The 141,822-nt window shown below is 49.0% G+C and overlaps 4 protein-coding genes and 1 non-coding gene across 19 annotated transcripts; all 5 read right to left on the bottom strand.

Annotated features, from left to right (window-relative positions):
* Positions 1 to 19,720: 19,720 nt before the first annotated feature.
* Positions 19,721 to 19,792, bottom strand: TRNAC-GCA (transfer RNA cysteine (anticodon GCA)). Its single transcript has one exon. It is a non-coding gene; the product is annotated as a tRNA-Cys (tRNA).
* Positions 19,793 to 34,825: 15,033 nt separating this feature from the next.
* On the bottom strand, positions 34,826 to 40,485 carry LOC745595 (transcriptional repressor RHIT). The gene is made up of 6 exons (XM_024358071.3): positions 40,267 to 40,485; positions 39,954 to 40,054; positions 37,699 to 37,796; positions 36,516 to 36,631; positions 35,591 to 35,628; positions 34,826 to 35,463 (listed from the first exon to the last, which is right to left on the bottom strand). The coding sequence occupies exons 1-6, from the start codon at positions 40,356 to 40,358 to the stop codon at positions 34,958 to 34,960; spliced, it is 951 nt and encodes a 316-aa protein (XP_024213839.3). The 5' UTR covers positions 40,359 to 40,485; the 3' UTR covers positions 34,826 to 34,957.
* Positions 40,486 to 40,535: 50 nt separating this feature from the next.
* ZNF783 (zinc finger protein 783) lies at positions 40,536 to 73,999 on the bottom strand. 6 transcript variants are annotated; one of them, XM_063815765.1, is made up of 8 exons: positions 73,773 to 73,959; positions 69,412 to 69,807; positions 69,197 to 69,323; positions 68,920 to 69,045; positions 50,813 to 50,941; positions 47,803 to 48,468; positions 42,206 to 42,417; positions 40,536 to 41,233 (listed from the first exon to the last, which is right to left on the bottom strand). In XM_063815765.1, exons 1-8 carry the CDS (start codon positions 73,794 to 73,796, stop codon positions 41,216 to 41,218), a joined length of 1,698 nt encoding a protein of 565 aa, XP_063671835.1. In that variant the 5' UTR covers positions 73,797 to 73,959; the 3' UTR covers positions 40,536 to 41,215. The 6 variants fall into 6 exon arrangements, 5 of the variants coding, with proteins under 5 accessions (XP_063671835.1, XP_063671834.1, XP_063671833.1 ...); XM_063815764.1 differs by having other exon boundaries at positions 40,730 to 40,962; positions 42,066 to 42,417; XM_063815763.1 differs by having other exon boundaries at positions 40,944 to 41,233; positions 42,066 to 42,417.
* A 6,059-nt stretch (positions 74,000 to 80,058) lies between these two features.
* ZNF212 (zinc finger protein 212) lies at positions 80,059 to 97,344 on the bottom strand. Of its 10 annotated transcripts, none has more exons than XM_063815767.1 (6): positions 97,132 to 97,319; positions 93,955 to 94,045; positions 86,393 to 86,782; positions 86,134 to 86,260; positions 83,287 to 83,376; positions 80,059 to 82,523 (listed from the first exon to the last, which is right to left on the bottom strand). In XM_063815767.1, exons 3-6 carry the CDS (start codon positions 86,642 to 86,644, stop codon positions 81,667 to 81,669), a joined length of 1,326 nt encoding a protein of 441 aa, XP_063671837.1. In that variant the 5' UTR covers positions 86,645 to 86,782; positions 93,955 to 94,045; positions 97,132 to 97,319; the 3' UTR covers positions 80,059 to 81,666. The 10 variants fall into 10 exon arrangements, with proteins under 10 accessions (XP_063671837.1, XP_063671838.1, XP_063671839.1 ...); XM_063815768.1 differs by lacking the exon at positions 93,955 to 94,045 and adding an exon at positions 91,130 to 91,271 and having other exon boundaries at positions 97,132 to 97,282; XM_063815769.1 differs by lacking the exon at positions 97,132 to 97,319 and adding an exon at positions 96,879 to 97,112.
* Positions 97,345 to 109,331: 11,987 nt separating this feature from the next.
* On the bottom strand, positions 109,332 to 140,435 carry ZNF282 (zinc finger protein 282). The gene is made up of 8 exons (XM_001166690.8): positions 140,146 to 140,435; positions 137,151 to 137,570; positions 129,085 to 129,211; positions 128,422 to 128,541; positions 125,116 to 125,235; positions 123,349 to 123,462; positions 122,005 to 122,118; positions 109,332 to 111,695 (listed from the first exon to the last, which is right to left on the bottom strand). The coding sequence occupies exons 1-8, from the start codon at positions 140,308 to 140,310 to the stop codon at positions 110,860 to 110,862; spliced, it is 2,016 nt and encodes a 671-aa protein (XP_001166690.3). The 5' UTR covers positions 140,311 to 140,435; the 3' UTR covers positions 109,332 to 110,859.
* Positions 140,436 to 141,822: the final 1,387 nt, after the last annotated feature.

Genomic DNA, 141,822 nt, shown 5'->3' with positions numbered 1-141,822 from the left:
AAATTAAATAAATCTCAGGACAAAATGTGACATAAATAGAAACCATAAAACAGGAAGAGGCTGCAGTTTAGAATACAGCTGTTAAACATTTCATAATTAAAATCAAAACTTCTTATAATTTTACTTCAAGAAAACCTTGTTCTAACATAAGGGATCACATTTTTAGTTTTGTATTAGTAATTTTTAACATAAAACCTCAATGTTTAGAAATAATTTTAATAATTCCCTTCTAATTATAGCCTACTTGATCACACACAAAAAAGTTCTTTCATAAATGCATCCTTCACAAACCTTTCACGACTTGCACAGACCTTCCATGACATGCTTAGACCTTCTGCTTTGTCCTATACTTCCTCTTTCCCAAATAAGTAGTCGTTTTACTTTGGGACAAAAATATACCACACAAGATTATTTCTCATATAAAATTATTCTCTTTTCTTTTTAACCTTCCTTACCAAAATTACAGTTCCATACCTATTAGTTTCTTCATCTCTCTCTCCTACTTACTGGTTACTTTCTATATTGCTTCTATTTCATTCCTAAACACATATTTTGAAACAGCCTTTAAATAATCTCTGAATTAGACAAAATTACTGTTTTTTTCTCAATAAAGAACACATTTTTAAAGCCTTTCTAATTTTTCTCATCAAATGATTTTTGTGTACTTTGTAGACAGAATCATATATATTAATTAGAATTTTTAACTCTTAGTAACCTTAAATTCTAGTGAAAACCTAGGAAGCAAAAAATTTTGAGCTGCCTGTCACATATTAGTATTTTATAGATGGAGAACCGTGTTATAATTTTTAGAAGTATGTTTCCCCATAACACAATTTTTATTTTGTATTAGTAGATCTAAATTTATTTAGTCTTCCTATAAAATTTAAGATGCTGAGAATAAACTTATATTTATGTTTAGCAATGTATGTTTTAGTATTTTGTCTTACTTAAAAATAACCCAGACATTTAGTATCACTTAATTTAATAATGTTAAGATTTCAAATTGCATGAAAAGTTTATAAATGTGAATCCCATTTATATTGATTTATTTTAAACAATTATACCCAGATTACTTACGAAAACTAAAATAGTAGACATAACTAGTCATCATTTTAAGTCATTTCCCTGTTAGCCCTTTTCTGTAGCCTGTGAATATCAGGTATTCACCTGAGTAACAAGTAACTTTACATATGTGGATATTTTGCCAATACCTCAGAAGATACAACTGTTTTTACTAAATCAACAATGTTAAATTAGTCTTATTTATCAAAGAGTTACAAAAAAAAAAAGATTATTCTGTTTGGGGGCAGGGCTTCTAGTTTTATGACCTTAAACCATTTAGCAGAGGCAAATATAATCCCATTTGGCCAGGCCAGGCACAGTGGCTCATGCCTGTAATCCCAGCACTTTGGGAGGCTGAGGCAGGTGGATCACCTGAGGTCAGGAGCTCGAGACCAGCCTGGCCAACATGACAAAACCCTGTCTCTACTAAAAATACAAAAATTAGCTGGGTATGGTGGCAGACACTTGTAATCCCAGCTACTCAGGACGCTGAGGCAGGAGAACCGTTTGAACCTGGGAAGCAGAGGTTGCCATGAGCCAAGGATCATGCCACTGCACTCCAGCCTGGATGACAGAATAAGACACTGTCTCAAAAAATAATAATAAAATAAAATAATCTTATCTGGCCAGCAAACCCAGGCAAAAGTATATGCTGACCATTTTAAAGGCCTTTCTATTTTTATCAACAAATTAAAACTAGCTTATTTATCAAAGATTTATGTAAGTCACATAAACTAAAAGGTATTTGGGTTAATTATTATATATTTTCTGTGAGTGCTCATTTAATTGCTTTGCCCCTATGTGGTAAAGCAATTTTTTTTTTTTTTTTTTTTTTTTTGAGACAGAGTCTTGCTCTTTTGCCCAGGCCGGACTGCAGTGGCACTATCTTGGCTCACTGCAAGCTCTGCCTCCCGGGTTCATGCCATTCTCCTGCCTCAGCCTCCTGAGCAGCTGGGACTACAGGCGCCCGCCACCATGCCTGGATAACTTTTTTTTGTATTTTTAGTAGAGATGGGTTTCACCGTGTTAGCCAGGATGGTGTTGATCTCCTGACCTCGTGATCCACCCACCTCGGCCTCCCAAAGTGCTAGGATTACAGGCGTGAGCCACCGTGCCTGGCTGGTAAAGCAATTTTTATGCTGGGTGGAGATACCTTCCTTATATTATTACTCTGAGCTCAAGGTTTTGACTTGTTTGATCTGGTAGCCTAACTTTTATAAATATTTATTTAGTTCTTTTCTTTTAGAATGTCAATCCTTTAATTAATTTTTCCATCACCTTGAGTAGTTGTTAGTTGGGCAAACCTGAATTTTCATTTCCAAAAGGTGTCTAGGTTGTTAGTTGTCATGGAGCTATTGTAATTTGTAAAGCTATTGATTTGAAAGCCCTTTAAGACTCCTTTTTAAATAATCTTGGCTAGGGGCAGGACATGGTGGCTCATGCCTATAATCCCAGCTGTGGGAGGCTGAGGCAGGAGGAGGGCTTGAGGTCAGGAGTCCAAGACCATCCTGGGTAACATAGTGAGGCCCCTGTCTCTACAAAAAAATAACAAAATTAGCTGGGTGTGATTGTACTCAAATGTGGTCCTAGCTACTCAAGAGGCGGGCGGATCACGAGGTCAGGAGATCGAGACCATCCTGGCTAACACGGTGAAACCCCGTCTCTACTAAAAATACAAAAAATTAGCCGGGCGTGGTAGCGGGCGCCTGTAGTCCCAGCTACTCGGGAGGCTGAGGCAGGAGAATGGCGTGAACCCGGGAGGCGGAGCTTGCAGTGAGCCGAGATCGCGCCACTGCACTCCAGCCTGGGCGACAGAGCGAGACTCCGTCTCAAAAAAAAAAAAAAAAAAAAAAAAAAAGAGGCTGAGGCAAGAAGATCACTTGATCCCAGGAGTTGGAGGCTGCAGTGAGCTATGATCATGCCATTGTACTCTAGCTTAGGTGACAGAGTGAGACCCTATCTTTATTTAAGTATATATATTTAATATATATAATATTATATATATTTAATATTTAATATATATTTAATATATATTATGTTAAATATATTTATTAAATATACATAAATATATATATTTAAATAGAGAGAGAGAGAGGCTGGAATGCCATAACCAGTGAATTCATCCTAATGCCAGGAGAAAAGTCATCAGAGTCAAAATAAGCAGAAAAAAGTAGACAGAGAACTTGGAAGAATCTACATGTTAACCCTATAGTTGGTTGCAGTTTTCTTAGAGCCTGTGAATAATGACCATTTGTGCTCTACATTTTTCTTGGTGTAATTTGCCCATCAGTTTTAAAATGTGCATGAGAATCAACTATAATACAGCTGACTGGAATCCCAAAGGAAGGTTTTTGTGGTATGCCTTTAGAATTTGATAATCGCGTTCCACTTCTTGTTTATCTCTCAAGGGCAAAAATAAATCCTAGAAATCCTGTCAAAGAATGTGAGTAATTTGAACTGGCATGACAGATAGCAGTGACCACCTAGTAGCTTTTAATTGGTCATCTTATGCCCACCATTTAGAATGCTTTTTTTTTTCCTCTCAGAACATGTTCAGAAACAAGGGAGAAAAGAGCCAAATCACTTACAGATACATGTGACCTGACCAAAATGAAACCAAAAGTAAGAGTGTTCATAAAAATTTTAAGCCAAGTATGCAGACTGATACGGTTTGGATCTGTGTCCCCACTCAAATCTCATGTCAAATTGTAATCCCCAATGTTGGAGAGGGGCCTAGTGGGAGGCGACTGGATCATGGGGGTGGTTTCTCATGAATGGTTTAGCACCATCCCCTCGGTGCTGTTCTCATGATAGTGAGTGAGTGAGTTCTCTTGAGAACTTTTCATTGACCACATTGCTGGAGATGAGGATCATACAGACGGAGTAGTAGCTTGTGCTGCTGGACTAATAGGGGACTTATATACAGCATTTGGGAAGGATGTACTGAAATTAGTAGAAGCTAGGCCACTGATCCATGAATTGTTAACTGAAGGGCGGAGATCGAAGACGAACAAAGCAAAAACCCTTGCTACATGGGCAACAAAAGAATTGAGGAAACTGAAGGACCAAGCTTGATCTGTTACCACTGGGATGATAACCTGAGGACCCCCACTGGAAATCTCCAATCTTTTGAAAAACCTGGAAGTGAGGAGTGTGCACGGATGCTGAATGTTTGGGAATGAGAGGATGAGTGAGTGAGGCTTGAAAACACACCACATTGAAAATCCTGCCACAGCAGCCGCCGCAGCCGCCGCCGCCAACAGCAGCACTGTTAGTGAGCCAAATAAGCACTGACTTCGTAGAAAACCATAACATTGGCTATCTTGGAAAAGAGAAAAACAATGGAGTTACATATAAAAAAAAGAAAGAAAGAAAGAGAGAGAGAGAGAAAGAAAAGAAAAGAAAAAAGAAAAGAAGAAAAGAAAAGCTATCTCTTCCCAGGAGAGGCTAGAAGTAGTTTTTCTGTCTTTTGGCCGGTGCCGAGTGGAATGCCTGGTTTCGGGGAGGAGGAGGGACTGGGTTCAGCTGTGGTGCTTTGTTGTAAAAGGCAGCCTGGCCTTTGCTACTGAGGAGAAAGATGGAGCCTGGGTCTCAAGCCCACCTTCCCTGTACCTTTGCCACACGGTACTGTATGCTTGCCGGCTAGAAGGAGGGTGAGGGGTTTTTTACAGTCTGAGAATGAGTGTGTGTGAGTGAGGCGGTATCCACATTCTCAAGTTCAAGTCATTACAGTTTCTTTTTCCCAGAAAACAAGGGGTTAGATGTTGCATTTCATAAAACGAACCCAAGTTCTGTCTACTGGTGCAGCACAAGAGATGTAAAAAAAACAAAAAAAAAAAACACAGAGGAAAGACGCTCTTTAGGTTTTGTTTTTTTCGTTTTTTTTTTTTTTTTACTCTAGGGAAACACTGACGAATGGTCAGAGCTCCTATCCTGATCTTTTCAGTAAGGCGCCTTTCCTAATAATATGGTTCAACTGTGAATGTAGAAGTGGGGGGGAGGGGGGAGAAAAAGAAAGCTCTGGCGTTAGAGAATATAGAAAAATGTAAGTACAATTGTTACAAATAACGCAGACTTCAGAAACAAAACAGTCACAAACCAAACCAAAATTTAAATGATCAGAATTGGCAGCACAAAGAAAACGCCCTCTCCTGACTTGTATTTTGGCAGTCTGAACGCCCCCAGAAAATTACGCCAAAGAGTTTAGAAAAATATACAATAAAAGTAAACACACACGTACACACAAAAAAGCAAACTTCAGGTAACTACTTTGGATTGCAAACAGGATAAATTAAATGTTCAAACAATCTGATAAAATAACCATTTGGAAACTGGAAAAAAAAAAAAAAAAAGTGTGTAGCACCTCCCCCGCCCCGCTTGCTCCTGCTCCAGCCACAGAAGTGCCTCCTTCCCCTTCACCTTCGGCCATTGTTGAAAGTTCCCTGAGGCCTCCCCAGAAGCCAAGCAGTGCTAGCATCATGCTTCCTGTACAGCTTGAAGAACTGTGAGCCAATCAAACCTCTTTTCTTTATAAATTATCCAGTCGCAGGTATTTCTTTATAGCAATGCAAGAACAGACTAATGCACAGACCAAACAAAATATTAAACCAGGCATGGAGAACCAGACAGAACATAAATTCTGTAGAAACCAGAGTACTGAAACCAGAAGGACATTGTTCTTATACCAGAAACGGTTTGCCAGAAAAACAAAGTCTTCTGTCATCCCAGGACAGATGCAAAGTTCTTTATTGAGGTGGCCTTATAACCAAATCAGAACATGAATAAAATAAAAAAGAACTCACCAAAGACAGGGAGTCCAAAAACTCGAGATTCACCAGTGCAGAAAAGGTAACTGACAGAAGCAGAGTGCAAAGAGCTCAAGTGGTACCACACTTGATTCCGGAGCCACCAACCCATTCAAGCTGAGCTCACTTCAGTCCCACTCGAGACACCATTTTGTCAAACTAAGAAATACAGAGGGAGACTCTAAAAATTCTGCTTATTGGAAATAGAGCATTGCAATGGGGATATGTGTGCCATAGTAACTATGTGTGTATTCATGGAGGTAAAGACAAAGGTTTTTAATGAAAAAAAGTAAGGCGAATTATATAATTGCTTTCAGACAATTATCCTTGGCACTAAGGATCAACAATAAGAGGGTGCCAGTCCAAGATTAGCAGTTTCTGGACAGACGTTCTCACAAAAGTATATTTTGTGTGTGTAAGGTTGCAGTTACCTTTGTGGAACCTTGTGGGTTTTGCAGTCTTCTGTGATAGTCCTTCTTATCAGGCACTGGTGCGGAGAACCCTCCCTCGTGCCCTTCCCCGACTCTATTTGTAAGGGTTTTTTAACGCAAGTGATTCCATTTTGATTCTGACAACTGTTGCATATTCAACTACAATAGAAGATGAGAAGGGCATGTTGAGGATTTGAGAAGAGAATAGAAGAGGTAAAATAGCCGTCTCAGGAGGTGATAAGGCAAGAGTATTACATAAACTAACAGGCTTGCCTGGCAACGTTAAGTGCCAAGTAGCGGTCACAGGTGAGTCTAGTCAACACAGTTGTATGGCTTTTCCCCAGCAATGACCTGCTGTCTCAGATTCCTGGGATCTATAGACATGGCTGCAGCTGGTGCACTGTTCCAAGGAGGGAGGAGGGAGAATGGGCACTTCCATGCATCCAGGAGGGTACTTGCTACACTGCTATGAGCTGCTGTTGAGACTGGGATGCAAGCGCACTGCACTCTCCACAGCTTCTTGCTCACACTGCTTGCCTGGGTGGTGCCCCATTCTCTCTCTGGTCCTAGGCCCAAGATGCCATTTTGAGGGTGTAACACTGGGTTGGGCCCCGCCTTCAGCCTGAATTTAAACTGATGTGGCCGTGGCCACTGCCCAGCTGAGGGACAAGGAAGCCAGACTCTCCTATGCATACCTAGAACAATATCCAGTGCCCTGCCACAGGTTTCTGTGAGACTGAGAGTCAAGCAAACCACACTCCCCACAGCTTTTTTCCATGCTTTCCTGAGAGGGGCTCCACCCTCTCCAGTCACAAGCTCACAGCTGGCACCATTTTGAGAGTTTAGAGACATTATTTGGCAACGTGGCAGCAGTGGCCATAACAGGCATTTTAGTCTCAGGCTAGACATTGGAGCACTTGCTTTGGAATGGGGGGAAAGCCCTCCACAGCCAGAATTGAGCAGCAAACATGGAGGTGCCCAGCAGTAGGTGCAGGAATTAGGCTCTCTCCTGTTGCAGGGCTGCAGCAGGAGGAGAGCTGCTGAAGCCAGGGTTTCTCCTGGGTGGCAAGACTGGCTGCCAGGGGCAGTTTTGTGACCTGGAACCAGTCTGCATGTGTCATGGCTGGGTGCCCCAGCCTACTCTCTTGGTCAGTTGGGGGAAAGTGCCCCACCACCATTTGAGAAGCTAGAGGGCAGTGCACTCCACTCCCGTGGAAATCTAACTCTTGGCATGGTCCCCTCTAAGAAGGTGGGGAGCACAGAATGTCAAAGCCACCCTTAGGTCAAAGGAAATGCAAGCACCATGCTAACTTCTGTAGGAGGCACACCAAAGCCCAGAACAGACATCAAGAGGGGGTCATCTCTTATCCCTGGTGCCCCTCCTCGGTGCACTGTTGCCTACTCAGCAGTGGCTCCTCCTATTGGGGTAGAAAGAGACAGCTTCTCCAGTTGCTCCACCCCACTGAAGATGAATGCATGCCTGAAGAGGGCGCTCTTTTCATTTTTCCATTGCCTCTACTCCCACCCCTCCCTGTCGGCTCTTACTCTTAAGCGCACCTACTAGACTGCAGCCTGACTTACACCACCAAGCAAAATTACATCACTACTACAAGCAACATCTGAGAAAGCTACCTATCTGCATCCAAGGAACAATACAGAGCCTTGGTATCCTGGAAGCACCCAGAAACATAGCCAACCAATCAATCACACACAATATACACCAGAGTCATACCCCTAAGGGATAAAAGAATAAAATATCAAGAACCTCCACCTAAATGATAGCAAATTAAAAAAAAAAAAAAAGCATCAGCTCTCTCAGCTGAAAAGGAGCCAGCACAAGAACTCTGGCAATACAAAAAGCCAGGGTGTTTCATCACCTCCAAAGTATCCCACCAGCTTCTAAGCAATGGATCCTAACCAGAATGAAATGTCTGAAATGACAAATATAGAATTCAAAATATGGATGGCAAGGAAACTCAATGAGATCCAAGAGAAAGTTGAAATCCAACACAAAGAAGCCAGAAAAACCATCCAAGATTTGAAAGAAGACATAGCTATATTAAGAAAGAACCAAACAAAACTTCTGGAATTGAAAGACTCCCTACAGGAATTTCAAATTACAGTTGGAAGCCTTAACAACAGACTAGGCCAAGCAGAATAAAGAATTTCAGAGCGCAAAGACCACTCTTTTGACTCAACCCACACATATTTTTTTTTTTTTTTGAAATCTATCATATATAGGTTTTTATTTATTTATTATTTTGCTAGGTTATAAGCCCCTTCAGTATCATATATAGGTTTTTTTTTTTTTTTTTTTTTTTTTCTTTTTTTTTTTTTCTTTTTTATTGATCATTCTTGGGTGTTTCTCGCAGAGGGGGATTTGGCAGGGTCACAGGACAATAGTGGAGGGAAGGTCAGCAGATAAACAAGTGAACAAAGTTCTCTGGTTTTCCTAGGCAGAGGACCCTGCGGCCTTCCGCAGTGTTTGTGTCCCTGGGTACTTGAGATTAAGGAGTGGTGATGACTCTTAACGAACATGCTGCCTTCAAGCATCTGTTTAACAAAGCACATCTTGCACCGCCCTTAATCCATTCAACCCTGAGTGGATACAGCACATGTTTCAGAGAGCACAGGGTTGGGGGTAAGGTCACAGATCAACAGGATCCCAAGGCAGAAGAATTTTTCTTAGTACAGAACAAAATGAAAAGTCTCCCATGTCTACCTCCTTCTACACAGACACAGCAACCATCCGATTTCTCAATCTTTTCCCCACCTCTCCCCCCTTTCTATTCCACAAAACCGCCATTGTCTTCATGGCCCGTTCTCAATGAGCTGTTGAGTACACCTCCCAGATGGGGTGGTGGCCGGGCAGAGGAGCTCCTCACTTCCCAGTAGGGGCGGCCGGGCAGAAGCGCCCCTCACCTCCCGGACGGGGCGGCTGGCCGGGCGGGGGGCTGACCCCCCCCACCTCCCTCCCGGACGGGGCGGCTGGCCGGGCGGGGGGCTGACCCCCCACCTCCCTCCCGTACAGGGCGGCTGGCCGGGCAGAGGGGCTCCTCACTTCCCAGTAGGGGCGGCCGGGCAGAGGCGCCCCTCACTTCCCCGACGGGGCGGCTGGCCCGGCGGGGGGCTGACCCCCCCACCTCCCTCCCGGAGGGGGCGGCTGGCCGGGCAGAGGGGCTCCTCACTTCCCGGTAGGGGCGGCCGGGCAGAGGCGCCCCTCACCTCCCGGACAGGGCGGCTGGCTGGGCGGGGGGCTGATCCCCCCACCTCCCTCCCGGACGGGGCGGCTGGCCGGGCGGGGGGCTGACCCCCCCACCTCCCTCCCGGACGGGGCGGCTGGCCGGGCGGGGGGCTGACCCCCCACCTCCCTCCCGGACGGGGCGGCTGGCCGGGCGGGGGGCTGACCCCCCCACCTCCCTCCCGGACGGGGCGGCTGGCCGGGCGGGGGGCTGACCCCCCCACCTCCCTCCCGGACGGGGCGGCTGGCCGGGCGGGGGGCTGACCCCCCCACCTCCCTCCCAGACAGAGCGGCTGGCCGGGCAGAGGGGCTCCTCACTTCCCAGTAGGGGCGGCCGGGCAGAGGCGCCCCCCCCACCTCCTGGACAGGGCGGCTGGCCGGGCGGGGGGCTGACCCCCCACCTCCCTCCCGTACAGGGCGGCTGGCCGGGCAGAGGGGCTCCTCACTTCCCAGTAGGGGCGGCCGGGCAGAGGCGCCCCTCACTTCCCCGACGGGGCGGCTGGCCCGGCGGGGGGCTGACCCCCCCACCTCCCTCCCGGAGGGGGCGGCTGGCCGGGCAGAGGGGCTCCTCACTTCCCGGTAGGGGCGGCCGGGCAGAGGCGCCCCTCACCTCCCGGACAGGGCGGCTGGCTGGGCGGGGGGCTGATCCCCCCACCTCCCTCCCGGACGGGGCGGCTGGCCGGGCGGGGGGCTGACCCCCCCACCTCCCTCCCGGACGGGGCGGCTGGCCGGGCGGGGGGCTGACCCCCCACCTCCCTCCCGGACGGGGCGGCTGGCCGGGCGGGGGGCTGACCCCCCCACCTCCCTCCCGGACGGGGCGGCTGGCCGGGCGGGGGGCTGACCCCCCCACCTCCCTCCCGGACGGGGCGGCTGGCCGGGCGGGGGGCTGACCCCCCCACCTCCCTCCCAGACAGAGCGGCTGGCCGGGCAGAGGGGCTCCTCACTTCCCAGTAGGGGCGGCCGGGCAGAGGCGCCCCCCCCACCTCCTGGACAGGGCGGCTGGCCGGGCAGGGGGCTGATCCCCCCACCTCCCTCCCGGACGGGGCGGCTGGCCAGGCGGGGGGCTGATCCCCCCCACCTCCCTCCCGGACGGGGCGGCTGGCCGGGCGGGGGGCTGACCCCCCCCCACCTCCCTCCCGGATGGGGCGGCTGGCCGGGAGGGGGGCTGACCCCCCCACCTCCCTCCCGGACGGGGCGGCTGGCCGGGCAGAGGGGCTCCTCACTTCCCGGTAGGGGCGGCCAGGCAGAGGCGCCCCTCACCTCCCGGACAGGGCGGCTGGCTGGGCGGGGGGCTGATCCCCCCACCTCCCTCCCGGACGGGGCGGCTGGCCGGGCGGGGGGCTGACCCCCCCACCTCCCTCCCGGACGGGGCGGCTGGCCGGGCGGGGGGCTGACCCCCCACCTCCCTCCCGGACGGGGCGGCTGGCCGGGCGGGGGGCTGACCCCCCCACCTCCCTCCCGGACGGGGCGGCTGGCCGGGCGGGGGGCTGACCCCCCCACCTCCCTCCCAGACAGAGCGGCTGGCCGGGCAGAGGGGCTCCTCACTTCCCAGTAGGGGCGGCCGGGCAGAGGCGCCCCCCCCACCTCCTGGACAGGGCGGCTGGCCGGGCAGGGGGCTGATCCCCCCACCTCCCTCCCGGACGGGGCGGCTGGCCAGGCGGGGGGCTGATCCCCCCCACCTCCCTCCCGGACGGGGCGGCTGGCCGGGCGGGGGGCTGACCCCCCCCCACCTCCCTCCCGGATGGGGCGGCTGGCCGGGAGGGGGGCTGACCCCCCCACCTCCCTCCCGGACGGGGCGGCTGGCCGGGCAGAGGGGCTCCTCACTTCCCAGTAGGGGCGGCCGGGCAGAGGCACCCCTCGCCTCCCGGACGGGGCGGCTGGCCAGGCGGGGGGCTGACCCCCCCACCTCCCTCCCGGACGAGGCGGCTGGCCGGGCAGAGGGGCTCCTCACTTCCCGGTAGGGGCGGCCGGGCAGAGGTGCCCCTCACCTCCCGGACGGGGCGGCTGGCCAGGCGGGGGGCTGACCCCCCCACCTCCCTCCCAGACGAGGAGGGAGGACGCTCCTCACTTCTCAGACGGGGTGGCTGCCGGGCGGAGGGGCTCCTCACTTCTCAGATGGGGCGGTTGCCAGGCAGAGGGTCTCCTCACTTCTCAGACAGGGCGGCCGGGCAGAGACACTCCTCACATCCCGGACGGGGCGGCAGGGCAGAGGTGCTCCCCACATCTCAGACGATGGGCGGCCGGGCAGAGACGCTCCTCACTTCCCAGATGTGATGGCGGCCGGGAAGAGGCGCTCCTCACTTCCTAGATGGGATGGCGGCCGGGCAGAGACGCTCCTCACTTTCCAGACTGGGCAGCCAGGCAGAGGGGCTCCTCACATCCCAGACGATGGGCAGTCAGGCGGAGACGCTCCTCACTTCCCAGACGGGGTGGCTGCCAGGCAGAGGCTGCAATCTCGGCACTTAGGGAGGCCAAGGCAGGCGGCTGGGAGGTGGTTGTAGCGAGCCGAGATCACGCCACTGCACTCCAGCCTGGGCGCCATTGAGCACTGAGTTAACGAGACTCCGTCTGCAATCCCGGCACCTCGGGAGGCCGAGGCTGGCAGATCACTCGCGGTTAGGAGCTGGAGACCAGCCCAGCCGACACATCGAAACCCCGTCTCCACCAAAAAAATACGAAAACCAGTCAGGCGTGGCGGCGCACGCCTGCAATCGCAGGCACTCGGCAGGCTGAGGCAGGAGAATCGGGCAGGGAGGTTGCAGTGAGCTGAGATGGCAGCAGTACCGTCCAGCTTCGGCTCGGCATCAGAGGGAGACCGTGGAAAGAGGGGAGAGGGGAGAGGGGAGAGGGGAGAGGGGAGAGGGGGGAGGGGAGAGGGGAGAGGGGAGAGGGGAGAGGGAGCTCTATCTACCACACAGTCCTTCTCTGAATCCACACATATTTTTTAAGTATTCTTTTTAAATGAACAAAGCCTTCAAGAAATATGGGATTGTGTAAAGCAACCAAATCTATGACTTACTGGCATTCTTGAGAGAAAAGAAGAAAAAGTAAGCAATGTGGAAAACATATTTGAGGGTATAATTCAGGAAAACTTCCCCAATCTTGCTAGAGAGATTGACAGGCAGATATAAGAAATCTAGAGAACTCTTGCGAGATACTACACAAGACAATCATCCCCAAGCACATAGTCACCAGACTATCCAAGGTCAAAGTGAAAGAAAAAAAAAATCTTAATGGCAACTAGAGAAAAGGGTTATATTACTTCTAAAGGAAAACCCATCAGACTAACAGTGGACTTCTCAGCATAAACCTTACAAGCCAGAAGAGACTGGGGGCCCATTTTTAGCATTCTTAAAGAAAAAGAATGCCAGCTAAGAATTTTATATCCCACCAAAGTAAGCTGTGTAAACGAAAGAGAAATAAAGTCTTTCTCAGATAAGCAATTGCTAAGGGAATTTGTCACCACCAGACTGACCCTACAAGAGATGCTTAACAGAGTTCTAAACATGGAAACAAAAGAATGAAATTTGCCTCCACAAAGGCACATGCAAGCACATAGCCCACAGACTGTATAAAGCAACTACACAATTGAAACTACAAAGCAACTAAATGGCAATGCTATGACAGGAACAAAACCTCACATATCAACATTAATCTTGAAAGTAAACTGCCTAAACACTCTACTTAAAAGGCATAGAGTAGCAAATCAGATTTTAAAAAAAACAAGACCCTTCCTCTGCTGTCTTTAAGATACCCATCTCACACGTAATGACACCCACAGCCTTAAAGCAAAGGGACCGAGAAAGATCTATGATGTAAATGGAAAACAAAAAAAGAACAGAAGTCACTATTCTTCTATCAGATAAAATTGATTTTAAACTAACAAGAGTAAAGAAGGACATTATATAATGATAAAGGATTCAATTCAACAAGAAGGCTTAACCATCCTGGCCCAGGCACGGTGCCTCACGCCTATAATCCCAGCACTTTGGGAGGCTGAGGTAGGTGGATTGCTTGAGGCCAGGAGTCGAGACCAGCCTGGCCAACATGGTGAAACCCCATCTCTACTAAAAAATACAAAAATTAGCCAGGTATGGTGATGCATGTCTGTAATCCCACCTACTCAGAAGGCTGAGGCAGGAGAATTACTTGAACCCAGGAGGTGGAGGTTGCAGTGAGCCAAGATCATGCTACCACACTCCAGCCTGGGCAACAGAGTGAGACTCCATCTCAGAAAAAAAAAAAAAAAAAGTCTTAATTATCCTAAGTATATATTCCCCCAACATTGGAGCACCCAGATTTATAAAACAATTACTTCTAGACCTAAGAAAAGATTTTGACAACCATGTAATAATTGTGGTGACTTCAACACCCCACTGACAGAATTAGGTCAGGGAGGTAGAAAACTAACAGAGAAATTCCAGACTTCAATTTGATACTTGACCAATTAGATCTAATAGATGTCTGCAGAACACTCCACCCAAATTACCACAGAATGTACATTCTTCTCTTCTGCACATGGGACATACTCTAAGATTGACCAGGTGCTTGGTCACAGAGCAAGTCTCACAAAATTCTAAAACCTCAAAATTATACCAAGCATCTTCTCAGACCACAGTGGAATAAAAATAGAAATAAATATCCAGAGGAACTCTCAAAACCACACGAATACACAAAAACTAAACAACTTGCTCCTGAATGACTTTTTTGTAAACAACAAAATTAAGGCAGAAATTTAAAAATTATCTGAAACAAAGAAAGTAGAGACACACCACACCAAAACTTCTGGGATGCAGCAAAAGCAGTATTAAATGCCTATATAAAGAAGATAGAAAGATCTTACATTAAAAACTTAACCTTGCGCCTAAAGGAACTAGAAAAACAAGAACAAACTACACCCAAAGCTAGCAGAAGAAAAGATAACCAAAATCAGAGCAAAACTAAATGAAATTGAGACCCCAAAAAACCATAAAAAGAAAAAAGAAAACCAAAAATTGGTAATTTGAAAGGATAAACAAGATTGATAGACTGCTAGCTAAAGTAACAAAAGAAAGGCCGGACGCAGTGGCTCACGCTTGTAATCCCAGCACTTTGGGAGGCCGAGGCGGGCAGATCACGAGGTCAGGAGATCGAGACCACGGTGAAACCCTGTCTCTAATAAAAATACAAAAAAATTAGCCGGGCGTGGTGGCGGGCGCTTGTAGTCCCAGCTACTCGGAGAGGCTGAGGCAGGAGAATGGCGTGAACGCGGGAGGCGGAGCTTGCAGTGAGCCCAGACTGCGCCACTGCACTCCAGCCTGGGTGTCAAAGCAAGACTCCGTTTCAAAAAAGAAAAAAAAAAAGAAAAAAGAGAAGATCCAAATAAGTACAACCAGAAATGACAAAGGAGACATCACAACTGATCTTACAGAAATACAAAAGGTTCTTAGAGCCTACTATGAGCATCTTTTTGCACACAAACTAGAAAATCTAGAGGAAATGGATAAGTTCCTGGAAACACACAACATCCCAAGAGTGAACCAGGAAGAAACAGAATTCCTGAACAGGCCAATATCAAGTAATCAAATTAAATAAGTAATTAAAAACCTACCCAAAAAAATCCCCTGGACCAGATGGATTCACAGCCAAATTCCACTAGATGTACAAAGAAGAGCTAGTACCAATCCCAATGAAACAATTCCCAAAAATTCAGGAGGAGGAACACCTCCCTAACTCATTCTATGAAAACAGTATCACCCTGATACCAAAATCTGGCAAAGATACAACAAAAAAATAAAACTATAGACCAATATTATTCCTGATGAACATAGACACAAAAATCCTCAACAAAATAATATCGTACTGAATTCAGCAACACATCAAAAAGCTAATTCACCACAATCAAGAGGGCTTTATTCATGGGGTGAAAGAATGGTTCAACATATGCAATCGATAAATGTGACTCAACACATAAACAGAATTAAAAACAAAAGCCATATGATCATCTCAATAGATGCAGAAAAAGGCATTTAGTATAATCCAACATCCCTTCATGACAAAAACCTTCAATAAACTAGGTATCAAAGGAACATACCTCAAAATAATAAAAGTCATCTCTGACAAACCCACGTCAATGTTATACTGAATGGGCAAAAGTTGGAAGCATTCCCCGTAAGAACTGGAGCAAGACAAGGATGTTCATTATCACCACTCCTATTTAACATAATACTGGAAGTCCTAGCCAGAGCAATCACGCAAGAAAAGGCAACCAAATAGGAAAAGAGGAAGTCACATTATTTCTCTTCACTGACAATATGATTCTATAACTGGAAAACCCTAAAGATTCTAGCAAAAGACTCCTAGACCTGATAAACTACTTCAGTAAAGTTTCAGGACACAAAATCAACATGCAAAAATCAGTAGCATTTCTATACACCAACAACATTCCAGCTAAGAGCCAAATCAGGAATACAATCCCATTTATAATAGCCACACATGCAAAAATACATCTAGCCAAGGAGTTGAAAGATCTCTACAAAGAGAACTACAAAATACTGTTAAAAGAAATCAGATGACACAAACAAATGGAAAAAATATTCCATCTTCATGGATTGGAAGAATCAATATCATTAAAATGGCCATACTGCCCAAAGCAATCTACAGATTTAATGCTATTCCTATCAAATTACCAACATCATTTTTCACAGAATTAGAAAAAACTATTCTAAAATTTATATGGGGCCAGGTGTTGTGGCTCATGCTTATAATCCCAGCACTTTGGGAGGCTGAGGTGGGTGGATTGCTTGAGCCCAGGAGTGTCAGGCCAGCCAGGGCAACATGGTGAAACCGCATCTCTACAAAAACTACAAAAATTAGCTGGACATGGTTGTGTGCACCCGTAGTCCCAGCTACTCAGGAGGCTGAGGTGCAGGGATCACTTGAGCCCAAGAGGTGGAGGTTGCAGTGAGCCAAAATTTTGCCACTGCCCTCCAGCCTAGGTGACAGAGCAACACCCTGTCTTAAAAATAAATAATAAATAAATAAATTTAACTTAATTCATATGGAACCATAGAAGTGCCCAAGTAGCCAAAGCAATCCTAAGTAAAAAGAGCAAAGGTGGAGGCATCACATTACCCAACTTGAAACTATGGTATAGGCTACAGTAACTAAAATGGCACAGTACTGGTACAAAAATAGACACATAGCCCAATGGAACAGAATAGAGACCACTGAAATAAAGCCACATGTATAACCAATTGATCTTCAGCAAAATAGTTTTTTTTTTAATGGGGAAAGGATAGCCTATTCAGTAAGTGGTGCTGGGAAAACTGGCTAACCACATGCAGAAGAATGAAACTGGACCCCTACCTCTCGCCATAAACACAAATTAACTCAAGATGGATTAAAGACTTAAATGTCTTATTCTAGAAGAAAACCTAGGAAATACTCTTCTAGACATTGACCTAGGCAGAGAGTTTATGACTAAGTCCTCAAAAGCAAATGCAACAAAAACAAAAAATTGACTAGTGGGACCTAATTAAACTAAAGAGTTTCTGCACAGCAAAAACCAAAAACAAAAACAAAAAAAAACTATTAACAGAGTAGACACGCTACCAAACGGGGTAAAATATTTGCAAACTATGCATCCAACAAGGGTCTAATATCCAGAATCTATGAGAAACAGAAATCAATAAGAAAAAGACAAATAACTGCATTAAAAAGTTGGCAAAGGACATGATCAGACACTTCTCAAAAGAAGACATACAAGTAGCCAACAAACATGTTTTTTAAATGCTCAACATTATTAATCATCAGAGAGATGCAAATAAAAACTACAATGAGATACCATCTCACACCAATCTGAATAGCTATTATTAAAAAATTTTTAAATAACAGATGTTGACAAGGTTGCAAAGAAAAAGGAATGCTTATACACTATTGGTGGGAAGGTAAATTAGTTCAGCCCCTGTAGAAAGCAATTTGGAGATTTCTCAAAGAACTACAAAGAGAATTACCATTCAACCCAGCAATCCCACTACTGGGTATATACCCAAAGGAAAATAAATCGTTCTGCCAAAAAGACACCTTCACTTGTATGTTTATCACAGCGCTATTCACAATAGCAAAGACATGGAAGGCCGGGTGCAGTGGTTTATGCCTGTAATCCCAGCACTTTGGGAGGCCAAGGCAGGCAGATCACCTGAGGTCAAGAGTCAAAGGCCAGCCTGGCCAACACGATGAAACCCTGTCTCTACTAAAAATACAATACTTAGCCGGGATGATGGCAGGTGCCTGTAATCCCAGCTACTTGGGAGGCTGAGGCGGGAGAATTGCTTGAACCTGGGAGGGAGAGGTTGCAGTAAGCCAAGATCGTGCCACTGCACTCCAGCCTAGGGGACAGAGCAAGACTCTGTCTCAAAAAAAAAAAAAAAAAAAAAAAAAAAAGACATGGAATCAACCCAGGTGCCCATCACCAGTGATAGGATAAAGAGAATATGGGGCCAGGCATGGTGGCTCATGCTTATAATCCCACACTTTGGGTGGCCAAGGCAGGAGGATCTCTTGAGTCCAGGAGCTTGAGACCAGCCTGGTCAACATAGTGATACCCCCATCTCTACAAAAAAATTTTTTAAAATAGCCAGGCATGGTGGTGCATGCCTGTAGTCCCAGCTACTCAGAAGCCTGAAGTGGGAGGATTGCTTGAGCCCAGGAGGTTGAGGCTGCAGAGACCCATGATTGCCATGATTGTACCACCGCACTCCAGCCTGGGTGACAAAGCAAGGCCTTGTCAAAAAAAAATGTGGTACCTATATACCATGGAATACTATAGAGTCACAAAAAAAAGAATGAAATCACATCATTTGCAGCAACATGGATGCAGCTGGAGGCCATTATCCTAAGTGAGTTAACGCAGAAACAAAAAACCAAATACCACATGTTCTCACTTATAAGTGGGAGCTAAACATTAGATACACATGGACAGAGAGATGGGAACAATAAGCATTGGGGAGTCCAAAAGGGGAGAGGGAGGGAGGGGGAGAAGGGTTAATAAACTACCTGTTTGGCAATGGGATCATTAGAAGCCCAAACATCAGCATTACTCAATATACCCATGTAACAAATCTGTACATGTACCCCTTGAGTTTAAAATTTAAAAATTTTTAAAAAGGTCATCACTAGTTCGTGTATTCAACAAACATTTATTGAGCTCCTGCCTGTTCCAATCTGTGTCATGTTCTGTGAACCCCTAGCTGATGAAGACTTTGTTTTGGCAGTCAAGGAGCTCATGGGCCAGAGAACTGTTCCCACTGCAGATATATACAGAGTACCCAAGGGACAACATGATCATCATCCTAGTCTCAGGCCTCCAGGAGAGGTCTCTGCACGCCAGGCCAACAGCTCTTTTGAGCTTGAGCTTATGTGCAGACCAGCAAAGAAAAATTTTCTTGTTGATATCTTTGTCCACAGCATGGGGGAAGGGAAAGAGAAGTGTATTTGTTTGTTCTCACACTGCTATAAAGACATACCTGAGACTGGGTAATTTATAAAGAAAATAGGTGTAATTGGCTCACAGTTCTGTGGGATGTACAGGCTTCTTCTGGGAAGGCCTCAGGAAACATACAATCATGGCAGAAGGGGTGTGAGAAGCAAGCACATATTCACATGGCCGGCAGGAAAGAAAGAGAGTAAAGGGGGAAGTGCTACACACTCTCAAACAACCAGATCTCATGAGAACTCACTCGCTATCACAAGAACAGCAAGGGAAAAATCTGCCCCATAATCACCCCCCACTAGATCCCTACCCCAACACTGGGGATTACAATTCAATAAGAGATTTGGGTGACAACACAGAACCAAACCATATCAAGAGATTGCAAGGGCTTTGGGACTAGACCTTCAGTGAGGCTAATTGTTGAGAAGGAACAATACTCAGTCCAGCTCTGCTCAGCACATCATTATTGCAGTGGTCTAGCATCTCTTCCTGTCTTTTCCTCCAACTCAGACATTGCTGGGCCAAACTAGATATTTTTTTTCAGATTTCAGCCTGACCATATCACTCCCTCTGGTGGACAGTTGTTGATTCTTTTTACCCAGCATCCATTTCTCCCTCTTCTTAAGCTTCTTTCATTGTTTCTCCTTCATCTCCTTTTTTGTCTCAAATACTGTCTCCCAAAAGATGCATTCTAGAAGTGAAGAAAACTAGGGGGCACCTGGATTTGAACCAGGGACCTCTTGATCTGCAGTCAAATGCTCTACCACTGAGCTATACCCCCTGCTGCCATTATGTTTCCTATTAATATTATTTCAGCTTTGGAATCGTGTTGTATTAACATGATGGTAAGTGGCAGAGATTAAATTTCAGCTGATAGAAAATAAAATATAATGTAAATATCAGACAAGAAGCTGACTTCCAGGAACTCAAATGTTCTCAGGACTCTCTCCCTGTAGCTTTATTCTTTGGTTCCCTCTTAAGTTAGCTTTAATGTCTCAAACCCAACTCTCCACGCAGCTGAGACCCTGCCTCCAACATTTGTAGGTTCATAGCTCCACACTTTGATTGCCAGAGAGAAAAAGACTTGAGTCTAAAAAATTCTAGAGAAGGACTCTGGTTGGTTTGGCTTGGGTTCTGTGCCTATCCATGAGCAGCCACTGCCACCAAGGATTAAGATATGTAAGGGGTATAACCATTTCAGGAGTAAGGTCTTCTAAGAATATATCTGCTTCCACTCAGAATATATGTCTATAGTATGAGGAGAAAAGTGATTCTCTAAAAGAAGTCAGGAGACATGGCCATGGGGGACCATCACTGCAGCCCTAGGGGCCTCTCAGTATTCTCAGTAGAGTGGAACATATTAAGAAAGACTAGCAACCTACTGCCTCTGCTAAACAGAGCCATGGGAAGCCCTGCACAGCCAGATTCCTTGATGAGTTTCATGCAGTAATTCAATGAGCACTAATAGGTGCCTCCTGTGTCCCAGACTCTAACAACCACACAATTCCCAGCCTCAGGAGCTAAAAGTTTAGTGGAAATGCCTGTCATGGCAATTCATGATAACAGCTCTTGGAATACAGAGGAGAGGGTGTAAATTACACACCTGACCAAAACTAGGGTAATGGCATGTTCCCTATTCAAAATGGGCTTTGCGTTCTGAAGGGCTTACTTAAACAAGGCAGGTGGGAAGGAATTCCATGTGAAAATGGCAGCAAGAGCAATGGATTCAGGTGCAGCCTTGACAAGAAAGTTCAAGGATGGTCATTGCACAGCGTTGGGTGAGACGATGGGGGAGGATCTTAGAGAGGCATCGAGGCCCAAGGCCTACAGTACAGCAGGACCTCCTTGCAGAATTAATAGTCAACATGGGCCCTGAGTGTGACCCCACTGGAGAAAAGGACCCATAAGAACTGCTGATGTGTTGGGGCCACAGCTTAGGGCACTGGACTGTAGGTCAAGAAGTTGGGGTTCAAATCCAGGTGGCTTCTCCCTATTCTGGCTTTCGCACATAAATGCCTTCCCATATTTTTCATATTATAGCCCACTTAAGAGACGAACTCTGGTATTCAAGGGTGGTCTTCACTGTGCATGTTCGCCAAGAGACAAGGTCCCTGCTTTGGATTGAATGGGTTACCTAAAAAGATACGTTGAAACCCTAACCTCTGGTACCTGTGAATGGGACCTTATCTGGAAACAGGGTCTTTGCAGATATAATGAGCTCAAGATGAGGTCATTAGGGTGGGCCCTTATCCAATATCACTGGTGTCCCTGTAAGAAGAGGAAAGGAGACAGACACAAACACAGAAAGAATATCATGGGAAGATGGAGGCAGAGACTGGAGCAAATGTCTGTAAGCCAAAAGCACCAAGGAGCAAGGCCACGCCAGAAGCCGGGAGGAGGCAAGGAAGAGCTCTACCCAGCATCTCCGAGGAAGCAGGCCTGACTGGCACCTCCACTTCTGACTTCTGGTCTCCAGAACTGTCCAAGAATAAACTGCTGTTGTTTCAAGCCACTCCATTTGTAATACCCTGTATGGCAGCCCTAGGGAATTAATACAGTCCCCACGCAGGGGGTTACTTGGTCCCTGCATCCAGGGCAGGGACTGCAGAGAAAAGAGTGAAGCCGCCTGACTGGGCCTGATCACCTCCAGGCTGTGAAATTCCAGCTTCTCCAGCCTGGCTGGCCTGCGCAGATGTGGGGGTTCCTGGGATTGCTAGGGCTGCGGCCTCTCTGGCCACGAAATAAATAGCTTTCCCTGGAGACCTTGGCTCCCCAAGGAAGAGGGAGGGCTGAGTAAGGGAAGGGAAGGAAATCGCCCAGATCAGGAGAAAATAAGTGGACCTCACTGCATGTGGCGAAGTAGAGAACTGCTAGGAATGCTCCGTGAAGGCTGAGACGCACACACCACACAAAACCCCATTCCTTACCTATGAGGCCAGGAGGCTGGCCCAGACCCTCACAGGTCCTGTCCACCACCTCTCACCTGCAGGAAGCAAGTGAGGAGGAGGCCGCAGTGCTCTGGGAGCGGGGCGGAAAGGGCTGCTCCGCAGCGGGGTGGGAGTCCTTCGGTCCTCCTTACTGATGGTCCAGCTGGAGCCGTGAGTGTGGCCGCCTCCTTGAGTGCTAACTGAGACCTCTTTTCTCTTGGACCTGCCTAGGACTCTGTTTTGCCATTTGTTAAATGGGGATGTAAAAGCCCTACAGCGGGGCGCAGTGGTTCACACCAGTAATTCCAGCCTCCAGGCTGAGGCTGGAGGATTGCTTGAGCTCAGGAGTTTGAAACCAGCCTGGGCAACATGGAGAGACCCCAACTCTACAAAAAAATTTTTTTTAGATTAGCCGAGTGTGGTGGCATGTGCCTGTGGTCCCAGCTACTTGGGAGGCTGAGGAGGGAGGATTGCTTGAGCCTGGGAGGTTGAGGCTGCAGGGACCCATCATCACAGCACTGCATTCCAGCCTGGGCCACAGAACGAGACCCTACCTCAAAAAGAATAAAATAGAAGGTCCTACAATTGTGAGGATTAAATGAGAACCTTCATTTTTTTTTTAACTTTTATTTTAGGTTCGGGGTACATGTGCATGTTTGTTATATGGGTAAATTGCATATCGTGGGGGTTGGGTGCACAGACTATCTTGTCACCAAATAATAAGCATAGTACTCAATAGGTAGTTTTCTGATCCTCACCCTCTTCCCTCCCTCCACCCTCCAGTAGACCCTGGTGTCTGTTGTTCCCTTCTTTGTATCCATGTGAAGATGTTTAGCTCCCACTTCTAAGTGAGAACATCCAGTATTTGGTTTTCTGTTCCTTTGTTAGTTCACTTAGGATAATGGTCTTCAGCCCCATCCATGTTGCTGCAAAGGACATGATCTCATTTTTTTTATGGCTGCATAGTATTCCAGGGTATACGTGTACTATATTTTCTTTATCCAGTCTAAATGAGAACCTCTACAGCAGGAATCAGCAAACCGTGGTCTGTCACGGGGCACAGCCCCACAGGCTAAGAATGGATTTTACCCTTCTCAATGGCTTGGTTGGGGGGATGGGAAATGGGCCCTCATGGGACTTGGGGAAAAGTAAATGAAACAATTGTTGTTTTTTTTTAATGGCACAGAGTAAGTGTTCAATAAATATTTGCTGTTGCTTCAAAAAATATTTTGTGGCATGCAAAAATTATATGAAAATCAAATTTTAGCATCCATAAATAAAGTTTCCTTGGAACACAGCCACTCTGGTTCATTTCTTTGGTGTCTGTGGCTGCTTTCCTGTTAAAAAGGCAGAGCTGAGTGGTTGCAACAGAGACTATTTTGCCTATAGAATAAGAAACATGTACAATCTGGCCCTTTTCAGAACAAGAGTCTGACTCCAGGCTTACAGCCTTAGAGTGGTGCCTGACCCATAGCAAATGTTTCATAAACGATGGCTAGTGTTGTTACTGCAGCAGAGAGTAAGCACGGCTCACTGGACAGCCTAGAGTTCCCTGCCTCCCATTCCAGTTTCCCTGACTTTCTGGCCTCATTCACAACAGCTGCAACCCCAGCTCCCTCTCCTCCCCCAGCCTCATTCTCCAAGACCTCCAGGTAAACTCCTTTAAGATGCTAAAAACTACAAAGTCTGATACCACACTAGGGATTCAGCGTGTATGGGGAACAGGCATGTTTCTGCGTTGTTGGTAGGAGTGTACACTGATACAACCTCTAAGGAGGCACCTGGCAAGAACTTTTGAAATGCTAAAAGCACATAACTTTGACCCAGGAATTACACTTCTAGAAACTAAGAGGTCTGTGAACACAACTGTGAAATGATGTCTGCAAGGTTATTCCGTAGCCACATCATTTTAAATTATAAAACATCAGAAGCAACCTAATTGTCCCTCATCTGGGGACTGTTAAATAAATTACATACAGCCGTACAATTGAATGCCAGGCAACCCTTTACAAATGGGGATGCTCTTTATGTACTGATAGGGAAAGATTGCCAAGAAGAAACAGAAAAGCAAGCAAGGACAATGTGTTTCCGCCATAGCCTGCTACTGTTAGTAGAGGGGAAGAAAAGGGGAGATGACATGTTTGCATTTATGTCATGAAAAAACTCTAGAAAGATCTACAAGAAACTGGGAACATCAGTTGCTTGCGAGGAGGGGACGTGGGTGGCTGGGGACAAGAGTGAGAGGAGATACCATTGTTTCTGTGCCACTGGAATTTTGAACCATGTAGATATATTATTGTGTCAATATTTTCTTACCTTTCTAAAAAGGAAGAGAATGTAACAAGAACAAAAACTCACCAGAGCCTACGTGTCACCCCTTCTGTGATGGGGTCACACCTCACCTCCTTCTTCTCTGCCCCCTTCCCATTGGGCCTCTATGTTCCCACACAAACATGTACCTTTTTTCCTAACAAAAAGTAAATATAAAATACTAAAACACCCACAATATTTTTTAAAAATACTAGGAGTGGCCGGACATGGTGGCTCACGCCTATAATCCCAGCACTTTGCAAGGCCGAGGCAGGCGGATCACCTGAGGTCAGGAGTTCAAGACCAGCCTGGTCAACATGGTGAAACTCCATCTCTACAAAAATACAAAAATTAGCCGGGCATGATGGCGGGTGCCTGTAATCCTAGCTACTCAGGAGGCTGAGGTGGGAGAATCACTTGAACCCAGGAGGCGGAGTTTGCAGTGAGACAAGATGGCACCACTGCACTCCAGCCTGAGAGACAGAGTGAGACTTCATCTCAAAAAAAAAAAAAAAAAAAAAACAGGAGTAATATGATTCCCAAACCCAGTTGTCTGTATATTATAATAAAATACAAATTAAAAAGGACACATACTTGCAATGTCCAGGAACCCTAAGTTAAATTTCCCAAAACACTGACTCTAGCATGAGTGTAGTGATTTGTTTCTTACAGGCATCCCCGCTGGTCTAAGCCTTGGGGACCCTGCCTTACTTGCCTTGTAGCCCCATCACCTAACACATAGCACATGACTCGGGTTCAGCAAATATTTCTGGAAAGATAAAGGCCAATCCAAGCCCCTGGAGGGACGCCTTCTCCCGCCAGCAAAAAGAGTTAGTACCTCCTGGGGCCCACAGCATTCAGCAAACCCCCAGGAGCATCCACACAGAGAAGAATCCTGTGGGGTGCTGCTGGCAGCCTCCACGCAGCCCGAAGGAAGCTGCAGCTGGTTCACCGTGTCCTATGAGCTGTTCACTCTCCAAAACATCAGCAACTGACCCACCATGAATCCACTCAGGCTGCCATAACAAGACGCCACAGACTGGGTGGCTTCAACAACAGACATTTATTTTCTCACAGTCCTGGAGGCTGGAGGCCCAAGATCAAGGTGTCAGTGGTACTGGTTTCTCCTAAGGCCTCTCTGTGGCGTGCAGGTGGTCACGTTCTCGCTGTGTCCTCACACGCCTTTCCTCTGTGTGTGCCCATCCTGGTGTCTCTTCCCCTTCTCATAAGGACGCCAGTCCTCTTACATTGGGGCCCCACCCTAACAGCTTCTTTTTAGCTTCATCACCTCTCTAAAGACCTCATCTTTGAATATGGTTACATTATGAGGTACTGAGGTTTGGGACCTCAACATATAAATTTGTTGGGGGGTGGGGGTGGTGGCTCACACCTGTAATCCCAGCACTTTGGGAGGCCAAGGCGGGGCGGATCACTTGAGGTCAGGTGTACGAGACCAGCCTGGCCAACACAGTGAAACCCTGTCTCTACTAAAAATGCAAAAATTAGCTGGGCGTGGTGGCATCCGCCTGTGGTCTCAGCTACTGGAGAGGCTGAGGCAGGAAAATTCCTTCAGCCCAGGAGGCAGAGGTTGCAGTGAGTCGAGATTCTGCCATTGCACTCCAGCCTGGGCGTCAGAGCGAGACTCCATCTCAAAAAAAAAAAAAGGTAGGGGGAAATAATTCAACCCATAACACACACAAAATGAATCTGGTCATGCTGTTGCCTCCCAGAAACTTTTCTTGGTTAGTGTTATGGACTGAATGTCTGTGTCCTCCAAAATTCATATGGTGAAGCCCTAATCCCCCAAGTGATATTGTTTGAAGGCAGGGCTTTTAGGCTTTTAGGCTAATTAGGTTTACATGAGGTCATGAGGGTGGGGCCCCAGGGTGGGATTAGTGCCCTTACATGAAGAGAGACCACATCTCCACATCTCTCTCTCTCTCTCCTTTTCTCTCCCACTCTCTCTCCCTCTCTCCCCAACATGTTGAGGATGTCTGCAAGCCAGAAGAAGAGCCCTAAGGAGAGCCAGGAGAGAATCTGCCCACATCTTGATCTTGGACTTCCAGCTTCCAGAACTGTGAGAAATAAATTTCTGTTGTTCAAGCTGCCTAGTCCATGGTATTTTGTTTTAGCAGCCCGGGCTGACCAATACCGTCAACACAGTACTTTTTGTTGTTGTTTTGTTTTTGTTTCTGTTTGTTTGTTATCTAGCACTAACATTTTAAGATGGCAAGGGTAAAATGGGATTTTCCACATTTTCAATCCTCTCCAACCCTTTTGGAAAGCAATTTTGGCAATATTGTATTTATTATATTGACTCAGTCATGCCACTTCTGAGAATCTATTTTAAATAAATAAACACCCATGAAAAATAAGAAACCTAAGATTATCACTGTATTATTTTTAATTTAAAACTAGAAAAAAAACTCTAAATGTCTAGTAGTAGGGGAATGGTTAACAGCATTCACTTAGTGGAATGTTATGTTGCCATTTGAAGAGATCAGGTAATGTTTATGAAGCATCTCCTCTGTGCCAGGCTCTGTGCTAAACAGGATAGATGCAGAGATGAAGAACATGGTGCTTGCTTTCAAAGAATTTACATTTTAGTAGAAACAGACACAAAACACTCATTTCATAATTCAAATATTTAGTAAGCACCTACTATGTGCCAGGCATTATTCTAGGTACTGGGCATCAAGCAGGAACAAAACAAAATCCCCATTCTCATGGAGTAGATAATAATCAAACAGGCAGGGCACAGTGGCTCACGTCTGTAATCCCTGCACTTTGGGAGCAAGAGGCAGGAGGATCATATGAGTCCAGGAGTTCAAGACCAGCCTGGGCAACACGGTGGGACCCCATCTCTACAAAAAATTCAAAAATTAGCCAGGTGTGGTGGCATGTGCATGTGGTCACAGCTACTTGACAGCTGGGGCAGGAGGATTGCTTGAGCCCAGGAAGTTGAGGCTGCAGTGAGCTGTATTTACACCACTGCACTCCAGGCTGGGTGGCAGAGGGAGACCCAGTGTCAAAAAATAAATAATTTTTTAAAAAAGATAATAATCAAATAATTAATGTCAGGTGCAAATCTGTGCTGTGAAGACACATAAAGCAGAGTAGGGGAAAGAGAAGGGGCCCCAGCAGCAGGTAGGGTGGTATTTTAGATCGAGCATTCAGAGGTGACATCTGCAAGTGATCTGAAAGGAGCAGGGAGCAAGCCATGCGAATGTCTGAAGGGAAGGGCTCTCAGGCAGAGGACCAGCGAGAGCAGAGGCCTGGAAGCATGGCCAGCGTGGCCAGGTAGAAAGATGGGCCGTTTACCCTGGCCATGAGGGAGGCCCCCAGTGGGCAGTGCAGGGAGCCAGGGGAAGGCCTGGCTGTGGAGCATGATGTTTGAGGCAGGATGGTAGCAGAGGTGGCGGCGGAGGTGGGTGGCTGAGGCCTTTGGACGGGATTCACGCCTTCGAGAGTCCCTGAAGACATTTACTCATTCTTTGAGACCGAGCACAAGCGTTATGCTCCTGTGAGCTCATCCCTGACTCTCTTGACGGCCAGTCTACCCCTCTCCTGGGTTCCCACATCAACGTGTAGTCTATTTCATTATTGCTGCTTTGTGTTGGATTCGAGCCATTCAAGCCCTTCACACATCTAACGCATGCACGTTCACACACATCTCAGAGCATGGACTCTCACTGCAGATCCCGCATATTTGATATATCTAATGTACAGGACTTAGCATGGAAAACGCTACTGAAATGAATTATTGAATACATAAACTCACATCCCCCAACTGCACTGTGATTTCATAGTAAAAGAGCAGGACTCTGTCTGGAACTCCTGCTCTATTCAGCAGTGCCTGGAACAGGCGATACTAACACCTCTCAAGCACCACTTAGATCAGGAGCGCTTTATGGGCATGAACCTGTGCAGTGGCACAGAACCCCATGCTTAGAAAGACCCGAGTTTGCTATCATGCTCTGCTGTCGCCATCAGGAAACTCATAATCTTACCTTTGAACTTGTGTTTTGCAGGTGAAATCCAATAGGACAATGAGCATGTCAGGAGCAGAGATGAGCACAGCATGTTCCTTGCAGCCCAATTTGCATATAGAGTGCTTGTGGTGCCCCATTGCATTCCGAAGGCCCACAATGCATGGAGTCCAGCAAGACCCAATGGGATATACAAGGTAAGCACATTCCATCTATGACCGAGAAAGTAGGGTTCTGACAGCCCAAGAGGTCCTACTTTCCTTTGGGACCAGAACTTGGTTCAAATACAGAAAGAATACCATGGTGTATTAGTCCATTTTCACGCTGCTGCTAAAGACATACCCAAGACTGGGCAATTTACAAAAGAAAGAGGTTTAATGGACTTACAGTTCCGCATGGCTGGGGAGGCCTCACAATCACGGCAGAAGGCAAGAAGAAGCAAGTCACATCTTAGATGGATTGGAGGCAAAGAGAGAGCTTGTGCAGGGAAACTCCAGTTTTTAAAACCATCAGATCCAGATCTCATGAGACTTATTCACTATCACTAGAACAGCACAGGAAAGCCCGCCCCCATGATTCAATTACTCCCACCAGGTTCCTCCCAAAACACATGGGAACTGTGGGAATTACAATTCAAGATGAGACTTGGGTGGGGACACAGCCAAACCATATCACATGGTGTTCTGAGAAACACAAGCAACCAAGGAAATGTATCAGACACTTTCTTCCCCATGCTACTCGTATTATCATACATGTGCTAGCCAATTACTTACTCTGAAAATGTTGGGCTAGAAGGAAGAAGAGAGGGCAGCCCATGGCTCCTTTTCCCTTAGTCCTTTGCTCCTGGTTATACTGAAGATAGAGAGTGTTGGTAGAACGGGCATGGAGCAGGAAGTGAAATGAAAACAATGAAGTTAACTTTGGGCAGTTTCCACGGTTCTTGTAAGAATGAAACGCATATGCATGTGTGAACTACAAATATTGTTTACTTGTGTGGAATCATGTGATTTCAGTGATTCTGCATCCCAGTAAATGCTCTTCTATTTGCATTTAAAACTATCAGTTCATAATACAAAGATGAATGGTACACACGCTCATAATGTTTTTAATTTTTGTTTTACATTAACAATTAATGTTTTAACTTTTCTTTACTCAGAATGACAGTAAAGAGCAAACAAAAAACACTATGATAGGTCAAAAGAGAGAGTGTGGAAGAAAGGAAGAAGCTTAGTATTTTAGTATCCTCCATGGTACTTTCTTCCTGCCTTTGAATAAGGGGACCCACAGTTTGATTTTGCACTGGGCCCTGCAAATTATATAGCTGCCCAGATTCGGCTCGAAGCTGCAGTTGCCAGTGCCTGGTGTAGGGCAATGATAAAGATGAGGATAGCAAGGGGTCTGTCTGGCTTCCATTCACAACATGAACGCTTTGCATAAATGAAACAGTGGGCTCAGGACAGCCAACCGCCAACTGAGACAAACTGAATACCAGAAGGTCATTAAGGGGCTTTGAAAGAGGCTCTTGGCCAGGTGCGGTGGCTCACGCCTGTAATCCCAGCACTTTGGGAGGCTGAGGCAGGCGGATCACGAGGTCAGGAGATCGAGACCATCCTGGCTAACACAGTGAAACCCCGTCTCTACTAAAAAAAGACAAAAAAATTAGTTGGGCATGGTGGCAGGTACCTGTAGTCCCAGCTACTGGGAAGGCTGAGGCAGGAGAATGGCGTGAACCCGGGAGGCAGAGCTTGCAGTGAGCCCAGATTGCGCCACTGCACTCCAGCCTGGGCGACAGAGTGAGACTCCTCCGTCTCAAAAAAAAAAAAAAAAAAAGAAAAGAAAAAGAAAGAGGCTCTCACATCCTGTAGCCACGGGGCAGTCTGTGCAGAAGGCTGGAAGGAGACAAGGGACAGCAACGGGCTGCCCAGGTCAGAGTCAGAGTCCACATGGGACAGTGGGACATGGGGTCCAGGATGGGGAGATTTGGATAGACAAGCCTGAGAAACGGGGACCCCACCCCCACCCAATCTCCCTGCACTTTCCAGATGGTAAAGCAGGGCTGAGGGCGGAAAAGCTATTCTGTTTTCTCCTTATTCCTGCCAGGAGAAAGTGGAACAGCTGCCTCTCCCCTGGAGAACAAGTAATAGCCTCTCCTGGAGCAGGGCCCAGCCTCGCCCTCCTCCTCAAAGCTGTGCCTCCACTGCCCCATTCGTCCTGGCCCAGTGGAGAAGCACAGTATTCACCCCATGAGTGTCCTAGGGCCACTGAAACAAAGGACCACACACTGCGGGGCTTAAAACAATGGAAATGTATTCCCTCACACTTCCAGAGGCTGCAAGTGTGGTATCAAGGTGCGAGGAAGGCCGTGCTCCCTCTGAAGACTCCAAGGGAGAACCTGTTCCACATCCCTCTCCTCGCTTCTGGTGTCACCAGCAACCACCCTTCCTTGACCTGCAGACACGTCCCTCCAAACTCACTCCACCATCACATGATGTCCTTCCGCATCTGTGCCCTTCACATGGCATTCTCCTCTTACATGGACACCAGCCATACTGGATTAAGGGCCCATCCTACTCCAGTGTGACCTCATCTTAACTTACATCTTAATTATATCTGCAAAACCCCTATTTCCAACCTAGGTCACACTTACAGGTACTGAAGATTAGGACTTGAGCATATCTTTGGGAGGACACAATTGAAACCACAACCCCAAGCCAGCTGCCATCAGAGCAACATGTAGCTCTGGATTGTCAGGGACAGGATGGATGTAAGCTGGAGAGGGCACTGGTATGGACACCTTCCCCCAGGACTCTGGATTGTGCTCTAGGAAGGAGACCCGGAACAGGTCCTAATCATCTACTGACATGGCTCCTCGGAGCTTGGGCATGACAATGGCCTAGAGTAAAGGAAGTGGAAATTCTAGAAGGTGCGGTAATGAGGAAGGGATCAGGAAGCTCTTGAGGGAGGGAACTTGTCTTGGTTGGCTCAGGCTGCCATAACAACATATCCATACACTGGGCAGCTTAAACACCAGAAATTCATGGCAGTGCTGGAGGCTGGCAAGAGGGCACCAGCATGCCCAGGTCCTGGTGAGGACACTCTTCCACCCTCACATGACAGGGAGTTCTGGTGTCTCTTCCTCTTCCTGTAAGGGCACCAATTCCATCGTGAGAGCCCCACCCTAATAACCTCATCATCTAAGCCTAACTACCTTCCCTAATGGCCCCATCGCCAAATACCATCATACTAGAAGTCAGGCCTTCAACATATGAATTTGGGGAGGGGGAGGCAAAATTCAGCCCGTAGCAGAATCCTAGAATAAATTTGCTACATGAGACAAGAGGACCTAAAGGACCAGAGGATCCTCCCTGCAATAGATGCCTCACTTTATTAAGGTGAGGGAGGCTCAGGTGTCTCAGGGTGATTTGTCTGTAGCTGGGGTTGACGATGGGAGCTGCTGTCACAAAACTGACCTCCCTGGTGCCAAGAGAAATGATGGGATTCCAAATTCAAGAGCTGTCTAGGATGTGATGTATTGGTGGCCCATCTTGATAGGACCCAATGCTGTTCTTGGTTCACTTTTACACTTCTAGGACCTTTGTTAAAAATGAATCATTGGCCAGGCATGGTGGCTCATGTCTGTAATCCCAACACTTTCAGAGGCCAAGGCAAGCAGATCACAAGGTCAGGAGTTCGAGTGAAACTCGTCTCTACTAAAAATACAAAAATTAGCTTGATATGGTGGCACGTGCCTGTAATCCCAGCTACTCAGGAGGCTGAGGCAGGAGAATTGCTTGAATCCAGGAGGTGGAAGTTGCAGTGAGCTGAGACGGTGCCACAGCACTCCAGCCTGGGCGACAAAGCAAGACTCTGTCTCAGGGAGAAAAAAAAAAAAAAGAATCATTTGGCTGGGCACAGTGGCTCACTCCTGTAATCCCAGCACTTTGGGAGGATGAGGTGGGCAGACTGTGAGCCCAGGAGTTCCAGACCAGCCTGGGAAAGGGCAACATGGTGAAACTCAGTCTCTACAAAAAAAAAAAAAAAAAAAAAAATTAGCCAGGCATGGTGGCGTGCACCTGTAGTCCCAGCTACTCGAGAGGCTGAAGTGGGAGGATCACCTGAGCCCTGGGATGTCAAGGATAAAGTGAGCCGTGATTGTGCCACTCCACTCCTGTCTCAACAAAGAAATGAATCAGTTGCTCTGACATTGTCAAGAATAGTAACAGTGGCTCACATGTCACCACCTAGTTATCATCCTGCACTGAGAAGAGTCATGGTGAAATTGACACATTTTTTCCTTGCTTAGTGAAGTAGAAAATAAGGGTGTGTCTTACAATCAATGGATCTTAGATTCAATGAAATACTGGAAATGTATTAACAACTATTATTTAAGGCAGGAAGTGGTAAAGATGTGCTGTTAAAATTTGCATTATCAGATCAATGACATTAAAATTGAGAATGGCATCACTTATGAAAACATTTTTATTATTCATTCATTCCACAAACGTAGGGGCTTTCCATGTGCAGGGCACAGTGCTGGACACTGAGGCCTCTGCCCTCCAGTGCTCATCCAGGGCTTGGTCCTCCAAGCCCACCTGGACTCTGCCTTTCTTTGGGACGTTGTCCTGGACTTCAGTCCATCCAGTACTTCTTTCCAGAACTTCAGAATGGAAGCACAGGTGAAAATCACTATATTTCACCACTGATCATGGGAACCTAGAGTGGAATATCATTACTGCATCACAGACAAGATCACAGACAGGGTAAGAAGGGGGAGAGAGGAAATTTACAATTCCTCATAAATAGTTCCTTATTTACAGAGATTGTAAGTGATTATGTAAATCACAGAACTTCCAATTAAAACCAACTCAAGCTACAAACATGGAAGTCCAGGGGCAGTGCCAGAGCCACCTCACTTGCCCGAGTGCTGCTCTCCAGGGCTTGCTACCATCTGCTCGTGTGCCCCTTAAAGCGAGGGCAATGGTAGAGACAGCACCGGCCTCTAGTCCTAGGAAGCACACATGCATTCATGTCAAGCACTGGGGATTGAGTGGGGAGGAGGAGGGGGACAGGGGATTATCTGACAGCTGAGGATCTAGGGGATCCTGGCGGAGTCTAGGTCACGGCTGGAGCCCAGTTGTGGCTGAGATCTCCAGTAGCTGAGGGGGAACTAATGTATCAAAATGGGAGGGTCCCAAACTGGCCGGCCACCATAAGGGCCTGCCTGAAAAGCCCAAGGGACTGGCCTAAATCTTCAGATGGTGGCGGGGCCGCCAGGATCTCAGGGGGGCTTCTCAGCTGCTGGCAGGCCACGTCCAGGTTTCCTACCTCCCTTCTGCTCAACCTTTAGGTGCTTCTGCAACACTTACTGCAGCCCATGCTGCCTGCTGTTGTCTGTGTGTCCTCTGCCAGGTGCCACCATTGATGTCAGATACCCTTCCCAGCCCCACAGCTAGGAACCAGGCCTCAGTCTTTGTATCCCAGTGGCTGGCACACGTTGGATCCTCAGAAAGCCCCCTTTGCCTGCCTGCTCCAACAATGGCTTGAAGACAAATATTACACCAACTGGACAGTGCCCTGTGAGGGCCAAGATGGCTGGTCCTGAGCACTGGGCCACAGCCAGCCCAGGCCCTTCTGGGACACATGGCCCACAAAGCTGCCTTTCCCAGGTAATGGGGAGCAAGGGGGAGGCAGAAGTCAGGGAAAGTTTCCATGAAATCTTACAACTCACCAAGGCTATTGGATTCGCATCTGAGGGATGCTTGGGCTCAGCCTATTAAACAGGAGGCTGGGTCTGGCCTGGACTCCGTCCAAGGCCTCCTGCCACCACTGCCCACCCTAGGAAGCACTTTAGAATCTTCACAGTCAGCATCCAGGAAACCAACGGCTATGGCTAAGAGTGAGCACCTTGGATGTCCCTTCAAAGCACTGAGTAATTACGTCTCCTAACTTGGACCTTTGTCTCTGAAAATCACTCGCCTAATAGAACAAGGCAAAGCCAGTCACTCCTGCGCACCCCATCTCCAAGCCCAGGCCTCCCCCTCAGTGAGGCTCAGGTGTTTGGGACTGGCCTCTATCCCAGCCGCCTCCCTGCAACGAGAAGGCCCATGGGCAATCTTAGTGCCTGGGAGAACAGCCCTCCCCCGGGAAGCCAAGACCATGGCCAGAATACTTTGACCTGGCCAAGAAGTGGCCCCCAGGAGAGGTTGCTCAGATTTAAGGGGCACCAACTGCCCCTGCGCCCTCAGAGCCCCTTTAGGGAGCTCTCTGGGTGCTACCCACATTCTCCATCTTCACGCGAGAAAGAGAACTGGGCAAGGGACCCCCACCCAAGACCTTCCTGATCACAACTGCCCCGCTGCCTGTCCCCAGGGCACCTCCTGAGGCCCAGCTCTGTACCAGTGCCCTCAAATCTGAGTGCGGCAGAAGGATCACTAGGGGTGCTCCCCCACACTGCACCCCTGAGGCCCGTGGGCGGCTCATCGGTCGAGGAGTCCCTCTCACAAACCAGGCAAGATGGAGAGGCCTGGCTAGCATGGCTGTCCTGGTGACGCACGAGCCAGGAGGGACAGGTGAAGCTCTCACCACAAGGGCTGCAAGGATAGTGCTTCTCCTGCGAGTGGCCACACAGATGACGCAGGAAGCCGGGCTTCTGCGTGAATTTCCTGCTGCACTGGGCGCACTGGAAGGAGCGCTCGCCCAAGTGCACTCTCTGGTGCACGGTCAGGTTGGCCAGATGCGTGAAACGCTTGTCGCACTGCGCACACTGGAAGGGCTTCTCGCTGATGTGTGTGTGCCGGTGCTCCAGCAGCGTGGACAGGCGGCTGAAGCAGCAGCCACATTGCGCACACTGGAAGGGCCGCTCACCCGTGTGCGTGTGCCGGTGCTCCAGCAGCGTGGACAGGCGGCCAAAGAGCTTGACGCACTCGTAGGGCTTCTCCCCGATGTGCGCGCAGTAGTGGGTGTGAGCGTCGACTGCTGGAGGAAGGTCTTGCCGCATTGGGCGCGGGTGTAGGTGCACTCGGCCACGTGCGCCCGACGGTGGCTGGCGGGGGTGGTCCGCTGCGTGAAGCTCTTGGGACACTGAGCACCAGCGAAAGGCCGGGGGCCACGATGCACGCGCTGGTGCGGCGCACTGAGCTCCTTCCGGCCGAAGCTCTGGCCACACTGGGCGCAAGGTGGGCACTGCTCCGTGCCCCTAGCGGCTGGCTCAGCCTGGCTCGGGGGGCCTGGAGGGAGGGAGGCCTCTAGCTCCCTGGGGTCAGGAAGCAGACCCCCACAGGTGCTTCCCCCAGAGCCCTCCTTGCCAGGCCCCCCTCCAGCAGCCCAAACTGGCTCGTGGCCCTTGGACCCTACCTCCAGACTCCTCTTCTCTCTGCGGCCCAGACAGGTCTCTGCAGGCAAAAGACACAGAAGGGTATAGTTAGTGAGGCCTGCCTGCCACAGGCTCTGCAGCCGGGCCACCTGCCCTTGGCTCTTCTGGAGTCTGAAGCCTGGGGTTCAAGCATCACTGAAGGCCCCACTCTGGCCTAGCCTCCATCAGCTCCCATTGTCCTCTGCCGGGTTCCACCCTGTGCTGTTCCACCTAAGGCTCCCCCGTTCATCCACCTCTGAGCCTTGGCCCGAGGGTCCTCTCTACCCAGAAGGTCTCTGGCCTTCTCTTTGCCTCTCACCCAGGCTCTAAGCCCCTCTCAAGTCCCACCTCCCTCTCATGGAGCCTCCCAAGACCAGCGTGGTGACATTTTCCCCAGCAGCACCTTCATCTGGGCCGCCTGTGGCCACCGAGACACCCCTTTTACTATAGTTGAAAGAACACCTTCAGCTGTTTGCACATCGTAAGCATATGTGCTTTTTCTTAGAACACTGGCCATCTTTTGGGTCAGATTCTGAAAGGGCTCTCTGGCTGCAGACATGGCAGTGCCCCTTCCCACTGTGTACTGTGTCTGTGTTCGTCTTCTCTCTCCTGAGTGGAATCTGTGTCTCACGCATTAATGAGCCCCTGCAGCGCCCAGCACCATGCTGCCTACAGACAAGTTCATGAAATAAACAGGAAACAGGATCAGGAATAAAAGAATGATTTCGTGCAACTGCATGGGAGGACACCACGCAGCAAGCACACAAGATTCTGCAGAGACACAGCCAAGGCTGCGCACTGCCTTCCCTCAGGAGCCTCGCCCAGAAGAAGGCCCCACTAGAGGTGCTGTGAGGCCCCCCAGGGGACGCCATGTCTCCTAAGGCCCAGGGATACAGGCCTGGGGAGACATGGCCCAGCATGCCTTACCTGAGCACAGGTGTGCCACAGTGGTCTCCTGTGGGCCCTGCTGGCTCCTCCCACTTGCCCCTTCCTCTTGCTTGATCCAGGACAGAACGCCTGGGGATGTTCCAGCTGGCCTGCGTCTAAGGGAAGGAGGAAGAGGCCCTGAGGGCAGCAGGTGTCACAGGACATCTTTCCTCTCACAGCCTCAGTTGGGACCATGACACCAAAGAGATTCCCAACAGAACTGTAGGTCCCAGCAAAGGCACAGCACATCCTGGGGACGTGTGACATGGCAGCGAGTCAAGCCAGGGGAGCTTGGTCTGTGAATGACGGGCTGTGAGCTGTGACGGGGATGACCAGCCATCTTCCAATGCCATCCACCCCGCTTCAACACTAACAGAGCACTTGGTGTCTTGCTAGGCATGTGGCCTCCGAGACTCCAGACCTTGTTGCTGGGCCTCCCTGCAAGTAGATGTGCCCTGTGGCTGGTCTGACTAATGGATGTGAGGGGCGCTGCCTCCTCCAGCTACCGGACCTTTGACAGTGGATTCGGCCTCTCTGTGCCTCAGTTTCTTCATCTATGATCTGAGGAAACTGAGAGTTGGAATAAGCTTAAATGGGTCAATGTTTATAAAGTGCACAGTAAGTACTAAATGTACAAGATACCAATGTGTTTGCTTAAAGGGAAAGGCATCAACTAAAGGAAAAGGGAAAGGGCACCCCAACCCCCAGCCCATCCCCTTGCTTCCTTCAACAGGGCCGCGGGCATGGTCACGGGCCATCTCAAACCACAGCAACAAGGCCTGGCCCCAGGAATGGTGGAGCGATAGGCTGGAAGGAGCCTGGGCCTGTGAGCTGCCAAACAAGCTCTGTCGGGAGGGAGAACACCCCCTGCCGTGTGGAAGCTGCGGGTTTGGTTTTGTTTTCTTCAGTCTCTGTTACAGCAGCCAAATACAGATCCTACAGTGCCCTCAGGTGGGTGTCCTTCAAGGACTGGGCGACCTCACCAATCTGTGCCCACCTCTAAGGCCTATCTAAAGTCAGGGAATAGTTACTGCTCCTCTTCCTGCTCCAGGCTTGACACAGGGTAGGCACATTTTTTGTTAAATAAATGAATGAATGGAGAACATTCCAAGCCACCCATATCTAACTGCTGTCCAGTCGCTCAACGCTGCCAGATTTTATAGCCAGGGCACAGCTCACTTACTTCTGTCATACACGAGGCACTTCTGACACAGCCACTCTGAAGACACCAGCCCGACCTGGCTGCCACACACCAGGTTGGCTCCACAATTAACCAGGGCCCTGGAAACCGTTTCGAGAGGAAATTGATCAAAATGTATCAACACGAAAAGATCCTTAAGACATATTGCTGAGTGAAAACAGCAAACTGCAGAAGATACGTAGTGTATATCTGTGTGTTCTTAACCCCTGTATTTTTCTACAGTACACACAAATAAGTATTTGCATGAGAAAATAGCCTGAAAGGTTATGCAGCAGAATGATCACAGTGGCTACCCTGGGAGGGGCCTGGGGTTGGGCGGGCGGCCAGCAGAGAGCCGCTTAGCTTTACCCGTGACCTCCACATTGCTTAGTAAGAACATATTCGTGTAAGAATCCATTTGCATAATCAAAACATAGACACTTTCAATGGCTAGAGGCGGGTCACTTTCTGTTCAGAGGGATCTCTGAGCCGTGATTTTCAAACTAACGGCACCAGAATCACGGGAGGAAAGTGTTGAAAGTGCAGTGCCCAGACCCTGCCCGTACCTAATGAATGAGCAGCCCGTTTACACTGCTTCTAGAATTCTGGCAGCAACAGCCCGCCTGTGGAAACATCCAACAGATAAAGCAGTCATGCACCCACACTGTCTGGGGCCTGCAGGATTTCTTGCACCCACACTGTCTGGGGCCTGCACGCAAAGGGTTTAGAAGCAGCTTTTAGGAGTGAGGCCCAGTCCTGGGGGGTAAACAAAGCTCTCTCCTGGAGAAATCTGGAAAAGTTTACAGAGAATGGAAAACAAGAAGTAACTGCTAGAATGGCAAGGACTACCCAGACCGCAGGGCAACCCTAATCCCCTGAGCAGGCCTCATTCCTCCACCCACCACGCTTCCTTGAGCTGCCTTCAGGTGCAAGCCCAGCCTCATGGCAGAGCCATGCCTGGGGCTCTTTGGCCAGGCCCTGCCTGCTGCTTTGCATCCCCCTAGGAGCTGCTCAGCCCTGGGGACTGTGGCACCGGCCGCAGCCTCTGAACATGCCCCAGTCCTGCCCACACCTGCTGCGGGGGGCCAGCCCAAGACCGGGGTGGCTGCAGTGCCTGGGCTCAGCTCCCCTCCCTGCACCACAGGGGAGGAGCTGTTGGCCAGGCTGCTGCTGTAATAGCGCTCAGTGACACCAAAGAGCCACGCTCTGCCCAGCTGGCCTCTCGCTCAGGGCTCCCCAGCTCGGGCTATGTGACCTGCATCCTGCCACACCCCACCCCTTACTCAACCCTGCTCTCTCTCTGGTGCCCCTGCCCCCTGCAGGTGCCTGGAAATGCCACTTTTAGCCTTGGACCTACATGCCAGCCACTCAGTACCCCTGTCAACCCCCACCTTCTTCCCCACTCTGGGCTCACTGTGACTTAATTTACCTACTCAAAGAGTCTGCTTCACAGGGGAGCCTTCCTCCCCAAATCTAAGAATCTAGAAAGCAAGCAGCAGTATCTTGGCATGATCCACTGTGTTCTGAGCAACCAGCTCCAGGGTTCCTGTCCTTCAACTAGAATGGTCCCATTGTCCCCCATGTTATATGTTTCTGGTTGTCACTGGAATAAAGGGTTCTCACCTTTAAAAAAAAAAAAAAACTGCATTCTGATCCAATGCTATTATTTCAAAAATGGAGGAAACTGAGCTTCTATTCTGGTTCACTGTTCATTTAATAATTATTTATTATTTATAATCTCAGTACATGCCAGGCACTGTGTAAGGTGCTAGAGGAGGGGGATATCACAGCAAGACTCAGTCCCTTCATCCAAGGAGAGTGAAGCCTGGAGAGGAAGCAGGGATTAGGATGCAAAGTGAGGAGGACATGCACGCAGGCACCAAGGGCCCTGGGAGCAGACGCAGTGTCAGGGCAGGTCTCACGGAGGCCGCCAGCCTGTCGCTCCTCCCGGAACCCTGCATGCATCAAGACGGCCTGTCTCAGGTTCCTGGTATCTGCTATGCCCTCTGCCCTTCCCCTCAAGCTCCAGACTGGTCTCAGGCCAAGCGATGGCTCCAAAGGGACATGGAGTATGGGAAATGGCCCAGGCCCTCTCTGGGTGTCAGAACATCCGGGTCTGGCCCTGACCACCAGCTGTGAGGCCCAGCAGTTCACTTCCCCCCACCTCTGCCTCTCCTTCTCCAGGGGGGCCTTCTGACACCAGATGCCCTTACCAGATGCAGGTGGAGAGGCCCAGGCCCACACCCTGAGGGACTCACCAGTGCCCGGGCTCTGGCCCCTCTCCACACTGGGCAGGCTGCAGTTGCCTCCCTGTCTCCTTTCTCCACTGGCGCCAGATCTGGCTTGGTGGTGGCCTGGCCTGTGGGGAGGAAAAGGGCAGTGGCAGGGCTGTCCTCTGCAGGCCTGGAAAGGGAGGGTGTTCTGCCAGGCTTGGAGCAGCCTCTTCAAGACGTGTGTTGAAGGGGCATGGAGAGTAGGGTGGGCAAGGCCTCTCAGTTTTCGTGGGCTAGAAGTGAGTGCCATGAGGCCAAGAGGAAGGGTTCCCATCCACTGCCCACACAGGCAAGTCACCTAGTCCAGACAGATGAGGAAACTGAGGCCCAAGATTGGGGCTGGCCATTCATGGCAGTCAGGTTCAGGCTTCCTGCTGCCCTTCCTTCCATGTGCTTCTCCTTCCTCGCCTGAGGCCGGACAGCCTCCTCACCCTGCCTCCCACAGCACACTGGGACCCTTTTCTGAAGGAGGAACCTCTGCAGCCAGGCAAAGAGAGGGAAGGCACTGTGTTCTGGGCCTCAGTCGCCCAACAAGGGGAAAGACTGGACAAAAAGCCAACTGCTCACCTGCCCAAAGCAGTGAGAATTCCAGGTTCACGCAGGAGAGCTTCGGAGTGGGGTAGATACAAAAACCCAGGTCTGATCAAGTCTCACATGAAGATGCACACCTGCCTGAAGGAGCGAACTTCCCAGGGCTGGCCCTGATTTTCTGGACCTGGGGCATCCTTAAAAGCAGGCCTGGCCAAGCGCGGTGGCTCACTCCTGTAATCCCAGCACTTTAGGAGACCGAGACGGGTGGATCGCCTGAGGTTGGGAGTTCGCAGCCAGCCTGACCAACATAGACAAACCCCGTCTCTACTAAAAATATAAAATGAGCCAGGTGTGGTGGCCCATGCCTGTAGTCCCAGCTACTCAGGAAGCTGAGGCAGGAGAATCACTTGAACCCGGGAGGCGGAGGGTGTGGTGAGCTGAGATCACGCCATTGCACTCCAGCCTGGGAAACAAGAGCAAAACTCCGTCTCAAAAAAAAAAAAGAAGCAGGCCTACAATTCATCCTTCTTTGCTCAGCAGGAATCTCCTGAGAACTCAGTGTGCAGAGTGCAGCGTGGGTGTCCTAGAGATGCAGATGTAAACCAGGGGAGGCCCCAGCTCCCCAGGAGCAGACAGGCTGGTGAGCCACAGGTGTGCACGCAGGAGCTGCCTCTGGCACCATGTGAAGGGCAGGACAGCGAGGAGCAGATTCCAGTTTATTTACTCCACGAGACCTGGAACAAGTCACATAACCTCTGCATTTCATTACATAAAACCTCAAAATGATAATGACAGATACCTTCTACCTGCCTGAAGACAGAGGGCTGAAGAAATGATCTCCACATGCTTCCTGCTCTGAGATTCAGGAGTCTCATGCGATTGAATAAAGGAGTAAAACCAAGGTGTGGAGGCCCCCAGAGGCCAGCCTCTCACCCAGGAAGCTCAGGGTGTCACAGCTCCCCTTCACAACACATTTGCAGAGCTCCTTCTATGAGTCCTCCAGGCCGCCACCCTGCTGCTCTGAGAAATACCCGACTGTGTCTTCAGGAGTCACAGGCACCTGGAAGTACAGGTTGCCTGCACCCACCATGAATAACAACCATTTCACGGAGCAGCCAAAACCAATTCCTCCCCTCTCCCTTCCCCCGAAGCAGAGGGCATCGCAGGCCAAACTACTAAGCAAATACAAACTCAACTCCATCACACTGCCTTCAGCTAAAGGGCAGAACCAGTGACTAATGGGATCTAGGATCAGGGCTCCTGGGTTCTCCCCTCTCCCAGGCACACATATCTCCTACTTGTGCCAGTCCTCACTCTCAGAGACCATGTACAACCACTGCTGCACAACCATATCTCTCCCAACAAACCCCATTCCATCTTCCAAAGCAGACATTTTTCTGTGTCACAATTTTCTTCTGACATTTTTCAAGCCCTTTAAAGTCAACTAGTGACTGCCTTGGACGCCCAGAGGGCAGGCTTCAGCAGCCAAGGGGCTCCTTCCGCTATGCATATGGCGACCCCACAGAGTCCAGGCAGGGCCTCTCCTCCCACACCCAGCTCCTGTACCTTGGGGGCCTCCCCCTTGCTGCCCGGGGGCAACTGCAGTATCCAGAAGTTCCTGTTGCACAGCAGGTTCTCCACGTTCCCCAGCCACCTCTGCAGCAGCCCGTACTCCTGCAGCAGGGTCCCCAGCACGGCCCACTTGCCTCCAGCTGGTTCCCGAACTCCACAGCCACCTTCTCACAGTCAGCCAGCTTCTTCTTGGCTGTCCACGTGCATCCCTCCAGGCTCTGTAGCCAGGCAGCCTGGGGTTCCATCTTCTTCTCCACCACCTGAACAGCAGACACGATAGCCGGAAGGGAGATCTCTGCAGATCGGATCTGGGCCTCTCCCTGGAGGTCAGTCCGCAATGCCAGTCCTGCAACCAGACACAAGTTCGCAAGTCAGCCACCAGAAGGAGAGCAGCCCAGAGCCATTCCCAAATACAGGAAGGTCAGGATTCTCCGGAATGGGGGAGACGTCTTCTGAGTGCCAGGCGGCCTCACTGGTCAGACCCCCAAACAGACCCCACCTAATAGTCAAAGACAGCAGACACTGGACAGCACAAAGCCCCCACGAGAAGAATCCTGAACCAAGACCCGGGGCAATGGAAAATGACATAAATAACATTACCATCATAAATGAACAGAGAGTGGATCCCAGCTCTACCACTCACTGGCTCTATTTACTCAGCCAATTACTCAACCAACTAGGGAACACGGCCAGCAGCAGGAGCCAAGAAATGGTGAGAAGCCCAAGTCCAGAACACCTGCCAGGGGACCTGGGGTCCAGTGCACACCCAGGCAGCAATCTGACTCCTCACCTTCTTCTAGAACAAGCCCACACCCCTTAGTGGGCTCAAGGGGAGAAAGGCCTGTTGTTCTGCCTTGGTGATTTCTAAGGCCCATCCACCCTGACATCTATTGGTGTGACTTCCTGCCCTGCCTGATACCACATCCCCATGATCCAGGTGCCTTGTCAACCAGCCCCAGGGTGGTCTCCACCCTCCTAGCTGCCAGGCAGCAGGGGCCAGAGAAAGTTGAAAGCAGAAAAGGAAAGAACAAGGAAACATTACAAGGAATACCCTGTTCACAGGAGGTGGAAAATGTATTGTGTATTGCTAGAAATAAAATTTTAAATCCAGGAATGCCTCAGCAGGGAACAGTTGAGGTATAAAGGGAGCGCTCCTGGAAATGGAACTCACCTAGAACTTGACTCAGTGCCTCTCCTGCCATCTGAATCCTGCACAACCTGAGGTCAAGCCACATTACTTATCCAAGGATCTGTTTTCTCACTTATGGGGACTTCCTAACTTCCTTCACTCCTAAGGTGGCTGTGTGGATGAAATGCACTGAAGATATGAAAAAGCACTCATGGTGTATGACATGAGCACCTGTTATATTCTTAAAAACAAATATAAAGGCTATGGACCAGTGATCTGAATGTGTTATGAACCAAAGACTGTGATTAATCCAATTCTGTGCAACTGAGTTTCTCAGAGACCTCCCCAATAAACGTACTCAGCAAAGCGTCCCATACATACCAGGTACCAGACACCAGATACCTGGCCCTTTCCTTCCCCTCACAGCATGGCTATCCATCCTCAAGTCTGGCCTCTGTCTGATACAATGAAGTGGAGCTCAGAGGAGGCAGCACCGTCTTCACAGATTAGGGGCAAACATCCTCACCTCCCTGCAATGCCCTGCCACAAATGTGCCACCCGGGAATGGATCCAAAACCACTGCAAAGCTATTTATACTAGGAGATGGCCCCTCTACCTTTAAAAACCTATGAAAATCTCAACAGTTCTTATGCAGGCCAGCAATGGCCTAGGTCAGGCCTGAGCCTGAAGCCCCTAACCAAAAGTCCTCACAATGCAGATCCCCTCAGCAGCAGCCAGAAGGACTTGTCAGGGAATTTTAGAAAGAGTGGGCAGGCATCAGAATCCTCCTGACTGGAATCAGAGCTCAAGTCTAGAGCCCACCTCACAGCCAGGAGCCAGACTCTGGCTCCCGCAGACTGCAGCGGACATCCCTCCCCAGGCCATGGCACTGGTCTCAGCTTGGAGGGAGGGGTGGATCTTTGAGATGGTCGACTTGGGGGCGGTGCCAAAAGGCGGGTCCAGAAAGAGGAACCTTGGAGAGTCTGGAATGAAGACGTCCACAGTCCACTGTCCCCCCAGAACCGGGTCCAGTGGACATCAGGGCTGGAGGGAACCTCCAAATCTTGTGTTTGCCAATCACCTTATTCCACAGGCAAGGAAACGGAGAGCGAGAAGGGCGTTTATCGTGTGGCCTTAGGAGTCCTTGTCCTCCTCCTGCCACCCGGGCTGAGCCCTCCCCAGTTCCAGGAGGTCGCCGGAGATGGTGGGGGGTGGGACATCCTCCTGGCGAATTCAGGACTCGGCTCCACGTCCCCAAGGCTCCATGAGGGTCGCCCTTACCGGAGGCGCAGCCGCCTCGGCCATGGCCCTGTGCTGGCCGGCCTGGGCAGGGAGTAGCCGCTGCCGTTACGCGCGGCCCCACACAAGCCCGGCTGCGCAGTCCTCTCCGCAGACGGCGTCAGCCCTGCTTTCCCCGCACGGACCGAGCTCGCGGGGCCGCCGGGACTCGGGACACGCGGAAAACGCGTCAGGACGGCAGCTGTGCAGACACTCAACGGGTTGCGACCGGGTGGGCCCCGCCCACATCCCGAAGCCAGATCCCCACTGGCCGGTGGTGGAAGCTCCGCCCCCACTTGGATGGCGCCTCCGACCCAGTGCCAGCTTTTCATTGGCCAACCCGGGAGGCCCCGCCCCCACAGCGTGCGCCGGGCCTTTGTGCACGCCCGACAGGTGTGAGCGCCCGCCCCGGGCTGGTGCCCAACAGCCCGCAGGTGTCACCAGCTGCCACCGCCCCGCACGGCCACTCACCTCCCAGAGAGCAGAAACCAGATCACGCGCACGCACTCGTTTATGCCAACTTTATTGAGCACCAATTAGGGCAAGGGACTACCACCTTCACAGTTCTCTTGGGCTTATTAACGTCGTGGCCCACCCATTTATTTCACAAATGAGGAAACCGAGGACCCTGCTGGGAGAGTTTGGGGCCCAACCAGGGCTCCCACCGAGTCTGGGGCACCCTCAGCTCCTGCACCACAAAGCTTCGGTTGACTTGTTTCAATGTAAAGAACGTTACTTAAACAGGTCTGAGTGCTAGGCAAACTCACAAGACCTAGCTCAAAGTTTGAGCACATTGCTATGAAAAAAAGAAAAAAGGAGAATCAGCACCTTGTGATATTTAAGCAGGGACATTTGGCATTAGCCAAACAAGCCCAGAAAGTCGGCAAAATTCTTAGCCTGAGGTAACCCCAGAACACCTGAGACTAGCTCCTGCAGCTGAGGGTTAAACTCGTGCACCTGCACTTGCACCACATTCTGTCTGAGCTCTTGCTGACAGCCCGTCTCTGGTTTGTGAAGCTCCTGGCAAGGGTGGGGGGACTCCAGAGCAGACAAGCAGGATCCACAGCACAGAAGGGCAGTGCCTCTTCCCAAACCCAAGGGAGCCTGGCTGAACTGTCACTGACTTGTATACTCATCCTCCTCCCAGAGATGACAGCAATGCTACCATTGGCCCCCAACTCTGCTCAAGACTTTGGAAGAAGTGTGAGGGTCAGAAGGGCAAGGAAATGGCACATCCAGGGACCAAGACCCCCAGAAGCAGCCCTGAAGGGTGGTCACAGTGCCAGACAAGGCGGTAAAAAACAAGGATAGCTGGGGTCCCATCACTCCAGCTTCAGAGTCACCCACACCAAAGCTGCTCTACAGACAGCATCCGCAGTGGTGTGATGAGAGACACCAGAAGCCAGCTGACCTCCAGACTGCCCCATGAGGCGTCATATTATTGCCTGAACTTCTACAGTCCGAATCTCATGCTTTGGTAAGAATTTGTTCAACAAAATACAAAGGACTCCTGGAGAACAGAGCCCCATGGGTGAGTCTTTCACTGAACCCAGTGGAACTGCCACTCACTCCAGAAGATAAAGGTCCTTCCTGAGGGATTCTGACAGGAAAAAAAAGGCTGGAATGGAGTAGAAAGGAGGCCCTGAATTTGAAAGGAAGCACAAAGCTAGGCTTCATATTTGTCCCAGTGCCTGTTACTCTGACCCTGACAACTCTGAGGTAGGACACACTGGGGCCATGACCCCCTTTGACAGAAGAGGAACATGAGACTAGCTGTGACTAAAGGATTCACCCAGATCTCCTAGCCCAACTCTGCCCCAGAGCCCAAAGTGCTCAAGGGAGAACTCCTTTGAGAGGAGACTGCCCCGCCTTTAATGTGAAAAGCAGGCCTGGAGGCCCAGGGTGGACGTGGTCCTCAGCCAGACCAAGGGCCTCCTCTAGTGGAGGGGCTTCCTGGGCTCTCTCTGCACTGCCCCTCAGGGTGCTTTCTGGGGTCCAGTCAATGGATCTTACACACCCATGAATACTGAGCCCTTGGGGAGAAGTGTCCAGGCTTCAGTTTCCCCTCCCAGCTGACAACAAAAGTAAATAACGGATGTGACTATCCTGTGGGGAAGGACTAGGAATACTGGGAGTCACTCTGGGCCAAGAAACACACACATGGGGAGACACTGTGCTTCCAAGACAGCAGCCAAGACATCCCCATCAAAACCCACAGGCTGGGCCAAGAGTGGTGGCTCATGCCTGTAATCCCAGCACTTCAGGAGGCCGAGGTGTGCGGGTCACCTGACATCAGGAGTTCGAGACCAGTCTGGACAACATGATGAAACCCCGTCTCTACTAAAAATACAAAAATTAGCCGGGAGTGGTGGTGGGCGCCTGTAATCCCAGCTACTCAGGAGGCTGAGGCAGGAGAATCACTTGAACCCAAGAGGCGGAGGTTGCAGTGAGCGGAGATTGTACCATTGCACTCCAGCCTGGGCAACAAGAGTGAAACTCCATCTTAAAAAAACAACAACAACAACAACAAAAAAAAAAAACACAAAAGACCCACAGGCTGGTGGACGTAGCTCCCCCTTCAGCTCTGCGAGCCTCACATGGAAAAGCTGGCTCTTTCCAACTTTGCAAAAGGCAAAGTTCCATTAACAACTACACACATTTACAAAAGCACTTGAAAGTCTCTATAAGGGAAAAAAATTTCAAAATACCAAGTAGAAAACTTTCCAGGGCCCTTTCTTCAGGTCAGGCCATCCATCCACTCCACTCCACTGTTTCTCATGGTGACAGCAGGCAGGAGATCTCTGCACAAAACAAAAATCCCAGGTCCCCGATGTCTCTATCGCCCCCATACTGGAATGGCCATGATCTCTGGTCCTCTTGGCTGTGGTACCTACCAGAGGCCCTATCAAAAATAAAGCATCCCTTAAGCCTTAAGGAATCTTTTATAAGTCAGGAATGCAGAAAAGGCAGCGAAGAGTGCAAACAGGAAACAGAAAGCACCAGGTCACACACACTGTCACCAGAAGGGCGGCTAGCTTCCCATTTGAATGGGTAAAAACAACAAACCTCTCTCCATCCCAGGAAGAGGAATAACCTGCGTCAGGCACAGGGGAGAGACCCCGCCAGGGGTCCTCTGTGGGCTCCTGCCAGGTCAGCCCTCCTCCTTCCGGCTGGGCCAGGGCAGGGGCAGGCTCCCGTGGCGGGCAGAGGCGGCAGGCAAGTGTGGGCCCACCTGGCCTCGGGCGTGGGTCTGCATATGCACGGCCAGGTGGTGGTTGCGGTTGAAGGTCCGGCCACACTGGGGGCACTGGTAGGGCCGCTCACCGGTGTGGATGCGCTGGTGCCGGAAGAGGTCCGAGGGCCGGCGGAAGGCCTTGCCGCAGTAGGGGCAGGTGGGCCAGCCCTGGCCGTTGCCGGTGTGCAGGCGCTGGTGCAGCAGCAGGCTCTTGCGCTGCTGGAAGAAGCGCAGGCACTCGCTGCAGTGGTACATCTTGCTGGCTGCAGGCCGCCGCCCCATCAATGCACGGCCCCCTGCCACGGAGCGGCGACCCTCAGGCTCCTCGGGGAGCCAGCGGATGACAGGGCCGGGTACCACCACCTCCCCTGGCTCCAGCATGGCCTGGCTGTCCCCGCAGCTGGTGGGCGAGCGGCCGGGGGCCTCCTGCCGTCCCTCCTCCACGTGGGTCCGCTGATGAATCGTCAGATTGATCTTCAGGCGGAAGCTCTGCCCGCAGTCGGGGCAGGGGAATGCCCGCTGCCGCCGGCGGGAGAGGACTCGGGGCGTCTCCCCACCGGCCCCCAGTGGCCGTGGCTCCCCTGCCCGCACCCTGGGCATGCCCTGGGCCTGATGACGGCTGGGGCCCCCAGGCCTGTTCCTGGGCCCTCGGGGGATTCTACACTCGGTCTGGCCTCGGGACACCCCCAGAAAGAGCCGCTCAGGCGTCATCTCGTCTTCAGACTGTGCCTCTGTCTTGATGGCCACACCACCACCTGGCAAAAGGAGTCTATGTTGGTTTCCAAGTGGACCTCACCACCCTGTCCCCCAGGTCACTCGGCCCAGTCCTGGCTTCCAGCCTCAGCCCGGGCCCTATCTCCCCACAGTGCTCACAGCACATTGCAGGGGTCCTGCTCACTGAGCCCTGCCACACAGGCACTGCCTCGAACGGTCACTCAGTCCTGATTGTTGTCATCTGCCTCATTCCTGGAGGCCAAGCTAAGGACATCAGGGGAGGGGAGATCAAACTGCAAGGCCAGGAGCCAGGGAGCCCGGAGGTCAGGGGTCAGCTGGAGTGGGACACAGAAGCAGAGACCCTGGGCACAGCAGAGAGGGTGGCAGGACCCCACCCCCAAGAGTTCTGGTGACATTAGTTACCATCTGTAAAAGACAATGAACCCCAGGGGCCCTGCATGCCCCCAGACCACCCTAAGAGGCCTCTGTGGACTAGAGGTGGTGAGTGCTGCACCCATGCTCAGCTGCTCATCCACATGACAAATCCACACAAAGCGTCCACGACCTGTCTGCCACTACACTCACTGGTGACAGAGAGGAGGCACTGGGACCTGAGATTCCTGCCTGGGTCTGTGTGAGTCTCACTCAACTCCCGGGTTGGGTGGAGCCAAGGAGCTGCTGCGACAGCAGTGACAAGGACAACCAAGGCAGTGGCAGGTGATCACAGCAATGTGCTGGAGACGTGAGACCCCAGGTCTCAGCACCCAGCTCTCAGGGGTCCCTAATGTGAGGGAGGGTCCTGGCACCCTGCCCTCTCAGGGAAGCACAGACTCTAGGCAGAGGGACACAGACTGTGGACATGGCGGGGCTGGGAGCCCAGCCACGCCAAGACCACGTGGACAGCTTTTCCATCATCATCGGACCACATGCCTGGGATCTGATGCCTGGGTTTTCATGCAGTGCCTTTCCAGCCAGGCCAGACCAGACCACACCACAATGGAGAAAGACCAGGAAGGACCCCAGACTGATCTGGGTCCCCACAGTCCCCAGGGAGATAGAAGCTGGAGAGGGAGGGAGAGAACCCTCAGGAGGAAGCCCCTCACCAGGTCCCACCACCCAACCCCAACCCCACCCCACTCCCAAAAGGCCCCCACGCTCCTGTGGGGCTCTGCTGCGGCCACAGGTGCCTCCGCCCTTCTTCCCCAGGCCCCATGCCTGGCAGGATGTCCCTGGTGGGGAAGGTTGGAGACTCCCCATCTAAAGACTCTTCTTCTGGCTTAATCAAGGATAAAATGCTGGTGCTAGCTGGGGGCCACGTGAGAAAGACTCGGCGAGGGCCTCTCCCAACACCGGCTGCTGTACACCCGCGGCTTGCAGCGTGCACAGCCATCTCCCCAGCAGCCCTGGACGTGCGCAAGTCCCTGTCAGGGAAAGGAGGCCTAGGGCTTCTGTCCCGAGGGCTTCAGAGGTGAGACAAGAGCTATGAAGGCCATGTCCCCAACACTCCTGCAGGCCAGTGCTAATGACTTGTCCCTCAGCATCTGTCACCCTGATGAGCCTGAAAAGAAGAGGGTTGGGAGGCTCCCGGACACCGTTCCAGGTCTGCAATGGGGCAGGAACATTGCCTTCCCACCTAAGAGGGTCCCATCTCTCCAACTCCATGAGCAGAGCCCAGACTTACACACTGGCTGGAAAGAGAAACCCAGGGAAGGGAGGATGATCCAGTGGGGAAGATACCCAGAAATCACCGCAGGGAAAGCAACCAGAGACGGAAAGTCGGGCCAGCGGCAGGACCAGGTGGAGGAGCCAGCCCCGCAGAGGACACTCGACAGAGAACAGAGCTCTGGACTGTTTGCCAAGTGTTCCGCTAAATGCCCTGATATACATTTTTGTGAAAGGACAGGCAGGGACTGCCTTTAAATAAAAGCAGACAAAGAAGTCTGGAAGGATGACTAAAGCCAGAGTTCCCAGTAGGTCTTCAGAAAGAGGGCGTTTACTGAGAAACACCACGCTGGCGCCGCGCTAGGCACAGGACACACACTGCCCCGTGGATGGGACCCTCGTAAAGACCCTGGGGAGGCACAACACACCCACCTACCCCCTCCCCTCACTCCACTGGACCCATGTGCCCAGGCCCCCAACACGCAGAGGAACCCACCCCTCTATACAGACTGTTTTCTCAAGCTGAAAATGCCAAAACCTACCTTCTTTTAGGCCTGTCTCAGGGGCCTCTTTCCCAGAAAGCCTGTCCAGCCCAGCCCAACCAGTCTCCCAGCCCTCTCTCCCAGCCCCACGCTTCCAGGGCTTTTCCTCAGCACCATCGCTTGGTGATCGCGTGCTGCCTCGGGACACTGTTCATCCTGCCGCCTCACTGTCCTCACTCACCTGCTTCTGGCCCGGCTGGGGCCACTCTTGCCTCTGAGTCCTGCTGCTGCTTGGGGGCCTGCCCTTCTTTCAGCTCCTCCTGGGCAGGGCTAAGTGGGCTGGTGAGGTGCTCTGGATACGGAGGGAGGCCTGGAGAATGTAAATCAGTGACATTGAGCACAACATGGAGGTCTCCTGCCCAGATGACCAGGGACCCTCTGGGGAAAGGCAGAGTCACTGCGATCCTGGGGCCTCAGCTCCAGCACAGGGCATGATAGTGAGGTGGACCCCACCAAATACCTGGCAGCTAGATTCCAGTCTAAAGCCTCATGTCCCAGAGAAGGAAACTGCAGCACAGGAATTCAGCAGACAGGAAATCACGGTAATGATCACCAGGCAGGTCATGACAGAATCTGGCATTTTAAGGCAGGAAAGAGAAACACCATGCCTGTCCCACCAGCCAGTGGGGTGGTCACCACTTCCCGCAGTCGGGCCTCCTCCTCCTCCTCCAAGCTGCTCTTATGGCATAGGCGACCCAAGGCAGGGCAGAAACACAACTGAAGATATGGCGTTAGGGGCGTCAAGGTTTTCCCCTCAGAAGTTGTCTTTCAAGATAACTCCATCCCTACGCCTACTTCTTAGAACCCGTGTCTATATACATGTTTAATCAGTGCCCGCCTCCCAGAGTGATCGTAACCAACCCAGCTGTTAGCAAGACTTTCAAATGGTAAAGCCCCGAAATGAGCACTTGTCCTCTCACACAAGAAATCAAACTCTGATTTTTTTTTTGAAGTTTTTTTTTTTTTTTTTTTTGAGGTGGAGTCTCGCTCTGTTGCCCAGGCTGGAGTGCAGTGGCGCAATCTTGGCTCACTGCAAACTCCGACTCCCAGGTTCAAGCAATTCTCTGCCTCAGCCTCCCGAGTAGTAGGGATTACAGATGCCCATTACCACGCCCGGCAAATTTTTGTATTTTTTAAGTAGAGATGGGGTTCCACCATCTTGGCCAGGCTGGTCTTGAACTCCTGACCTTGTGATCCACCCTCTTGGCCTCCCAAAGTGCTGGGATTACAGGAGTGAGCCACTGTGCCTGGCCAAAGCTCTGATTTTTTAAGCAAAAAAAGATGATAAGAAAAAAACTATGATGAGCAAGAGGCTGACAGTAAGAGTTGACAGAATGCTACCATCAGAGATGAAATCAGCAAATGGCTCACATCATTTGTCCACTTGATGCTAAGAGGAATTTGAAATTGGATGGGCATCAGAGGGGAACAGACAAGAAACCCAGAATCATGGAAAAAGTGGCTCTACCTCCAAACCTGGGTTGGAATTTACCACGCTGGATCTTCCTAAACTTAAGCATCCAGAGAACAATGCCTTGTCAGAGATAAAAAGAACAACCAGACCGGAAGCAGTGGCTCACGCCTGTAATCCCAGCACTTTGGGAGGCCAAGGCAGGCGGATCACAAGGTCAGGAGATCAAGACCATCCTGGCTAACACGGTGAAACCCCGTCTCTACTAAAAATACAAAAAATTAGCTGGGCGTGGTGGCGGGCACCTGTAGTCCCAGCTACTTGGGAGGCTGAGGCAGGAGAATGGCATGAACCCGGGAGGCGGAGCTTGCAGTGAGCCGAGATCGTGCCACTGCACTCCAGCCTGGGCGACAGAGCGAGGCTCCATCTCAAAAAATAAATAAATAAATAACAACCAAAAGCCGAGTATGGTGGCACATGACTGCAGTCCCTGCTAGTTGGGAGGCTGAGGCAGGAGGATGGCTTGAGCCCAGGAGTATGAGGCTGCAGTGAGCCATGATTGTGCCAGTTGCATTCCAACCTGGGCAACAGGGCCAGACCCTGTCTCAAATAAATAAATAAATAAATAAATAAATAAATAAATAAATAAAAAGTAACCCAAGTGGGGTCCTGTCCACTCTACCTCAACTGAGGTTCTCTTCTAACAGAAGAGGTAAAACCAGCTAGAATGTTATCAAAAGGTAAAATAGTGATGAAAAGTAATAATCCAATTGAGTCTGTGCCTGCTAACACTGCTACCGATTCCCCTTTACGTACGGGAGAGTTATAAACCAACGGGTTACACTGCCCCTAAAAATGTTACTTTCATGACAAGCCTAAAGACGGTTGCTTCATCAGCAGATCCTAAAAATTTCAGTGGATCATCCTCTGAAGTTTCATCTTTGGATCCTTCCTACAACAAACACATCATCCATCCTACTAAACAGCCCCAAGCATCACAAGGTGGTGACTGAGCAGGATGAAACCTCAAAAAAGAATGAGAAACAGAACAGTCTAAGTGAAAATATGAATCCTGACTGTTCGTGAGCCACTAAGAATTGAAAATAAGGCCGGGCGTAGTGGCTCATGCCTGTAATCCCAACACTTTGGGAGGCCGAGATGGGAGAATTGCTTGAGCTCAGGAGTTTGAGACCAGTATAGGCAACATGGTGAAACCCTGCCTCTACAAAAAAATACAAAAATGAGCTGGGTGTGGTGGCATACGCCTGTAGTTCCAGCTACTCAGGGGGCTGAGGTGGGAGGATCACCTGAGCCCGGGAAGTTGAGGCTGCAGTAAGCTATGATTGCACGACTCCAGCCTGAGTGACAGAGCAAGACCCTGCCGAAAAAAATTAAGAATAATTTTTTAAATATTGGGAGGAAGAGCCAGATTCCACTGCAGTTGGATTTGGGGGACAGCACTGGCAAAGGGGCAGCACCCCCAGGATCAAGCAGCCTGCAAGTCAGCAGTGCTCCTAGTTGGGGCAGTCCCAGGCCTCTCCAAAAATGCCACTTCCATCAGTTCCATCAGGTGAAGACTCCACGCAGCTCCTTGGCCTCCAGTGCCCCCAGATGAATAAAGGGAAGCACAGGCCAAGAAGGCAACCTCATTGAAGATGATTTTGAAAGAACGGCAGGAGAGGGCCAGGCACAGTGGCTCACGCCTGTAATCCCAGCACTTTGGGAGGCCCAGGCGGGCGGATCAGAAGTTCAGGAAATCGAGACCATCCTGGCTAACACAGTGAAACCCCGTCTCTACTAAAAATACAAAAAATTAGCCAGGCGTGGTGGCGGGCACCTGTACTCCCAGCTACTCGGGAGGCTAAGGCAGGGAGAATGGCATCAACCTGGGAGGTGGAGCATGCAGTGAGCTGAGATTGCACCACTGCACTCCAGCCTGGGAGACAGAGCGAGACTCCGTCTCAAAAAAAAAAAAAAAAAAAGAACGAATGAACGGCAGGAGAGACAGCAGCACCGTCTCCCAGAAACTGCCATGAGCTCAGCTGTTACAAGTGACGACACACAAGAGTACACCACTCAGAACAAAAAATAAATTTTAAAATAAATTTTAAAGTGTATCTGTAAAATGGGAATAAAAAAAAAAAGAGTAGACTGTGCTGGTGACAACCAGTGCCCAGAGTAGGCAGGCATCGGCTATAGAGGGATGAAAGAACTGGACTCCCAGAAACAGGCCGGGCACGGTGGCTCATGCCTGTAATCCCAGCACTTTGGGAGGCTGAGGCAGGTGGATCACTTGAGGTCAGGAGTTCAAGACCAGCCCGACCAACATGGCAAAACCCCATATCTACTAAAAATACAAAAAAAATTAGCCAGGCATGGTGGCGCCCAACTGTAATCCCAGCTACTTGGGAGGCTGAGGCAGGAGAATCACTTGAACCCGGGCGGTAGGGGTTGCAGTGAGCCAAGATCGAGCCATTGCACTCTAGCCTGGGCAACAAGAGAGAAACTCCAACTCCACAAAAAAAAAAGAACTGGACTCACAGAAACAATACATGCCAAAGTTCCCACGTTTCAGCTTGATACTCTACTAATCTTTTATTTCTTTTTAAAGTGGACATATTCTGAATACAGGTTTCGTTACGGAGGCCAAGAGAACAAATGTTTACTTTCATATTTTCTCTGTAAGTAAAAGGGCTGATATATTTTGAATAAAGAGTGATTAAAAAGGGGGGGGAGGGGCTGGGTACAGTGGCTCACGCCTATAATCCCAGTGCTTTGGGAGGCCAAGGCAGGCGGATCACCTGAGGTCAGGCGTTCAAGACCAGCCTGGCCAATATGATGAAACCCTGTCTCTACTAAAAATACAAAAATTAGCCGGGTACGGTGGTACATGCCTGTAATTCCAGCTACTCAGGAGACTGAGACAGTAGAATCGCTTGAACCTGGGAGGTGGAAGTTGCAGTGAACTGAGATTGTGCCACTGCACTCCAGCCTGGGCAACAGAGTGAGACTCAGTCACACACACACACACACACACACACACACACACACACACACACGCAAATCTGGCTCTTTAGGGACTCCTGGCTCAGAACACTACAATGGGGGTTCCCAAACCCAAGTCCTATACTAGGCTAGTATAGCAGCATCCCCTGGGGAGCACCCCTGGGAATCTCATCAGTAGGTTCGGGGTGGGCCTAGGAAATATGCATTTTTTAAAAGATTCCTAGAGCAAGAAACATAAATAATTCACAGAATAAGAAATTTAAATGGCCCTTAAACATATAAAAAAACAGGGCCAGGTACGGCAGCTCATGCCTGTAATCCTGCCACTTTGGGAGGCCAAGGCAGGAGGACTGTTTCAGGTCAGGAGTTTGAGACCAGCCTGGGCAACACAGCAAGACCCTGTCTCTACAAAAATTTTAAAAACTGCCAGGCATAGTAGCACATGCCTGTAGTCCTAGCTACTCAGGAGGCTGAGGTGGGAAGACACTTGAGCCTAGGCCTAGGAGTTCAAGGCTACAGGGAGCCATGATTATGCAACTGCACTCCAGCCTGGATGACAGAGTGACATCTTGCCTCAAAAAGGGAGGGAGGGAACAAGATGGTCAAACACAACCCTCCAGCAATTATCTCCCCTCAGAAACACCAAATTCAGTACTATTCACACAAGAAAGCCCTTCAAAATAACCAAAAACCAGATGAGCAGTCACAGTACCTGATTGTAACATCATATGAAGGAAAGAAGCACTGAAGAGGGTGGGAAAGACAGTCTTGAACTGCCGATACCAACCCTCCTCCATACCCCCGCAGCAGCCACGTGGCACCAGAGACAGAATGTGTGCGCTTAGGGGAGGGAGAGCGCAGTGATCAGAGGACTTCGCATCCGAACTCAGTGCTGCCTGTCACAGCAGAAAGCAACACCGGGCACAACCTAGCTGACGCCCCCTCACAGAGGAAGCATTTAGAACAGCCCTAGCCACGGACAGGCACAGTGGCTCACGCCTATAATCCCAGCACTTTGGGAGGCTGAGGCAGGTGGATCAACTTGAGGCCAGGAGTTTGAGGCTGGCCTGGCCAACATGGTGAAACCTCATCTCTACTAAAACTACAAAAATTAGCTGGGTGCAGTGGTGGGCACCTGTAATCCCAGCTACTTGGGAGGCTGAGGCGGGAGAATCACTTGAGCCTGGGAAGCGGAGTTTGCAGTGAGCCGAGATCATGCCACTACACTCCAGCCTGGGCAACAGTGCAAAACTCTGTACACACACACGCAAAAAAAAAAAAAACGTTTACTCAAACATGGTAACAGAGAATTTTCCAAACCTAAAGATATACCAATATTCAAGTACAAGAAGGTTAGAAAACACCAAGCAGAGTTAACCAAAATAAGACTACCACAAGGCATTTCGTAATCAGACTCCCAGAGGTGAAGGATATTAAAAAAGGATCCTAAAAGCAGCAAAAGAAAAGACACAAATGACATACAATAGAGCTCCAATACGTCTGACAGCAGACTTTTCAGTGGAAATCTAACAAGTTTTAGAGAGAGTGGCCTGACTTTTTTTTTTTTTTTTGAGACTGTGTCTCGCTCTGTCGCCCAGGCTGGAGTGCAGTGGCGCAATCTCAGCTCACTGCAAGCTCCGCCTCCTGGGTTCAGGCCATTCTCCTGCCTCAGCATCCCGAGTAGCTGGGACTGCAGGTGCCCGCCACCATGCCCGGCTAATTTTTTGTATTTTTAGTAGAGACGGGGTTTCACCGTGTTAGCCAGGATGGTCGCGATCTCCTGACCTCGTAATCCACCTGCCTCGGCCTCCCAAAGTACTGGGATTACAGGCGTGAGCCATCACGCCCAGGAGAGTAGCATGACATAAAGTCCTGAAGGGCCAGGCGTGGTGGCGCATGCCTGTAATCCTAGCACTTTGGAAGGCTGAGGTGGGCGGACTGCCAGAGCTCAGGAGTTTGAGACCAGTTTGGCCAATATGGCGAAACCCTGTCTCTACTAAAAATACAAAAAAATTAGGCAGATGTGGTGGCACATGCCAGTAGTCACAGCTACTTGGAAGGCTGAGGCACAAGAATCACTTGAACCTGGGAGGCAGAGGTTGCAGTGAGCCAAGATTGTGCCACTTCACTCCAGCCTGGGCAACAGAGGGACTCTGTCTCCAAAAAACTAAAAATAAAAGTGCTGAAGGCAAAAAGCTTTTATCCTAGAATAATATATCCAGCAAAAATATCCTTCAAACATAAAGGAAAAATAAAGATTTTCTCAGACAAACAAAAGCTGAGAGATTTCATCAACACCAGTCCTGTCCTACAAGAAATGCTAAAGGGAGTACTTCAATCAGAAAGAAAAGGACATTAATAAGCAATAAAAAAAAAACATCTGAAGGTACAAAACTCACTGGTAATAGTAAGTACACAAACACAGAATATTATAATACTGTAATTGTACTGTGTAATGTGTAAGCTACTCATATCTTGAGTAGAAAGTCTAAAGATGAACCAATTTTTTTTTTTTTGAGACAGAGTCTCAGTGCAATGGTGCGATCTTGGCTCACTGCAACCTCCACCTCCCAGGACTATATGCCAATAAATTGAAAAACCTAGAAGAAATGGATAAATTCCTAGACATATACAACCTACCAAGATTCCACCATGAAGAAATCCAAAACCTCACCAGACCAATAATAAAATCATGCATGCTAAATGAACCAAGTTTTTAAAAACTACAACTTTTCAAGACATAGACAGTACAATAAGATATAAATAGAAACAACAAAAAGTTAAAAAGCAAGGGGATGCAGTTAGAGTTATTAGTTTTTTTCTTTACTTGTTTGTTTTTTTTGCAGTTTGTTTCTTTTTAATCCGTGTTAAGCTATCATCAGTGTAAAATAATGGGTTATAAGATATTATCTGCAAGCTTCATGGTAACCTAAAACAGATACGCAAAAAATAAAAAAGAAGAAATTGAATGGACAGATGGATAGAAGGACCACAAAACATCTAGAAAACAAATAACAAAATGGCAGGAGAGAATTCTTACTTATCAATAAAAACATTGAATGTAAATGGTCTAAACTCCAATCAAAAGGCACAGAGTGTCTGAATAAATAATAAAACAAGACCAAATGATCTGTTGCCTAAAGAAATGCACTTTACCTATAAAGACACATGTGCACTGAAAATAAAGGGATACAAAAACTACTGTATGCAAACGGAAACCAAAAAAGAGTAGAAGTAACTAGACTTATATCAGACCAAATAGATTTTCAGATGAAACTATAAAAAGAGACAAAGAAGTTCATTATATAATGCTAAAGGGGTAAATTCAGCAAGAGGATATATTAATAACATTATAAATATATGTGCACCCAACTCTGGAGCGCCTAGATATATAAAGCAAATACTATTAGAGCTAAAAAGAGAAACAGACCCCAATACAATAATAACTGGCATCTCTGACACCCCACTTTCAGCACTGGACAGATCATTCAGAAAGAAAACCAACAGAGAAACGCCGGACTTAATCTGCACTATAGACCAAATGAACCTAAAGATATTCACAGAACATTACATCCAATGGCTGCAGAATACACTTTTTTCTTCTCAGCACATGGATCATTCTCATGGATGGACCGTATGTTAGGCCACAAAACAAGTTCTTAAAAATTCAAAAAATTGAAATCATACCAGGTATCTTCTCTGACTACAATGGAATAAAGCTAGAAATCAATAACAAGCAGAACTTTGGAAACTATATAAACACATGTAAATTAAATAATATGTTCCTGAATGGCCAATGGGTCAGTAAAGAAATTAAGGAGGATATTAAGAAATTTTTTGAGGCCAGCTTACGCCTGTAATCCCAGCACTTTGGGAGGGCAAGGTGGGGAAACCGTTTGCATCCAGGAGTTTGAGACTACCCTAGGCGACAGAGCAAGACCCCATCTCCACAAAAAAATCAAAAATTAGCCAGGTATGGTGGCACACACCTTTAGTCCCAGCTATTTGGGAGGCTAAGGTAGGAGGATTGCTTGAGCCTAGGAGGACAAGGCTGCAGTAAGCTGTGATCACACCACTGCACTCAGCCTGGGCAACAGAGCAAGACCCTGTCTGAAAAAAAAAAAAAAAAAAAAAAAAAGAGAAAGAAAGAAAGAAATTTTTTGAAAGAAATGAAAATAGAAACATGACATATCAAATTGACCTATGGTACTTATGAGATACAGCAAAGCAATACTAAGACAAAAGTTTACAGCAATAAGTACCTCTATTAAAGAAGTAGAAAAACTTCACATAAACAACCTAATCATGCATGCTAAAAAAACAGAAAAGTAAGAGCAAACCAAACTCCAAATTAGTGGAAAAACAATAAAGATCAGAACATAAATAAATAAAATTGAAACAAAAAACAATACAAAAGATCAATGAAATGAAAAGCTGGTTTTCTGAAAAGATAAAATCGACAAATCTTTAGTCAGACTAAGATAAAGAGGACCCAAATAAATCAGAGATAAAAAAGAGATATTACAACAAATACTGCAGAAAGTCAAAGGATCATTAGAGACTATTATGAACAACTATATGCCAATAAATTGAAAAACCTAGAAGAAATGGATAAATTCCTAGACATATACAACCTACCAAGATTCAACCATGAAGAAGTCCAAAACCTCAACAGACCAATAACAAGTAATGAGATCAAAGCTGCAATAAAAAGCCTTCCAGCAAAGAAAAGCCAGGGACGTAATGGCTTCACTGCTGAATTTCACCAAACATTTAAAGAGGAATTCATACCAAGGCTATTCAAACTATTCTGAAAAATAAAGGAGGAGGGAATATTTCCAAACTCATTCTATGAGGCCAGTATTACCCTGACACCAAAACCAAACAAAGACACATCTAAAAAAGAAAGCTACAGGCCAATATCCTGTTGAACATTGATGCAAAAATCCTCAACAAAATACCAGCAAACCAAATTCAACAACACATTAAAAAGATCTTTCATCATGACCAAGTGGGATTTATCCCAGGCAGGGATGGAAGAATCATTCAACCTCTGCAAATCAATGAATGTGATACATCTTACCAACAGAACGAAGAACAAAACCACAGGATCATTTCAATTGATGCTAAAAAAACATTTGATAAAATTCAACATACTTTCATGATTTAAAAAATCCAAAAAATGGGTAAAGAAGGAATATACTTCAACACCATAAAAGCCATATACAACAGATGCACAGCCAGTATCATATTCAACGGGGAAAAACTGAAAGCCTTTCCTCTAAGATCTGGAACAAGATAAGGATGAAAAAGATAAGCATGCACTTTCACCACTGTTATTCAACATAATCCTGGAAGTCCTAGCTAGAGCAGACAAGATAAAGAAATAAAGAGCATCCACACTGGAAAGGAAGAAGTTAAATTATCCTTGTTTGCAGATTATATGATCTTATATTTAGAAAAACCTATGCCGGGCGCAATGGTTCACACCTGTAATGCCAGCACTTTGGGAGGCCGAGGCGGGCGGATCACCTGAGGTCAAGAGATCGAGACCATCCTGGCTAACACAGTGAAACCCCGTCTCTACTAAAAAAAAAAACACAAAAAATTAGCTGGGCGTGGTCATGGGTGCCTGTAGTCCCAGCTACTCGGGAGGCTGAGGCAGGAGAATGGCATGAACCTGGGAGGCGGAGCTTGCAGTGAGCCAAGATCATGCCACTGCACTCTAGCCTGGGCAACAGAGCGAAACTCTGTCTAAAGAAAAAAAAAAGAAAGAAAAACCTAAGCCTCCATCAAAAAAACCTATTAGAACTGATAAATTCAGCAAAGTCGCAGCATATGGAATCAATATACAAAATCAGTAGCCTTTTTATATGCCAACAGTGAACAATCTGAAAAAGAAATCAAGAAAATAATCCCATTTACAATAGCTATAAATAAAATAAAATACCTAGGAAAAAACTTAACAAAGGAAGTAAAAGATGTCTAGAATGAAAATTATGAAACATTAATGCAAGAAATTGAAGAGGACACCAAAAAATGGAAAGATATTCCATGTTCATAGATTGGAAGAATGAATTAGTTATAATGTCCACAGTACACAAAGCAATCTACAGACTCAATGCAATTCCTATCAAAATATCAAAGACATTCTTCACGGAAATAGAAAAAATAATCCTAAAGTGTATACAGAACCATGAAAAACCTGAAATAGCCAAAGCCATCCTAAGCAAAAAGAACAAAACTGGAGGAATCTATTACCTGACTTCAAATTATACTACAGATCTACGGTAATCAAAACAGCATGGTAATGGCATAAAAAAAGACAAATAGAACAATAGAATAGAAGAGGGAACCCAGAAATAAACCGATACATCTACAGCTAACTCATTTTTAACAAAGGTGTCAAGAATACGTATTAGGCCAGGTGCGGTGGCTCACGCCTGTAATCCCAACACTTTGGGCAGCTAAGGTGGGTGGATCACCTGAGGTCAGGAGTTCAAAACCAGCCTGACCAATATGGTGAAACTCCGTCTCTACTAAAAATACAAAAATTAGCCGGGAGTGGTGGCTGGCGCCTGTAGTCCCAGCTACTCAGGAGGCTGAGACAGGAAAATTGCTTGAGCCCGCAAGGTGGAGGTTGCAGTGAGCCAAGATTGTGCCACCACACTCCAGCCTGGGTGACAGAGTGAGACTCCGTCTCAAAAAAGAAAAAAAAAAAAAAAAGAAAAGGAAAAAAAAAGAACATTTATTGGAATAAGGACGGTTATTTCAATAAATGGTGCCAGGAAAACTGAATATCCATATGTAGAAAAATAAAACTAAACTCCTATCTCTCATCATATACAGAAATCAAATCAAAATAGATTAAAAACTTAAATATAAGACCTCGAACTATCAAACTACTACAAGAAAACATTGGGGAAACTCTCCAGGACATTGTTCTGCGCAAAGATTCGAGTAATACCCTAAAGCACAGACAACCAAAGCAAAAATGAACAAACGGGATCACATCAAGTTAAAAAGCTTCTGCACAGCAAAGGAATCAATCAACAAAGTGAAAAGACACCCCACAGAACGGGAAAAAATATGTGCAAATTATCCATCTGACAAGGGATTCATAACCATAATATCTAAGGGGCTCCAACAAATCTATAGGAAAAAAATCTAATTACCCAATTAAAAGATAATCTGATTAAAAATGGGCAAAAGATCTGAATAGATATTTCTCAAAAGATGGCATACAGCTTGGGCATGGTGGCCCATGCCTGTAATCTCAGTGCTTTGGAAGGCTGTGGCAGGAAGACTGCTCGAGTCCAGGAGTTCAAGACCAGCCTGGACAACATGGCAAAACTCTATCTCTACAAGAAATACAAAAATTAGCTGGGCGTGGTGACACATGCCTCTAGTCCCAGCTACTTGGGAGGCTGAGGTGGGAGAATGGCTTGAACCCAGGAAATCGGGTGCAGTGAGCTCTGATTGTGCCACTGCACTCCTGTCACATCTGGGCAACAGAGTGAGACCCTGTCTCAAAAAAAAAAAAAGTACAAATGGCAAACAGGTATATGAAAAGGTGCTCAACATAATCGATCATCAGAGAAATGCAAATCAAAACTACAATGACATATCATCTCATCCCAGTTAAGATGTCTTTTATCCAAAAGACGGGCAATAACACATGCTGGCGAGGATGTGGAGAAAAGGGAACCCTCGTACACTGTTGGTGGGAATGTAAATTAGTGCAACCACTATGCAGAACAGTATGGAGGTGCCTCAAAAAAACTAAAAGCAGAACTACCACGTGACCCAGAAACCCCACTGCTAAGTAATACCCAAAAGAAAGGAAATCAGTGTATCAAAGAGGTATCTGCACTCCCATGTTTATTGCAGCATTATTCACAATAGTCAAGATTTGAAATCAACCTAAGTGTCCATCAACAGACAAATGGACAGAGAAAAGGTGGTACATATACACAATAGAGTAATATTCAGCTATAAAAAAAGAATGAGATCCTGTCATCTGCAACAACATGGGTGGAACTGGAGGACATCATGTTAAGTGAAATAAGCCAGGCACAGAAAGACAAACTTTTCATGTTCTCATTCATTTGTGGGAGCTAAAAAGTAAAACAATTGAACTCATGGAGACAGAGAAGTTGAATGATGGTTACCGAAGGCTGGGAAGGGTTGGGGGAAGGTGGGAGGGGGGAAGTAGAGATGGTTAATGGGTAAAAAATATAGTTAAATAGAATTAATAAGATCTAGTATGTGATAGCATAACAGGATGACTACAGTCAACAATAATTTAATTGTACATTTTATAATAACTAAAAGTATAATTGGAATGTTTATAATACAAAGAAATAATAAATGCTTGAGGTAATGAATATCCCATTTACCCTGATGTCATTATTACACATTGTATGCCTGTATCAAAATATCTCATGTACCCCATAAATATGCACACCTACTATGTACCCATAAAAATTAGAGATTAAAATAGAGTTCTAAAGGAAAAAAAAAACTCATCCACACTCAGTAAGAGAGGTGCCATTAAAACTACACTGACAGACTTCTTACTATTACAGTGAAAAGAATCCTACAAGTTTGCCCTCTGTTGGCATGAGAACCTTTCTCACAACACAGATGAGAATGCAAATGATACGAGCCCTATGGAGGGGAATTTGGAGATAAATTATCCCCAAATAACATATTCATTTACCTTTTGACCCAGAAATCCAACTTCCAGGATTACATCTCAAAGATACATTGGGGCTGGGCACAGTGGCTCATATGTAATCTCAACACTTTGGGAGGCTGAGGAGGGTGGATCACTTGAGGTCAGGAGTTAGAGACCAGCCTGGCCAACATGATGAAACCCCGTCTCTGCTAATATGAAAATTAGCCAGGCGTGGTGGCGCACACCTGTGGTCCCAGCTACCCCAGAGGCTGAGGCTCCAGAATCATTTGAACCCAGGAGTCAGGGTTCAAATGACAGTGAGACGAGATCGTGCCACTGCACTCCAGCCTGGGCAACAGAGTGAGTGAGACTCCTTCTCACAAAAAATAAATTTAAAAAAAAGATACATTGGCAAAAACATGAACTGATTTATGCACAACGTACTCCCTGCAGCATTATTTATATCAGCAAAATACTGGAAATACCCTAAATGTCCAAGGTACAGACTGTTAAATAAACTATCATACCACAGAACATTCTGAATCAACAGAAGAACTGAGGAAGATCTGTACATAATCATATGAGGTTGATCTCCACAACCTACTGAATAAGACAGGGGTGGGAATACAAATATATCTCTGTGTTATTGAAACATGGTAGTATAAATAAGAAAGGAATCAAGATGATTATCTATAGTGAGAGGCCACAAGGATGGAAACGAGACTTCCTTGAATCTACCCCGTTAAATCATTTTGCCTTCGCAAACATAAAATATCTTACATATTCAAAAAATTAAGTTAAATCAAAAACCACAAAGAATAATCAATAAAAAATCTAAAAATAAACAAATGAATGCAACTGTATACCAAGCTGGTGACATAACTATATAGAGAAAATATTTCAAGTGACTTTAAAAGGCATTATTTTGCCCATAAGTCCTGCAGAGAATGTATACAGAGGACAAAAAGAGCTGCAAAGAAATCTTGTGTTTCAATGGAAGTCTAATTGTTAATAGTATTATGGCTTCGCTGTTTTGAAATTGTAAGATAAATTATAGGATAATGAAGTGGTAGGATTGGATATAAGATCATTTAAGAAATTATGCAAATTTCGTTGAGAATTTAAGATTTCCACCTAAAAGGAAAGTGATAAACAATATAAAATCAAAGAACCAGGCTGGGCGCCGTGGCTCACGCCTGTAATCCCAGCACTTTGGAAGGCCGAGGCGGGCAGATCATGAGGTCAGGAAATCGAGACCATCTTGGCTAACACGGTGAAACCCCGTCTCTACCAAAAATACAAAAAATTAGCCAGGCGTGGTGGCGGGCACCTGTAGTCCCAGCTACTCAGGAGGCTGAGGCAGGAGAATGGCATGAACCCGGGAGGTGGAGCTTGCAGTGAGTGAGCTCGCACTCCAGCCTGGGCGACAGAGCGAGACTCCGTCTCAAGAAAAAAAACCAAAGAACATTAAATTTGAATTAGAAATATCAATGTATAAACTCATGATTTCTTTTTTCTTTCCAAAAATATGTATTTTCTGAACAGGCCTAGAAGTAGTGCCAAAAATCAGCAACAATTAACACTCACATTGTAATCTCTAAATACCACTCCTCACCAATAGAAATCAAAAATCCAGAGACATTTTGATTCCAGGTCTGGAGCAGGAAGCACACACATAAATCTGGCACACCTTATGGTGTCTGAAAGCCACTGAGGTCACCTCAGAATAACCTATGGGCCAACTTAAAAAAGAGGCTCCCACTAGCTAAAGATGGGACAGTTTAAGCAGGAAAATCATGGCTGCAAAGGCCTAGCACATATGAAATATCCAATCATCTGTGAAGTCACAAGAACACTCAGGAAAAAAAAGAAGCCCAAGTCATGGGTCACCTTTGGAGGCTACTAAGGCAGCAACTCTTCATTCATTCTGAAACTGATAAAGGCAAGAATTAAGCATCCATTCTGCCTTTTCAGTGCAGACTGAATCTCAGGGTAACTAAAAAAGCTGACTAGCATTTTCGGAGGCAAAAGTAGGTGGACTGCTTGAGCCCAAGAGTTTGAGACCAGCCTGGGCAATATAGTGAAACTCTGTCTTTATGAAAAAATACAAAAATTAGCCGGATATGGTGGAGTGCACCTGTAGTCTGACTAAAAAAAAAGCAATGGTGAAAAGACTCCCTTCCCTATTCAATAAATGTTGCTGGGGTAAGCCATCCCATTACTGGGTATATACCCAAAGGATTATAAATCATGCTGCTATCAAGACACATGCATACGTATGTTTATTGCAGCACTATTCACAATAGCAAAGACTTGGAACCAACCCAAATGTCCAACAATGATAGACTGGATTAAGAAAATGTGGCACATATACACCATGGAATACTATGCAGCCATAAAAAATGATGAGTTCATGTCCTTTGTAGGGACACGGATGAAGCTGGAAACCATCATTCTCAGCAAACTATCCCAAGGACAAAAAACCAAACACCGCATGCCCTTACTCATAGGTGGGAACCGAACAATGAGAACACATGGACACAGAAAGGGGAACATCACACACCAGGGACTGTTGTGGGGTGGGGGGAGGGGGGGAGGGATAGCATTAGGAGATATACCTAATACTAAGTGACGAGTTAATGGGTGCAGCACACCAACATGGCACATGTATACATATGTAACAAACCTGCACATTGTGCACATGCACCCTGAAACTTAAAGTATAATAATCATAAAATTAAAAAAAAATGTTGCTAGGGTAACTAGCTAGACATGTGCAGAAGAATGAAGCTAGACCCTTACCTTTCACCATATGCAAAAAGTAACTCAAGATGGATTAAAGATTTAAATGTAAGACCTCAAATTATAAAAATTCTAGAATAAAACCTAGGAAATACCCTCCTCGATATTGCCCTTGGCAAAGAATTTTTGGCTAAGTCCTCAAAAGCAACTGCAACAAAAACAAAAATTGACAAGTGGGACCTAATTAAACTAAAGAGCTTCTGCAGAGCAAAAGAAACTACCAACAGAGTAAGCTGACAACCTACAGAATGGGAGAAAATATCTGGAAACTATGCATCTGACAAAGGTCTAACATCCAGCATCTATAAGGAACTTAAATCAACAAGCAAAAAATGGGCAAAGGACATGAACAGACATTTCTTAAAAGAAGACATGCAAGCAGCCAACAAACATGAAAAAATGCTCACCATCACTAATCATCAGAGAAATGTAAATCAAAACCATAATGAGATACCATCTCACACCAGTCAGAATGGCAATTATTAAAAACTCAAAAACCATCAGATGCTGGTGAGGCTGTAGAGAAAAGGGAATGCCTATACACTGTTGATGGGAATGTAAGTTAGTTCAGCCACTGTGGAAAGCAGTTTGAAGATTTCTCAAGGGACTTAAAACAGAACTACCATTTGACCCAGCAATCCTGTTACTGGGTATATACCCAAAGGAAAATAGATCATTATACCAAAAATATACATGCACACATATGTTCATCACAATGTTATTCACAATAGCAAAGACATGGAATCAACCTGGGTGTCCATCAGTGGTGGACTGAATAAAGAAAATGTGGTACATATACACCATGGAATACTACATAGCCATAAAAACGAATGAAATCATGTCCTGTGCAGCAACATGAAGCTGAAGGCCATAATCCTAAGTGAACTAATGCAAGAACAGAAAACCAAATATTGCATGTTCTCACTTATAACTGGGACCTAAACAATGAGCACACATTGACATAAACCTGGCAAAAACAGACACTGTGGACTACTACAGGGGGAAGGGAAAGAGGGGAGAATGGATTGAAAAGCTTGGGCACTATGCTCACTACCTGGGCACAATATACCCATGTAACAAACCCGCAGGTGTATGCCTATATCCAAATTAAAAGTTGAAATTTTTTTTAAAAGTACTCAATTGTACACTTTAACAGGTGAATTATATAGTATATGAATTATATCTCAATAAAGCTGTTGAAAAAGACTGGGGGGATTGTCATAAGTTTTTTTAATATACTTCAGAGACATAAACCAAATGTAAAATGTGGACTTGAGTGTATTACAATTAGGATCCAAAGACCCATAGAAAACATTTTTGAGACAACTAGGGAAAACAAAACAAAGGCTAGGTATTAGATGGTATTAGATGATATTCTGATATTCTGTGGGTGTGATCATGGTATGTGGTCATTGTTCAGGAAAAGGGAAAAAACAGATGGATGAAGCGCATGTGGCAAAACCCAGCAGAGTGTTGAGTTTTGGTGATGATCATTTGGAGATTCACTGTGCTATTCTACTTTATTAAAATTTAATTGAAAAAAAAAAAGCTCCCCAGAGGATTGTGATGTGCAGTCCCCTTTGGAACCACTGTCCTATATACCAGCTACAAGGACAGGGCATGCCTGGCCCTCCTACCAAGGGCCATGTACACAAATGGAAGCCAGCACGTGACACGCCTTCCTGCCACAGGCTGGGGTTGTGGGACTGCAATAGGGGGCACAAGCAATAGCGGGGACATGGACACACGTGAAGATGCCAGGAGGCAGCAGTGCTGCTGGTGGAGGTATTACTAAGTCCCCATTATTTCTTTTTTTAGATGAAGTCTTGCTCTGTCACCCAGGCTGGAGTGCAGTGGCGCAGCCTCGGCTCACTGCAAACTCCACCTCCCAGGTTCACGCCATTCTCCTGCCTCAGCCTCCTGAGTAGCTGGGACTACAGGTGCCTGCCATCACGCCTGGCTAATTTTTTGTATTTTTACTAGAGAAGGGGTTTCACTATGTTAACCAGGATGGTCTCGATCTCCTGACCTCATGATCCGCCCGCCTCAGCCTCCCAAAGTGCTGGGATTACAGGCGTGAGCCACCGCGCCCAGCCAGTCTCCACTATTATAAAGTCATCAGTATGTACATGCTTAACATTTATCACTCGGTCATCACAACCACGTAAGGTGAGTGTGATGTTCCACCTCAGACAGATATAGAAACCCTATGGCTCAAGCCGGCCACCCACTCCTGCCCAGGGTGGCCTTGTACAGAGTGGTCCCACTTTGGGTTAATGGTCTATGCTCCCTTCCTGCCCTCCCTGATTGTCTGGGAAGCCCGAGAGGGTAGGCAATGGTACAGCTAGCCCCTGGCGGCCCCCCAACCACATCTTGCTCCTATACTTACCAGTGCCCATCATCCTTGGACGTCCCACCTCTACTTCATTCCCCTTCTCCTGGCCCCACCGGTCAAGACAAGGCTCCTCTCCCCTCTCTATCCGGGTGAGGATGTCTGGTTTGGAGATTGCATAATCTGTGCACAGAACAAGAAATGAGGAAGAGCTGGACCCCACATGCCCACAGAGATGCAGAGATGCCCAAAGTACCAAAAGCCAAAGCAAAGACACAGACTGTCCACAGACAACCTGTGGACAGAGGCCCAGATCCTCCCTCCGTGGCCTTACCCAGGGAGACCAGCATCTCGTAGTTGCCCCTCATCACGTGCTTGTAGAGCTCCTTCTGCCAGTCCTCCAGCTTGCCCCACTCCAGCTCAGAGAAATACACGGCCACATCATCGAAGGTCACGGGCACCTGGAACCATAAGTGTCGCACTCACTCACCCACACGCTCACAGGCTCAGCCCCTAGAGCTCCCCCACCCCAGGGTGTCCCGGTGCTACCTTGGGGGCCTCCCCCTTGCTGCCCGGGGGCAGCCGCAAGATCCAGAAGTTCCTGTTACGCAGCAAGTTCTCCACATTCTCCAGCCGCCTCTGCAGCAGCCCGTACTCCTGCAGCAAGGTCCCCAGCACGGCCCACTTGCCCTCCAGCTGGTTCCCGAACTCCACAGCTGTCTTCTCACAGTCGGCCAGCTTCTTCTCGGCTGTCCCCGTGCGCCCCTCCAGAGTCAGCAAGCGGGTCAGGCAGGAATCCACCCTCTTCTCCAAGGCCTGAATGGCAGCCACCACCGTCCACAGTGTGATTTCCGTGGAGTAGAGGTACGAGTTCTTCTCAGTGGCTGGCTGGGGCAAGGGTGTCGAAGGACTCTGGTCCTCTGTGTGCTTGTCTGTCTCGGGGGCCTGCTCACAAGAAGAGAAGAGATGTTATGAGAATTATACAATCAAAACTTCCACCTCAAAAACACACTTCAGAAATGACACCTGCCATGGTAAAGTCCCACTTGGGCTCCTGAGTTAGCAGCAGACTTGCAGGGAGAGGGAGAGGCTAGGGTATCAGTTAGGAATCCAGCCTAACTGATACAAGAGATAGTGGCTGGACCAACGTGTCAGCAAGTGGGAAAGTGGAAGAAAAACAGCCCCGGCTCCTGTCCTACACGCTAGCTATGGAGACGGGGCATGCCCCACAGGCTTGAGCAACCACGTGCAGTCTCAAACAAGTGACTCCCCTTCTTGGGTCTCAGTTTCCTCTTCTAAAAATGAAGGGACAAGGCTTTGTGGCACAGAGAACATGACTCTCCAGTGGACAGCCCAGGTGCAACTCAGCTCTGCCACTTACAAGCTGGCCAACTGTGGGCAAGGTGTTTTCAACAGCTTCCAACTTCCCTTCCCTATCTAGAAAATGGAGATAATAATAGTACCTATACAATAGCACTGAGAGAATTAAGAAAAATCTGTGTACAAAGCACTTAGTACAATGTGTAGCACAGCACAGATAATAAACATGAGCCCCATGTTGCAAGGCTAAGATGACAATGACTGCTATGGAATGAATGTTTGTGTCTCCCTCAAAATCCATCTGCTGAAGCATTAATCCCCAATATGCCGGTATTTGGAGGTGGAGCTTCTGGGAGGCAATTAGGCCATGAAGGCAGAGCCCTCATAAATAGGATTAGCGCCCTTGTAAGAGGAGACACAAGGGAGATGATCTTGCTGTATGCCACGTGAGGATACAATGAGAAGGCAGCCGTCTGCAAACCAGGAAAAGAGCCCTGCCGGGAACCAAGGCAGCCTGAGCAGACTGAGACAATGACAGTGATTATGGTGATGGTTCCGGCTCAGGGATATGGTATAAATAGTTCATATGGCCTTTTTTTAACCTCGACCTCTTTTATTCTGTTGTCCTTCAGTGCCTTGGAAAAAGCTTCTCAAGTGCCTCAGCTTACCCTGGTATCTGATTCACAAGCCCTCATTGTGCATGCGCAATGGGCACAGTCCTGGTTGGTGCTGATAAAAGCCTTGTTGGAGAGACAAATCAACATCTCACTCCTCAATTTCATTCATCCTTCATGGTTAAATCACCATCAGGTCCTAACTTCCAAAATTACCTCAAATCCATCCATGTTTCTCCTTCTCCACTGCCAGTGTCTAGTCCAAGTTCCCATCACCTTGCTTGGCCTGGGCCACTGCGGTCCTGCCCACCTGATTTCCCCACTTCCAGTCTTCTCCCCCACTTCCAGCCTTCTCCCCCACTTCCAGCCTTCTCCCCCACTTCCAGCCTTCTCCCCTACTTCCAGGCTTCTCCCCGACACTACACTTTCCACAGAGTAATTGTTAATCTTTTTTTTTTTTTTTGAGACGGAGTCTTGCTCTGTCGCCCAGGCTGGGGTACAGTGGTGCAATCTTGGCTCACTGCAACCTCCACCTCCCAAGTTCAAGCGATTCTCCTGCCTCAGCCTCCCGAGTAGCTGGGACTACAGACACCCGCCACCACACCCAGCTGATTTTTATATTTTCAGTAGAGACAGGCTTTCACCATATTGGCCAGGCTGGTCTCAAACTCCTGACCTTGTGATCCGCCCGCCTCAGCCTCCCAAAGTGCTGGGATTACAGGCGTGAGTCAGTGAGCCACCGCTCCCGGCCTGGTAATCTTTTAAAAACACAAATAGATCATTTCAGTCCCCTGCTTAAAACTCTTCAATAGCTTCCCAGTGTACCTGGCATAAGATCTAGACTTCTTCATGGCCCAGCCGACCTCTCTTGACCTTGAGCCATCCAGTTCCTGTCGTGCTCCAGCCATGCCAGCCTCCTGTGGATTCCGAGGACCCACCCGGCCCTCCTCCAACTTCACATCAGCTCTCGATATGCATCCTCTGTATGCCTGAGTCTCTCTCGTTTTTAAGATTCTAGCATAGACAACGCATCCTAGAGATTTTCACTGCCCCTCGTCCTTAGCACTAGTAATCTATAATTGCTTCATTCATTCAATAACAATTACTGAACACCTATCATAGTAAATGTACAGTGAAGATGAAGAAAAAACTGATGTGGTTCTTCCTTCTCCAGGAGAAAAATTCTGTGTAGGAATACTTATAAACAACAACAGTGTGATAGGATGGGCTAACAAGAGTCCAGGGCAAATCTGTCCCTTTTGGGGAGTTTTTTGGGATCTCAAGTGCTGCAGGAAGGGAGGAGCAGGTGGACAGGAGTGATCTGAAAGGTAGTGAAGCAGTGAGCCCCAGGCTAGGGGGAGTGGATGATGTCACCTTCTAGGGCCCCCTCTTCCCACGGAACAGGACTATAAACCTGCAGAATCCTCAACCCTTTTTCTCTCCCTTGCACTCAGGGAACCCAAAAAGAAGCTCAGCACGCTCACTAAGAGGAAGGAGAGGAAGTTATACTTTAATTAAAAGTATCCAGAAAAATCAAGGTTTCAAAACCTTCACTGAGGTGTATTAATAATAGTAGGTATCATCTATTGAGCCTTTACAAGCGTTTTCCAGTATGTCAAAAATGGCCAAAGGATTATCATCTCCCAACTGGACATACTGCACTATATCAAACCAAGATTCTAAAATCTGCTAACTGCCCTAACTTATATAGATGAAGATGCCAAAAAAAAACTGATGTGATTCTTCCTTCTCCAGGAGAAAAATTCTGTATAGGAATACTTATAGTGTATTCTTATGAATAAACTTATTCATATAGATATGTATCTGGACAGATAGATAGATAGTTAGACAGATATAAATGAGACAGGCACCTGCGCCTGTAATCCCAGCTACTTGGGATTGGGAGGCTGAGGCAGGAGAATACCTTGAACCCGGGAGGCAGAGGCAGAGGTTGCAGTGAGATGAGATCCCGCCACTACACTCCACCCTGGGTGAGAGTGAGACTCTAAGAAAAAAAAAAAAATATATATATATATATATATATATATATATACACACACACACACACATATGTATATATATAATTTTTTAATTAAAAAATTTTAAAATGGCCGGGCGCGGTGGCTCTCGTCTGTAATCCCAGCACTTTGGGAGGCCGGGGCGGGCAGATCACGAAGTCAGGGGTTCGAGACCAGCCTGGCCAACACAGTGAAACCCAGTCTCTACCAAAAATAGAAAAATTAGCCAGGCGTGGTAGCAGGCGCCTGTAGTCCCAGCTACTTGGGAGGCTGAGGCAGGAGAATCCCTTGAAGCCGGGAGGCGGAGCTTGCAGTGAGCCGAGATCGTGCCACTGCACTCCATCCAGCATGCGCAACAGAGCGAGACTCCCTCTCAAAAAAAAAAAATTAAATAAAATCTGCTACAGTAATCTTTTTTAAAAAAATCTACAATCTCTCTTGTAAACGACACAATCTTTCTCTTTGGCAAAAGTAGAATGAGGCGTTTTAAAGTGTCTAATTCCAAAATCCCTGCGCCGGCGTGAGGCTCCCGCCTCTAACAGATGCGTGACCCTGGGCCTGTCCCTTCCCATCTCAGCCTCCGCTACTGTCCCGTGGGGCTGGCGACCCCTGCCCGCCCAGCCTGCTGTGGGGGGGCCGCGAGGCCTCAAATGGGACAATGCTTCTAAGGCGCGGCCTCCTCGTCGCCGAGCGTGACTCTGGGGCCCGGCCTGGCTGAGGCCGCAGATGAGCCGGATCATCAGCCGCTGACGTCGGGGCCCCGCCCGCCGGGCCTGGCATTTGGGCCGCCCGGTCAATGCCCTCGACGCGGGCTGGGCGATGGGCCGGGGGAAACGAGCGCGGAGGCTGCGCGCAAGGCCCTCTCACCCGGCGGCCCCGCGAGGCCAGAGTCCCTCGCGCGGGCTCACGCGGCGGCGGCCTGGGCCTTCCGGGCGTCCGCGGGGCCGAGGGTGCTTACCCGGGTAGGCGCCGCTTCGGCCATGGCTGCCCGCGTCCCTCGCTGGGTTGCAATCCCTGGACCCGGCCTGTCGGGCCCGGGGCGGCGCGGCGGCGACGGCGGAAGCGGAGCGGGACCCGCCTAACCTGAGAGCTACTGCCGGGCGGCCGCGAACTGCGTCCCGAGCCACGTGCCCCGCGGGCCCTTTAAAAAAGAGCTGCGCTCGGCGGCCGAGCTTGAGGACGCGCACAGCGCCCCCTGCAGCCCGTAGGACCGCACGCCCGCGGCCGCCGCCCCGCGCCCGCCCGAGGCCTTCAGCGCCCGCGGCGTCCGGGACCCAGGCGCGGCCACCCACCCTCACCCGGGGCGCGGGAGTTGACGCCAGGGCGGGCGTGCCACGGCCTCCAGCGGGGCTACGTCAGGCGTAAGCCACTCCCGGGCCAGCGCGGCGCCCAACCTCTCTCTGCGTCCCACGCGGGAGCCGGGAGGGCTGGGGGAAGGAACCGCACTGGAAAGTGCGAAACCTCGCGAGGGAAAGCTGCGTGGGGAACGGGGGCGGCCCTCGCCGCGGCTCCAGTCCGGACCGAGACTCTGTTGCAGCGCCTCCCACGCACCACAGAACTGAGTTGGGGAAAGTAAAAAGGATACGTGTGTACCCAGGGAGAAGCCAGGGAAACTTACATGAACGTTTTTAAAGTCTCTTTTAAATTTGACAGAACAAACGTGAAGATGGTAGGATCTTTTTTTCTTTCCTAAGCCTGCCCTCCCCTCCTGGGGACTCTGGGGTCCCTTCCTCCTCCCGGGGCCCGCCTGGTGAAAGTCCTCAGCCACCCACGAGTACCCTTCTGTAGCTTTGGTCCAGGCTGAGATCACAGCAAGTGTGAATCAGTCCATCCCTCATTTAGGCCCTGAGGCATCTTGAATAAACCGCAGGACCCATTTTCCTCGGCCTGTGCTGAGGCATATTGAACCACATGTGCTGTACGCAGTTGAAGCTTTGTTTTCTGTCTTTTCTGCATTTCCCATTCATCTTACAGTCTTTGTCCAACAAGCTGGCAAACTCTTCCCGCTAGAAATCTGCAGTTTTGTTTCTTTCTGTGTTTGGGTTTGTTTGGGGTTTTTGGTTTTGGTTTTTAGTTTTTTTGGGGGGGGGGAGGTGGTGAGGGTGAGAAGTTATTTTCACAAATATTTGAGCCAAGCAAAAGCGTGGTCAACTATCAGAAAAAAACACCAACTGATATCCTAAGTAAGGTGAACCCCAAAATTTGCAGAAAGGTTAGGACGTGTTACTTTAAGGTAACAAATCAAATAAATATTTGGCATTATTCATTTCGGAAATTCTTGTTGAACTATCCCAATCTAAGACACAAACTGCAAGTATGCACTAAAGACATTAAGAGCATCCCTAGGATCTTATCAGGGATCAGTCCAATCTCTTCAGGATTATAAAATACCAGTAAATGGTGACGTTATAGAATAACAGGTAAGGTCCAATGCAAACAGAAAGGGTCAGGAAAATGGGCCAGGAGCCGTGGCTCATGCCTGTAATCCCAGCAGTTTGGGAGGCTGAGGCGGATGGATGACCTGAGGTCAGGAGTTCGAGACCAGCCTGGCCAACATGATGAACCCTCATCTCTACTAATACAAAAAATTAGCTGGGTGTGGTGGTGAGGTACTCTGGAGGCTGAGGCAGGATAATCGCTTGAACCCGGGAGGCAGAGGTTGCAGTAAGCCGAGATCATGCCATTGCACTCCAGCCTGGGCAACAAGAGCAAAACCCCATCTCAAAAAAAAAAAAGAAAGAAAGAAAGAAAAAGGGTCAGGAAAATGGGCTGGAGACAAAAATGCTAGGATTTAATGAGCTCTGTTGAGGAAAGAGTGCTATAATGTTTGACAGCTAGTCTTCGTTTTTTAGAAAAAAAGTTTCTCTAAGTCAGTGGTACTCAAACTTGAGTGTGCCTCATGTTCACTGAGGGTTCTTGTTAAAAATACAGGATGCTAGGCACAAACCTCAACATTTCTAGGTCTGAAACAGGAGGGGATGAAAGTGATGCGAATTTGCAATTCTAACTAGTTCCCAAGAAATGCTGATTCTATTGGTCTGGTGATCACAGTTCGAAAACCTTGGCACTGTTTATCAGGGTCCCACAGCTACCTCCCATTCCCATGCTCAGATTTTATAAATATATTTAATAAACAAACACTTTGCACCATAATGTGGTTTCTGAGCAGACCAGCCGGGGTGTCAAGCCAGCTCTGATATAAATTAAAATTACATGGTGGCTTTTTTTTTTTAAGACGGAGTTTCGCTCTTGTTGCCCAAGATGAAGTGCAACGGCATGATCTCGGCTCACTGCAACCTCCGCCTCCCAGGTTCAAGCGATTCTCCTGCCTCAGCCTCCCGAGTAGCTGGGATTACAGGTGCCCGCCACCATGCCAGGCTAATTTTTAGTATTTTTAGTAGAGACGGGGTTTCACCATGTTGGCCAGGCTGGTCTCAAACTCCTGACCTCAGGAGATCCACCCACCTCGGCCTCCAAAAGTGCTGGGATTACAGGCATGAGCCACCACGCTCGGCCTACATTCATCTTTAATTGTTAATCTGTCTCTTGTGAGTTTGTTTTTTGGGGGATCAGATTTCCAGGACTTGATTATCTCTGGGTGAACTGACAACATCCAGTGGAGGCCCTGTCCATGGAGTAACAAGGGTGACTCCACCTGCAGAAGGTAGGGTTGTCACAATTTGAGGGCCACCAAAGTAGTACCTAGGGTCACTCAACGAGAGGTCAGCACACTCAAGTGCCATTGTCCCCACCAGAACATCCTCAGCCAAGAGATAGTGGCAGGTCAGAGACAGAATTCCTGTGGCTCCCTCATCCTCCAAGCCAGGAATGTAATTTAGATTAGGAGGTGGACCCACACACAATTATAAAGATGTTAGGAAAGGAAGCATTAGTAGAGGGAGACCAGAAGTACAACCAAATCCCACTTCCTCCATAGAAGCCTTCCCTATTTCAAACACCCAGCTCCCTATTCTGTGAACACCCATTATACTTTCTTATTCAGCAAACATTTGCTGAGCACCTATGTGCCAAGCACCTGTGCTGAGAGCTGTGGAGGCTGATAGGAGTAAGACATGGTCCCTCCTGGGGCCAGGCGCGGTGGCTCACGCCTGTAATCCCAGCACTTTGGGAGGCCGAGGCGGGCAGATCACGAGCTCAGGAGATCCAGACCATCCTGGCTAACACGGTGAAACCCCGTCTCTACTAAAAATACAAAAAATTAGCCAGGCGTGGTGGCAGGCGCCTGTAGTCCCAGCTACTTACTTGGGAGGCTGAGGCAGGAGAATGGCCTGAACCCAGGAGGCGGAGCTTGCAGTGAGCTGAGATGGCGCCACTGCACTCCAGCCTGGGCAACAAAGCAAGACTCTGTCTCAAAAAAAAAAAAAAAAAAAAAAAATGGTCCCTCCATCCCCACAGCATCACATCCTGTGACTGTTTCTTGGTCTTATCTATTGCTCCCTTCCCACTGCAGCTGCACCCAATCAGCTAGGTCCTCACTGGCTCTTCCTTGATCTCACTTGAAACCTTCTAACATATCCCAAACCTCACACTCCCAAAAAAGCACAGTATAATTCTTATTAGTATTCCCAAATCACAGCTAGAATCAGGTCACTCTTTTGCTCAAAATTCTTCAGCTCCCCATTGTCAACCGAATAAAATCCAGACTCCTTGAAGCCTGACCCAACTCTTAACACCCACTACTCTCCTTCTCACACTCCACCCTCCCGAAATTGGATGAACTCCTCTTCTGTACATGTCCCATAATGTCTCCTGACTTGGTCATGTCACCTCCATTTCGAATGTCCTTCCTCCCATCCTTAAAAGGCCAGTTCAAATACCACCTATCACGAAGTCTTCCCCAGTGTCTCACATCTAAAATAATTGTTCTCTGAATGCTTATAGCCTTTTACCCTCACTTATCTGAAGACATTACTATTCTATCTTAGATTCCCTTAGTAGCCTGTGAGTCCAAGAGCAAGATTTATCCCTGTACCCCTCTGTAGAATTCTGCACAGGGAGGATACTCAGCTATTTGTGAGTGAACAAACTCTAAGGCAGAATGGAATACTGTCCTCACCTAGGAAAGGGCTGTGCAAAGGTGCAGTAAAGGAAGAAAACTGATTTTGAAAGAACATAAACTCAATAAGGGCAAAGATCTTCATTTTTTTCATTGATGTGTATTTAAAATAGTGTCTAGATAACAGGGGCTCAATATGTATTTGTTCAATGAAAGAAATGGATGAGGGAAGCTTTCACAGAAGGAACTTATAAACCAAAACAGTGAAAAATGGTGTTTGGTTCAGAGAAGGACACTGCAGAGAGAGGGAGAGAGCATGGCTTATTCAGTAAGACAGGAGGCCAGACGTGGTGGTTCACAGCTGTAATCCCAGCACTTTGGGAGGCTGAGGCAGGAGGATCACTTGAGCCTAGGAGTTCAAGATCAGCCTGGCAACATAGTGGGACCCTGTCTCTACAAAAGGTACAAAAATCAGCTGGGTATGGTTTGTGCACACCTGTAGTCCCAGCTACTTGGAAGGCTGTGATGGGAGCATCCATTGAGCCCAACAGGTCAAGGCTGCAGTGAGCTGTGATGGCACACTCAGCCTGGGCAACAGAGACTCTGTCTCAAAAATGTTTTTTAAAAAATGAATGAATGAATGAATGAATGACAGGAAGCCCGATGTGGCAGCAGCATAGAGTGAAAAGAGAAAAAATGCAGGGTGACACAGGTTTAAAAGCCATTGCAAGGTTTTGAGGAAAGTCTACATCCAGTTGTGTGCAAGGACATTAACTCTGGAATCAAAAAGGATGTGATTAAGAGCAGAAGACCTACTGGTTACTGAAAAGTTTGGATGAATGATGACTAGGACCTTAACTGTGGGAACAGAAAGGATAGAAAAGGCAGGATAGATGAGTCACTAACATTTGGCATTTAATTCTTCCCTGTTGACTTCAATCTTTCTAACTTGATCATCCCTGTCCTTCTGACAGTGCATTTCCTGTTTTCTCCTCAGCACCTGGCAGAACAGGCTTTCAATGGAGGATGGCAGAAGCAGACAAGAAGAGGCGAATCTTTCATATACCATAAGAGAGTGCCTCTGCATGCACAGAATCACCTGGGGTGCTTGCTGAGATGCAGATTCTGATTCGGGGGTCTAGGTGGAGCCTGAGTCTGCACATTTCACACTCCTAGGGGATGCCGCTGCTGCCAGCAGAGAGCCCACACTTCAGGACACAGAATCCAGCTGTGACACTGAGTTCCTAACTGCAGAAGCACCACCACCCCACAGCCAAGTGTGTAGCTCGGAAGCAAGATGCTCTGGGTTTCCATCACCTCTGCCACCTTACTTCACTTCTCAGGCCTCCTCCCACATCTCATATGGAAAACTAGGTAAAATCATACTCACCACCCAAAACTATAAGGATTTGTTTTCATGGAAATAACTTGAATAGTGCCTAGCACACAGGTATTCAACAAGTGTCAGCAGGAGTCCAATTGCTTGATACAATTATTTCCCAGCCTCAAGGAAAACTTAACTTTATTGGAGAAGTAGGACCATATTTTGTGCTTCGCTTTTCCCCACAACGCAAGGCCCAAGGCTGCTCACATTAAAACGCTCAACAACTGGGAAGTAAGAGTAACTAAGGACAGGACAGAGGGGGTGTCTATAAGGCAAAGGCTTGAGGGTAAGAAAAAACTGCAGAAGAAACTTAGGAAAGAAACTGCAAAGGTTTTCCTGACGAAGCTACCTACCTACCTCACACAGCGCCAGCCCTACAAGGATTCCCTCCATGTTGTTTCTGTAACAAGATGATCCCGTACCTTATAGCAGGAGGCCTCAACCCCTGGACTGTGGATCAGTACTGGTCCATGGCCTGTTAGGAATCAGGCCACACAGCAGGTGAGCTCTGCCTCCTGTCAGATCAGCGGCGGCATTAGATTCTCATAGGATGAACCCTATTGTGAACTGTGCTTGCGAGGGATCTAGGTGGTGCGCTCCTTATGAGAATCTAACGCCTGATGATCTGAGGTGGAACAGTTTCATTCCAAAACCATCCCATCCCCCACCACTGTCTGTGGAAAACCTGTCTTCCATGAAACCAGTCCTGGTGCCAAAAAGGTTGGGGACCCCTGCCTTACAGCAACCCAAGTTTCCTTCTATTTATTTGTTCACTCTCCCCATGGAAAACTGTAATGTCTTTTAACATGTCTCCTTTGGTCCTAAGTGTTCTTACAAAATGTTGTGTGTACATGCATTTTTAATTTATATAAATGGTGTTACATTATAGATCTCAATTTCTTACCTTTTCCCCTCAGCATTGTGTTTAAGATGGATCCAGATGGCTACACATATATCTAAGCCAATGCTCATAACAGCTACCTGGCACTCCCTGGGGTACCCACATTTCACCTACTCTACCTCCCTCCCAATAGCCATCACCCAGACTGTCTCCAGCTCTCCACCATCATAAGTACAGTCCCCTAAAAATTTTCACCTATGCCACATCTTGTCTTCTGTCCTAGGTTTAAGTAAAAGTGCAGGTTAGGCTGTGCCATCAGTCCTTCCCTGTCATCACTCCAGGTCAGGTGCCTCTCCTCCACCTTGGCCCCAGAAGAGTGTTCTTGACAAACAGAGAAAAACATCCAGTATGAACTCTTTTTTTTTTTTTTCTTTTGCTAGTAGCAAGTTTTATTCTAAGCAACTGCAAATCATCCAAGGGGATGTTCACATATGACCCCAGAGCCCACTCCCATCCCCCCAGACAGCAGCGGGGCACACATTCAACACTCCTGAGACAAGCCATCTGTGTGCTTTTTCTGTACCCTCTCTGGAACAGGCAATCCCAGAATGCATTTGGAAACTGTAATCCGAACCACCTCAAGTAAGGATTGGTGTAATAGGAACAAACTCAAATAACCACTGGTACAAGCTGAACAACCTTAAGTAACAAAGTAGTTTTCTACTCTGGGAGGCTGCAGAACATAGCCAGGAGGAGGTGGGAAGAGGAGAGGGGTATGCCGAGACACCGCAAGTCCCAGACCACAGCCATACCATCAGCAACTTCACTGGAATCTTTCTTCTCAACAGGGGCTGCAGGGTCTACCCCTCCGACTCTTTTCCTCTTGGTCCTTTTGAGACAATTTGAGAGCACCAAGCACCGCACGAGGGAACCTAGCACCGTGTCCCCTGCTCTCCGGCCTAAGTAAGCATCAGTGGGCTAAAAGAGCCCCATTAACAACTCCCTCCTAGAGGGTAGGTCCAGTCCCCAAGTTAGGAACAACTTCTACAACTCTTAAAATGTAAAAAACAAGTGTTGGGCTGTATTTTTTAGAAAATCAACTAAAATCTAATTCCAAAAAAGGTTCTTCAGAGCAGGGCTAAGCAGTTCATTTAAATTATTTCTTCTACTTGTTATTAAACAAAGAGATTACAAAACAAGAAAAAAATGGAGGGTTATACTTCCCAGAACTCTTCCAGGCAGCTGCTCACCCCTATGGCCCGACTCAACCCTGTGGGAAGACATGAAATGCTGGGACGAGCCCTGGAACCAGCCACCAGTCCCTGTGGGGTCAGAACGCCAACCCCAGCCCGCAAGCATTGGCATGAATGAGAAAACCAGAGACCTGAAGGTGCCAAGAAACAGCAAACTTGGCAGCAGGATGAAGACCTGGCCTGGACTCTTCTTCCACAGGGTTTTCAGGACAGCCTTTGGGCTTGGCTTGGTACTGGGACAAGGGAAGGCAAATCACAAACTGCCCTCAGGAAGAACTCAGTCCCTGACTGCAGTGTCTCTTCGGGGGAACCAATGCCACCCCCCTCCATCCCCCAGACGGGCGAGGGGCTGCACCCTTAAAGCAGGCCATTGGGCCTTCCGGGCTCCAGGGCCAGCCCACCCCGCTCCCGCTGGTGGATCTTCTGGTGCTGCAGGAGGTGCTGCTTCTGGACAAAGCTCTTCTCACACTCGGTGCAGCTGTAGGGCCGCTCGCCCGTGTGGATGCGCTGGTGCCGCACCAAGTCAGATGGGTGACTGAAGCTCTTGCCACAGTAACCACAGATGAGGGAACTCCGGCTTTTCCTCCAGGGGATGTGGCCAGGCAGGGCAACCAGGCTGTTGGGTGAGAACCTCTCCTGGACATGCTGGCCGGCACTGGGCCCCTCCTGCAGGTGGCAACGCTGATGGGTCACCAGGCTCACCTTGCAGCTGAAGCTCCTCAGGCACACATCACACTGATGCAGCTTGGCCTTTTTGGTCTGTGGTTTCAGCCGTGGCCTGGGCCTAAGGCTCTCCTCTGGCTCCTCAGGTGTACAAGACCCCCACCCAGAGTGGCTGCGCAGATGTGTGGCCAGCTGCTGCTTATAGCGGAAGGTGATCTCACACTCAGAACATTCGTAGGGGCGGGAAGTGTCCTTTTTCAGCTTCAGGCCCTGCCCACATTCCTGGTCCAGCTGTACCTGCCTATGAGATTTCTGCTTCGGGCAGCCCACAGTTCTGCTGCTGCTAGGATCTCTACTACCAACAGGCTCCTCTAGAGTAGAGTCCCCAGGACCTGTTTCCAAGAGGACAGAACTGCCCTGACCACCCCAGAGTTTGGTCTGCTCTGGGCTCAGGAAAGCCTGCTCTTCAGCAATGCATGAGAACTCTCCAGGAAGATCCGCAGGGCCTTCCTGTGTATACTGTAGCTCCTGTTTGATCATGACCCCACCTGCTGCAAAGTGGAAGAAGACCAACAAAAAAGATCACATTCTAGTACCTTTGGTTTCTTCAGGACCAAACAAACATCTGTGAATTTCAGAAGCACCCCAGGAATAAGTGAATTAGGATAATGTGGAGGAGGATGACACTGGCTAGGTTCCAAGACTTGTATAAAACTATATTCATGTACAGTTTTTCCAATGTTGATTGGAAATATAAATGTATTACTCTTATAAAACAATACTGTAAATGATAGTTCTCCAAGCTTGTCTACAAATTTATATTTAATCCCTGTGAAAAACGACAGAATACACTGTAACAACTATACTCAATTAAGAGTGTTTAAATAACAAATTTGAATGATTAAACACAAACTAAACCTACAGCTTAAAAATTCATGTCCAGCTCTGTTCTTCCTCCATAACCTCCCAAATTACCTACTGACAAGTGCTTTTCCTACACTGCCTTCCCTCCTGAAGCTCTGACACACCTACGCTCAATCTCCAGCAGGTTTTGACTACCGCCTCGTATGGTACTCTATTCTGTAGGGCATGAAGAATAATGATTGATGTGGCCGTTAGTCTTTAAGACCCCACAGGGTGGTAGGAGTTGAGGCACATCTAACAGCTGAACTAACGACAATCATAAAGGAGTCCAGAACAAGCAGATGCCAGATGAGGTCACCAAGTCAGCACCTGGCACTTCAGCCGTGGGAAAGCTCACTCTAGGCTACAGAGGGCTATGGAAGGGGAACAGAATATTCCAGAGCCACTCACCTGGGTGGGCACCACCAGGACCTTCCTCTTCCAAGTCACCCAGCATCTCTGTACCCAACTCCGCTTCTCCCTCTGTCTGGCCAAGGACCTCTGGGTGGGAAACAGCACAGTGTGAGCCCAGGAGAGAGCGAAAGCTCACTGCACACTGATCAGCTGCCAATGACCAAGGTGACCAATGGCAGGGAGGAAATATAGATTCATAGGCTACTGTTCTTGTCAGTTTCCCCTAGCAGTTTGGGACACTTATAAAATTCTGGCCAATCATAACAACTGACTTGGCTAGCTGCTGCCTCCAGTGCTCCTCCATTAGAGGGCCTGTGGCTCAGGCAGGCAGGCTACAGAGCCACCACTGCCCTTGATGGCACCACCACCCACCTCTGCCTCTCCATGTGCGTGCAGCTTAAGTCTTGCCAATGCTTCCTTTCAGGGGATCTAATTTCATCCTTGCTAAGGCACTGCAAGGTAAGATGGGCACTGGGACAGACAAGGTCACAATGAGAGCATGTGACCCAACCAAGCTTACAAGGTCACTTTTCTGGCCCATTTTCTATTTCCTTTACCTCTTACTCTGCTCCAGGCACTCGACACTCCTCCATGTACCTAGGTTTTAAAAGACTTTGTCTACCAAACAAAACACATTTATTATGTAATAGGTAACATTTTGCATATAAAGACTTATATCTATTAAGCAGCACTCCTAATCAACAAGAAAAAATCACTGAGACCGCAATGACCAGCTATAATTCCGGCCAAACACCAAGAAAATGCTTTTGATCAGCCTGTGCTGCCTGCCTCTTCCAAGGTAACATAGGGTTATCAAATCATCTTTCTTTTTTTTTTTTTTTTTTTTTTTTAAGCAACAGAGATCTCACTATGTTGACCAGGCTGATTTCGAACTCCTAGCCTCAAGCTATCCTCCCACCTTGGCCTCCCAAAGTGTTGGGATTACAGATGTGAGCTACCACACCCATCTCAAATAGTCTTAAATATTAAAAACAGCATGAGAGGCCAGGTGCGGAGGCTCACGCCTGTAATCCCTGCACTTTGGGAGGCCGATGTGGGTGGATCACTTGAGCCCAGAAGTTCAAGACCAGCCTGGGCGACACAGTAAGACCCACGTCTCTACAAAAAATTTAAAAAATTTGCCAGGCGCAGCGGCATGTGCCTGTAATCCCAGCTACTCGGAAAACTGAGGTGGGAGAATCATTTGAGCCCAAGCTGTCAAGGCTGCAGTGAGCCGAGATCGTACCACTGCACTCCAGCCTAGGTGACAGAGTCTCAAAAAAAAATAAAAAAAAAAAAAAATAAAACAGGCCAGGCGCAGTGGCTCACACCTGTAATCCTAGCACTTTGGGGGGCTGAGATGGGCAGATCACGAAGTCAGGAGTTCAAGACCAGCCTGGCCAACATGGTGAAACCCCATTTCTACTAAAAATACAAAAATTAGCTGGGCGTGGTGGCGGTCACCTGTAATTTCAGCTACTCGAGAGGCTGAGGCAGGAGAATCGCTTGAACCCGTGAGGCAGAGGTTGCAGTGAGCCAAGATTGTGCCACTGCACTCCAGCCTGGGCAATAGAGCAAGACTCTGTCTCAAAGAAACAAAGAAAAAAAAAAGATACAATAAATTAGAAAACAACATGAGGAACCCTAGCCATACCACACTATAGGGTATATGACATTTTATTTATTAGAAAATACTATCAAGAACAGACTATGTGACCACAGGAAAAAAAAAAAACACAAAAGGCACAATGCTGTGAGCTTTCCAAAAGTCTCTGTAAACGGGAGGACCTAGAGGCTGGCATTTCTCTGCCCGTGCAGGCCTGTAAACGGGAGGACCTAGAGACTGGCATTTCTCCGCCCGTGCGGGTCTGTAAACGGGAGGACCTAGAGACTGGCATTTCTCCGCCCGTGCAGGCCTGTAAACGGGAGGACCTAGAGGCTGGCATTTCTCCGCCCGTGCAGGCCTGTAAACGGGAGGACCTAGAGGCTGGCATTTCTCTGCCCGTGCAGGCCTGTAAACGGGAGGACCTAGAGGCTGGCATTTCTCCGCCGGTGCAGGCCTCTAAACGGGAGGACCTAGAGGCTGGCATTTCTCCGCCCGTGCAGACCTGTAAACGGGAGGACCTAGAGGCTGGCATTTCTCCGCCCATGCAGGTCTGTAAACGGGAGGACCTAGAGGCTGGCATTTCTCCGCCCGTGCAGGTCTGTAAACGGGAGGACCTAGAGGCTGGCATTTCTCCGCCCGTGCAGGCCTTTAAACGGGAGGACCTAGAGGCTGGCATTTCTCCGCCCGTGCAGGTCTGTAAACGGGAGGACCTAGAGGCTGGCATTTCTCCGCCCGTGCAGGCCTGTAAACGGGAGGATCTAGAGGCTGGCATTTCTCCGCCCGTGCAGGCCTGTAAACGGGAGGACCTAGAGGCTGGCATTTCTCTGCCCGTGCAGGCCTGTAAACGGGAGGACCTAGAGGCTGGCATTTCTCCGCCCGTGCAGGCCTGTAAACGGGAGGACCTAGAGGCTGGCATTTCTCCGCCCGTGCAGGCCTGTAAACGGGAGGACCTAGAGGCTGGCATTTCTCCGCCCGTGCAGGTCTGTAAACGGGAGGACCTAGAGGCTGGCATTTCTCCGCCCGTGCGGGTCTGTAAACGGGAGGACCTAGAGGCTGGCATTTCTCCGCCCGTGCAGGTCTGTAAACGGGAGGACCTAGAGGCTGGCATTTCTCCGCCCGTGCAGGCCGACAGAGGACCCACAGCCACAGGAGCCACAGGTGTGGTCTGAATTACAGGCTGCCAGCCAGGAATTGTAGTATGTCTGAGACAGAATTCTAGGGAGAAAACTGCTACTCACTCAGAGAGACCAGTGTCTCATAGTTACTCTCCATCACGTTTCTGTAGAGCTCCTTCTGCCAATCCTCCAGATTCTCCCATTCCTGCTCGGTGAAACAGACGCCATCATTCTCCAGTGACCTGGACACCTGGAATCACCAATGGCACACCGTGAGTGCTTCTACTCACAGCTATGACAGAAAAGCCAGCAACTGAGGTGCTTACATATTAAAGGGCTGGCTCCCCCTTCTCTTCTAACTTTTAATCCTCAATGAGACTACCTTGGGGGCCTCCCCCTTGCTGCCCGGGGGCAGCCGCAGGATCCAGAAGTTCCTGTTGCGCAGCAGGTTCTCCACGTTCTCCAGCCGCCTCTGCAGCAGCCCGTACTCCTGCAGCAGGGTCCCCAGCACGGCCCACTTGCCCTCCAGCTGGTTCCCGAACTCCACGGCCATCTTCTCACAGTCGGCCAGCTTCTTCTCGGCTGTCCCCGTGCGTCCCTCCAGGCTCTGTAGCCGGGCAGCCTGGGACTCCATCTTCTTCTCCACAGCCTGAATAGCGGCCACCACCGTCCAGAGTGAAATCTCGGTGGTCTGAAAATAGGAGCTTTTCTCTGTTGCTTGTGAAGGAAGTGTGGAAGAAGTTAAAGGTGTGGAGCGTCGTTTTCTCCTGTGCTGAAGGATCAAAGACACAGGGTCAATGTCACTTCCAAACATCAAGTAAAGAAAGCAATGTTCAAGTGTATCAGTGCTCAGAGTTATCTAGTTTCTTTTAATTAAAAAAAAAGCATGTCTTTTATTGATACTAAAAATTATACGTAGATATTGTATTAATAATGTTGGAAAATGCTGAAGAATAGAAAGAAAATATTACACAAAATCTTCTCACACACAATAAGCTGTTAGGGCTGGCCGTGGTGGCTCACAACTGTAATCCCAGCACTTTGGGAGGCCAAGGCAGCTGAATCACTTTAGCTCAGGAGTTTGACACCAGCCTGGCCAACAAGGCGAACCCTGTCTCTACAAAAAAGTTCAAAAAATTAGCCAGGCATGGTGATGCATGCCTGTAGTCCCAGGTACTTGGGGCACTGAGGTGGGAGGACGGCTTGAGCCCAGGAGGTTGAGGCTACAGTGAGCCAAGATCGTGCCAGTGCACTCCAGCCTGAGTAACAGAGTGAGACCCTGTCTCAAAAAAGAAAGAAAGAAAGAAAGAAGCTGTTTGAATTTTGGTGTATTTCTAAAGTTTTTTTTTCATCTTTTAGTTTATTTTTTTTCAACAAAAGTGAAATGATAGCGTGTATGTTCTGTTACCTATGCTTTACGCTTAGCATATTCTCTGAGACTCCTGTATCAGTGTTCATTTTTAAACCTATTTTTATTTAATGTTTTGGACTATATGATAAAAGATGTCACTTACATCTTATCTTCCTTCCACATCCCTGCCAGACTTCATAGTTGATCATGTCACCCCTGTTTGAAAACTTTCAATGGCTCCCCACAATAAAGACAAAATTCCTTAGCAGGACCTACAAGACCTAATTCATTCATCTTTGCACTCTAGCAGCTGGGATGGTGAATAAATCCTTAAAAAATATTTACTGAAATGATGTGACTAAGTCTACTGACATTTTCCTTATAATTTTCACTTTAATGAGCTTTCTCTGACAGTAGGAAAATCGCTGTCATAGAAGCTAAAATTACTGAAACCAACACTGGGCAAGTCTTCCCCAAGCTGTCCCCCTGCTGTCTCCCTGCACGTTCACTTCAGTCCTAACCCCCTCTGCAAACTTCACTTTATTTGAATAAAGCACACACTTTATTCAAGGCTGCTTCTCTAACCACAGTGAGGCCACCAAGACCGAGACACTTAGAGGAAATATCTCGGAAAGAACTGCTGGGGCCAAGGGTTGTGGTCCAGAGAACATGGGACAAAAGGAAACTGACTGGTGCAGAAATGAACATTTAAGTTTGGCCATGACCTACTCTAGTTACTCAAGTCAGTTAATTCATCATGGAACACATGAGACAAATGCTTAAATACATCCTCCTGCAAGAGATTAAAAGAAAAGTTCAATGTAAAAGACAAATACAAGCGAAACAAAACAAAATATTAAACTGGATATATGCATGCCATCATGTTTGTTTTGCTTCTACTTTAAGTCTGTGAGTCTCCTCTTTCTGTGGCCCAGCATTCTGTGCTCAGTAGCACTTTTTCTAGACAGGAACGTAGGTGAGAATCTGTGCAAAGGAATAAGCCCCCTCCTCTTCCACATAGTAAGAGGTTGAAAAGAATGATTAAGCTAGTTTCTTCTTGTCTTCTGTTTTGAATTATCTAGCATGATGGGAACAATTCAAATGTTCACGAACCAGTCAATGGATGAAAAAATTGTGATCCATCCAGTGTTATGGGTTGAATTGTGTCTCCTCAAAATAATACAGTAAAACCCTAATCCTCAGTACCTCAGGATGTGATCTTACTTGGAAATAAGGTACTTCCAAGGGTAATCAGGTTGAAATGAGGTCATTAGGATGGGCCTTAATCCAATGACTGATGTCCTTAAAACAGAGGACCTTTAGACGCAGACACACACACACACACGGGGAGAAGATGTCTACTATGGTTTGTCCTCACCAAAACCCATGTTGAAATTGTATTCCCAATGTGGCAGTGTCGGGAGGTGAAGTCTCGTGGGAGGTGTTTGGGTCATGAGGGCATATCCCTCATAAATAAATTAATGCGCTCCCACAGGGGTGAGCTGTCATTGGCAGGAATGGATTAGTTCCCACTACAGTGGGTTGTGAAACAGTCTGACTTCTTTGGTCTCTCTCTTGCCTCCTCTGTCACCATGTGATCTCTACACACACCTGCTGCCCTTCCATTTTCTGCCATGAGTTTAAGCAGCTTGAAGCCCTCACTAGACACAGCTGCCCAATCTTGAACTTTCCAGCCACCAGAATTGTGGGCCAACTAAACCTCTTTTCTTCGTGAATTACCTAGCCTCATGTATTCTGTTACACCAATACATAATGGGCCATGTCAAGATTAAGGCAGAGACTGGACTTATGCTGCCACAAACCAAGAAAACACATGGGACCACCAGAAGCTAGGAGAGAAACACAAAACTCATAAGGAACCAACCCTGCAAACATCTTGATTTCAGACTCCTAACCTCCAGAACTGTGAGACAGAATTTCTGTTATTTAAGCTTCCCAGTTTGTTACACCAGCCCTAGGAAACAGACACACTATATAAGACACTTCATTATATACTGTATTATATATTTAGCGTATTTTTCCTATATAGCTTAGTAGACTACTAAGCCTGCTACTTAGTAGTAGACTGCTACTTCGACTACTAAGTCTACTACTATGTAATAAAAAGGAACCAAAATCACTGACATGTTTAACAACATGCTAAGTGACAGGAATCAGACAAAGGTCAGGCATGGTGGCTCATACCTATAATCCCAACACTTTGGGAGGCTAAGGTGGATCACTTGAGCCCAGGAGTTCGAGATCAGCCTGGGCAACAAAGCAAGACCCCCACCTCCACAATTTTTTTAAAATGAGCCAGACGTGGTGGCATGTGCCTGTAGTCCCAGCTACTTGGGAGGCTGAGGATGGGAGGATCACTTGAGCCCTGGAGCTCAAGGTTGCAGTGAACCATGATCGCACTACTGCACTCCAGCCTGAGTGACAAAGTAAGACCACTTAAAAAAAAAAAAAAAAAAAAAAAAAAGAAGGGCCGGGCATGGTGGCTCACACCTAAAATCCCAACACTTTGGGAGGCCGAGGCGGGTGGATCACCTGAGGTTGGGAGTTCGAGACCAGCCTGACCAACATGGAGAAACCCCACCTCTACTAAAAATACAAAATGAGCCAGGCATGGTGGCGCATGCCTGTAATACCAGCTACTCGGGAGGCTGAGGCAGGAGAATCACTTAAACCTGGGAGGCAGAGGTTGTGGTGAACCGAGATCACACCATTGTACTCCAGCCTGGGCAACAAGAGCAAAACTCCAAAAAAAAAAAAAAAAAAAAAAAGAATTCAGACACAAAAGGCTACATTTGTGTTTCTTACATGTTTGGAAAAAAGCAAACTATAGGGACAGAAATCAGATAAGTGGTTGCCAAGGGCTAGGGATAGGAGAAAAATATTGATTATAGGCCAGGCACAGTGGCTCACACCTGTAATCCCAGCACTTTGGGAGGCCGAGGAGGGCGGATTGATCATGAGGTCAGGAGATCAAGACCATCCTGGCTAACATGGTGAAACCCCATCTCTACTAAAAATACAAAAACAAAATTAGCCAGGTGTGGTGGCAGGCGCCTGTAGTCCCAGCTACTTGGGAGGCTGAGGTAGGAGAATGGTGTGAACCCGGCAGGCGGAGCCTGCAGTGAGCTGAGATCACGCCACTGCACTCCAGCCTGGGCAACAGAATGAGACTCTGTCTCAAAAAAAAAAAAAAAAGACTGATTATAAAGGGATATGAGGGAACTTTCTTGGATGATGGAAATATTCTCTATCTTGGTAATATGCTGGCTACACATTTGTCAAAATTTGTTGAACTATCTGCCTAAAGAGTAAATTTTACTGTATGTAAATGGTATCTCAATAAACAGGTCTTAGAATGTCAAAGTAGGAGAAAATGCTAGCTGTAATAAAAGATAACATAAACAAAGTCTAAAAACAAGGAGAGAATATTTGTAAACAGAATATGAAGTGGAAAAAGATCAAGAACCCCAAAATAAAACTGCAGATTGTAAATCATTCATGGAAGCGGAAATGCAGGCAGTCAATAAACAAATGAAAACACAACCACCTTACAATCAGGAATCCAAATATAACTAAGTGAAAGCACTTTCACCCATCAGACTGACAAACATGAAAGAGACACAAAGAATAACATTCAGAGCTGACCATAATGTGGTAAACTGACTCTCATAACACTCCTGGAAGGAATGAAAAATACTACACACTCTTAGGGGAAGAAAAATTTCAAGTCATTAAAAACCCTTTTACCTAGCAATCCCACTTGGGGAATCTATGGCTGGGCACAGTGGCTCGCGTCTGTAATCCCAGCACTTCGGGAGGCTTGAGGCGGGAGGACAGCTTGAGCCCAGGAGTTCAAGAACAGCCAGGGCAAGATGGTGAAATCCCATCTCTACAAAAAGACAAGAAAATTAGCCAGGCATGATGACAGGTGCCTATAGTTCCAGCCACTCAGGAAGCTGCGGTGGGAGGATCACTTGAGCCCAGGGGATTGAGGCTGCAGGGAGCCATGATCACACCACTTCCCTCCAGTGACAGAGAGAGATTCTGTCTCAAATAAATAAAGACACGGTCTCACTCTGTCATCCAGGCTGGAGGGCAGTGGCACGATTATACGTGCTGGTATTACAGGCATGAGTCACCCCACCCAACAGAAAAGTGACACATTTAGGATGAATTTCAATTCATAAACATAGTATGCAAATCCTTTTTTTTTTTTTTTTTTGAGATGGAGTCTCTCGCTCTGTCGCCCAGGCTGCAGGCTGGAGTGCAGTGGCATGATCTCAGCTTACTGCAACCTCTGTCTCAGGTTCAAGTGATTCCCCTGCCTCAGCCTCCCAAGTAGCTGGGATTACAGGTGTGTGCCACCACTCCTGGTTAATTTTTCTGTATTTTTAGTAGGGACAGGGTTTCACCATGTTGCCCAGGCGGGTCTCAAACTCCTGACCTCAAATGATCCACCTGCCTCCGCCTCCCAAAGTGCTAGGATTATAGGCATGAGCCACCATGCCCAGCCTTTTGAGACTCCATTTTTAATATCTTTCAATGTTTTAACATTTTCCCTAGGTATCTATTCCAACCATCAACTCCTGTATGACAAATAATCCCCAAATTTAGTGGTTTAAGACATCATCATCTACTTTGCACGTGAATCTGCAGTTAAAGGAGGGTGGCACATGGATGGTTCGTCTCTGCTCCACTCTCTGTCAAGTGGGGCAAATCACAGGCAGCCAGGTGCTAGAATCCCTTGAGAAATCCCAAGCCACATGAAGAGGGTGCATGAAGTGTTCTGTTCAATGGCCTTACCTACAATCTCAGTCTACACACCAGCATCAACCAAAAGACATGGGAATGCACACATTTTCATTCCCAATAGCTTTTTATTTTTGCCTCCTCTCTTTTGTTTTCATTTTGTCTCTACACTTTGATATTATATACTGATAGATATATGGATTAAAAAAATCATTTCTGGCCAGGCGCAGTGGCTCACGCCCGTAATTCCAGCCCTTTGGGAGGCCAAGGTGGGTGGATCATGAGGTCAGGAGATCGCGACCATCCTGGCTAACATGGTGAAACCCCATCTCTACTAAAAATACAAAAGGATTAGCCGGGCGTGGTGACGGGCTCCTGTAGTCCCAGCCGCTGGGGAGGCTGAGGCAAGAGAATGGCATGAACCCGGGCGGCGGAGCTTGCAGTGAGCCGAGATCGCGCCACTGCACTCCAGCCTGGGCAACAGAGAGAGACTCTGTCTCAGAAAAAAAATAAAAATAATCATTTCTGTACCTGTGCTTCCAATATAATATCCACTAGTCACATGTGGCTGGTTAAATAAAATTAGCCGGGCACAGTGGCTCATGCCTGTAACCCCAACCCTTTGGGAGGCCAAGACAGCCGGATCACTTGAGGTCAGGAGTTCAAGACCAGCCTGACCAACATGATGAAACCCTGTCTCTACTAAAAATACAAAATTAGCCGGGTGTGGTGGCACATGACTGTAATCCCAGATACTCAGGAGGCTGAGGCAGAAGAATCACTTGAAACTGGGAGGCAGAGGTTGCAAGGTTGCAGTGAGCCAAGATTGCACCACTCTACTCCAGCCTGGGTGACAGAGTGAGAGTCCGTCTCAAAATAAATAAATAAAATTTAAAACTCAGTTCCTCAATCATACTAGCTAACATTTCAAGTGCTCAAAAGCCACATGTGCCTAGTGGCCACTGTATTAAACAGTGCAGAGCAGAACATTTCTATCATCTTGGAAAGTTCTACTGGATGCACTACACCCTTATAATTCTTTTCTATTTGATAAAATACTAAGGTTGTATTAAAATCTCCTATTATAACAGTGAATCTTTCTCGCAATTCTGTCAGTTTTGTTTTATATATTTTTAGCCTATGTAATTAGGTGCATACAGGTTTAGAAATTTTGTATCTAGCTGGTAAATTGAGTCTTTTACCATTACAAAAGTAGTAGTAGCCTTCTATCTCTAAAGACACTAAATATATTTGTCAACTTTCTTTTCATTAGTATTTGCTTGGCATATTTTTTCATGACCTTTTATATTCAACTGTTTCTATATCCTTATCTTTTAGTTGTATCTCTCTCTTTTTTTTTTTTTTTTTTTTTTTTGAGACAGAGTCTCACTCTGTCACCCAGGCCGGAGTGCAGTGGTGCAATCTTGGCTCACTGCAACCTTCGCCTCCCAGGTTCAAGTGATTTTCCTGCCTCAGCAACCTCCGCCTCCTGGGTTCACGCCAGTCTCCTGCCTCAGCCTCCTGAGAAGCTGGGACTACAGGCACCCACCACCACATCCGGCTAATTTTTTGTATTTTTAGTAGAGACGGGATTTCACTGTGTTAGCCAAGATGGTCTCAATTTCCTGACCTCATGATCCACCCACCTTTGCCTCCCAAAGTGCTGGGATTACAGGCGTGAGCCACCACGCCCAGCCGGTTGTAACTCTTTTAAACCATCTAGTTGGATTTTTCCCCCATCCTGACAATCTATGCCTTTTAACTTGAACATTTCATTCATTTACATTTATTGTAATTGTTCATTAGTTTTGATTTATTTTTACCTTTTTTGTGCTATTTATCCCATCTTTCTTCTCTATTTTCTTGTCTTCTTTTACATTAATTTTTTCTTATTCCATTATCCCCCTTTCTGATCTGTAAGTTATACAACCAATTTCGAGTTGTTTAGCAAGTATCCTAGAAATTATGGGAAACATACATAGAAGGCCCTTTAACAAAGCCCTTTAAACACTTTAGTTCTGATCATCTCTTCCTCATATTTACATCAATGCCATCATGTATTTTAATTGTTTTTAACACAACAAGAAATTGTTACGTTTTATTAAGTCACTATTTGTTTAGATTTAACCATTTCCATGCATCATCACATCTTCTCATATTTTCAGACTTTCTATTTGGGAAAATTTTCATTTTACCTGAGGTATATCTTTTAGAATTTCCTTTTCTAAGAGTGTATTGGTAGGAAACTGTCATTTTTAATTTGTCTAAAAATGTCTTCTTTACATCTTTGTTTCTGAAACATTTTTGCTGCATATAAAACTATGGGACCATAGTTACTTTCTTTCAACCTATTGACAATATCATTCTACTTTTGCCTAGCTTCCACGGTTGCTGTTGAGAAGCTGGCCCCCATTCATTTTGCTGTACTTCATTTCAAGGTAGTCTTTTTTTTTTTTTTTTTTTTTTTGGTTGCTTTTAAGAATTCCCTCTGCCTTAGGCCGGGTGCGGTGGCTCATGCGGTGGTAATCCCAGCACTTTGGGAGGCCGAGGCAGGTGGATCACCTGAGGTCAGGAGTTCAGAGACCAGACCAGCCAACACGGTGAAACCCCATCTCTACTAAAAATACAAAATTAGCCAGGCATGGTGACGCATGCCTGTAATCCCAGCTACTCCAGAGGCTGAGGCAGGAGAATCGCTTAGAACCTGGGAGGCAGAGGTTTCAGGGAGCCAAGATTGCTCCACTGCACTCCAGCCAGAGCAAGAGAGCGAGACTCTCTCAAAAAGAAAAAAAAAAAAAAAGAAAAGAAAAAGAAGAAAAGAAAGAAACGAAACTATGGCCAGGCACGGTGGCTGGCCATCTCAGTGCCAAGGTTTAACAACTTACTTTACAATCATCTGAAGGTCAGACCTTACTTTCAGTTCACCCTTACACAGAATGTTACCCTTTGAACTCTCTGCTTCATGGGATTGGGTTAGGGAGCTTCTTAGACTTTCCATCTTAGGCTCTGAGATGTGTGTTCCATTCTGCAGGTCCCTTGAATCATAAACACCAAAGATGAATGTTTGGCCAATGCCCTCAAAGTTGGCTTCAGAACTCTATCACTTTCGAGTCTCCTCTTTCGCTTAAGTTTTGGGGCTCCAAGTATTCTTTACTAAAATACATTTCAAATGCATTTATGTGCAGGGTTTTCCAGTATTTTCAGTTGTTTCATCAGGGCACCTACTTGATCTTACTGTTAAATGAGAGACACCTGAAATGTCTGAGAAGAGAAACAGGCTCAAGAACAATTTGAATAAGTTCTACAACGACAGATTCATGTTATTTAAGGCATAGTTTGGGATTGTGGTGGACTTTTTTTTTTTTTTTTTTGAGACGGAGTCTCGCTCTGTCACCCAGGCTGGAGTGCAATAGCACGATCTCAGCTCACTGCAACCTCCACCTCCCAGGTTCAAGCGATTATTCTGCCTCAGCCTCCCGAGTAGCTGGGTCTACAGGCACCCGCCACCACGCCCGGCTAATTTTTGTATTTTTAGTAGAGACCGGGTTTCACCACATTGGCCAGACTAGTCTTCAACTCCTGACCTCGTGATCCGCCCTCCTCGGCCTCCCAAAGTGCTGGGATTACAGGCATGAGCCACTGCGCCTGGCCTGTGGTAGACCTTTAAGGCTTCTTCCTAACAAGGTCTACTGACGACATGTAGGTAATTGTGGAGTGACCTGGCAGGAAGAACTGTGGCAGAATCCTCTCGCCGGACTCTAACACTAACTAGATCTTGTGGAAAAGCCAAGTCTTTGACTGGCTCAGCCTAGCTTATAGGAGTCAGATGAGGTTAATATTGTAAACATTTGTGTCTTGTCTTCCCAATTCAACTGTTAACTTCCTTGAAAGCAAATACTGTGTTCTCTAAGTCTCCCAATCTCTCCGTTCTTAGTTCTTAACGCACTTTCTACAAGAATCAAATATAGCGCACCCTGCTCATGGTCAAATTTTCCCCACAGAATTTCCTTAGCCCTCCATTCTCACAAAGATCTAACATGATTCTCGAAGTGTTTCTAGACCAAGGAACACTTCATTAAAAGTCAATTCAATTCCAGCTGCCCCTTCCGTTGCAAACCCTCTGGTGTTGTTAAATTAACCACTACTTTGAAACGGTATGGGAACAGTATGAGAATGTCGGAGCTGGAAGGAAACTTAAAGCCTTAGAGATCATCTAGCAACTACTCCAACACTCTCGATTTACAATTAAGAAAACGAAAGAGACCCAGAGAAGCGAACACAGTTGCCTAAAATCACCCAAATGGATAGCTGAAAGCTTCGTGACTCCACAAATAGGATTTTCCTCGCACCAAACTCCGTATCTTGACATTCCCAGAATGGGGATGGTCGGTGGGCTGGGAGGGGGGTGTTGGGTGGGGGGGTGAAGGAGAGAGTTTGGGCAGCTCTACAAACAAAATGCAGCAACTGCAATGTAGATAACATCCGTCCCCAAGGAGAAGCAGCCCAGGCTGACTTCAACCTGTGGCTGCAATCCCCAGACAGAAATCTGCAGCACTGGAGAAACCGACAACACATCGGACCGAAGAGGAGGTGGTCGCAGAGAGGCAAGTCCTGGGGTCTCCCGGGCAGCGGGAGAGCTCACTCGTAGCGACGGAGACCGTTTCCAATCTGGAAACACTCCAACCTGGGAACGGGCTCTTTTGGCACGAAAGAGAAAATGTGTGGGCAGGGTCACAAATCCACCAACCTAAAGCAAGCTTCAGAGAAGTTTCTGGGCAAGGGCGCACGGCGCCGAGGCTCCGACCCCGCTGCAGAAGGAACCGGAGGGAAAAAAGGGCAGAGCACTGGGGTCGCGAAGAGGAGGGTCCGCGTTCACCCGCGCCAACGGCAGCCCCGGGAAACCAAGACCCCGGCGGCGTCCAAACCGCGAAGCCCCGCCCCCGGCAGGGGACTCCGCCATCCCCAACGCGCCCTCGAGCCCGCGCGCCGGTGCCTCTTACCCGAGCAGGCGCCGACTCCGCCATGGCTCCAGTCGCCCCTCAACACCCAGACCCCGCCTCGGAGCCCCCGTGCTGCGTTCCTGTCCGCTCGGCGCCCCAGAGCCTGCTGGAAGCCGCCGCCGCCGCCGTGTTGATGCCAGGTGCATTCTGGGAGCAGCGACCTCCCCGGCACAAGACCGGCTCCAGCCGCTCTTCCTCGCTGTGCAGGCTTCCCATTGTGCCCCCGTGCGGCGGGAGGGAGAACGCTGCTTGGCACTCCCGGCCAGAGTGCGGGCACCAGGAGGGCTCAGTCACTCAAAAGTCAAGACCAGGTTCCGCGTTTCAGGCAAAGCCACGGGATCCTGCTGTCTTCCGTATGCCCAGCACTCTGCTAAATGCTTTGAGGGATTCAAAAATGTGTACAACTCAGACTTTTTGCTGAGGAAAGAACATGTAATGTTGTTGGGGAAAAGAAATATGGTTCCAAAAGGCAAGTGATTTTATTCCAAAAGTTCACCTGTTATTTGGCTTTTTAGAAACTGGGAACAGTTTCCATATCAACAATGTGGAGCGTGGGGTCAGGCCCAGGCCAGCCCTCTGTAGCCTGTTAATTATGGTAATCATGTGCCTTGGAAAGTCCAAGACAACCCTGATTTCAAATATTTCCAGTCCTCATGCTACATGTAAGACGATGTGTCCGGAATTTTTGTTGGAAAGTACGGCCACATGACCATTTAATCGCCATGTACTTAATCCCCAATACCAGCAACACTACGGCAACCGTAGCTGCCTAATTTATACCATTGTCTCTCTGGAGACAAGCAATGAACTTCCACTTCACAGGATAGGCGTGAAGTGTTTCCTCTGAGAACGAAACTTTTTTTTTTTTGAGATGGAGTTTCGCTCTTGTTGCCCAGGCTGGAGTGCAATGGCACAATCTCGGCTCACTGCAACCTCCACCTCCCGGGTTCAAGCGATTCTTCTGCTTCAGCCTCCCTAGTAGCTGGGATTACAGGCATGCGCCACCACGCCTGGCTAATTTTGTATTTTTAGTAGAGACGGGGTTTCTCCATGTTAGTCAGGCTGGTCTAAAACTCCCGACCTCAGGTGATCCGCCCACCTCAGCCTCCCAAAGCGCCGGGATTACAGGTGTGAGCCACCCCACCCGGCGGAGAACGAAACTTTTAAGATCATGACTGGCTCCTTCCTCACATGCAGGGCTCAGTTCAGATTCTACATCCTCAGAGAGATATCCCCAGTCCCCCCTTTCTACAGCCCCACACCATCCTCCATCTCAATACTCAATCTCGTTACCCTGCTGGAAATTTTTCATACTATTTATCACCATCTGAAGTAATCTCTTTTTTTCACTCATTTACATATTAATTATCTGTATCTCTTCCACTGAAATGTCTCTCTACTGTATCCTCCATTTGTTGTACACAGAAGTGTTCATATTTGTAAATGATTGAATGGTGAATCAGAGTGTAAGGATATGAAATGTCATCTCAAACAGAGGCATTATTTCCAGGGCAACTAGATCAACAGGCACGTCACTGAATCATTAATAAATCTAGAGAAAGAATGGGCCAGGCTGAAGAAACCGGTCAGTCAGGGAAATCCTGTCCAGAGGGTCTGACCTAATCTCTCAGACCAACAAACTCTTGGTGTCAGATACAGAAAAAAAAAATGTGTCATGGGTGAGGTGGCTCATGCCTGTAATCCTAGCACTTTGGGAGGGCAAGGCAGGAGGATCACTGGAGTTTGAGACCAACCTGAGCAAATAGGCAGACCCTGTCTCTACAAAATTAAAATTAAAATTAAAATGAGCCAGGAGTAGTGGTGCACACCTGTAGTCTCAGCTACTCAAGAGGTTGAGGTGGAAGAATCATTTGAACCCAGTAGTTCAAGGCTGCAGTGAATCACGATCGCACCACTGCACTCCAGCGTAGGCAACAGACCAAGATCTTGTCTTTAAAAATAAAATAAAAATGTTATCCTCCACAGGCACAATATCAGGACATAGGATGCTGAGGTCATTAAACAGTTCAGTCGTAGAACTCATTCCCTCTATTCTATTTCTATACTCACAAGACAACCTTCTGACGTTGCATGTTGCCAGGTAGCTTCTGGGAGGCAACATGCAGGTGAAGCTGATGCACATTTATACCTCAGTCTCTTGAAAATGAGCGTGTTTCAGCATCCCAGACTCTGAGCCTGGAAGTCTGGAAAAAGGTTCAGATCAAATTTCCAGCCTGCAAAGGAGGCAGCACCAGGCACCAGGGTTGCAATCACGTGGGCTGGTGGAGATGGTGTAGCGCCTGCAGTCCCCTGGGCTGGTGAAGACAGTGTGGCACAGTGATTTGCTAAGTGGGGCTGGGGAGTGAGACCGTCTGGGTCCCTAGCCCAGCACTGCCAGTATATTAGGTTTCTCTAGACAGACTAATAGGATATATATATAATGTTATATAAAGGGGAGTTTATTAAGTATTAACTCACATGCTCACAAGGCTCCACAATAGGCTATCTGGAAGCTGAGGAGCAAGGAGAGCCAGTCTGAGTCCCAAAACTGAAGAACCTAGAGTCTGATGTTTGTTGATGTTCCAGGGTGGGAAGGGTCCAGCACGGGAGAAAGAGGTAGGCTGGGAGGCTAGGCCAGTCTAGTCTTTTGACATTTTTCTGCCTGCTTTATATTCTAGCTGTGCTGGCAGCTGATTAGATTGTGCCCACCAGATTGAGGGTGGGTCTGCCTTTCCCAGCCCACTGACTCAAATGCTAATCTCCTTTGGCAACACCCTCACAGACACACCCAGGATCAATACTTTACATCCTTCAATGCGATCAAGTTGATTCAGTATTCACCATCACAGCCACTTACTAGATGTGAAGCTTGGTCAGGTCTTTAACTTCTTAGTACTTGTTTCCCCATGATTATTGGTGAATAGATAACAGTACTTAGCTCACAGAGTTGTGTGAATTAAATGAGTGAATTCAAGTCAAGTGCTTAGAACAGTACCTGGCACAGAGGAAGAGCTCAAGAAGTACTCATGATCATTATTGTTGTTTAGTCCCAGATCCTTCATTTACTAAGTGCTGTGGCTCATGCTCACTCTGCCCTAGTGTCCTTGTCTTCCGCTGAGAATGTGAACACCTCATCCTAAGGTTGCTGATGGAACTAAAAGAAAGAATTTATGTAAAGTGCTTATGTAGCCAAGTGCCCGGCATACAGCAAGCACTTGATAACAGGCAATTTCTTCTCTCTGCTTTACTTTTGCAAGGCCCAAGCCTTGTATTGCAATGAATTCAGCAGGATAAATGTGGCTTTGTTGTGTCTCTTAGAAGCTACCCATTTGTTTTTTCCAACTGACATTCAAATCTTGACATATGCTGTTTTAAAAAACGTTGTTGGCCGGGCGTGGTGGCTCACGCCTGTAATCCCAGCACTTTGGGAGGCCAAGGCAGGCGGATCACAAGGTCAAGAGATCGAGACCATCCTGGCTAACATGGTGAAACCCTGTCTCCACTAAAAATACAAAAAATTAGCCAGGTGTGGTGGCGGGCGCCTGTAGTCCCAGCTACTCCGGAGGCTGAGGCAGGAGAATGGTGTGAACCTGGGAGGCGGAGCTTGCAGTGAGCGAGATTGCACCACTGCACTCCAGCCTAAGCCACAGAGCGAGACTCCGTCTCAAAAAAAATTGTTGTTGTTTTTTGTTTTTTGTTTTGAGACAGAATCTCGCTCTCTTGCCGAGGCTGGAGTGCAGTGGAGAAATCTTGGCTCACTGCAACCTCTGCCTCCCAGGTCCAAGCGATTCTCCTGCCTTCAGCCTCCCAAGTAGCCGGCATTACAGGTGTGTGCCACCACGCCAAGCTAACTTTTGTATTTTTAGTAGAGAGGGGGTTTCATCATGTTGGCCAGGCTGGTCTCGAACTCCTGACCTCAAGTGATCCACCCGCCTCGGCCTCCCAAAGTGCTGGGATTACAGGTATGAGCCACTGCGCCCAGTCCGTTTTAAAAAACTTTTTTTTTCCTCTTTTTTTTTGAGACGGAGTCTCTCTCTGTCACCCAGGCTGGAGTGCAGTGTCGCGATCTCCGCTCACTGCAAGCTCCACCTCCCGGGTTCACGCCATTCTCCTGCCTCAGCCTTTTGAGTAACTGGGACTACAGGCACCCGCCACCACGCCCAGCTAATTTTTTTTTTTTTTTTTTTTTTTTTTTTTTTTTTTGTATTTTTAGTAGAGACAGGGTTTCACCGTGTTAGCCAGGATGGTCTCGATTTCCTGACCTCGTGATCCGCCCGCCTCAGCTTCCCAAAGTGCTGGGATTACAGGCATGAGCCACCACACCCGGCTTAAAAAACTTTTAAATGAAGTTCACAGTTATTCCCATTAGTAGCATTGGTATTCCAAGAATCAAGAAAATAGACATTTAGTACTTGTAGCCTGGCATCTCTACATTTGTAGAATATGAATGCAACATGCAGAGCTGAAAATGACCTTAGACATCATCTCACCCCAGACCCTCATTTTTAGTGAAAGAAAAAAGTATTCTTTGAACAAACAAATAATATACGTTGTTAAAATAATGTTTTAATAATATTTATCTTGGCCAGGTGCAGTGGCTCATGCCTGTAATCCCAGCACTTTGGAAGGCTGAGGTGGGAGGATTGCTTGAAGCCAGGAGTTGGAGACCAGCCTGGGCAACATAATGGGACTCCATCTCTACAAAAAAAAAAAATAGCTAGGCATGGTGGCACACGCCTGCAGTCCCAGCTACTCGGGAGGCTGAGGTAGGAGGATCACTTGAGCCCAGGAGGTCGAGGTTGCAGTGAGCTGTGATCACGTCACTGCATTCCAGCCTGAGTGACAGAATAAAGCCCTGTTTCACACACACAAAAATTATCTTATCTTTTAAATTTGTATCATGTGTATGATTTATAGCATACATATTAGCCTATATAAGTACATATATGTATGCCTGTTTTTTTCTCAAAAAAGTTTATAATCCATGGCTTTATTCCACTCGTTAAGACTCTTTCTGTCTCACTGCCATTACTATCTTGCAAGTCCCTAGATGGCATGAACCATTTCTTTTTTTCTTTTTTTTTTTTTTTTTGAGACAGGTTCTCGCTCTGTCGCCCGGACTGGAATGCAGTGGCGCAATCTCAGCTCACTGCAACCTCCGCCTCCTGGGTTCAAGCAATTCTCCTGCCCCAGCCTCCCAAGTAGCTGGGATTACAGGCATGCGCCACCACGCATGGCTAATTTTTGTATTTTTTAGTAGAGACGGGGTTTCACCATGTTGGCCAGGCTGGCCACGAACTCCTGACCTCAAGTGATCCAAACGCCTGGGCCTCCCAAAGTGCTGGGATTACAGGCGTGAGCCACCGGGCCTGGCCGAACAATGTCTTTTGTATTCCTTCCCTCACACTAACAATCCTCTGGAGATCATGCCCTGCTAGACTGCAGGTCAGTGAGAATCCTGGAATCAACACGCCTTGGCTCAAGGTGCCTCCCCGGCTGTTTATGTGTCCGTGGTGTGCACCCACGAACTTCTTCAGCCTAACATGTCTCCTTTCTTCCTCTAGGCATCGTGCCTCCCTAAGCTCTACCCATGTAATTCAAATGTGTGTTGCCATCTTCTTGCATAGCAACTCCAGCCTGGTCTCAGTAACCGTTTGAAGGGTGAGCACCTGGCTCAAGCCAGCCCAATCATATGGGCCCAGTCATAGCACAGTCATTAAGCCAGCCCACCTATGGGCCCAGTCATAGCACAGTCATTAAGCCAGGGTGGATGTGTCCTGAGCTGGACCAGTCCAAGCTTTCCCCTGGGTTTCTTCTAACTGAGCTGAAGGAAGAAGCTAATTTCCTCTCTGGTGAATTATAACTATATGAGTCAGGAATAATCTTGTCCTCCATTTTTTTTCTTTATAAATTTTTCTGGGACAGAGCCTCACTCTGTCACCAGGTTGGAATGCAGTAGTGCAATCTTGGCTCACTGAAACCTCTGTCTCCCGGGTTCAAGTGATTCTCGTGACTCAGCCTCCCGAGTAGCTGGGACTACAGGCATGCGCCAGCACGCCCGGCTAATTTTTGTATTTTTAGTAGAGATGGGGTTTCACCCTGTTAGCTACGCGGGTCTCAAATTCCTGACCTCGAGTGATCCACCTACCTCGGCCTCCCAAAGTGCTAGGATTACAGGCATGAGCCACCGTGCCCGACCATCCTCCATTTTTTTTAGAATAAGTTGGTTTGAAAGAATGATCCCAATACAGTGAAAGGAGCAGAAATGAGAGGCACATTTTTGTCAGTATCCAAGATTGGTTCTTCATCAGTTCCTTTGAGTCTGTGAATGATTCCAGGTTCCTTCCAGAATGTTCCCTCTTCTTCCTGGTTGGCCAGTCAGCTTCTGTTGATTGCAACTGGAAGCACACTGACTAGTGAAAGAATGATGGCTCTCTGTATACCCAAACCGAATGGAAAGTCCCAGAGGGCAAGGAGTGCCTCCCGTCCTGTCTTTGTGTCTTTCTCAGCCGCACAGTTTCTTGGACTTGGAGATACTTCTAAAACGTCTGTGGGAAGTCAGGGGAGCGTGTGACCTAGAGTGGTGAAGCAGTCTTCAGGGACAAAGTGGAACCAGAGCTGGGGCTTGAGAGACCAGGACTTGGACACAGCTCCCCTGGCCCAGGACCCCTGGAGAACAAAAGTGGAAAAAAACAGGGCATGGCTTGGAAGTGGTCAAGAGACAAGCCTGTAATCTCAGCACCTTGGGAGGCTGACATAGGAGGATCCCTTGAGCCCAGGAGTTTGAGGCCAGTCTGGGCAACATAGGGAGACCTCATCTCTACATAAAATTTAAAAATTTGCCAGGCATAGTGGCACACGTCTGTGCTCCCAGCTACTTGGGAGGCTGAGGTGGGAGGGTTGATTGGGCCTGGAAGGTCAAGGCTGCAGTGAGCTATGATTGTACCACTGCAGCCCTCCAGCCTGGGTGACAGAGCAAAACCCTACAGATGATAGATAGATAGATAGATAGATAGATAGATAGAGCAAAACCCTATAGAGAAAGAAAGAAAGAAAAAGAAAGAAAGAAAGAAAAGAAGAAATAAATGAAGGAAAAAGAAAAGAAGGAAAGAAAAGAAAGAAAGAAAAGAGAGAAAGAAAGAGAAAGGAAGGAATGAAGGAAGGACGGAAGGGAGGGAGGGAGGGAGGAAGGGCTGAACACAGCTAGGCAAGTTTGGGTAGTAGGCAATAGAGCAGAGAGAGCTTCTACTGACAGGTTAAATGTCTGTATGGCTATCATAGGGGCAGTGTAAAGAAAGAAATGCTCCTTTAAAAACTAAAGGCAGTCGCCAAGCGCAGTGGCTCACGCCTGTAATCCCAGCACTTTGAGAGGCCAAGGCAGGAGGATCGCTTGAGCCCAGGAGCTCAAGGCTGCAGTGGGTCATGATCCCACCGTTGCCCTCCAGAGTGAGCGACAGAGCGAGACCCTATCTAAAAAAAAACACATTAAATTAAATTAAAATATATCTAAAGAAGTTTGAACAGAGGTTCCCAACCTTTGGGATACAGTGCCAGCATCTCACTAGCAGAGTGACTCTTATGGAAGGAGACATCTGGGACCCTTGTCAGTGGGGGCTGGGGGCTGTGTATGATTCTGACAGATATTCAGGACCTCTCATCTCAAGAATTACCAGTTTAGAGATATGCCTCCCTAGCCGGGCACAGTGGCTCATACCTGTAATCTCAGCACTGTGGGAGGCTGAGGTGAGTAGACCACATGAGGCCAGGAGTTCGAGACCAGCCTGGCCAACATGGTGAAACTCCATCTCTACTAAAAATACAAAAAGTAGCCGAGCATGGTGGTGCACATCTGTAATCCCGGCTACTCAGGAGGCTGAGTCAGGAGAATCGCTTGAACCTGGGGGCAGAGGTTGCAGTGACCAAAGATCGTGCCACTGCACTCCACCCTGGGCGACAGAGAAAGAGCCTGCCTCAAAGAGAAAGAAAGAAAGAAAAAGATATGCCTCCCTAATGACTCCCTAGGAGGCATGGCCTCCCCCAAACCGTCCTTCTGTGCTCTTCCAAAACAGGGTTCTGGGCCTCTAGGATGCTCTATCGCATGTTTTGGCAGTAACAGCTGGTTGGACAAATGCTGTGAAATTATAGGCACAGGCTGGCTCATCCTGAGCCTGGTATGAACTTTCCTACTTTCCCCCTTTACTCCCTGCCAATACCCAATACCCAGGGCCCAGATGTCAGAGAGCCGGTCATGGTGCCCAAATCTTTGATCATAAGATAACTGCCTTTACCTGTGTGTTTTGGGGTGTTTTTCATTTTTGGTGGTGTCCGACTTAAACCTGCCTTCTTGAGACTTCCATTTCATCCTCTGGCCTCCTTTCAGCGCTATGCATTCACTGTTCCTGAAGAGTTCCAAGGGGCTGCAGCTCTGTGGGGCCCAGACCACCAGCAGCTGGTCCACGGCCTGTGGCTCTGCCAGTCTCCTGCCTTTCAATCCCAGCTGCATTCTCCCCAGTGTGTTTCACCCTTGTCCCACATCGCGTCCTCCCTCCTTTCCCTCTGCCCCATCCAATTCATCCTCTAGTCCCTGACTTCTCCATGAAGGTTAATCTCACGCTTATCGTATCATGAGCTCCGACTCCTCCCATCAACTCTGCTGTCAAGCAAATTGTACCACCTTAGGGTGCCAATTTCCTCTTCATGTCTGTCGCTCAACTCCGATCACTTGTACCCCCTGTGGTGCCCATCCAGGCTAGACACGTGCTAAATACTAAAGAGGTAATCAAGTGAACAAAATGCAGAGGCCAGCATCCTGAGTGTCACCATCTTTGATCAGCTGTGTGGTTAGAGCTCCCTACGGGACTCTCCTAGGGCCTGTGCTGGGGGCTGGGGTGACTCACGGTGTAGTTGAGGGGCACTGGTGCAGCGGGATCCCCCAACCCAGGATCCAGGAAACCGGAGACTTAGCCTTGACCATCACTAGCTCAGTATGGCTTCTACAGACCAGTATTTTCCCAGCTTCTCAGCGGGATGTCCTGCAGCGAGCCTTCCAGAAGATCAGGCGTATATTTCTCAAGCCCCCACCCTCATGCAGTCATATGCTTTCTAGTAGTGTTGTTCTCACAAATACCTTCTCTCCTATTAGACGTCAGGCTCCCAGAGGGCAAGGACTAGGTCTTACTCTTCTTTGTTCCCTAATAGATGTTCATGAAACAATAACAATGCAGCCATCCGTCCATCCTCAATCTCATTCTCCTAACACCCTGCCTTGCCCTTTCCATAAAGTAAGGCACAAACTGAGGCCATGAGCATGAAGTTCCCTGAGCTGTCCACCCATCTCAGGAAACGTTCTACCTCTCTTGAGCTTTTTGGAGCAGCAACCTTTGCAGAGCACTCCTTGTACCTGATCATCTGGTACAGTGCTGAGGAAGGAATGCTACAATCCAGATGTCCCTGTTAGAGCTTCCTAGGCTGATGAGGACAGAAAGCCCAGAACAGCATATCCTGAAATGAGGAAGTAATTTGAATGTCTGGGAAATTGAACACAGGTCTGTAAGGACACAGATGCAGCTTTCAGCAGTGGATACTTCCAGGAAGTATGTTAGGAAAGAGTTTCACTCTTTATTGTGTCCTCTTTTCTTTTTCTTTTTTTTTTAAACTGTTCGAATTTTTATTGCATGCATTGTGTGTGTGTGTGTTTTTGTTTTGTTTTGTTTTGTTTTTTTGGAGACGGAGTCTCACTCTGTCACCCAGGCTGGAATGCAGTGGCACAATCTTTGCTCACTGCAAGCTCCATCTCCCGGGTTCAAGCGATTCTCCTGCCTCAGCCTCCTGAGTAGCTGGGATTACAGGTGTGTGCCATCACACCTGGCTAATTTTTGTGTTTTTAGTAGAGACGGAGTTTCACCATGTTGGCCAGGCTGGTCTCAAACTCCTGACCTCATGATCCGCCCACCTAGGCCTCCCAAATTGCTGAGATTACAGGCGTGAGCCACCATGTCTGGACTGCATTGATTTTTAAATTAAAAGTCAATTTAAAAAATAGGCTGGGTTGGGCGAGGTGGTTCACACCTGTAATCCCAGCACTTTGAGAGGCCGAGGTGGGCGGATCACTTGAGGTCGGGAGTTAAAGACCAGCCTGGCCAACATAGTGAAACGCCATCTCTACTAAAAATACAAAAATTAGCTGGGCATGGTGGTGGGGGCCTGTAATCCCAGCTACTCCGGAGGCTGAGGCAGGAGAATCACTTCAACCCAGGAGGCGGAGTTTGCAGTGAGCTGAAATGGCACCACTGCACTCCAGCCTGGGCAACAGAGTGAGATTCCATCTAATAAATAAATAAATAAATAAATAAAAGGCCAGGTGCAGCAGTTCACATCTGTAATCTCAGCACTTTGGGAGGCTGAGGTGGGAGGGTTGCTTGAGCTCAGGAGTTCAAGCCCAGCCTGGGCAACATAGCAAGACCCTATCTCTACAAAAAGTAAAGAAAAACAAAATAGCCAGGTGTGGTGATGCATGCATGCCTATAGTCCCAGCCACTGGGGAGGCTGAGGCAAGAGACTGCTTGAGCCCAGGAGTTCGTGGCTGCAATGAGCAATGATTGAATCATTGCACTTCAGCCTGGACAACAGAGTGAAATCCTATCTCTCTCTTTTTTTGAGGAGTCCCGCTCTGTTGCCCAGGCTGGAGTGCAGTGGTGCCATTTCGGCTCACTGCAACCTTTGCCTCCCGGGTTCAAGCGATTCTCCTGCCTCAGCCTCCCAAGTAGCTGGGATTACAGGCACACACTATCACGGCCGGGTAATTTTTTGTATTTCAGTACAGATGGGGTTTCACCATGTTGCCCAGGCTGGTCTCGAACTCCTGAACTCAGGCAATCCATCCGCCTTGGCCTCCCAAAGTGCTGGGATTACAGGCGTGAGCCACCATGCCTGGCCTGTCTCTGTTTTAAAAATTTTTTTCTTTATTCTAGAGACAGGGGTCTCGCTATGTTGGAAGGGCAGTCTGAAACTCCTGGTCTCAAGCAATCCTCCCACCTCAGCCTCCCAAAGTGCTGGGGTTACATGAATGAGCCACCACGCCCAACCGGATTGCTTCAGCTCCAGAGGTCAAGGCTGCAGTAAGCCAAGATTGCACCACTGCACTCAGCCTGAATGGCAGAGCAAGACTTTGTCTCTACATAAACTACATTTTCTCAGAAGGAAAATAAAAATCCACCCCCAAAGCAAAACCCCTGTCCTGCTTCAGGATGTGGACTCCAGGGTCTTCACTGAGGATCTTCGCTGCCTGGGAGCCAGCAGAGGCCAACATCCTGAGTGTCACCATCCCCGATCAGCTCTGGGGATGAGGCTCACTATGGGATGCTCCAGCAACCTGTGCCAGGGCTTGGGGCGACTCATGGTGTAGCTGAGGGGTACTTGGTGCAGTGGCATCCACCAGCCTAGGATACAGGAAAGCAGAGAGGCTTGGCTCTCACTAGCTCAGTCCCTAGGTCTCCTTGGGAATCAGCCCCTTGAAGGTAAAATAAAGGGATCAGACTGAGCCTTGTGCTCAGGTGTTTTTGTTTTGTTTTTGAGTCGGGGTCTCGCTCTGTCGCCCTGGCTGGAGTGCAGTGGAGCGATCTCCGCTCACTGCAATCTCCACCTCCTGGGTTCAAGCGATTCTCCTGTCTCAGCCTCTTGAGTAGCTGGGATTACAGGCACCCGCCACCACGCCCGGCTGATTTTTGTATTTTTGGTAGAGACGGGATTTCACCATTTTCGTCAGGCTGGTCTCAAATTCCTGACCTCGGGATCCGTCCGCCTCGGCCTCCCAGTGCTGGGAATACAGGTGTGAGCCACCGCGCCCGGCCAGGTGTTTTAAACCCATGTCTCAAGTGACGTCTCCCCTCTCCTCACACTCCTGCAACCAAAAAACATTCTGACCTTTCCATGATCTAGATTAGGAAATACTTTGTGCATATGCTTTTTAAAAGTGGCACACTACCCCCCTCCCCCAGCAACTGATCACTGGAGGGTCCCCTTCTGCTCTAACAAAACTCTACTGAACCCTGTCTAATTTCTCATCTCAATTTGCTTTCTTAAGATTTGTCTCCTTCAAAAAGCAGAATGAAGAAAAAAAAATATCCCATTGAATTGGATTCCAGTTCATTGAGGCTTTACTGTAGGCAAGCTGGAGAACCCCCAGCTCTGTGAACATGCAGTCTGCAATCTGGATACCTTTTATTTAATGTCAAGAATTCCCTTTGCACGGCAAAAAGGGGTCTGAGGAAAGCGGAACAGCGTAGATGAGGGCAAGGGCGGAAGCAGGACGCTCGCCAAAGTGGTGCCGGGTGCCGGCTGCCCACTGTGATCCCGGCTGGGAGGAACGCCGGACCCACCGCAAGGGCAGGGAAAGTCATTTTTGACACAAACAAGGGTCCTGGGGCATACCACCCCACCCGGTGCCAGGCCATGCAAGACACTGAAATGGAGACTGTGGCCCCTCGGGACGCAGCGCCCGGAGCCATGGAGCAGGTGCACCAACGAGAAGGGGAATCCTTTGGGCGCTTCCCGAGGCGCCTGCAGGGTGTGGAGCACAGCAGGGTCTGTAGCCATGTCCGTGAGCACGGGCAGTAACAGATAGCACCAATTGGGAGGCCCAGGGCAGGAGAGCCTGAGGCTCAGACTCTAGCACCCACTTGCCCGGCGCTGCTGGGAAGAGACACGTGACGGCTACTCTCACAGCAAAAGCCTCTCCCTCGCCCCTCTGCCCTGGGAGAACTGGAACAAATCATCATGGTGAGGTCTGACCTGGGGCCCTAGCTGCTTGTGGGGGACCAGGCCACTGTTGTGCAGTGACAAGATGCTGCTGCACCAGATTGAGGGGCTGGGGACAGGCTGGGGCCGAGGCGGCACCAGGAGCTCTCATGGAGAAAGAGCCCTCTGAATGCACAACCTGGGGCGTTCCGTAGCCAATCTGTTCCCGGCTCCCAGGAACCCCAGGAGCTGGCCTCCTGTCGCTTCTGGTTTTGTCCGTGGGTGAGAGCAAGGAAAGGAAGAGAGACCAGGAAAGGAAGAGAGACCAGGAGGGCCAGGCCAGCAGCTTCCCGAGCAGCGGAGGTAGGCGGTGAGCGCGGTTGGGCAGCGCGCGCCCCTTCCCGTGTGATTGGGTGAACCGTCTCACCTGCCTCTCACTTTACTCCGTCACCAGGAAAATCCTACCCCACCTATCTGAGAGGGATAGGCCAAGGGTGAAATGGATAACGGATAGAAAACACTTAAAAAAGTATAAAGCGCTATTGAAACGCGAGGCAGTGTTGTCATCATGAAGGTGTTACCCTTAGCACATCCCTCGGCCTTCGCTTTTTTTCAGGGCGTCTCCTAACCTTGGGACCTCATTTCCTGATCTCGGAAGGGCTTCGGGACTCCCTGGTGGCTTCCCCTGATGACCATCTGTGGCCCAGTGGTCCCAGGGCACTCGAGGGGGTGTGAGGGCGGTGCCCGAGGACGCTCGGCTCCTCGCGGTCCCCCTGGCTCTTCCCCGGCAGCTGGGTCCACCCTAGATGAGCTGGGCGTCCATTCAGACCAGACAGATCTGGGGGATCCCTGCCCCACCCTGGGGGACCCCCAACCGGAGTGCAATGCCTGTTGCCGATTTCCAGACGGTGGCTGAGGACACCCGGCAAGGTGGTTGGTGCTCAGGCCGCCCCCGATCCACTCCGTCCGGCCCTGCCCTCCCCCAGCCCAGCCCTAGTCTCGCTCAGGAGGCGGCGGGAGCGGCCGTGGGGCGCCGGGGCCCGGGCCGCCGCTGTGCACGCGCAGGTGGTCCTTGAGCGACTCCTTGTAGCGGAAGCTCTTGCCGCACTCGCCGCACGTGTAGGGGCGCTCGCCCGTGTGGATGCGCTGGTGCTTGAGCAGGTTCTGCTTGCGGATGAAGCTCTTGCCGCACAGTGCACACTGGAAAGGCCGCTCGCCCGTGTGCAGCCGCTGGTGGTTCTGCAGGTGCTCCTTACGGCTGTAGGTCTTCTCGCACTCCGAGCACTTGTAGGGCCGCTCGCCGCGGTGCGTCATCTGGTGGCGGATGAGGCCCGAGTGGCAGTTGAAGCTCTTCTCGCACTCAGCGCACTCGTAGGGCCGCTCCTTGGTGTGGCTGCGGTGGTGGATGATGAGGCTCTTGCGCACGCCGAAGCTCTTGCCGCACTCGGGGCACGAGTAGGGCTTGCTGCGGGCGCCGTGCAGGAGGAGGCTCCGCCGCAGCCCGCCAGGGCAGCAGCTGCCACAGCCGCCGCCTGCCCCAGTCCCCGCCTCCGCGCCGCCGCCCCCACCGCCCCCATCGCCCCCGCCGCCCCCGGTGCTGCGGTCCCCACCCGGCGGCGCCTCGCCGGAGCCACGCTCCCCGGGCAGCACCTGGAAACCGTCGTCCAGCAGCCCTCGGCTCGGGGGGCCGCCCGGGTTCTCGGCCACCGCGATCGGGGGCAGGCTCTGGGGCTGGGGCTGCGACTGCAGCTGCGGCTGCGGTGGCTGGGGCTGGGGCTGGGGCTGTGGCGGGGCCGGGGGTGGGTTCTTCACCATCAGCAGGCTGTCACCTGGGGAGATAGGAAGAAGTGACATGCTGACAGGGGTTCTCGGCCAGGACCCCACACTGCTCCCGAAGGGGGGCCCAGGGAGCATGCTATCTGAGCCTCAGTTCCACTAACTACGAGGGATTGCACAAGGTGCTGGGCCACGATCTACATGGCCCTTCGACCTGTTCGAAGCCACCCTGCTGTGGAGCCCAGAAACGGGTCAAGCAGGTGGCACGCGGCAAGGACAGGAAGTCCCTCCAGAACGCTGAGGGCTAAGGGGTAGGGGACCTGCTGTCCAGAAGTCATTTTGGAAGGCAGAATTTCCCAGAAACAACAAGACTTACTTGCAGTCTGATGGACAATGCTTTTTGTTTGTTTGTTTTTCCAGACAGGGTCTGGCTCTGTCTCCCAGGCTGTAGTGCACTGGTGAGATCATGGCTCACTGCAGCCTTGACTTCCTGGGCTCAAGTGATCCTCCCACCTCAGCCTGCCAAGTAGCTGGGACCATAAGCATGCGCCACCAGGCCCAGCTAATTAAAAAAAACAAATCTTTTCGGCCGGTGGCAGTGGCTCACGCCTGTAATCCCAGCATTTTGGGAGACCGAGGTGGGCGGATCACCTTAGTTCAGGAGTTGGAGACCAGCCTGACCAACATGGAAAAACCCCGTCTCTACTAAAAATACAAAATTCGCCGGGAGTGGTGGCCCATGCATGTAATCCCAGCTACTCAGGAGGCTGAGGCAGGAGAATCACTTGAACCGGGGAGGCGGAGGTTGCAGTGAACCGAGATCTTGCCATTGCACTGGCCCAGGCATCCAGCCTGGGCAACAAGAGCGAAACTCTGCCTCTCAAAAAAGTAAATAAATAAAATACAATTTAAAAAGGCCAGGCGCAGTGGCTCACGCCTGTAATCCCAGCACTATGGGAGGCCGAGGTGGGTGGATCACGAGGTCAAGAGATCGAGACCATCCTGCCCAACATGGTGAAACCCCATCTCTACTAAAAATACGGAAATTAGCTGGGCATGGTGGCACGCACCTGTAGTCCCAGCTACTTGGGAGGCTGAGGCAGAAGAATCACTTGAACCTGGGAGGCGGAGGTTGCAGTGAGCTGAGATCCTGCCACTGCACTCCAGCCTGGTGACAGGGCGAGACTCTGACTCAAAAAATAAATAAATAAAAATAAAAAATAAAAAATAAATTTTTGTTGAGACAGGGTCTCACTATGTTGCCCAGGCTGGTCTCCAACTCCTGGGATCAAGCAATCCTCCCACCTTGGCCTCCCAAAGTGCTGGGATTACAGATGTGAGCCAGCACACACACTGACAATGCTCACTTTTATCTCAGGACAGTCTCTCAATGGGAAGGAAAGAATTTTATCCGAGGTGAAAACCATCTAGAGGCCCTCAGGAATGGAATGCAGGGAGCTGGAAACATAAGCATCAGACGGGTTGGCAGTCATGTTTCCACTAAGCATGTGGGGCATCTGACTTGGGCAGGTGTGGGCAGCTGGGACATGTGAGTCCCACCCTGGCACCTGACCCACCTGGACCTTGGCAGCACCATAACAGGCCCTCCTTGCACTCGTGGCAGTGGCCGCCCAACTTACCACCCCAGGAAATGCGGTTCTTGCCCCCTTTCCTCCAAGTGCACAGTTCTCCACCACCTTGGGGGGCAGTGGGAGACAAAACCCAGGCTCTGAGCATCAGAATGGTGACGTCAGGCCCAGTCCTTCCCCCTCCCACCCACCCTGTCCCCTAGCCCAGTGGTTCTCATGCCTCACGCTCCATCACCTCCCTGGTTTTCAGTTTGAATTCCTTTCTCCCTAGAGGAGTCCTGCTCCCCAATTTAGGGGAAGCCTGTGGAAGAGCTCTGAAGAAAGAGACGGCCTCCCACCTCTTCTCGGCATCCTTTTCTCCGTGCTCACACCCCTCTGCCTAGGACCCAACTGCTCCCCGGAGGCCACTTCCCAGGCCACATCTGCCATGTTTCCACCCAGCCCTCCTATATTCGTTGGTGTTTGACTGAGGTCTGTCCTTATATGATACTCTTAAATAGACTGGGCCTGCCCTCCCTCTCTGTCTCAATCAAAATTGACCTGGCAGAGAACCATCTCTGCAGGACACTGGCCAGGTGCAGAGGCCAAAAGAATTCTCTTCACATCAGTGCAGGATGCCTGGGAAGGGTCATCCCAGCTCCAGAGAATCCCGGGAGATCGCTGTGGCCTCTGTGGCCACGGCACTGAGGGTGTTTGCTTCTCTGTCTACCCAGTCCTGCTACTCTCACTCCTTCCCAGGTGTTATTCACAGAGGACTTGCAAAGAAACTATATGCACATAAACTTCCAGGGGCTGTCTCCCGGGAAGCCCACCTAAGACAGTCCTACTCTGACCGTCTTCCAACCCAGTGTGAACCTCAATCCACGTTCTCACCATCCCGCTATGCCCTCCACCTCCAACCTTTTTCTGCCTTCCTGACCCAACTTGGCTCTCCAGGCCCGGCAGCCCAGGCACTTGCTAGGGCACGGTGATTGCCTTTGCTCCGCCGTTGTGCTTGCCTGGAGAACTCCAGTCCTGTGACTGCACTCAGGCAGCTGAAAAACTGCACAAGCTGGCCAGGCACAGTGGCTCATGCCTGTAATCCTGGCACATTGGGAGGCCAAGGCAGAAGGATTGCTTGAGCCCAGGAGTTTGAGACCAGCCTAGGCAACCTAGGGAGACCCCATCTCTACAAAAAAACATTTAAAAATTAGGTACGGTGACACACGCCTGTGGTCCCAGCTACTCAGAAGACTGATGCGAGAGGATTATTTAAACCTGGGAGGTCGAGGCTGCGGTGAGCCGTGATCGCGCCACTGTACTCCAGCCTGGGTGACAGAGTGAAACCTTATCTCAAAAAAAAAAAAAAAAAAAAACCTTCCAGGGGCCTCCACACAGCCTGGCATCCTGGCCCACATCTCCAGTGGGTTTTACTTTTCCACTCTGGAATGATTACGGCATCCTTCCTCCTCTATCCTACGCCCCTCCCACCCGCCCCCGGACCCATGCATGGCCCTGAGGGCTTTTCCTTTCCAGTCACTGGCTGGTAAGTGATTCACATGCAAGCATGTAACCTAGTTATGGTCAGTAGGGTATGGGAAGTTTGCTGGGAGGCTTCTGGAAAGATTTCCTCACTCCTTAGAGTGTGCAGGAAAAGATAGGCTTTCCTGTACACTCATGTCTGGATGCGACGCTTGGGACAGCTGCAGCTGCTGTGCTATCAGCCTGGGGATGAAGCCACACCGAGGATGGTCAGGCAAGGAATTGGAAAGAACCTGGGTCCTTGAAAACATGCTGAGTCTTTGAATCAACTAAGCCTGAACCTGACCTACCTTAGGACTTCCAGTTACGTAAGAGAAGAAATTTCTTTATTCTTTTTTTTTCTTTTGGAGACGGAGTCTGGCTCAGTTGCGCAGGCTGGAGTGCAGTGGCGCGATCTCAGCTCACTGCAAGCTCCGCCTCCTGGGTTCACGCCATTCTCCTGCCTCAGCTTCCCGAGTAGCTGGGACTACAGGTGCCCACCACGACTACGCCAGGCTAATTTTTTTGTATTTTTAGTAGAGACAGGGTTTCACCGTGTTAGCCAGGATGGTCTCGATCTCCTGACCTCATGATCCGCCCGTCTCGGCCTCCCAAAGTGCTGGGATTACAGGCGTGAGCCACCGTGCCCGGCTTCTTTATTCTTTAAGGCAGTTTGAATCAGGGTTCTAAAGTAGTTGGGAGCATCTGACCCGAGACAATGGTCTAGTTATCTCCGACCTTAAAAGAACCCCCTCCCTAGGCCCATGTGGCCCCTGCCCCAGCTCCTCACATGTCATTTCTGTTCCTTTTCATAGTAAGACTCATCAAGAGTCACTGCGCTTGCCCTTACCACTTCTTCACCTCCCATTCTTTTTAGATGATTCCAATCAGGCATGCACCCTTGCCATTCCACTAAAAAACTTTTTCGTTTTTGAGACCAAGTCTTGCTCTGTTGCCCAGGCTGGAGTGCAGTGACACAATCTCTGCTCACTGCAACCTCCACCTCCCAGGTTCAAGCGATTCTCTTGCCTCAGCCTCCCAAGTATCTGGGATTACAGGTGCCTGCCACCATGCCTGGCTCATTTTTGTATTTTTAGTAGAGACAGGGTCTCTCCATGTTGGCCAGGCTGGTCTCGAACTCCCGACCTCAAATGATCCACCTGCCTCGGCCTCCCAAAGTGCTGAGATTACAGGTGTGAGCCACCACACCCAACCTCCATTGAAAAACTTTTGCCGAGATCACCAACAATATCCAACCTGCCAAATCCCCCAGCCTCTTCCCTGTCCTGCATATGCAACCACTCATGGGTGTCTGACATAGTTAACCCTCCCCAAGAGATTCTCTTCTCCCAGCCTCTGTAACACCTTGCTCCTCTGGTTTTCTGCCATGCTCAGAGCTAAGATCTCTTTAATTCTTTGTTTACACTGTCCCTAGAACTCATATAGTCCTCAACAACCTAAGTGTAATAACTTGACTGGCCTTTGTCCCTGGTTCCTGGGAAGGAGCCTCTAAATCTCTGGATTTCCCGAGTGACAGGGGTGCCTTTGTTATTTATGGTGGGATCTTAGAGAGTTTAAGCTAAGGAGATGACAAAGGATGGGGCTGCCATGCTGAAAAGACCAAGCACGTGACTAAAGGTTTAGGGTTTGAGGCCCAACCTCCAGGGAGGGAAAGGGGCTGGAGACTGAGCTGAACCTCGTGGCTAATGATTCAATCAATCATATCTATATAAAGAAGCCCCAACAGAAACTCGGAACGCCAAAGCTCAGCGAACTTCCCTGGTTGGCAATGCTCTGCATATTTTCACACGTTGACATGCTGGGAGGGTGACACATCCTGACTCCACAGGGAGGGAACAATGGAAATTTCAGGCTTAGGACCGTCCCAGACCTAGCCTTATGGGTCTCCTTTTGGCTAGCTCTGATTTGAATCCTTTTGCTGTGATAAAACTGTAATGATATATATAGCACTTTCCTGAGTTCTATGAGTCATTCTAGCAAATTATGACAGGGTGATGGGAAGCCCAGAATTTGTAGCCAGCTGGTCAGAAGTGAGGGTGGCCTAGAACCCCCAAATTTGCGGCTGGTGTCTGAAGAGAGAACGGTCCTGTGGAGGCATGAGCCCTCAACCTGTGAGGTTTGGCCAATTCCAGGTCGCTGATGTTGGAAGTCACTGCAACCTGTAACTCCCAAATCAGTCTATCCCCAAGCTCTCTCTTGAACTTCAGACTCCTATATTCACCTACTTGATCTGCTACTTGAGTGTCACCTCAAATTTTAATAGGTCCAAACTAGAACCAGCAACACAGGTTCTTTTCCAGGGCTTGGCACTTCAGCAAACAGTACTACCGTTCACCCACTTCTGTAGGACCCAGACCCAGGAGTCAGTCTTGATTCCACAGCCCCCATAGGCAACCCATGAGTGACACTCTCAAAGTGCATCTGAATCTGTCCTTTCTCTCCCTGTGCACTGCTGCTACCCCAGCTCTGACCACCAGCATCTCTCCACCTGGTCTGCATCAAATGCATGAGCCTCAGACATGGCTCCGCACCCCCCGCCAATCCACTCCTGAAATCCTATAAAAACGTAAACCAGATCATGTCCGATTTCATACCCTTTATTAGTCTCTCTCTCTCTCTTTTTTTTTTTTTTTTGTTCTGAGACAGGGTCTCGCTTTGTTACCCAGGCTGGATGCAGTGGCATGATCTCACTGCAACTTTCGCCTCCTGGGTTCAAGGGATTCTCATGCCTCAGCCTCCCGAGCAGCTGGGATTACAGGTGCCCGCCATGACACCCGGCCTAGTCTCCTTTCTTGTAAGAATAAAATCCAAACTCTAACTGGGCCCATAGGTCATACATGCTCAGGTGCCTCAGTCTACGGCTCCATCCTCCTCCCCAAAGCCTCCATGGCCCTGCCTTCACTTCCCTCTTCTTGGTCTTCTCTTCCCCCTGCAACCCCACGGCCGGCTCCTTCCCACTGCCAAGGGCACACTCAGTCAGGCACCGCTTCCCCTTGGAGGCCTTTCCTGACCACTCTGCCCTTGCTCTGCCTCATGTCCACACTCCTTCCTGTTCTCCCTGCCATTGTTCTCAGAGCATTGCTGCATCCTGGCTTTACCTTGCCTGCTTGCTGGCCTGCTTATTCATCCTCTTCCCACAAAAGAAAAGGTCTTTCTTCACTGCCAATTTTTTTTTTTTGAGACAGAGCCTTACTCTGCCACCCAGGCTGTAGTGCAGGGGCGCAATCTTGGCTCACTGCAACCTCCGCCTCCCGGATTCAAGCAATTCTCCTGCCTTAGCCTCCCAAGTAGCTGGAGTTACAGGTGCCCACCACCACTCCTGGCTAGTTGTTTTTTGTTTGTCTGTTTGTTTGTTTTTTGTATTTTTAGTAGAGACGGAGTTTCACCATGTTGGCCAGGCTGGTCTGGAACTCCTGACCTCAGGTGATCCAACTGCCTTGGCCTCCCAAAGTGCCGGGATTACAGGCCTGAGCTACCACACCTGGCCCTTCACTGCTTATTCTAAGTGCTTACAATACTGTGTAACACATAGCAGGCATTAAGTAAATACCTGCTAAAAAAATATCAACTATGAAAGGTTGGAACCACTGTTTTAACCCACTGTAGTGAATAATGTGGGAATTTCAAAAGGGTGCTTTCACGTCATATTCTGTGGGTGTTGGCATCTGGGAATGGTGGCCCAGCTTCAGGATCTTTACCACCTCTCACTCCGGAAGCACCTTTTAGCCACTGCACTCCAGAGTCCTAGCTACGCTTCCTGCTTCAGTGGAGGCATTGATGTACATTAACTTTGGGCAAACTGAATCTTCTTCTTGTCTTACACTAACATGCTGAGAGCAGAGACTCAGTATACACTCATTAATAAATAAATTCAGGAGTCCCTTTTACAAGACTGTAATATCCAATTGGGTTGAGGTCTGCCTTTGAGTCAAACGGATACCAGTTATTTCCCTCTTACATATCCCAGGGCTGGAGAATGAAGTTGGCAGGGACAGGTATCCCGTGTCTGCACTGTGTTCTCTACCCTGACTCTTCTCCCCTCCATCCCCTTTCCAGAAGACTCTTCCACATAATAGCATGTCTACCATCTGGCTGTCCCTGGCAACCACAATACTAGGTTGGTTTTAAACATCAAAGAAACCACAGATGACAGGCCAGTGTCAAATTCCAACACTGATAAATAGGAAGCAGGCTCACTTTGGGAGAAAGAACAGAGGTTCTGATAAGAGGCTGTCGTGACTGGGCAGGCAAGAGAACCATTTCCAGATACTCCTATCTCCTAAATTCTGTGCATTTCCTCCCAAATGCTAGGGTTCAAAGGTCCTTCAAATATAAAATAACATGGGCTGGGCCTGGTGGCTCCTGCCTGTAATCCCAGAGCTTTGGGAGGCCCAGGTGGGAGGATTGCTTGAGGCCAGAAGTTCAGACCAGCGTGGGTAATATAGCAAGACCCTATCTCTACAAAACATTTTTAAAAATTACTGAGGCACAGTGGTGCATGCCTGTAGTCCCAGCTATTTGGGAGGCTGAGGCAGGAGCATCACTTGAACCTAGGAGATGGAGGCTGCAGTGAGCCAGGATCACACCACTGCACTCCAGCCTGAGCGGCAGAGTGAGACCCTGTCTTTAAACAAACAAAAAAAAGATAAAACAACATGAGGCAAATCATTCTATGATATCCAAACTTAAGTAGGAAAATGGTGGGGTCCTTTGCAAATCCTTGCAAGTTCTCTATGGGCCTTCCTAGACTGCTTTCCACACAGCACAAGTCCCCAAGAACAGGCTCCTCTAGGCCCACATGCTCCTAGCCAACTGGGAAGAATCAGAAGACAGCATTGAGGGATAAGGAAGGGTTTGGGCAGAATTTCCTGGCCCCAGGTCAGATGCACTAGTTCCTATGCCTTCGGGCCAGGGCTAGCAATGGCAGCCTACCAGCTGTGGAGGAAGAGATGGAGCTGGCTTTCTTCCGGTGCTCACCGCCAGTTTCCTGGCTTCCCCCATCTCATCCCACCAAGCCAGCAGTTACACAGAGGACCGCTTTCAGTTCTACTTGAAATAAGGACATACGTTGTTCCTATCTCGTTCCTGCCAATTCCTCCAGGCCCACACTGGCTCTTCTAGAACTAAGTTGTCTTATAGAGAGTGTGATCCGCTTGCCTGAGTTTGAAATGGCTGTTCAGAACCAGAAACAACCCATGTCCTCCGCTCTTACGTGAAGTTTAAGCTCCTTCAAGATGTCAGCACTGGGCACTATGGCTCATGCCTGTAATCCCAGCACTTTGAGAGGCCAAGGTGGGCAGATCACCTGAGGTCAGGAGTTCGAGACCAGCCTGGCCAACATGGTGCAACCTCGTCTCTACTAAAAATTCAAAAATTAGCCAGGCATGGTGGCACGCACCTGTAATCCCAGCTACTCGGGAGGCTGAGGTGGAAGAATTGCTGGAACCCAGTAGGCGGAGGTTGTGGTAAGCCTAGATCGCACCACTGCGCTCCAGCCTGGGCGGCAGAGTGAGACTCTGTCTCAAAAAAAAAAAAAAAAAAAAAAAATATCAGGAAATATGGACAGGGAACACACATGCAGCTATTCTGTTAACCCTTTGACCAGCCAGAAGACACTAGGTCAGCCATGTTGAGGGCAAGGGGATGGTACTGGGTTTTAGCGAGGAATATTAGCCTGAGCTAAGAATGTTCAACAATCCATAAACAGGCCGGGCGCGGTGGCTCACGCCTGTAATCCCAGCACTTTGGGAGGCCGAGGCGGGCGGATCACGAGGTCAGGAGATCGAGACCATCCTGGCTAACACGGTGAAACCCCGTCTCTACTAAAAATACAAAAAATTAGCCGGGCGCGGTAGCGGGCGCCTGTAGTCCCAGCTACTCGGGAGGCTGAGGCAGGAGAATGGCGTGAACCCGGGAGGCGGAGCTTGCAGTGAGCCGAGATCGCGCCACTGCACTCCAGCCTGGGCGACAGAGCGAGACTCCGTCTCAAAAAAAAAAAAAAAAAAAAAAAAAAAAAATCCATAAACGTATGCCTAGGGTCATAGGTCAATAACGGAGCTTCAGAAAGACCCAAGAGACCCAAGTCTGGTGAGACATTTGGTTCCATACCTGTTGGGAAAACAATCCTCCCTTTCTCTTTGAGCTTCAGTGTGTTCATCAGTGACTCCGGGATGGTAGCTCAGGGATGCCTGGGGTACTTCTTCTAGTGTTTTTTGTTTTTCTTTCAGGTTTTTTTGAGACAGGATCTCGCTCTCGCCCAGGCTGGAGTGCAGTGGTGCAAGCATGGCTCATTGCAGCCATGACCTCCCAGGCTCAAGCGATCCTCTCACCTCAGCCTCCAGAGTAGCTGGGACCACAGGCATAAGTCACCACGCCTGGCTAATTTGTTAATTTTTTTGTAGGCCCTGTGGGTCTCACTATGTTACCCAGGCTAGTTTCAAACTCCTGAGCTCAAGAGATCCTTCCACCTCAGCCTCCCAAAGTGCTGGGATCATGGGTGTGAGCCACCGTGTGCAGCCTGGCTAGTGTCTTCCAGCATGTGAGCCACCTGCTGCTGTCAACTGCCTCGGGCACACTGGCTCAGCAATCTCCCGGCCCCTCTCCCTTCCTCCCCTCCCTGCCATAAAGGGTTAAATTGTGCCCTCCCCCCTCCCCCACCAAATATGTTGAAGTCCTAACCCCCAGGACTTCAGAATGTGACCTTATTTGGAAACGGGGTCATTGCAGACGTAGTTAGTTAAGATGAGGTCATACTAGAGTAGGGAGGCCCTGATCCAATATGACTGGTGTCTTTATAAGATGGCATGTGAGGACAGACACAAGGGAACACCATGTGACAACAGAGGCTTGCGGCAACGCATCTACAAGCCAAGGAGTGCCAGAGGTTCCCGGCACCCAGCAGAAGCTGGGAGAGGCGAGGGAGGAATCCCATACAGACTTCAGAGGAAGTCTGGAGCAAGGCCCAGCCCACCCCTTGATTTTGGACTTTCAACCTGTGGAACTGTGAGAGAATAAATTTCTATTGTTGAAGCTGCCCAGCCTGTGGTACCCTGTTATGACAGTCCCGGGGAGCTAATACAATATCACACTCCAAAAAGAATGGGAGTGCTTTGGTGCAGAACTTTGAAACGCTGCCATCAACAGAACATCACCCTACGAGGGGTGAGCTGAGAAGAGGACCAGCCCTCGTCCACGCCTCAGCTGTACAGCTCCAGAGAAGAAACCCCAGGGTCTAGGTGGGGACGTTACTCACTAGGGCCAGAGTCTAATCCAAGCTCTCCGTCCATTGAGTCGCGTGGTCCCCATGGGTATGGCTGCTCCTCCTGCTTGATCCATGACAAAATGTCATGTGCTGAGATGAGAGACTCTGTTGTCATGGAAAGAAGGCAGTCTTAGATTTTGTTCAGTTCCACTCGGCCCTCCCATCAAAGGTTTGAAAACCATCCCATGCGGTGGCTGCAACCTGCAGGGCATGTTTTGGTATCGGTGTTGCATTTCCAGGCCATCCTCCTTACCCTCATAAGCCCCTTCCTAAATGGACTCTCACTGCTCGCTGCATTTCAAGTTGGCCAGAAGGAGGCTTAGCCCAAGGTCTGTGCAGTGGCAGGGCCGGGATTAAAACCCAGATCTCCCAGCTCTGCCACTTAGCCCCAGAGGAACCCATGGGGCCAGGACAGGCCAGAAGAAAGCCCCAGATAACGGCCCTCAGGGCCATGGCTAACAGGTATGATTTAGAAACCAGCGATGGCAGAGGCCGCAACCAGAGGTCACTGATAAGAACCACAGTGAAGCAGGAAGGCCCCGCTTTCCCTCTGCCCTGGGTCCCCTCAATTTCTCTGTGGTGAAGTTGACAAAGTACGAGGAATCCTAGATTCAACTTCTCATCCTCTCTCCCTGGTATGGTGGGTAGGATGAGACTTGTGTCCTAACTACCAGGCAATGACACTGGACTTCTCAGCTCTGCAATCACATGGACACACACATAGGTCGTGGGCAGGTGGGGCTTCCATTGTTCTTTTATGCCTCCCTGAATGCCTAGACCCTCCCTACAAGTTTCTTGGGAAACTTCTAACTAGTATTCACTCAAGAGAAATTCCAGAAAATGTAAATGATTTTCTGACACAGAAATATATGCAGCTTTTAGACGCTTTTTGGTTGTTTTTATTGTTCAAAAATCAGTGCTGAATGGCCGGACGCGGTGGCTCCTGCCTGTAATCCCAGCACTTTGGGAGGCTGAGGCGGGCAGATCATTTGAGGCCAGGAGTTCAGAACCAGCCTGACCAACATGGTGAAACCCCATCTCTACTAAAAATACAAAAAATGAGCCAGGTGTGGTGGCACATGCCTGTAATCTCAGCTACTCAGGAGGCTGAGGCAGGAGAATCGCTTAAACCCGGGAAACGGAGGTTGCGGTGAGCTGAGATCACACCACTGCACTCCAGCCTGAACAACAGAGCAAGACTCCGTCTCAAAAAACAAAAAATCAGTGCTGAAGTAATTTTAGTATCAGCTGCATAAACACAATAAATTATTAATTTAATGATTCCTTTTGAAAAACACTTGTTGCTCTCAATATTCATTCTGACCTTGTTCTCACCTGAATTGGGATCCGTGGGAATATCTCTGTCTGCCAAATCCTGCTGATCCCACACGCACTGATGCTCCTCCTGTTTAATCCGGGACAAGAGGTCCTGGGCAGAAATTGGGGAGTCTACTCGCGGGAACAAGAGCGGCAAAGGTGTTAGAAGATGCGAAATCTCCTGCAAGTTTGTGTTTTGAGTAAATCTCTGATTTCATGCAATTATCTCTTTCCCCTAAACATCAGGTACAATCACATAAGTCTCATTAACTAAAGGTTGAAGTCAGCTTGGCCCCAATTAACGGAGCTTTTGCTGCAAATAAGAGGATGCTGCAGGGGAGTAACATTACAGTCTTTAAGAAAGAGCCTTTCTGTGCTGCAGGAACTTAAATCTCCTTAGAACGAGGTTCCCATTCTGGTGCTGAGACCACCACAGAAAGAGGTATTTCCTCTGGAAAGATGAAAACTTCCAGAAAGCCTCTTTTTTTAAATTATATATTGACAAATTATAGTTGTATATATTTATGGGGTATAAAGTAATGTTACAAGAAGTCTTTAAATCTTTTGAATGGGATTTTTCTAAGATGTAAGAAAAATACCCTATATTCTCTTTCTTCTACAGAGTCTCTGAAACCTAATTTACCCCTTATTGTCTTCTTATCTCTTAAAGATCTCCTTAAAGATCCTAATACTGTGATGCTTTCAAGGGTCATGCCTGATGACAAGTGAACGGGCTTTCCTCTACCCAGACACTATAAGCACTTACCTATGGGTGTGAGGCTCTGACTAAGGGGGGGATGAGGTTTGTGGAGCTCTAACCTGTGGATAAGTAAAGGGCTACAGTATGTTAATATGTCTCATGATTGTTGATTTTATGTGTCAACTTGGCTCAGCCACGGTACCCAGATATTTGGTCAAACATTATTTAGCTGTTTCTATGAAGGTATATTTTTAGATGAGATTTGAACATGTAAGTCAGTAGACTTGAGTCAAGCAGATTGCCCTCTATGATGTGGGCGGGCCTCATCAACCAGCTGAAGGCCTAAGGGAAAAGACAGACCTCCCCCAAGGAAAAGGGAATTCTGCCTGCAGGCTCGAGCAGCCACATCAGCGATTCCCTGGGGCTCTAACCTGCTGGTCTGCCCTGTAAATTTTGGACTTGCCGGCCTCCACAATCACAAGCCAATTCCTTAAAATAAAATAAATCTCTCTTTTACACACACACCCTTACAGGTCCTGTTTCTCTGGAGAACTCTGATTGATACATACATCTGCTGTAACAGAGTTCTCACCTTCGACAGAGTCCAGCTGCAATGCCAGCTAAGAGGAGGTCCCTCACAGGACCGCAGGTATGTGGGTGCCTGGCACAGAGGTAGCAGCCCATAAATACTTGTTTAAAACAATGAAAGGCCTTCCTGGTCAGGGAACAACAGGTCTTCCTGACCTCCCTGTTCCCCCACCCATGAAGCCTTACACTTAGTACTTCTGCCAGGATATTGTTTCTAAAGGGAAAGATGGAATAGTTACAAACGGATAATATGAGGAAGAGAGGGAACAGAACACGCTGAGCCCAGGTGTACCAGCAAATTGTCAATGCTCTTTGCCACGTCTGTGTCTCCTGGAGGAATCCTGGCTCAGCCCAGCCCTGGATGCACAGCCCTTCCATTTCGAGCTCAGCCCTCTGGCCTGGCACATGTGACAGCTAACTCTGGGGGCTGGCAGACCATGCTAACCCTCTCCCCTCCCCTCCCCTCCCTGGTGTGGACGGCTGCTTGGCTCACTCACCGGTAATGGATTCCGTGGGGATGGCTCTTTCCTCCAGGCCCCGCTGACCCCGGACACACAGGGTGTCCTCACGCTTCACCTGGGAGGACGCATCCTGCGCAGGCACCAGGGGCTCTGCTCCTGGGGACAGAGAATGACATTGCTTTGTGTCTTTTTTTCTGCAGGCACTAGGAGCTCTGCTCCTGAGGACAGAGAATGACATTGCTTTGTGTCTTTTTTTCTGCAGGCACTAGGAGCTCTGCTCCTGGGAACAGAGAATGACGTTGCTTTGTGTCTTTTTTTCTGCATGCTGGTCACCAGGACATTCTGGGCTCAGAAGCATGGCTGACAGCACTTGCCAGGGGAGAAGACAGGGGTCTCGGGTTCCTATTGGAGCCATGGGGGACCCTGAGGAGCAGAAGGTCTCAGGAGCAGAGAGGAAGCCGACATTCAAGAAAAAGGGCTAGGCAAGCAGCAAAATGAGGGGTGATGACACTGAAGAGAGAATTCAGAAACAACCTAGAGCTGTGTAACTGGCTGGGTCCTAATCAGGACTGGGCCACAAGTTGGACCTCTCTGTGGGAGTCATTAGTCCTTGTTTGTCACCCCAGTCAGAAAGAGCTGGCCAGGTTGAGGCCAGATGCACACACACGTGTATATATATGATTTGTGAGAAGCCGGGATGGGCAAAAAGGCACAACTAAGCTCTATTGTTGGACAGATAGTGCAGAACCTCCTTATACAGCCAGTCTCACTGTAGTCAGCAGGTTCTTGGAAACAGTGAGTTCAAGTGAAATGACACATAGCAGATCCTCGAATAACGTCATTTCCTTCTATGATGTTTAGTTATAACATTGATGAGAAAGAAAAATTGGTTGTGTTATATGTCACTTTAAAGCCACAGTTTCCGAGACCCTATCAATGACATTAATTGAGGACTCACTGTGCATAAAAGACAAGGACATAGCCTCTACACAGAAGCCCAGCATGCAGCAAACAGGGCCTTTTCTTCTGATGGCGCCCCCTGCTGCAAGAGGAGGCTCAGGCACCAGGAAAGAGAGAAGACAAACAATCTGAAGACTGGGATCCTGGCTTCAACTCTGCACCAACTCAGTGGATGAGTCATTTAGCCTCTCTGGGTTCCGGTCTACCCTTTTCATCTACAAAAAGGACACAGTGATCCCTGTTCTATCTCATGCTCAGTGATGGTTTGATAACCAACTGAAACTGTTGAGATTACAGTGATTCAAATGTAAAAAGCTACCCCATAAGACTAGGTGCTGTTACTACCGCTGCTGACCTTAAACTTCTGCAGTCCTTGATGAAGACAGGGAAGGAGCCATTTAGAGGAAATGCTCAGGACAGGCAAATTCATAGATACGGACAGTCGATTAGTGGTTCCCAGGGGCGGGGTGGGCGGGGGGGGGAGTAAAAGAGAGCAGGGAAGGACTGCTTGTGGCTGTGGGGTTTCTTTTTTTTTTTTTGAGACGGAGTCTGTCTCCCAGGCTGGAGTGCAGTGGTGCAATCTCGGCTCACTGCAAGCTCCGCCTCCCGGGTTCACGCCATCCTCCTGCCTCAGCCTCCCAAGCAGCTGGGACTGACTACAGGCGCCCACCACCATGCCCGGCTAATTTTTTGTGTTTTTAGTAGAGACAGGGTTTCACCATGTTAGCCAGACTGGTCTCGATCTCCTGACCTCGTGATTCGCCCTCCTCGGCCTCCCAAAGTGCTGGGATTACAGGCGTGAGCCACCGCGCCCGGCCTTTTTTTTTTTTTTTTTTTTTTTTGAGATGAAGTCTCCCTCTGTAGCCCAGGCTGGAGTGCAGTGACACAATCTTGGCTCACTGCAACCTCCACCTCCCGGGTTCCAGCGATTCTCCTGCCTCAGCCTCCCGAGTAGCTGGAATTACAGGTGCACACCACTGCGCCCGGCTAATTTTTTGTATTTTTTAGTAGGGACGGGGTTTCTCCTTGTTGGCCAGGATGGTCTTGAACTCCTGACCTCAGCTAATCCGCCCACCTCGGCCTCCCAAAGTGCTAGGATTACAGGCGTGAGCCACCGTGCCCTGCCGGGTGCGGGGTTTCTTATGGTAGAAATGTTCTGGAATTAGATAATGATTTTGGTTGCATGACTTTGTGAGCCACTGAATTGCATTCTTTAAAACAGTAAATGTTATGGTCTGTAAATCACATCTCAAAAAAAGGAAAGACTGGGAATGGGAGGAGGAGAGAGTGTGGCCTTGAGAGCTGCATTCTAAGATGAGTTTCAGGAAAATGTTCTCCGCTTAAAAACAAGGGAGGGCATGGTGGCTCACGCCTGTAATCCCAGCACTTTGGGAGGCCGAGGCGGGTGGATCACTTGAGGTCAGGAGTTCAAGACCAGCCTGGCCAACATGGTGAAACCCCGTCCCTACTAAAAATACAAAAATTAGCTGGGCGCGGTGGTGTATGCCTGTAGTCCCAGCTACTCGGGAGGCTGAGGTTGCAGTGAGGCTGAGGTTGCAGACTTGAATCTGGGAGACGGAGGTTGCAGTGAGCTGAGATTGCACCGCTGCATTCCAGCCTGAACCACAGAGTGAGACTCTGTCTCAAAGAAACAAAAAACAAAAAAACAAGGGAGGACAGAGGGCCCAGACAGGCAAAAGTTCCTCCAATGAGGTAGAGAACACAGTTTGAGCACCAGACTTCACCTAATCCAACAATGCTCAGGAAAGCTGACCCTGAGGAAAGATTTCCAAGGCAGAGGCAGGCCTAGAACCCTAGGGCCTTCCACCCTTTCCACCCCAGCAAGAGCTCATCAAGTGTGATGTGCTCGGGGGGCCCGATTTCCTCAGGCTTAAGATTCCTTCTTGAGTGAGGCAAGCGGCTTGCAGGGCGAGCCTGCAGGTGAGCCGCATGTGTCGGCCGAAGAATGAGGTGATGACGCTGTACGTTAGGCCAAGCAATAAGCGACGGGCCGGGGCGAAACCCCGCATGCGCCGCAGACTCCTTTTTCCCTCCTCTGTCAGCCTCTCTGAGCCCGGGCCTGGGGCGGTAGCATAAGCCTAAGCCCTTCCTCGTCTCTCCACCCAGCTTACTTGAGAGTCCAGAGCTACGCGGCTTTAACAAACCACACCACAAATATCCAGGGTGCTATTTTGAGCCCTGAGATCTCTTCCTGTAAGTGATCACCAAATTTCGACTCTGGCAGAACTGGCCCCTGGGAGCCACCCAAGACCCTCGCCCCATGGTGCACACACAGTGGCGCCCCGTGGCAGCAGTGTGCGGGAAGCCGGCTGTCCTCTCTCGCCCTTCCCTGGACCCCGCACTCTCTTCTGCTGCCATCACCTGCTTCGGGATCCATTGGGATTTCTCTCTCTTCGGGGTGGCGCTGCTCCCACACACAAGGTTCTTCCCTGGGCTCAGCCTGGACTGGAGCATCTGGCTTGGGGACTGAGCCCTCCGCGTCTGGAAGTGAGGAGGAGGGAGGGAAAGGCTGAGTGAAGTTGACCAACGCATCCAGCAAGGGGAAGGGAGAACTCTCCCCTACCCCATCTCCCCCTCTCCACCTGGGTGTCCCTCTTTGGCAGCAGTTACGCGAGTTAGGTGGGTAATCTCTTATGAAGAACCTTGAAAACGAGTCGATAGATGCCCAAATTTCAACTGTAGGAAGAGCTGGTCTCTGAAAGCCAACATCAGACCAGCTATGACTTACCGCGGGCTGCTGGGATGTGGTGCGTGGTGAGGTGCGAATGGTGCTGTTTTACTGTAATCCAACGTGGTAGTGGTGTAACGTTGAGTTCTATGGTAATGGGCCCTGTTACTGGGTTTTAATTTTTTATCCTATTGTAAACTGTTCTATCCTACTAGCATTATAAGCAAATGGTTTCCTGAGTTTCCATTACATAGAAATATGAAACAACCTGCCTAGGCGGTGCTAACGTGGACGAATAAGCATTTCACAACCCTCTGCAGAGATGGCTCACCAAAGAGGAGAGAAGGCGTCCTTACCCAGGGACATGAGGGTTTTGTAGTTCTCCTTAACAAGGTTGTTATAAAGCTCCTTCTGCCATTCGTCCAAGTTCTTCCACTCGTCTTCGGAGAAGTACACAGCAATGTCGACAAAAGTCACTGGAACCTAAGCCAACAAGCGGTTAATCTAGCGCCTCCTGCCTGTTCCTCCCCATCACCTCCCCTTCTCCTGCGGGCCACAAGACCCACTCCCCACCAAAGCCCGGCCTTTGCTCTCCGTGGCTCCCCAGTCCCCAATGTCCATCTCAGTGGAGTCAGTCCTCTCTGTCCCGGACCCTCTCATGCTTTCAATAACACGGATGGTCAACCCTGCCTTTTTAGAAAAAGCATTTAGCCACATCCATTGTTATTTCACTTTTAGGTCAACTGGATACCTGAGGGTAAAGAGTAGTCAATATGCTTCTTTTGGTATTCAGGGTGACAGAGGGGTAATGGGTTCTCAGAGTGGGTATCCGTGAGCCAAGTAGAGTAAAACCTGGTTACCAAACCTGTATTTCAGGTCAGGTCACCTCTGTGCACACAGTTACCTCTTTGTCAGCAAAGCATTTAAAATCTAAGGCCTGTGCTAAGGTTCAGGACCTTGGTCCACTTCGTTCACTACTCTATCTTGATCATCAAGGAGCATACAGTAGGGAATCAATAAATACTTGAGTGTGCTGCACAGCGAGTGCCAACACCAGGAAGCTCCACTGCGGCCCGAGTCGTCGCGTGGTGTCAGTCACTTGTCAGACTGATGACAAGTGTGTTCGGATCTGTTACAGAAAGCCGATTTCAGTTTGCAATCACTCACTTCAGCCACTCACCAGCACGACCTCAACTTGGACCAAATTGTCCAAAATCGTTTCACTTCCATGACTTTGATAACTGAACTTCCTCCTCTGGACACACAGCCTTCCCTCTTACCACTTTCACATTCCGACTGAACCAGCCTTTCACTCTCGGTCTGAAATCCGACCCCTCAATCCTCCCCCATCCCGTGATTACAGTCCATTCATCTACGTATCTGCATTTACAGGGCCAAAGCTGGCTTGTATGGCACCTTGGGGTGAGTTAGAAAAAGCAAAGTCAGGAGCACAGCTACCACTACTCAGCATGGTGAGTGGGCAGCACCTTTATGTAAGTTAGAAATGTCAGCCCTTTTACCAGGTGCTTGTAACTCTGAGAATGCCATGCACAGGTGCGATGTCTACACCTCAGTGCCATGGCCCCACCCCTATGGACTGACAACTCACTGTCCATCTTTACAATCAGAACTAGAATCTTTAACTACTGGACGTTCCACCAGATGCAGGAAAAGCCCCAACCTGGGAAAAGTAATACAGATCCCTTTCTTCATTTTATTTTTATTTTTATTTTTATTTATTTATTTTTTGAGACGGAGTCTCGCTGTCACCCAGACTGGAGTGCAGTGACGCGATACCAGCTCACTGCAACCTCTGCTTCCCAAGTTCAAGTGATTCTCCTGCCTCAGCCTCCCGAGTAGCTGGGATTACAGGCGCTTGCCACCACGCCCGGCTAATTTTTGTATTTTTAGTAGAGACAGGGTTTCGCCATATTGGCCAGGCTGGTCTCAAACTCCTGACCTTGTAATCCACCCACCTCAGCCTCCCAAATTGCTGGGATTACAGGGGTGAGCCACTGCACCTGGCCTCTTCATTTTGTTTTTTATTTTTATTTTTTTGAAACGGAGTCTCGCTCTGTCTCCAGGCTGGAGTGCAGTGGCACAGTCTTGGCTCACTGCAACCTCCGCCTCCCAGGTTCAAGCGATTCCCCTGCCTCAGCCTCCCCAGTAGCTGGGACTATAGGTGTGTGCCACCACGCCTGGCTAATTTTGTTGTTGTTGTTGTTGTTATTTTAGTAGAGACAGGGTTTCACCATGTTAGCCAGGATGGTCTAGATCTCCTGACCTCGTGATCCGCCTGCCTTGGCCTCCCCAAGTGTTGGTATTACAGGCGTGAGCCACCGCGCCCAGCCCCCTTTCTTCATTTTAATTCTCTGTTACTAGAACTCCGCAGATGACATCCACCACCAATTCATACCGCTGTCTCACAGCTGCTTCAGAAGCTTCTTGTTTGTCTCTTGCTGACACCTTGCTATGTTCTCCGGGAGGCTTGTTTCAAACATTTCATTCTCCCAGACCTTTAAGTGACCTCCCACATCTGTCTGTCTTTGATCTCAGGTAGACGCCGGCAAGCTCCTTTCTTGCCCCTCTCCTTGCAAATCCAAGGCCGCCGGTATGTGCCCTTCACCTCTTCCTCCACCTCCTGCCTGTGAAGCTTAATCTAAGTCATCAGTTTCTCCCTCTCTACTGGCTCCGTCCTTCAGGGTCATTCCAACCTCAGAAAAACCTTCCCTCAACACGCTGCTCCCTCAGGTCACTCTGCCCTCCCCATTCACTGGGAACATCCCAAGAGACACATTCTGTTTTTTCCTCTTCACCATCTATGCATTCTTTACCCCCTTAGATTCTGCCTCTGTACCCTCCATTCTCTGAAACCACACTCTGGAAGATCATCAGCGACCTTCTGTTGAAATCCTCAACAATTCTGACCTCTTCGAAAGGTCAAATCATCTTTCTAGAATTTTATCCTGCTTGGTTCCTGTAATTATGTTGCCTCCCGTCCATCTGGCACGTGTCTTTTTTACTTTTTCCTCTTCCTCCCCCAAGACCACGTGCCTCCCACCAACAGGTAAGTGAGCGAGCCATGCCGGAATCAGGCCCTCCAGCCCCAGTCAAACCTTCAGATAACTGCTGCCCCATTCAACAGCTTGACGGTAACCTCATGGGACTCTGAGCCAGACCCACTCACCTAAGCTGCTCCCCAGTTCCTGACCCACAGAAATGGTGAGATGATAAATAATTATTTTTTAGGCTGGGCTGCTACATTTTGAGGTAATCTGTTATACAGCAATAGGTAACTAACACAATAATCTACATAGTGTCTTCCTACAAATAAAATTAATTAATCCTCACAACTCCATGAAGTAAGCATATTATCATCTTCGTTTTATTGATAATAACCCTGAAACTCAGAGAAACCAGCTGGGAATTTACTGAATTGTTTATACTTCACTTCCTTCAAAAGAGGAATTAAGGAGGCTCAGAAACGACAAAAAATACATTTGACCAATGATAGGAAAATCAGTACAAGCAGGCCTCACGCAGTGGCTCAAGCCTATAATCCCAGCACTTTGGGAAGCCAAGGCAGGAAGACTGCTTGAGCCCAGAAGTTCAAGACCAGCCTCGGCAACATAGCAAGACCCTATCACTACAAAGAATAAAAATAAATAAAAAACTTAACTGGGTGTGGTGGCATGTGCCTGTAGTCCTAATTAATTGAGAGACTGAGGTGGAAGGATTGCTTGAGCCCAGGAGTTCAAAGCTGCGTGAGCTATGATTATATAACTGTACTCCAGCCTGGATGACAATGTGAGACCGTCCCAAAAAAACAAAAAACCAGTAAGTGGCAAAGTCAGGATTTAAACCCAAGTCCTCTGATTCCAGACCCCAAAGCCATTTCATTATTCTGTAAGAGCCCTTGTCAAGTCAAGTCTCCTCTAATGCCTAATGCAGCGCACAGAACACGCCACAGTGCCACACGAGGATATGCGCTGAGACACACAGAACAGACAAAAGAAAAGGGCAGTGTGTACGTAAATGCTGATTGTGCTAGACAAGCGACATATGCAAAACCATACTAAAAACCAGCCTCTGTGGCTGCAGTGCCAGGAAATGTTTTGCCGAGGAACCAGAGCCACGATTACAACTCAGTTCTGTGAAGCCTCAATGAGTAACGTCAAACAACTCCTCTGGCAAAGTCATTGGGGTGGTTGCCTCAGCAGACACGGAGACATACAAGACCCAGTCCCTGCCAGGAAGCTGTTAGCTCTCCAGCTGGAGAGAGGCACTCCACAAACATTTTTTGCATACCAGTCTAAGCCAGGTACCATTCCAGGCACAGGGATACAGCAGGCAACCGAGCAGAATTTACACTCTGGTTGGGGAAAACCAACCAAGAAGACAAAAAAAGCAATACTAAACTTAAGAATAATATCATAAGGCCAGGTGCAGTGGTTCACGCCTGTAATCCCAGCACTTTGGGAGGCTGAGGCGGATGGATCACTTGAGGTCAGGAGTTTGAGACCAGCCTGGACAACACGGTGAAACCCCGTCTCTACTAAAAAATACAAAAATTAGGCCAGGCACGGTGGCTCACACCTGTAATCCCAGCACTCTGGGAAGCCAAGGTGGGCAGATCACGAGGTCAGGAGTTCGAAACCAGCCTGACCAACATAGTGAAACCCCGTCTCTACTAAAAAAAAAAAATAGAAAAATTAGCCGGGTGTGGTGATGTGTGCCTGTAATCCCAGCTACTTGGGAGGCTGAGGCAGGAGAATGGTGTGAACCCGGGAGGCAGAGCTTACAGTGAGCCGAGTTCGCACCACTGCACTCCAGCTTGGGCAATAGAGCAAGACTCCGTCTCAAAAAAAAAAAGAAAAATTAGCCGGGCATGGTGGCACATGCCTGTTATTCCAGCTACTCGGGAGGCTGAGGCAGGAGAATCGCTTGAACCTGGGAGGCAGAAGTTGCAGTGAGCCGAGATTGTGCCACTGCACTCCAGCCTGGGCAAGACTCTGTCTCAAAAAAAAAAAAAAAAAGAAGCATATCTTAAATATTTAAGATGTCAATGGCAAAAGTGCTTTGTAGAAAATTCGAGTAAGGGCAGGGAGACGAGTGTGCTTGGGGGACGTGGTTCTTTCATATAGGATGGTTGTAGAAGGGCATGCTGATGAAGTGGCACCTCAGCAGACCCTGATGGAAGAGGAGGCGAGGACGGCCATGCAGATATTCAGGGCAGGAGCTTCTCAGTGGAGAGTCCCTGAGCTGAGGGCGCACGTGGTGTGCTGGCAGAACAGCACAGATGGGAGTGAGCAGGAGGGAGTGGATGCAGAGGAGGTCAGAGAGGCAGGGGAAGAGAGCGTGGGCCATAAACAGACATGGGCTTTTATTCTAATCAGATGGGAAGCCATTTGGGAGGTGTTTTTTGGGTTTTTTTTGAGACAGATTCTCACTCTGTCACCCAGGCTGGAGTGCAGTGGTAAGATCTCAGCTCACTGCAGCCTCTGCCTCCCAGGTTCAAGCAATTCTCCTGCCTCAGCCTCCTGAGTAGCTGGGATTACAGGTGCCTGCCACCATGCCCAGCTAATTTTTGTATTTTTAGTAGAGATGGGGTTTCACCATGTTGGCCAGGCTTGTCTTGAACTCCTGATCTCACGTGACCCACCTGCCCCGGCCTTCCAAAGTGCTGGGATTATGGGCGTGAGCCACCATGCCCAGCCATTTGGGAGGTTTAAGCAGAGGTGTGATGTGACTGCTTCACATTTTCAAAGGATCACTCTGGCTGCTGTGTTGAGATAGACTGTATGGGTGGGGGGACAAGGATGAAGACAATGAGACCCACCAGGAGGCCATGGCAAAAATCAGATGAAAGACCATGGTGCCTGGGACCAGACGATGGCGATGGGAGTGGAGGTGGTGAGGAGTGGCCAGGTTGTGGATATATTCTGAAGAAAAATCAGGGTATTTACTAATAGATTGGAAGTAGGGTGTGAGAAAGAGAGGAGACAAGTATGACTCCAAGGCTTTGGCCTGAGCACTTGAAAGGATGGAACCATCCGTCATCAACAGAGATGAGGACAACTTCAGGTAGAACAGGTCTCAGGCAGGCGACCCGCAGTTCACTTTGGACATGTTAAATCTAAGATTTACTGACATCCAAATGAATTAATAGGTGGGAATGTGGATCTGGCATTCCAGAAAGAAAGCTGGGCAATATATAGAAAGGGAGCAGGGGAGAGAAAGCATCTATTTGGGAGGTGACAGCATACAGATTGCTTTTAATAATGTGAGACTAGCTGGGCGCGGTGGCTCACGCCTGTAATCTCAGCACTTTGGGAGGCCGAGGCAGGTGGATCACCTGAGGTCAGGAGTTCGAGACCAGCCTGGCCAACATGGTGAAACCCCGTCTCCCCTAAAAATACAAAAAATTAGGTGGGCATGGTGGCAGATGCCTGTAATCCCACCTACTAGGGCGGCTGAGGCAGGAGAATCACTTGAACCCTGGAGGCAGAGGTTGCAGTGAGCCAAGATCACGTCACTGCACTCCAGTCTGGGCAACAGAGCAGGACTCTGTCTCAAAAAAATAAATAAATAATAAAGACTGTGAGACGGGATGCAGTCATGAGGGAGGAGAGTAAATAAAGAGCAAAAGGCCAAGACAGAGGTCTGGCCCACTCCATGCATTAGAAAGCTGGCCAAAGGAGGCAAAACTGGCAAACAATGAGACACTGCAGCTGGTGAGGTAGGAAAAGACTCAACAGAGAGAGGTGTCCCAGAAGCCACGGCAAGGGGTTTCAAGGAGAGAGTGGTCACCTACACACAATGCTGCTGACAGGACAGGGAGGATGAAGACTGAGAAGCAGCCACTGGCTGTAACACCACGGACATCATTAGTGAGCAAAGGCCTGATCAGAGTGCGTTCCAGAGAGAAAGATCCAGTTACCAATCAACTGGAATACTGAGAATAGAGGAACATGTTAAATGAGACCACAGGGGATGTAATCAGTGGAATCCAGACAGCGAGATGCAAAACAGGACAGATGGCCCAATTCCTTCCAGATAAACTGAAAGGAAAAATAATAGATGGAAGAGATGCCCGCAGATTAAAAAAGACTTAAGAGACATCTCAAACATAATGTGTGGACATTACTTGAATCCTAATTCAAACTAAAAAAATGTTTTTAAAAATTGAAACAACTGAAAATCTAATCACTGGCTAGATAGTGATCTAGGCTGAAACTTTTACTATGGTGGTGGTGGTAATAACATTGAGATTATCACTTAAAAAAAAAAGAGTCTTTACCTTTTGAGCTAATACTGACATATTTGCAAAGGAAATGACTAATGTCTGGGGTTTGCTTCAAAATAAAATGGGAGTGGGGAAGTGGGCAGGGATTTAGGTGAAACAAGACTGGCCAAGAGTTAGCAGCTAATGCAGCTGGAATTTGGATACATGGGGACCCATTATACTATTCTGTCTACTTTTATTTGAATATTCTATAATAAAGAGAAGGGGAAAAGGGAGGGAAGGAGAGAAAATGGGGAAGAAAGAATTGGAGATAACAAGTATAGACAACTCTTTCAAGGGGTTCTGCTCTAAAGAGGAGTGGAGAAATGAGGCACCAATGCAGGTAGATGCAGGGCCCAGGGAGCTTTTCTGTTAAAGACGGACAGCAGGACAGAACAGTCACATGCTGGTGGGAATAGCCCAGCAGAGGGGGGAGAGCTGATGACTCAGAGGAAAAGGAGAGAGATGCTGGGGTGACTTCCTGGGGTGGGCAGAGGACGTCAAGCCACAGGAACAAGGGAAAGCAGAGCCTGTGGCCACCGAGCAGCAGATGGAAGAACAAGCTGGCTGCATGTGGACGCCTCTTCTGGGTGACTCCGTTCTCTCAGTGAACTGAAAAGCAGCGCTGAGGATCCGGGAGGAAAGCAGGAGAGGGAACGGAGTAAGATACGGAGTGTGCATTCTGAACTTTAAGAAGGGCCCCCCTGAGGTCAGTGACCACGACTTGAAAGCAACTCCAGGCAGCCTGGTTTGATGTGCGACTCCAGCCACATTCCGGTGAGCATATACCAAGACAGCCAATGACACATGGTCACTGGTAGGTGTCAAGTGGGAAAACCAAGGAGTGAAGAGCTGCAGGAACTTGCAGACAACCAGACAACTCAAGGGTCTAGGAACAGCGAGAGCAAAGGCTCCCAGACAGAAATGCAGACTGTGGGGAATGAATGGAGTGAGCCTTGCTGGGGTAGAACGTCCAAGACCAGGTTGTTTCAGTGGAGACAGGCTTTAAGAAGACACTGAAATTGAATAATGGGGAGCCAGAGAAGTTTATGAGAAGGGCTGACAAAATGAAATCAAGAATTTTATGCACCTGTGCTGTTCCTCACCTCTATCCCTGCCCCAGGGACCACCACATACCTTGGGGGCCTCCCCCTTGCTGCCCGGGGGCAGCCGCAGGACCCAGAAGTTCCTGTTGCGCAGCAAGTTCTCCAAATTCTCCAGCCGCCTCTGCAGCAGCCCGTACTCCTGCAGCAGGGTCCCCAGCACGGCCCACTTGCTCTCCATGTGGTTCCCAAATTCCACGGCCGTCTTTTCGCAGTCGGCCAGCTTCTTCTCGGCTGTCCCCGTGCGCCCCTCCAGGTTCAGCAGCTGGCTGGCCTGGGCATCCACCTTCCTCTCCACAGCCTGAATGGCAGCCACCACAGTCCAGAGTGAGATCTCTGCTGTGGGCAACTGGGGCTCTCGCATCATGCGGTCGGGGAAGACAGGTGCCCTATCTGGAAAGGGTGGGAACTGAAAAGGCATCGGCCGCCGGGCGTCCATGTCCCATTCTTGAGCCTGTATGCAGAGGGAGAAAGCGACAACCCAGGATGAGACCTTGTGTGAGCCGGGGAAGTCAGCTGGGAACAGGGGTCAACTAATCAGATGCTACATGTTGTCTTTCTTCTGCCAGGCCCCCGTAACTCAGGATACACTAACACCCCCAGCAACAGCTACCCACTCACCCACCCACCCAACTCAACACTCTCCCATCTCCTGCCTAGGTGAGTCAGGCTGGTCACTAGTTCACCCACATAGACCCTCAGCAAGTTAAGGCTGTGACCCCTGCCTAAAATGTCACAGGCCACTTTCTTTGAATAGACCAACTGATTTCTTCAAGGGCTAGCCTTAATGACGAACTTTGTATTTGCCTAGTGTTTTATGTTTCCGAGAACTTTGATGAGTTACCTGACGCTAATCTTCCCAGCAATCTCTCAGCAGGTTAGGGCAAGAATGATGATCTCTGCCTTAAAGATGATGAAACTGAAGCACAGGGAGGCAGCTGGTCACTCCGCAGCGCCTCCCTGCACTGCCAGCTGGGGCAGCTCTAGATGCTGCAGGTAACAAAAAACACATTCCTGGCCAGGTGCAGTGGCTGACACCTTCCCAGCACTTTGGGAGGCCAAGGCAGGCAGCTCACTTGAGGTCAGGAGTTCAAGACCAGCCTGGCCAATATGGCGAAACCCTGTCTCTACTAAAAACACAAAAATTAGCCGGGTGTGGTGGTGGGCTCCTGTAATCCCAGCTACTTGGGAGGCTGAGGCAGGAGAATCACTTGAACCTGGGAAGCGGAGGTTGCAGTGAGCCGAGATGGTGCCACTGCACTCCAGCCTGGGCAACAGAGCAAGACTCCGTCTCGGAACAAACAAATAAACAACAAAAAAACCCACCACATTCCTACCAGGGCTGCAGTCAAGGAAAAGACCGGAGAGCCCAAGCTAGGGCAGAAAAGCAGCTTCCCCCCATATACAACTACTGTTTCATAAACATTTTCCAAATTGAAAATAGGTTCACTAAAAAAGGTCACTCATTAGAGGTGAAGAGGGGATGTCCCTCACACCCAAGAGGACCAAGAGAAACAAAAACTCCCCTGGGACCCCTCCTTGCTTCCTGGGGAAGGGGTGCCCCATGGCCTGGGGACTCCCCCTTTTATCTTCCAGCACAGAGCCCTCACCCCAGAAGGGTAAACTAATTGGTGCAATTGAGAGCTGAGACCTATGGCTAAGGGGGGCTGGTTGAGGCTGGTGACAGTTCACTGGTCATCTGGGACCTGGTGTCAGACTCAGGGCTCACTGGACCACATGGGCTGGCAGCCGACTCTCCTTCACACCTGGGACAGGAAGAGGTGTCATTTTCTGTCCTCCCGATGGCTGCAGAAAAGGCTCTCAGGCTAGGAAAAGGGGAGGCCTGCTGCTTGGGGTGATCTGGGCAGACCAGCCCCACTCTCTGACTCCGAGCAGCCCTGCTCCAGGGCAGCCCTGCTCCGGGACACAGCAGAGTGGAGAGCAGGGCCCTAGGACCGCCAGGCCCTGTAATACCAGTAAGAGGTGCTGGTGTTTCCATTGAAAGCACCCATTCCTCCATCACAGAGGCTCCACTCCGCCCTAGCCCACAGAAGGGGACAGAGTCCACAGTAGAAGTTAAGAAAGTCCCGGAGCCCAGTTTAGTTTTCTCGGGTTTGAAGCCCTAACCCTGAAAAGGATCAAACACAACACAGCAGCCCCTGGCTCCCTCGTTAGCACCTGGCTGAGAGCCGGGTGGTGAGCAGAGGGGCCCCTGAGCAGCCCAGCCCCAGGGTGGGCCCAGAGACTCTTCCCTGGGCAAGCTTTCAGGCCTCTCTGAGGATCCACCTCCCCTGGTTTTATACCCAATTCTGGAGCACCGGTTCTGCCCACGGAGATCATCGATGGAGCCTGAAGAAATGCCTGGTGCTACTCTCACCCGGCAGAGACCCTGAGCTCTGGGACGAGGCAAGGGCTCAGGAGTCTTAAAAGCTGCCCAGGCCATTCCAACATGAGGCCAAGTTTGTCAACCGCAGGAAAGACCCCGAAGTCACCTCTCCATGGCCCCCTCCCCGGATCACACCCGGTGCAGGGGGAGAGTGAATTACTCATTACACTTGGCGAAAGGTGGTAATCAAACATTTAAAAAATATCCCCGTCAAATTGGCCACCGTGTAAACACGAACGAGGCATTCACTTCTGCGTCCGGGCGGAAGCACTGCCCGCGAAGCTCTCCGCCGGCCGGGCGCAAAGGGAGCCCCAAGCCGGGGCTCAGCCATAGGGTCAGAGCTCCGCCAGGTCCCGGAAAGGACGGTCCCGGCCCCCGCCCCGCGGGGCCTCCGCACTTGGGCCCGGCGATCGCTGCTCCGCGCCGCGCGGGCCAGGCCTGCCCTTCCGGGCCTGCGTCGGGCCCGCTCCGTCCTGCCCGCCGCGCAGCCCGGCCGTGCCCCGCCCGCCTCGGGCCTCGCCTGGGCGCGGAAGCTGGGAGGGCGCCGCAAGGCTACCGGAGGACGGCGCGGCCCGGTCCCGCGGCCCAGCCCGCGCCCCGCCCCCACGGCAGCGCGGCCATGGCGCCGGCGGGGTTCTCCCACCTGCATGGGCGGCATTCCCTCGGCCATTTCCCCGCGCAGCGCCGGCTCCTGGTGGCAGACCTCCTCCGGGGGCAGAGCCTGGGCCCAGCTCCAGCTCCCGCTGTCCAGCCCCAGGCCCTGGATGCCCAGCTGCTGAGGCTGCGGCCGTGTTGACACAAACTGCATCCTGGGAGTGCTGTTCCCCGCTCGGGCCGGCCAGGGAGAAGAAGAACGTTTTCCAGGCGCCTTCCCCCTCTCCGGGGCCGGACAGCTCCATCTACAGCCCGTAGGAGCAAACAGTCCCCTTCGGCGGCGCTCCCCGCCCCTTGGCAGCCCGCGCGCCAGCCAATGGCCTCGGAGCTCCTGCCCGCCTGCGGGGACCTACCGGGGCCACTCCCGGACTGGGGTCGCCACCGCCCCAAAACTGAGAGGCGGCTGCCTCGCCCAGGGGTCAGGCCCCCTCAATCTGGGATGGCCGACTTTAAAGGCCCAAACTATGCGAGGACCTGGACTGTGGGCTTGATTACTGTTAATTCTGCAAATGTATTGGGCATCCCGGGAGAAAATAGTGCCTGACCCTTGTGAAAATTTTGCAGGAGTAATTCTGTCTTCAGACACTTTCTTCTGGCCTTCTGCCTTCCCTCACTCCTTTGCAGACTTTACCTCCCACTCCCCTTCTTCCCAATCCAGATTTACCTGGACCCATCCCAGAGCTTTTGCACTGTTATGGATGATAGAGAAGTGATTCATGTTAAGGTGTCAAAAGAGGGCTGAGCTCTTTCTCCCAGGTAAGGTGCGGTGCATTTTAACAGTGGCCTCTTCAAACACCTTGAAATTGGGTTGGGCGTGGTGCCTCACACCTGTAATCTCAGCACTCTGAGAGGCTGAAGCAGGAGAACGACTTGAGCCCAGGAGTTCGAGACCAGACTGAGCAACATATTGACACCCCATCCCTATAAAAAATAAAAATTAGCCGAGCGCGGTGGCTCACATCTGTAATCCCAGCACATTGGGAGGCTGAGGCAGGCGGATCACCTGAGGTCAGGAGTTCGAGACCAGCCTGGCCAACATGGTGAAACCCCGTCTCTACTAAAAATACAAAAAGATTAGCCGGGCGTGGTGGCGTGGGCCTATAATCCTAGCTACTCGGGAGGCTGAGGCAGGAGAATCGCTTCAACCTCGGAAGCGGAGGTTACAGTGAGCCAAGATCGCGCCAGTGCGCTCCAGCCTGGGCAACAGAGCGAGACTCCATCTCAAAAAATAATAATAAGGCCGGGCGCCGTGGCTCACGCCTGTAATCCCAGCACTTTGGGAGGCCAAGACGGGCGGATCACGAGGTCAGGAGATTGAGACCATCCTGGCTAACACGGTGAAACCCTGTCTCTACTAAAAATACAAAAAAATTAGCCGGGCGTGGTGGCGGCGCCTGTAGTCCCAGTTACTCGGGAGGCTGAGGCAGGAGAATGGCGTGAACCCGGGAGGCGGAGCTTGCAGTGAGCCGAGATCGCGCCACTGCACTCTAGCCTGGGCGACAGAGCAAGACTCCGTCTCAAAAAAAAAAAAAAATAATAATAATAAAATAAAAAATAAAAATTACCCGGGCATGATGGCTAATGCCTGTACTCCTAGTTACTCAGGAGGCTAAGGCTGTAGGATTGCTTGAACTCAGGAGTTGGAGGTTGCAGTGAGCTGTGATTG

Source organism: Pan troglodytes, chromosome 6 (assembly GCF_028858775.2).
Source record: "Pan troglodytes isolate AG18354 chromosome 6, NHGRI_mPanTro3-v2.0_pri, whole genome shotgun sequence".
In the NCBI taxonomy this organism is placed as follows: Eukaryota; Metazoa; Chordata; class Mammalia; order Primates; family Hominidae; genus Pan; species Pan troglodytes.
Note: the sequence above shows the minus strand (reverse complement) of the source record. Positions and strands in the feature narration are given on the sequence as shown.

Bases quoted from the DNA above. Each gene is read 5' to 3' on its own strand.
- LOC745595 (XM_024358071.3), bottom strand. From the start codon at position 40,358: ATGGAAGGAAGGGCAGCAGGAAGCCTGAACCTGACTGCCATGAATGGC. The intron at 40,055-40,266 runs GTGACTTGCCTG...TCCTCCCCACAG, and splicing joins TCCTCATCTGTCTGGACTAG to GCCAGGCCACCACCAAGCCA. The intron at 35,464-35,590 runs GTAGGGTCCAAG...CCCTCCCTCCAG, and splicing joins GAGAGAAGAGGAGTCTGGAG to GCCCCCCGAGCCAGGCTGAG.
- ZNF783 (XM_063815763.1), bottom strand. From the start codon at position 73,796: ATGGCCGAAGCGGCGCCTACCCGG. The intron at 69,046-69,196 runs GTAAGGCCACGG...TTCTGTGCACAG, and splicing joins CGAGATGCTGGTCTCCCTGG to ATTATGCAATCTCCAAACCA. The intron at 48,469-50,812 runs GTGAGTGAGGAC...TCCTTTTGCCAG, and splicing joins CCCAGCCGGGCCAGAAGCAG to GTGGTGGTGTGGCCATCAAG.
- ZNF212 (XM_009454466.5), bottom strand. From the start codon at position 97,277: ATGCACCTGGCATCAACACGGCGGCGGCGGCGGCTTCCAGCAGGCTCT. The intron at 83,377-86,133 runs GTGAGTAGCAGT...TTTCCCACCCAG, and splicing joins TGAGACACTGGTCTCTCTGA to AGGTCCTTGGCCAGACAGAG. The intron at 82,524-83,286 runs GTGAGTGGCTCT...TCCACTTTGCAG, and splicing joins TCCTGGTGGTGCCCACCCAG to CAGGTGGGGTCATGATCAAA.
- ZNF282 (XM_001166690.8), bottom strand. From the start codon at position 140,310: ATGCAGTTTGTGTCAACACGGCCGCAGCCTCAGCAGCTGGGCATCCAG. The intron at 125,236-128,421 runs GTGATGGCAGCA...CTCTGTCCCCAG, and splicing joins CCCAATGGATCCCGAAGCAG to GAGCAGAGCCCCTGGTGCCT. The intron at 123,463-125,115 runs GTGAGTGAGCCA...TCCCGCGAGTAG, and splicing joins CCCCACGGAATCCATTACCG to ACTCCCCAATTTCTGCCCAG.